Raw genomic sequence first — 114309 nt, forward strand, 5'->3', positions numbered from 1 at the left:
GTAAACATCTGTACCCTGCTTGCTCCTTTTGTCCATGACAAAGTGGATGCGATAAAAACATCCAAGGACATAAAGGAAGAAAGGGCATTTTTTTCAGAGCATCCAGGAGCGATTTTTGTACATTATGCATGCACACAAATACACGCATGTAGATCCATTGCCTGAATCTGACGCAGTCACAAGCAGCAATGGCTTAAGGGCATTCTCTGTTACACCGAAGAAATTCAGTGCGACATCATCAATGCAAATAGACCCATACGCAGTCAAGCACGCAGACACTTAAATGCCTGAAAGCGCACACACAAATCCATGCATGCAAGGGCGCACATACTGAGAAACATACACACAGATGGACAAGCACATACAAATGTATGGGTGTCACGCAGCATCATCATTAGCTCCCAGCAGGCCTAAAACTGTGTCCTAAAACTGTCACGGAAGAGTCACGTCCTAGCTGCTCGCCCTCGACACGAACCAACACCAGCTGGCACACCATGGCAACTGGACATAATCCCCGAAAAGACTCAAATTAATCACATTGTTATAAGAAAAATGCTTTTAAGTGTTAAACAAAAGCCTGCTAGCTTTTCTGGAACTTTAAACTGCATATCATGCTCTTCCTCATCAGCAATTGGAACATTAATAACAAGTGGTTGTAGAAAAATGTTTTATTTCTTAAATTAAGACGTCAAATTGTTTTTTCTTTTGGTGTGGGTGGCCATGACACAGTACCATATCAGCAAATACCCAGACCTACTAGTCAGTCTATTCTCCTGGCCTGTCTGTTTGTAAAGGGTCCAAACAATGCTAAAGCTCTGTATTAAGGTCAATAAAGCTGATGACCAAATTGCAATATGCAGTGAAGCGTCACAATCATAGACTTTATAAAATATGGACGTATTCTCCAGGTTTCTGAAGAAACGGAATTAAAGTCAAGGTGCATGGCTCCTCGTGACAGTACTTGACATCACCGAACTCGCCTGTTGTGACGGCATCTAACTTTCACTCAAAACGGCACACCCTTATTATAATTTGAATGGGTGAGATATAAATAAATGAACCCACATTTACAAGTAGTTGTCTTGAATGGAATTAGCTATAGAGGCCAAAACCATTTTTTGCACCAGCCATAAACATGTTTATTTCTGCTGTAAAGTTGGGGATATTTTAAATAAATCTTTGAAGGCAGCTTCAAGTAGAATCCGACCGATTATATCAGCGGGCCGATATTAGGTATTTCCCAATCTATCGGGATCGGCATTCATAATGGTCGATTAAAAAAAATATATATATATTCATTCATCAGAATTATGACAAATGATTTTGAAAAATGAATATTTAAAAAATTGAAATGCCCGTTAGCAACACTTGATTTTTGTTATTTATGTTCAAATGTCTTCAAGTTTATATCTTAAGCTTGTTTTTATACGTTTTATTTATCTGAACTTTAATATATTTTGATGTTCTTCTGTTTGTTGTGACAATAAAACCAATTATTATTTTAGTTAGAACTTATGAATAACTACAAATGACTAATTTTAGGGAAAGCTGTTTATAGTTTGCAAAGGGTTTCTGGATGTATTTTTATTTGTTTTAATATATCGGCTAATATATCAGAAATATCGAATTTTTCAAAAACCAAATATCCATATTGGTATCATCCTTAAAAATCCTTTATTGTCCGGGGTCTAGCCTCAAGTGGCCAAGTTTAAATAACACAATGCAATTGCACATCCGCTGCATGTAATAAGTCACTGGACACCATGCACCACATGAGTAGTGTAAAAGGCTCTCAGGCGGTCACTGTCACACACGGCTGAGTCTCCCGGCTAATGTGCTATTTCAGGCGTCACTACATTATCTATTAAAATTCTCACACGGAGTAAAGTGCGGTATAGCTGCCTTGTTGTATTGAGTGAAATATGGGTGTGATGAGCCATAGGAAATTCTCTTCACTTCTCTTCCTTTGAGCCTAGGGTAAAAGCAAATCTAATTTAAAATATATATGGAGTTCATGGGTGAAAGGAAGATTATTGTTATGTCCTTATATTCTCCTTGGAAGTACAGTCATATTCAAACTGCTGTCCTTGTTATGTTCAATAGGAAGCCATCCAATTAGTACATAGATGTATCTCTCCACAATGCTCCGCTTGTATTTCACACCCTATCACGTCACAATTTGTCCCAGGAAGTTGTATAACCCTTCATTTTGGTCACACAAGCTCATTATAAAGGACAGCTAATATCCTTGGCTGGTGAACAAGCATTGCCTTTCAGCATAATCATAGTCCTAATAAAGAAAAAATGAATTCTGAAGTGCTTTACCCTGAACCGGTATAAAAGCTCAAGTAAAATGAATGCAGCAATTAACAAGGCCATGAAATATCCTGATAGGCTAACTGGAAGTTGGCATCGCATAGCAGCACTGGTGACCTTTCAGGCTGAATCTCTCCAATCCACTGCCAATGATTCAATCAGCCGAGCCTGAAACTGGGATACACATTCCTACTGTGGGCACAAAAATGCAATAAATAATAATGTACCGCAGTTTGGGCAGCGCAACTCTGTCATTTGTAGCTATGGAGGAGGTAATAGAAAACACTATCTGAGGATGTTTGAAAAGCAGGTTGTTATTTTAAAGTCATATGCTGCTGCTTTAGATAAGCATTCCCAGGGTGAAAAAAATTGACTTTTTCCCAGGTCTGCCAAATGACAGCATGAAGCTTGAATAAGTTAAAGTCAGTGTCTCCGGGGTGTGTGTGTGTGTGTGTGTGTGTGTGTGTGTGTGTGTGTGTGTGTGTGTGTGTGTGTGTGTGTGTGTGTGTGTGTGTGTGTGTGTGTGTGTGTGTGTGTGTGTGTGTGTGTGTGTGGATTTATGGGCCTGCTGTAACTTGTGACAGGGAGAGTGCACACATAAAAAGTAGAATGTGGGAAGATCTCACTTTGCTCATAGTGAATATAAAAAGCTTATCTGTGACCATGGAAAGAATCCAACGTTAGCTACAGATGACTATGAAAGAGGAATCGAAAGTGGAAATATTAATCAAATGACATGCATTTTGTATGAAGATGGGGAGGGGGCTTCGTACAGTGTGATGGCAGCGTGACTATGGTATAAGACAGCCATGAATTATAAATGGAATAAATGATGGTCTCAGTTGGATCATTAATGGTTTGAATTATTTATCATATATATTGGTCTTAGCTGTGATTTTAAAAAAGCATAAATTTTATTAGGGTTAGGGCTTACTTTAAGGTGTCCGTGATCCAAATTTCTCAAAACCCAAGATTAGAACCTGCAATCACTCTTACATTTATTGATAGTTACTCCTCATTAATGTGTAATTGTCTATCGAGATTGGGCAATGCTTATGTCATCAAACACTCTTTAAAGAAGCTCAGTGATTTATTTATTTTATTTTTACTCATACTCCTTCAGTATTTGAATGACAGAAGTAGGGCATGCAGCTATCACTGTACCTATTTGATACATGATGATTGATACAACAGCAAGGCAATGGAAATCATCTTCACGCCCATACTGTAGGAATATGTGCTAATGCAACCCCGTCTCCTATAGAAATGTACACATTCCTAATTTGTTTTGCCATTAACAGTATGTTGATGTATGTTGAACACATACAGTTGTTGCTGCCTGGGTATGTTCACTGACAGCATTGTTTGTTTTTACAGCGACCTTAAGAGCAGGTTTTTTTTACATGTTGTTACTCACAAATAGAATTTAAAAGAAAAAAATTTAGGAGGTTCAAGAGGCAGGTACAAATATCTATGTCACTTCTAATGCAGTATTTAGACAAGCAGACAGCGGTAGATGTGCTAGCCTTCAGAGGTGCATCCCAGAGGACAATGCTTCTTAAAGTGAATGATATCTGCTTCCAACGTGGTCGTATGCCTTCTCTACATGTCTTGTTTCAAGGTTGAGCTTGAGCTGTCCCCTCAGGCTGAGCCATCACTTGGTCTCTATTCTTCTAACATCAACACAGATAAATACTGCCTGCCACACACACACGCACACTCGCACACGCATTGACCCCAGAGATTGATCAATAAACCCCCCCACAGCGTGTGCCCAAAACAAACGAGGCAATCTATAATTGGCCATTTGTGATATTGCATTTCTCTCCCTCTGCCCAGTGTCATACATCTCAGCAAACGTTGTCTGTTTGCACAAAAGAATCTGTTCTAAACAATGTGGTTTTGTTTAAATGTTTGAGCCTTCCTTGGAAAGCATCACCTCCTATTTAACACACATCAAGTTGAAGACGCAGTAGAAGAGGCCAACACTGAATGGGGATTTGACAAAATGATGTGCTAGAACAGTGGTCCTTAAGGTGAACTTGATTCCTTTTCATTACTTTTACTGTACAGTTCCCCCCCAGTTCCATTAGCGGCATTTTCAGATTGTGTTTTTAAATCTAAATGGAAGAAATAAGCAATAAACCTTAAAATTAGCATAGGGAAACTTGCTACAGATGCAGTCATCGCCGCATCAAAGGTTTTCCTCATGTCAATGTACCACAACACGCTTTTGTTGGCACAAATTTTGTAGATGCACAGTGGTTAGGAATAATGACTGCCATACCAAGCAATGGAAGAATTGGTCAGTATAAATACAGGACAACTCAAAGAGAGGCTAATGCATATCCATGACTAAAGCTGAGCTGGCCAAAAAAACACAAATTAGGTTGCACAGTGAAAGCTTTCTGGCGTACAGCTTTTCATGGCGAGGAGAACTAGCTGTCCCATTCTGCTTCTCATAGCAATATACACTCGTGGAAAAGTATTCAGATTCTTTACTACTACCTGACATTTGTACTTAAGGAAGATCTACTGATATTAGTCCCTTGCCTCAATCTACTCAGTAACAAAAGTTAGAACAATGTTTATAAGTTTTTAAGGAAATTTGTATTTGTATTTGTTGGTAGCGCCCCCATTTGGCCAATGCATATAATTTGTGATGCAATTGCAGTTCAGATGGTACTTAAATAGTTGAATTATCCTTCAAGATAATTAAATGAAAGCTCCCTTTAGCACTGCGTTTGTGCACAATTTTCCAAAACAGTGTGGTTTCTAAGTGACTGTGATCCTGTTGACTAGACACATTCCTTCTGCGGTTTTCCCTCCCAACTGATGTGGACCAAAAGTGATCATATCTCAGTAAACATCTATTAGACTGCTTTGCTTTGTTCAGACAGCATGCAACTCCAGTTGTTGTTTATAACCGGTCATAAAGCCTGGCTTGTGCACTTTGTATTTTACAAGCATCAACACTGGATTTCTGTTTGGACAATATACCATATTGCTGCCATTTTTATATTGGCTGTCTCTGTAATAATATTTGTACATGCTGATTAAGACTGTTTTCTGGGTGTACTTCAATGTTAAGCTTTCTGTGGGATCTGATGGTGGCAGTGCTCCATTCCGTTGGAAGTTATACTCCTTATTTTTCTTGTCTTGTTGTTTTAAGACAGATCAGATTTTTATTTTCTCCCAGTGGAGCCGAGAAAGTCAAAGTACAGCTTGAATTTTTGTTACCCCAACACTCACAGTTGTAATGAGTGAGAGCCTGCTGGTATGCTTTGCGGTTTTGGTTACAAATCACAACACTGCATCTGAAAAAACCTGCTCCCCATAATTATAAAGCATCTTTTCCTGGAATCACATGGGGGAACATGATGTAATACTATGAAACAGTGATAAAAGGGCTCATTTCTAGCCACATTTGTAACACAGAACTCTAGTTTTCCAGCTCGAGGAACAGCTGTCCCAACACTGTTCTCCCAGTTTAAAAATTCTCCACAAGGACACATCGATCCACTTGTTAGCCGGACATTGATTCGGATTTTCAGCTGATCAAAGCCAATTAATGCAGGAAGCCGTATGCACACAGAGCTGCAGCCTTGATAAATGGCATAATAAGCTGCGCAGGCAATGACTTTAGGAACTGAAACAAATAGTGTCAGCTATTATGTGGTTGAAAATGATCTTACCTCCTAAATACCGACAGCAGGTAATTTGAGCATTTTCCATTGTATTCTAATCACTTTTCAGGTTGTGTTGACTCCAAAAGCTATGAAAATAATAAATCATAAAAAATGTATATATTTGCCTTAATGGCAATCCACAATCCTCAGGACACCACTGACCATTCATTCATTGATTCATTGTTTCTACCTTATAGTACTCAGTCATACAGGAAAGCCTCCTATTGCATGACCAACAAATGGTCATAGAAATTGAGACATGTGTAACTGCATTTTGACAGAACGTGAAATATAATGATAAATCAAAGCACCAGTTTCACGATTAGCATTCTGATTTTCCAGTAAAGGCATTGAGATCTGTAGGGGAAATAAAAATAAATTAATCTGAATACTGTAAATGCAGTTTTCTTCCTTATACGTACATTCTCATAGTTTATCTGATCATTTTAACTAATTTACTTTGTCTGGCAACTGTCCTGATAGTTGGTTTTGAGAGTGACTTTGTAAATGAGGTCAGAGAATGGGATTTATTGTACAGATGGATGATCCAGAAGCAACATGTGGAAAAAATCACAACCTACACATCCGTTTGAATGCAACCGCTGATTTAGCTCAGCAGGGATGCCAATGCAGAAGGCTCTGACAAAGAAATGCTAAAGAATTCAACTTGGCTATACCTTTTTTCCGTAATGCAATTCAGCAATATGTGCCAGTGTACATTTCTGCTAGATGAGTTTGCAACATAAACACTGTATTTATAGCAACCGTGATAACTTTTCAGAGTTGTAAAATCCTGTCTCATGTCATTCTAGTTGCTGTGTAGTGCTTTGGCGTCTGATTCACACTCATAGACCTACCACTCAATCTGCTTTCCTGGATTGTGTGTGATGTCTCTCAGGTACCAGAAACAACAAGCTCCCACCAACCCAGCCCATTGCATTGCTTTTATGTAAAGCTGGTTTTCTCTTTTAATGCCTTTTTGTAAAGTTAACTTATACACTCAACTTGCTTGCCTCAAACGTTCTACAGCTTTTCATCAAAAAGGTCTAGTATGACATGCCTTTAAGTGAAACAAACACCAACTACCATACACTAAGGCCACTCAAGAATGAACTGATTTCCTAGATGACTTAACCCTTGAATTGTCTTTCCTTTGGGACTCCTCTTGTACTCCTCAGGTCAAGTTGACCCGTGACTAATTTGGGGTTTTAAAAACAATTATGAAATAAAATTTCCTTCATAATCTATTGGAAAATATTGTCTATCTAAATTTAAAAAAACTGAGATAACATACAGTATGTTTAGGGAATGCAATTAGTCTCTACTAGAACACAATTAAAAATGTTTATGTTAAAAATCCACTATGGAAAAAACAAAAGTGGTCAAAGCTGGAATAAATTTCTGAATTGAATCAGGAATACATGTTTATTACAGAAAATAAAGTAAGGCCATTGATTTTCAGGTAGAGAAAATGTCCCATTTTTCTTCTTGTATAAATCCGAAATGGTTCAATTTGACCCCAATACCCTACAAGCGTTAAAATACACTTAAATACTAACACCTCAGGATTTTCAATTCTTGAAAAAGCAAATTTGCATTTTCTAGGATGGCAAAAACATGACTTGCCCTACTCTGCCTCTGATTGGCTTGGGTATGTTTGCGAATAAGGAGTGAGATTGTTGCGGTAAGAATACCAGGGTAAGCAAATCAGAGGAGGTGTAGGACCAGACTCGGGACATGCCTTTGCCCTCTAGGAAACAACAATTCACCTTGGGAACATGTTTTATCTTTTTACCCTTGTAATAGTTTGACAAATCAATGTAGGTATTACCCAAATGAAAGGCATGTCATGCAAAGAAGTTTAAAAAGCTGCTTCCTAGTGCAAATAAACTGCATGCAACTCTGAAATATTGTACTTTCTCAAGATTCTCTTTGAGTGTGAGTTCTCGTAGCAGCGATGTTTTCTGGACAAGGTTCCCAGCACATTCAACAATAGTAAGGCTCGACTATTATTCTGTAGTAGCAGGCACAAGCACACAATGTATTAAAAGAAGATGAATTGCCAACACAGCCGAGGCTTTGTGTTTAGCAGAGCCAGAACAGAACAGGGTACTTGACTAGTTCACGATCCATCTCATCACCAAGTCTCTTTGCCTCTTTCAAACTTTGTCATTGTGCAGCTAAACCTTCAAGTGCCATGTTTGGTCACCCGGAGAACAAACCAGTCTATTCACATAGTCCAATACCCTGAGGGTGGATGAAAGGGAGTCATTGCAAATAAAATACCTCTACTTCAATTTAACCCCCCCTTCCCTTCCCCCGCCCTTTCTCTCTATTCAAACTCATTTTCTCAACAAGAAGGTGGCGATGATCCAGAGTTTGGCTGCTTGGGAGCTGTAATGTGAATGCCAAGCTCTCGGGCCCACAGCAGAGAGATGGGATTTTGTAGCTAGAATGTGGGTGGTTTGGCTGGGCATGAAAAAAATCGGACACATTGGCAACTGCTGATGCCAAGGCCTCCTTGCTTGAGACCCTGCTGGGCTCCAAATATGGCAAGTAGGGTGTTAAAACTAAAAATAATTTGAGCATACTGTTTTCACAAACGGAAAGGATTTTGTGTAAAGTAATATTTAAATCAACTGTTCCATTTCATGACATTGGATTAATTGAATCTTTATTTTTTTCCTGGAAAAATAAAAAGAGCCATGGGGGGGAAGAGAAAAGTATTGGGTTGCTAGCATTAGCAGCAGCTATTGAGACAGAGTTTTACCTGCAGAAAGGCCTACAACGCAGATCAATGCCACCGCACTGAGTGTAGTTTGATTGTGGTGTTTGGGCACCAGAACACCATACTCTTGAAGATGATTGCCTTGAAAGGCACAATACTGTAAATGTGCTTTTAAATTAACTATCTAGGTGCTATCTTTGCATTTCTCCCACACCTTTATACATCACTGTGACAAGCCAAGAACTAGCATCTATGCTTTAGGTTAGGGCCGTATCTCCTAACCTTCCTCCACACACCGCTTCATTTCATTTTAGTTCAGCGCCAGGAGCTCCGGGTACAAAACTGTCACATCCTGCTGCATTCAGCAGCACCTCCCTCTGCACCTCCCTCTCCACATGTCAGCACTGATAAGAGAATGGAGTGTGTGGAATCCATGATGGGGAAAAGAGGGACTGGGGATGTTATGAAGTGCGACTCTGTCCGTGACTATGGCAGTAACCTCTTCCTCAAACGTTTGTGTTGGCTTGGCTAGAAGTGAATGATGAAACATTGCATCCTTATGAAAAGGTCAATGTCCTACCAGGACTGTTGAAAACCTAATCTACAAAACATGAGCCTTATTTTAAATTTTCTTGCTCACAAGAATGATGAATGAATTCAAATTGAATGAAACATATATTGCTATTAGTCTGAAAGACAAGTTTGTTTTGGGGAAATATTTCATGATGATGCATAGTTTTTAGTCCAGGGCAAAGATATGATTCTCATTCATTTTAGATTCATGCTGCTCAATCAGCCATAGAGGAATCCTACTGACTGCACCAGCCGCTAAATGCATTTTAAATCATTATTCAATATTTAGAGCTATGTGTGTGGTTGTGTGCCGGCCTTTAAAGACCAAAACTTTAAAGAGAATATCGGTACAGTCCGAAAATAAGTCTGCAGTGACGTTTAAGGCAGGGGTTCACAAATATAACCTGCTAAAAGGAAGTGTGAACACGTGCGTTTACCATAAACCTCAACGCTCGGCATGCAGCTTAATTAAGTGTTTCATAATTTATAACAGCGTGTATACATTTTTTGTATTATTCATTTTCCACGTCTGTTGCAATTCACGTTAGACCCATTGCTTTGCAGTGAAGCGTGGGAGGGTGTTTAATGCTGAAATCTTGAAGAAATGAATGCATACCTGAAAGAATTGAAACTACATTCTTGAAAAGTGAGTTGAACTGTACTTTTGTAATCTTTTTAAAGTGAGTGTACATTTGCGTTTTGAAACCCAGAAGAACAGAGCAGGGGAGGAATCTTTATAAGAATCTTCACTTTGGAGGCGTCTGAGAGAATAAACACATCTGAATAAGTTCACCAGGCGTTATGAGTGCTTGTGCATTCAAATCATTCCAATGTTTAGATAATTCAGCTTCAGCAACTTTTGATGGCTCATGGAACAAAGCTCTCAAGTCTTAAAGTATGTACTCGTTTATTTTATACTGAAACGTAAGATGCATCCTTAGAATTCAACAGCACTCTGAGGTCACCAAAGAGACCAACAAACCAAAGCCTTGTATCATACTGACAAGCAGAAGATTTAGCTTTGTGACATATCCAGTTCAAATGTGGAGCATTGGCTTCCATAATACGGACAGAAGTCAAAACAAGCAATTTGGCCATTTTGCTCTTGTACACATAGAACACAAAATAAATTGGATAATATGTTGGTATAACTAAACAAAGGCCTTCTGGGCATTTCCGGGGTACAGCTAACAAGCTAGTGGTAAACATGGCATTCTGTAAATTTGAACATGGAGCACAGAACTGATGGTCCACAATTTCGCTCGGTTGAAATAATTTGGGTAGCTGAAAAATGAAAACCCACCTTGACAGTAGTTATTAGCTGTATTTAATAGTTAATAGTTCATTAGCTACTGTATATGGCCCAATAACTACTACACAGGTACACATGACATGCAACTAGATTGTTAAAGTGCAGTGGCTTCACGTGCAAACATACACTTGTATTTTAGTATTTTAGATTTGTGTAAAACAACTGCAACAGTAATGAGGCAAGTTCCTAATTTGGTTATTTTAGGATAATTACATAAACTGTTAATTTTCATGACTACTAAAAAAAATAGTTTTTTTGTTTTCATCTATGCCTGTCTTTCCGTTTTAAATGAAGGATCTAGCAGACCTGTGATGAAGCATTTTGAGGTCAAGGTTAAATACAAAGCCAAACAAAATTCAACGACTTTCACATGGCAGTGAATCGAGTTTAAAACTAAAGACAAAGCTGTGCAAAAGCTGCGCTGAGACAATGACAGCAGCAGACACGTGCATTCAACTCCCACACTTGGACCACATGAGCAATCAAGCCCCCCACACACCCCCCACCCAATCCCGACCAATGTATGACATCCCATTGTGCATGTGCTCCGAGGAAGAAAAAGAGAAAGAGCCTAAACCTATTGCTTCTAAAGGAATGGTCCCAATGAAAGTGAATTAAGCAACAAAGGAGGCACTTACATTCAAGAGCCTCACATGGTCCTCCGACAGAAAAGAGAAGCGTGCAGTGATTCCAGTCTGAGAAAAACAATAGTGAGTAACCTTGAACAGGAGGAGAGAGGGAGAGAGATGTCGAGAAAGTCTGGGGAAAAAAAGAGAGTAATAGAGATGGAAAAGAAAGGTGAGAGAGGACGCACATTCATGCATCCACACACACAGCGTACTCGCAAATCAAAACTCTTGGGATCTCTTCTTGCATCTCCCCTCCTCCTCCTGTTCAGCCCCCCCCAACCCTTGCCTTCGGGTTTTACTTGTCATGTGTTCAGGCTCAGGCGAGCGTGAAGCGGTCTATGGAAACCAGCGCTGCAAGTGCTTTGTCCAGCGGTTGGGGAAACTCATGCTTACATTAGGTGGTACATTGAGCTTTGTTGGACCCTTTAGTGTGTTTGATTCAGAGCAGATGGATGGTGAGCCAGGAGACGATATCCAACATCTTGGCTTGTCTATTACACCATCCTGGGATCGCATCCTAAAAACACAAGAACTTAAAAATTGTGTATCCTTTGGAAAATATAGATACATCTTTTAGAAGTATGTGTCCAGTTTCCACAGAACAGCTGGCTACAACTTTACATCTCAGTTAAGTCCCATCACAGATAATAATGAAAGTCCCAAACTGTAGACACACACTCAAATGGCTCTAATTTAAATAAAGGAAGGACTCTTGCTCTACAACCATTTGCTGATTACACAAAACATTACACTCTCGTAAATTTTATTTCGCTCTCTCATTTAAAAAGCTGATGCAACTGCCTTAATTTTCAGTAATGTTTGCATTTTTTCCCATCTTTCAGTTCCTGTTAACTTGTAGTGGTTGTCACTTAAGGGAACATAAGTGCAGAGCAGCGGGATCATCATCATCATAAGTATGCATATTCAAACTCAGTCTGAATTTGGCCAGAAACTGTGTTTTTAAAGACTAATGTGGTATTTGATTTACCAAGAGCTGCTGAGGTAAATGTGACCAGTCTCTGGCCAGAAAATAAAACCACGTTAAATCCTCAATAACGTTAGTTTCTGAATCAACATGTAGACCATCCTCAGACACTATTCGTAAATAGGAACATTCAAATATTAAATACAAATATTAACAGATGTTCTTGTGAAAAGCGTGTCTTGGTGGTGATTTTCTTTTGTTAATAGTATAGTATGGAGTAAAGTGTTTGCTTGATTGACGGGTGTCTCAGTCTATCACACTCAACTGTGGCATTTACCCCAGCTCAGCTTCACCCAGCATTCTGATTTGTTTAGTAACTCTTGCAATTATAGTGAGAACAGATGCAAGTGCAAATGCAAACTTAAAAGCATTGACATAAAAAGAAATGTCAAAACATTTCTCTCCAATGTGTTGCAGAAATCTGTTTTTGGCTCACACTGTTCTTCCCTTCTGGAACTTATCACAATGAAGATCCTTTTTAGTTTTTTTCATTTGCATCATGTTATGTCTGGTCATTGCATGGCCAGAACAAATGTGTTTTAGAGAGGAATGCATAAGTTTTACTAAAAAAGACAAATTAATTTAGCCATATTGTGCTTAACCCCCATGTTGTCCTCTGGTCAAATTTGACCCGCTGTTGTTTAGAAGTTTTTGTTAGAAATATGGGACGTTGAAATAAGTGCTGATAATGTTAAAATAAAGTCACAAAACGTTGGAAAAAGAATTAAATGTTGTGAAAAGCATTAGAAATTTCTGAAAAAGCAATGGAAAAACACAAATATTTGAAAAAGCAGCAAAACATTGGGATAGGGACAACAAAAGTGTTTTTTTATGGTCGACAAGAGGACGACACAAGAGTAAATGGGATAGTTAGGATTTTTTTAAGTGGGGTTGTATGTACAGTATGAGGTTGACACATCCCCAGTTTGAAAAGCAGACAGTAGTGCCAAATTGAAAACTAAGCAAGCATAGGGGCAGCACCAAAACAAATTTTAGACACCTAAAAAATGGCCCACTAAAAACTGATCAATATCAGTTAAGTGTACGCTATTGTTAGAATATTTTTACTGCTTTACCTTGCCATCACACAGCAGTTTCTGGCAGAGAATGTAAGCTGTTATATTCATCTATGGTAATCACTCAAATCTACCAAGACTCCTTTTAGAGTCTGCAGGCTTTAAAGAGTGAATAGATAACAGCTGAAAGAGCTGTCTGACGGCAAGGTAAAGCAGTGAAAATATTCTAAATATAGCAAACATTCAAACTGGCTAAAATACGTTTTGCTGTGTGGCCCTGTCCACACCAGCATATTGCAAATTTTTTTGTGCCGGTAACACTGCTTCTTCAGACTGCAGGCATGCCAACCACCATCTACTGTAGGTAATACACACTGACTACAGATAGGTACCTCATACAACCCCAAATCGCATCTATCCCTTTAAGGAAAGCAGTTTGGACCCCCTGCGCACAGTGGTTAGGATTTAAATGACCTAAGCTGTTCCACCAGCCCCTAACAACATGATCAGCAGCTAAGTCAAGCTCTAACAGGGAGCATAAGACCTGCTGATGAGGGCAGACATACCTAATCATCTGCTTCAGTGCTCAAGGAAAAGAAAGCCAGATTAAAGTGAATATTGAATGTGCTGTGCTTTTAAGAGACGGCTATTTCATACTCAAAGATTAAAGAGGATGTGGAGCTGGTTTTCATGTCTGTATCTTCTCTCCCTCAGGCCTATGGACATACAGGGAGATAATCTTGAGATGTGCTGGCTTGCTTGAGAAGTGGTAGGATATTCTCACAATCCACCCAGGAGAAGGCCTTTGGTTTTCAATTTGTATTATCCTGGTTAGATTATTCATGTGCATCCAATTTTGTGTTTATGATGAAAGGGTTACTGACAAAAATAGCTCTCTTGTTGCACACTGCTTTAATAAGGGCTGTTCTTGTCTACTATAAACAATGCTTAAAGGGCGTGAGTGCTTATTGAGGGCAGAGTAGACTATTTACAGTGTAGCTTCCATGAGACATTCAGAGACATTTCAAAGCTGTATTGCTTTTGTCTTTGTGTGAGTTTCAGCTGTCTCAATACCTCCCCAGAGCTCAAAGATTAGTCCTAATATGTTCCATGCCAACGTATGGCCTTTTTTAATGCTTTAATCCTTATTTTGCTGCAATGGAACATGCAACAAAAGACCTCCTTGTGTCTTCCATTAATTCTACCTAGAGGTGAGTGGGGCATTTGCTTTCATTGTCTTACCAGTGTACCAGCTGTGTCAGACTGTTGCAGTTTAAACTTTTGTCACATGTCCAGTTCTGGGTAAAGAGGGAAATGGATGTTCCTGTAAAAAGTTTGTCTGATGGCATCCAAGTGCCATAGCAGTTAAGATGCACTCCATATGATTAAAACTTCGCTGGTATGATTATATGTCTATATACATTTCCGCACCTAAGTAACAAGTGATGGCCGCAGCATCCCTGATTGTCACTCTTAATGCAACCTTAGGGCTGCAGCTACAATTGAGGACATTGAGGTCATGTCCTTTTTCTTCCTAGGGGAGGATTTGAAAGGTTTAGAAACCTAGATGGAGCTCTAATGTAGTTAGATTCCAGTGTTGGATTCTTTATATTCATAAATAAAACAAGGAGTCAGTTGTTCTTCACCAAGCATTGTGGATGCGGCTTTGAAACAGCATCTAACAGCTTTACCTTGGGATATTAAATTTACCAAAAATATTGACCCTAGACCATTGACTGACAAAATAAAAAATATTCAAAATTAGAAATTTGTCCAATTCGGGTGATTTGGTCTCTCTAAAAGTCTGGCTACATCCATGAGCTACTTTTTTCCTGCGCTACAGTACCAGAACATACTGTAGATCCTATTATTCCTTTGTAGTTGCAAACCGATCTAATAAAATAAAGAATTTATTTTTTTACGTGATCACTATGTTGACATTTAGACTTAGCAATCAACTAGCAAACTTGTCTAATCAGGCATTTGTTACACTAAGGTACAGTATGTAACCCTAACCCTGTATAAGTCTTGTGTTTTTAGATATAGCCAACATAGTGTGGACACTGTCTAAACTTAACATAACTGTTTTTTTAAATAACAAATGTTGGACCTCTGCCACATTAACTGCCCCCAGCCAATAAGAATAAACTCTAACAATGAAGGTCCAGTTTAATAACATCTTATTAAGTAACTTCTGGGTATTTAAGTGTTACCTTTCTGCCTCAAGGGACAGACGTGCCCCCATACAGCAGGAGTTTAGTTTATAACCTCCAAAACTACTGGACATCAAAGAGAATAAATAATGGGATCAATATGTTGTAAAGTAACTTTATTTCAGTGCTGGCACACGGTGCACACAGATTCTGGCTGTGTACTGTACTGTATACAGTTTGAAAGTGAAACAAACGGGTCAAGGCTGCTTGGAAGTGGGCGTCGGCAGACTTTGGTTTCTCTGCTGAATCTCCACAGGCAGGAGGTCAGCTCTGCACCAGAAGGGAATCACTGACACCCACCCACCGTCTGTTGACCCATTTAGCTCATCTGTACAGTAGGAAAAGGCAAAAAATACCACATTACTGGTATTTGGAGGAACTGTAGATGAGCCAAACAGGTCACAGTTGTCAACATTATGCCCTAGTTACTACTTCCTCTCCCTAATTAAATTCCCAATTTCAAAAGCATCATAAAAAACATCACCATTAACAGCAGGAGAGCTACATGTTGACTAAGAGGGGAAGGGGGGAGGTTAAGAGAGCGCATGGTGGTGACAGGTGGCAAATGTTTTTGTTTTTAGCTTAGATTCATTTGCTTCAATTTTATTTTTATGATGTTTACTTTTCACCTCCTTGCAGCAAAAATGAAAGGGTAAACATAAAAGCAAACAATATTGAACCATAGACGTATACTCCTTTTTCTGTCTGCAGAGCATGAGGAAACTACAGTTACATTACAAATAGTAATTACATAATTACAATTTGTTATTGTCACATACAGGTACAGTAAAATGTGGAAGGGTTACATTAGGCCTCATAAATATTTCGCATACAGAATCAGCGGGACCATTATCCTTTTCTAAATGAAGAGCCAAAACATGGCTGACTGCAGAGCCATCAGAGTGCTATGGCCAGAGGGCCGCTGGGTGGAGGAAGTCAAAAAGGAAATTAAATGTTTGTAAATATTTTTTTCTGGAGAATTGTGGGAACAAAGAACGTGATGCTTTACATGAAATGTTCTATTAAGGCAGATGGACCATGATCCACAACATTGACAAACTCCTCCGTTTCCCTTACTTTTTCCCAGAAGGGCACTCCTTAAATAACTCGAGGAAATCAGCAAGAGTCAAAGGGCATGCTAGCTGGGGGACACAAAAGTCGCAATGTCCTCAGGAAGTAAGCATCATAGGTACATAATCAGATCAAATGGAAAATATGACCAATTCCCCACATCTCTGTAGCCTGTAGCATATGTAACAATACATGGCTGACCGGGAGGATTTCACAGAACACAATTTAATTCAAAGCCCATATGTTGATCTATAAATACCCATTGCACTCTACTACTTAAACAAAATGGTGGCATAAAGAAGTCAAATGGGGTAATAATGCATAAGCAGTTAAAATAATCTAGCTTTTAAATAAACAGACACAATTTTTTTTTTTTTAAACAAAAAAATCTTAGAAGAGGATAACTAACCATACCCGTTGTAAAAAAAAAAAAAGAAGAAATAATTTTTTTTTTCTTTTTTTGTCGGGAATCTTGTTAAAATTAGAACAAGTAGTGGACATCTCTTGCCCCTTTTTCAAAGTTTGTGATCAGCGTAGCCTGACTGGGAGGTTAAACTTTCATGCTTTCCCTTTTTTTATGGCTGATTAAACTAAACCTATGGTTGAAATCCAATCTGACATATATGGTACCCATGGAAACGTTGGGATTACACTAGCATTTAACATTTTTTGTGGGTTTGAACAATGTTTGGCTGCAGTTATGACCTCCCCACAGGCCGAGCAAGGAAACATAGTTTTATATAGATTAATTAGAGCTGGTTGGGTGCTAACTCAAAGGAACACAGCCGCATGGCAGTTAGTGAAGTGGTCACGTTGTTTTAAATCTTTTGATTTGTATACATGGACACGTTCATCTCGTTTTTTCGTGCGCTGGGACACTATCCATGGTCTCTGGGGGGGACGCAAAAACGGGGAAATTAAACACCAAATGCGGGAGACACAATCCTTGGTCACCGGGATGAAAGTCCTGTGCTGTTTGACCCATCCACCCCCCACCCCAACCAACCAACCAACCTCCCTGCGTAGATTTTGGGCTTTTCATACTACTCATTATCGTAGTTGTGCTGTGATCATTATACATGGTTCCTATTGCAAAACATTAGTTAAAAATTCATGTTTACCAGCACCAAAAAGCGACATGCATGTGTCCTTGTGCACAAATAGATTAAATAATGTGACCATTTCACGAACTGGGTTGCTCAAAGAGAGGTTGTGTAATGTCCTGACCTCGCCATGTTCTGGATGTTTTGGCATTTTTGCTCTCTCCTCATGTTCCAGTGCATTGTTCTTCCCAAGCAACGTAATGCAACAACACTACAGAAACTGGCATTTACGCTCTGCCTCTCCATGCCCAGTCTTCTCTGGCTTTTCCATTTGCCTTATTAGTCTGCATGCATCTGCCCCTTCCCTAAGCCTTCATGACTTCGGGCGATGCCTCAAGGCTTTGGAGCATGTGTAGGGGAAGGGGCACACATGTCTGGAGCTATTACAGCTCTGTGCCAGCTTCTCCCGCACAACTCCCTTGACCCATGGACCACCTTTTAATAATACTGTATGTGCTGTGCTAACAGTAGGCAGCGGTACTCAGCTGTGGGAAGCAAACAAGTGATCTGACCTGGAAAACTCAAGCCTTTAATACGAAGGGCCCGGAGGGTCTAAAGGGCAGCAAATAGAGTGGCTGGCAGGGCTGAAAGCATTGGCAGTGTATCTTCCATCAGCTGTGGCTGTGTTAAAGGTCCAATATGTAATATATTTACTGTAATAATTATTACCCCCAATGCATCACCAGACATAAAGAAAACTAAGTTGAAAGACTATCTTCTCTGACAACAATGCTAATGGCAGTATTTTCTCCTATTGTAATTTCCGTTCCGTGACAACATTTCAGTTTGTGTTTTGGCCTTTGTGTTATTAACTGCCCAGTTTGACAGCCAGGCCGGGTAGCCAGATACTGAATATACCTGTAAAACCAGCTCGCTACAGCTGTAACATTAGTACAGCCATGAAAGCAGCAAACAAACGAACAGGATCAACGGAGATAGATTCTACCTGAACTTTTTAAAAGAACAGCATGTCACAAACAGTTTTGTGACCAGAGACGTTACAAACCTCGGTAAATATTGGAGATGTGTTTGAAAGATAGAGACAGTTTAGAGCCCAAAGAGACGCTGAGTTGGCTAATTTTATCTTGAACAGGTAAGCATTAGCTTTGGGTTCATTTATCACGGTTACTAGGGAAGGGCATTTTATGTAATTTCAACGTTTGCGCAAAAACAATTGAGACACGGCCAGTAAAGTTATCCCAACTGGACATGCTGCAGCGTTTTTAGCAGCCATAGCGGTCAGCAGTGAGTTATTTTAAGCCGGGGGGGGGACTGTAAATAGGGAAGAGAGGCCTGTGAATTAGCAGTGTGTTTCAGTGATTGTTGCCGTAATTCTAAGCCGATAGTGTGTATTTCAGTCGGGTGGAAAAGGACGGCGAGGTTGTGGAATTTTTAGCGATTCCTTCTGTAATTCTAAGCCGAGGAAGGGTCTGTCGGTTGGGTACATACTAGCTCCGCCTGAGTACGGGTTTTTATGACTGTCAATATAGCCAGCCTCTAAGGTTAGCTACTCCGCTGTGCTGTGAAGTAATGTCTGGCTATGTGAGACAACTTGCTGTGATCTCAGCCTGGGGACCTCCATGAACTTCTGGGAGGAGGGAGACAACTTGAATTTGTACTGCAGTAACGATTTTGAACTCTAGCTGTCAGTATTACGTGTTGCACCTTTAAGTCACTGCTGTTTTGAAACCTGTGTGCAAGAGCACAGATGCTAGCCTTCACATATAAGACAGTAACTGTGTTGCAGTGCTTCCGTTTGCCAAAGATCAAAAATATTATAATAGTAAGTGAAGGACACTTAAAGACCTTTGAGCATCCCTGTGGCTCTCATTAGATATGGGATTGCATGATTGCAAGGCTCTGTTTTACAGTGCTGTATCCTACTGCTCTCTTCCCTGAGCGAGCGTGTGTGGTAATTTAATTAAGTCCATTGACTTTTCTAAAGGGCAACTGGTAGAACCAACACAATTCATTTGAGTGGCTCAGCATTATCCCCTCACGGCCCTCAACCTGATTTGCATTTAGAAAAGTCAAATTTGGCCTCTGTACTTAAAGTTTATGAATAATTACAGCACAAAGTAAATAGCACAAGAACAATTCACTAAGTGGACCTCTGACAAAACTTCTCCTTTAGGACTTTATAAAAGTGCAAGAATTATTTGTACGCAAGAAAGAAGCAAAACAAAAAATGTGTTACATTTTTGACAATGTAGTGAATGAAATTAATATTTGCTAATTTGTGGCTCCACAGCCTGAGCTAATAAAAAATATATTCTCCCTGACAAAGAGTGGTGTAAATGCTGGTGTGTCAGATTGTGGCTCCAACTCCTCCCCGTTCCTCTGGGAGTCTGCTTATCCTTCTCAAATGTCAGTGTTTAACTGATGATGTCGCTTCCAAAATGGTCGCTCCTCTTTGGGATTTCTCTCTAAAACTGAGTGTTATTAGCACGACGTCTGTGGCTCATAGATGGCTCAGGGGTCCCATAGGACAGTTCAAAGTGTAACGAGGTTAATTAGCAAAAATCACGACCTACTGTAGACTAAAGAAAACTCACAATCTACAGTATCAAATGTGTCGGTAATTTATGACTTGGTAAATGATTTTAGACAAAGAACTATATATGTCAAACAATACAGTTTTATTAATTTGAAGTAGGGTTTGACTAAATTGTTTTTTTAAGGCCAGTGCCAATGTACATTTGGTGACTTACTTTGCTGAGCGTCATATTGTTTGTACTGTGTATTCACATTTTACCAATCTAACCCAGATCTGATGAAAATGACAAACTGCAAGCCATTCTTTCTTACAAATATGCATTTAATCCATACGTCCTACATCAGATCAGACATGAATTGTTGCACATGCATTGGTTTTCCACTGGAACAAAATGTGAAGGCAAACTTTCCAGATGGACGGAGACACACACACACACACACACACACACACACACACACACACACACACACACACACAAGTCATTAAGGTTGTTTTGAGGATACATTGGTCCATGCCGTCACCAGTAGAGGGATAGCTTCTAGAGGATTGCTCCCCATGGCGGTAAAGAGAACGGTTCTAAGGTCAAACATAGAGCAAGCACCCACACAGAGACAAAAAGAGAAAATAAGCGGTGTTCGTGGTTGGTGGCTGGGCAGTCCATGTATGTCTGTGTGTGTGGTCAAAAATACACATTATTTAATTTGTCATAATCTTGCTTTTTCTGCATACATGAGCTAATGCGCTTTACAAGTGTGGCCGTGTCAACACACGTTGAGAGGATAATTGGTCATGCGGTATACCAACATCTGTTTTCCATTGCGTGTGCTGAATTTTGTCCTCTCACCTGCTTTTAGCATGCAGTCAGTCAACCGCTTTGCAAACACAGAGTACGTATGGGGCATGTGTGTATTTCTGTATGTCTGTGAATTTTTTATATGCAAGAGGAGGCCACTTGTGTTTGTTTGAATCTCAATTTATTATGTAATTACAGATCTTTTTTCTTCAAGCTCGTCACTCAGCCTTTTGGAGGTTATAAATCTGGACTGCAGGATTAGTTTTGAATTCTGTTATAATATATTAAGATATAATTATTATACTTGCCATTATGCATCTTCTGACTTTAACTGCACCAAAGAGTCGAGTCTTTGCTTCCGTAATGAAAAATATAAAGTTGTTCTGTTACCCCATAGCATAAAATAGCATTTCTATATTTGCTTCATCATCCTCCTCCAAATTCCCAATTGAGATCATGTTGAGAGCTTTTCAAATAAAAAGGCAAACCACAGGCTCCACTCTCCTTCATATATATTTTATGCTCTCTGATTCTTGTACTGTATTTCTACATCTGTATAAGTCTATATTTTTACTTTTACCAAGCAGGTCCTCTGAACAATGCAGCCCTTGGCTCTTAGGAAGCATTAAGGTCTGTCAGATGAATCGGAAAAATCACGCTTGGAGATGGAATGAAAGGCTCTCGGAAGCTACATGAAATCTTAAAGACTTCTTCAGCGCTTTTTTTTCTTCTTTCTTTTCATTCGGCGAGCGGCACTAGCACTAAACAATGGTCAAACAAGGTCTCACTCAGTGAGCAGTACAACACTTACTTGGTTCTGTTGGTTGTTTGACTTGTTTTCAGATCAGGTGAGAAATGACAGGGCCAAACATCAGTGTAAATACAGCTGAGAAAGTGAGTGTTGAATGAAAGCAGTTTGGTTTAAAACCAGTGACTGTGCATAGTTTTATTATTAAATTGGAGTGCACTCTATCACATTGATACCTCAGAGAAATTACATTTTAAGGAGTTTTTTTCTTTAAAAGGCACTACCTATGTGCTAACCTTGAACTTTTAGAGATAAAAACTTGATTGTTTATTATTCTCTACCTACATTTTCCACTTATCTTCATTCCTGTGCCTGGAAATATAAATCTGGGATGAATTGTGTCTTACCTACTTTATTTCAACTCAGTTGACTTCTATTTATTCCGACTCAGTGGACTTGTTTGTGAGGTACATAATTTCCTTTGGTCCTAGCCATAGAAATAGAGTTGGAAAGAATATAGATCTTGAGCTGTTTGTAAAACAAAACAGAATGTTGATTGTTAGTTGTCATGGTCGTAGTCGGTATCCTTGATTTTCGGGTTTGCACCCTTGCCTCCGGAAAGTCCGCCTGATTTCACTCATCAAGGCCGGATATCCATTGCCTTGGCCTTTACTTTGTGTTGGCATGGTTATTTAAAGGGAACTTTGTGGAAACCTGAAATTAATTCCCCAACTAATTTAGCTAAAAATACTCTTGCAAGTGTTGATTTACTGAGCTTATATTTTATATATAAAAATCTTTTCAGCAGATGTTGTGCCCAAACACGTTGCATTTCGCCAGACATGCAGGACTTTTCCCACTGCTAATGAAGACAAAAACACACATGCAAGGTCACGTTTGCAAAAGGAAAGAGGCAGCTTGTTTAAAGTAAATGCACAACTTTGTAAATGTGGAATTGAAGTTCAGATCTAATTGTTTAGAGGCAAAACATTAGTTTGTTTCACTAACCAACAAAATACCATGGTGCTCTGCTCCTCTGAAGCATGTGGACCCACAGTACAAAGGATATCATGCAAAGCTTTTCCCCTCAAACACTTGCAGTCTCTGAAAGATGAACTATTACAAAACAACTGAAAGGTAAAATCTGTAAATGAAATCTATCCATGATTAGACCAGACTTTTTGCTTTTGAGAACATAATCATTGTTTGGGACTGATCCGGATATGGGATTGAGATCTTTGGTTCTTTGGGCAAACACACACCACGTTAGTCACTTTTTCCACTGTTTTTGCCGGAGCCTGTGGCTATCATAAGAAGTTTTTTTGGCAAGTCTAAAGCCTAACAAATTTCATGTGCTCCAACTTTCCAGTAGTCCTCTTCTTCCTACACAAGTAGAGTCTTAAGCATGAGGGGATTATCAGTAAATTTCAGATGTCAGTTATTGGCAACACTCTGTGTCTCTTACTAAAAACCATATGAATCAGAGCAGATATTTACCAGCATATTTGACACAGGTTTCAGAAAAGTTAACAGTGTGGCGTGACCAGCATAAATGTGAGATGACTTTTAAATTGTTCAAAAGGACTGCCCTTTACATGCCTAGAGTAAAGGGCAGTTTGGCTGTCTGATACTGTAGTTTGGATGGAAGGGGGATAGTGTTTGTTTTTAGCCATGTTAGTGGTCTTACTTGCTCTAGGGATGACATTGTTGGATGGGTAAATGGTGAACAGATTCTGGCACGTCTCAGAGCTTTGGTAATCCTTACACTTTCTATTTACATCTGGTCAACATTATGTGTCATATATTCTGGTGTATGACAAAAACAAATTCTAATCCAATATTTGCACGGAAATTGGCGCTTAGATTTTAAAGCGTAACTCTCAGCAAAATGTAACCTTAGGTCTTTTTGTGAATCTGCTTGAGTCAAACTTTCATTAAAAAGCATAATTAGAAACTTTCATTAGGCCACTTTTAAGATTCACTGTACTCATAAGGACATTTTCTCCTATCGAGTCCGTTCATTCACATTCAGATGTTGATTCTTTTTGACTGACAAAGATTGCTGCGAGTGGATGTCTGCATTTAGCTCAAAGCACTGCTGTGTCTACAGCCTCACACAACCACAAGCTGTTGGCTGTAGACTCTCTTCCCCAAGGCTGACCATATATTCAAAAGTAGTCAATGTATTTAGTACTACCACATAAACATGGTCTGATGTATTTATCACAACACAAAGCAGAAAAATGCGTTGTCTGTAATGTTAACTCAATAATCAGCTTCATGACCTAGAAAACAGGAAAACCTTCACTGTAATTCTATCCAAGAACGTTTGTCTCAGCATGTATAATTCAGCTAAGTAAAAGCTTGAACTATCACAGAAAGTACACATTTGCATGAAATTGCACACTCTGTGGGAGTCCACAAAGACAGTGTCTCACTCATTGCCAGTACTTAAAACATAAAACCGATAAAGAATGACGCAACCCACTGTGGTCCTGGGGAAAAAGCATCTCGGACATGAATTGTTGGCAGATGTGATTTGAAAGCAGCAGGTTTACCTCTTAAACGGCAACCAAATGATCTTTGGATTTCCATCAGCAATTGACATACTAAATGTTTGAGATATTCAAAGCTACAGCATCATGTGATTGTGGTGATGGTAAACAGTAAGAAAGTTGCGCGCTGTCAGGGAAATGACTGGAGGACTGGAAGTTTTCTGACTCGGTGGAAGACTGCAGATGTGGACCGACTCACCCTGCTCAACCCACGCTGAGGACATGAAGAATTTAAAACTGGACTACTTCAGGCAACCTGACAAAGTACAGGAGTAGGATTTTATTTAACATTGATCATACAACTTTGTCTTTGATGCATATGGGGAATGAATAATGCAGCAGTGTTCTTGTAATGCTCTTAAGGTATTACAAGCTGGAGTTTTTTAAACCAACGTGGTGCAAAGAGAAAAAACGCATGTGCCTTTAGCGAACTGGGTTTGTATACAGTAAGACTATATACTTAAATTAGCTCTGCTGTTCTGTCAGTCATTGACAAAGGAGAAAATGCTGTCCTGAAGTTAAAGGCAAGGAATATATTAAAGATGCATGTGTATTAACACTGTCACCCTGTAGTTCCTTAAAAGCTGCACAATTCTGGTATGATTGCATTCAACACTTTATCCGGTGGTTCTTTCAAAAGCTACCATCCAAGGCCAGGTCTTTTTTGTAAAAGAGGATACAGAAAGAGGTATGCAGCTAGATGCTTCTTGGATGAATTAAAGATGTTAGAACAAGCCACAGGTGGTTTTTGATGACTTTAAAGTGATTGTTTCAGAATCTACAGTAGATATATTCTACTTCCCTGTTGATGAAGTTCCCAGAGATGTCACTTAGGACTGTATATTGTAATTTGATGCCACTGTGCATAGCGTTTAAAGATCATTTGTGAGAGATGCAGTCTTATTTTGAATTAAACATTTTGTCTTGATAGCTTGTTTCTTTACAGAGGATCTGGATACCAGCAGGGTTAGATTGATTAGCAGAGACCTATACAAACTGGTTGTTTATGCGCAGTGTGCATGTAGCGATTAAACTGAAAGGAACTGCTGGACTATATTTTGAATCAACACCAAAAGACTCCTGCTATTAGTGTCCCCATGGGCTTTAATGCTCAACACAATGGAGAAAAAAAAAATGTTGAATTTAGCCAGAAGGTGGGACCTAAGAAAACTGCAGTGGTGAGTTTATTCTCTAGACAAATTTGCGTTCAAGAACAATGTGTTTTTATGTGGTATGATGTTGTTGGCAAATAATTAAGATATGGTTGAGGTTAGGCAACTGAAACACTTAGTTAAGCTTAGGGAAAGATGGTGTTTACGGCTACCATTATAAATTGATAGATATTGGGGATTGATTAAATTGTTCCCCCTTTCCAGTGAGGCTATGCAGGTGGACGCTGGGATGGTGGTGGGGCTGAAAGAGCAGGCAGCAATACAGGGGGAGGGCAGAAGCAGCATTGACAAGGCAGAGGGAGAGATGGGAAAATGTTGCTGCTTCAATAGACCGCCATGTTTAGAAAGTGTATTTGGTAAATGATACTGAGAGCCAGGCATGTCACGTGTGTATGCAGCAGAGTAGCTCGTCGACAGCTTGAATTTCAAGCTCGTAGGTGGCGCACAATTAGTTGGATTGTGAAAGGACTCTGGTTTCCCACATGCCAGCCTGACCTGCACAGCCTGACTTTCACACTACTTTACTTTTTGCACTGAAAACTGACTAAAAAGAGCTTTCTGTAATTTATTTATAAATATTCATACATACACCAGCACATTCTCACCCAAGCACATCTCGCACATCCACATTCATTATATTTTTATTAAAAAGCTATAAAACAGTACACACAGGAGTTAGTCCGATTGCACTGAGGGATCTCAGGGATTGTAGGACATTTGTTGTTTTCATATTTTGATCAAAATCTGTAGTATAACTGCCATCTTAATGTTGATAAAACATATTAAAACAAAATGTTAAGGACCATTTACCAAGACCAACAATAAGACCATACAATAAAAAGTTATGATATATTCTGCACAAGAAATAATAATATACATATATTATAAGATTGTTGTATTCTCAAGCAACCGTTATCAAATATGTGTATTTCAATATAGTAAATACATACTCTGCCAGTATGATAGCCACACATAGCTTAGGCTTCTTGAAGACAGTTTTTGATTCAACTTTATGGTTGTTCAACAAAAGAACACTCCAAGTTCCACTCATTGATTTCTCATGAAACTTTCAAACTTGATTTCTTCCACAGCTTTCTTAATCTACTTTTAAATGGCTGTTCTCCGGGTCAAGAATGAATGTCCAAGTGAGTTTGTGGTGCTGTTTAACTGAATTGCAGTGTTGATATAGATGTGTTCTAATATTTTGTCCACTCCAAAGTAGTATTACCCAATATTAAAAAGTAAATATTTACATATATAATTTACACAGTGTCTATTTCCCCCTGACTTGCATCAAATATTTGCCCCATTTACTATTGTAGTATAGTTTTGTATCATGCCCCTCTTTCACTGCGTGTTAATATCTTGAAACAAAGGACCCCTTGTGAGTTATGTCAAATATCATTACCATGTGCCATAATATTGCAATCAGTCAAATCTGATGAAACAGTCAGGGTCACCTCCTTTAGAGCCTTCAAGTATGTGCAACTTGAGACCAAAACCAAACAGTGGCTCTGTTAGCATGTTTCTCAAAACTGTCCTTTACTTGTGCCAGAAAGCCGTTGGTCTAGTTTGAATGCAACACAAAGACTGATGTAGGCTATTTTTCAAGTATCAATTTGGTTTCACCTGTGACATGTCACATTTGATTGTGTAAGTGCAGGCATATTTGTTTTCCGTCTTGTTTTGAAGTGTCAGACCTGATGTTGGCTTACCTAACATTAAGCGTGTCAGTCTATTCAGAATGGGGTGAAGAAAAATCTTCATTCACATCCTACAAGCCAGCTAACACCCACATAACAACTTTTAAGTGGTGAATCAATATTTCACAAAGTCTCCTGTGCTGTGGGCTGCTGAGGGCCTTCACCAAACAATAGGATCCTGACTTGCATTATTCATCCCTCGCTCATTCACTCCTCTCTGACGCAAACACACAACACACTGGGGAATTCAACTTTCCCAAACTACACTTCAGATAAGAAAACCTTTCAAACATCTGCCCTTCCTTCCTGGAAACTCTACGGTATTCTGAGTCGCCTCGTACCATCCCTAATAATGTTTGAATTGCTGAATAATGCATTGCAGATTCATATCTCAGGACGCGCCAGAAGCCCCTCGGTTCGGCCCAGTGTCAATAAGTAAAGCAAACAAAATTTATTAGAAATTTTATAACCATTATGGTGATTTTAATTTCCAGAAGGTGAAACGTCAGATTTTTTTGTATCGGCAATGTGTAAAAATCCATCTAATGTACTCCAATCATTGTTAAATCTAACTTTGGGGATCCAATAAGCGTAACTCAGTTATTAGAAAAAGGCTCAAATACTGGCAGCAGATTTTTAATGAAGTTGACATTTTATGCTTCACGGCTCTTAGTAGGTTTCCCCTAATGTCTTTTCATAACGTGTAATTACGCACAGACTTTAAATAATGTGTGTGTGCAAAGGTTCCTGACAGAGGAGATGAGAATAACTCGGCCTCAATCAGTGTATTATCTCTGCTGCTCCAGACCATTACTGCAGCTGGCTACCTAATAGCTTCTGAATTAGATGTGGAGCTGATTGCACTTTGATTATAAGTGAATGAGGGCAGGGGATGTCGATCGCAAACATCCAAAGTCACTTTAAAGAGCACAGAGAGGGACGCCTACAGATTTTGAAATGCAAAGATGTGTATGCATTTTACCCTTCAGGTCTGTCAGTAACGTCGCCTAATCCTACAATACTTCTTGCGAAAGTCAGGCCCAGCCAGAATTAAACTACCACACTTTTCTCAGGAGGTCTCAACCTTTAAACTGGTTCAGTCAAAGAGACACACCTGAAAGGACCTTAATCGCTTGTGGATGTGGCCTAGGGCTTTGAACAGGCATCACTTGTGAGAAATCCACCTCCTGCAGTGCCAATCAACCAAAGGGAAACCAAGAAGGAAGCAGCAGTACTCTTACATCAACATGGCCCAGTCCTTCCTTCCTCCCAGTGTGACTGTGTCGCGCTCGAAAAAGCCAGCAAGTGAAAGAGAGGTGAAGTCACCTCCGAGGAGCTGTCTTTGGACGGTGCTACAACAGGACGCGGCGCAAATTCCAAGCCATGTGGCCAGCTGTGATGATGTGCCAGACACTAACTACAGACAGGATCTTCTTACTATCACAGCTCTGCACACTGCACAGCAGAGGATTCAACAGAAACCAGCTGGCAACCACGCTTAGAGGCTCATCCGTTTTTTAAAGGCCCACTTGGATGCTCAGTTCGAGATTTTCCAAAAGTCCTTTTTGGAGACTCAAAAAATCTGTCTTAGAGCTTTTTTGCAACAGACCCAAAAAGAAAAATGAGAAATAAAAAAAATTAAATCTAGCTTTAAGTGTTCTCTGCATATGTTCTGAAAGGCCAATATACACTGGGCATGTTTGAGCTTTCCAATAGTGGTACAAGATCGAACTGCGACACTCACTGAGACAAATTAGTGCTTTGGCATTAAGAAGGTATATGGAATATATGTCACCAATTTCTAGATATGTATATTTCTTTCTTGTTGTCCTCCTTTTTGTCCCTGTTTCCACTTATATCTACAGTGCTTCCATCTTCTATAGAACTGAAGTCATTGCTCATTGATTGCACCTGTACCTGGTATATTTAAATGGCCTGTAAGATTGAGACTGTGAGCACTGGGGGAGGGGAAACCGTGAGAAATGTTTGCATCATTTTCGCATCGTGCAAAAGCGAGATGAGAATCAATGGCAAAGAAATCGGTTGCATGACAAGACCATTGCCTGCTGGGACAGAAAACAAGGAAGCATGACCTTGTTAAAAATTCAGTTAAATGTAAATAACAAATTAACGGTGGCAGTTTATCAGTAAGCATTCTCCTATAGAACAGGGCCTTGTGGTTAATTGATTGGCCCATTCCTTTCTATGAATGTAATTGTGTCTGTGATCCTGTCACGAGTCCAGCAAAAAGCAAGTTGCACGTTGCCCCTTTTAATACAGCATTTCATCCACACAGCTGTTTGTGTGCATGCTATTCCTCACTGCTGACTGAGGAAGCCCTTTTCCCTCCTGCTTGACCTCATACACAGCTTGAGGGGGTGCTCACACATGCCTGTACACGCATAGCAAAAGAAAAGACAAACAGTTGGAATGCTACAGAGGCCAGATCAGTGAATATCATGCTTGGATGGACAGTGTCCTCCTCTCACATGGCTACAGTGGTCATGACTGAACACACACTGGGAAGATTAAATCACCATATGGCTCCTTACAGCAGCTGATTTAAAACACCACATACACAAGCCCTGTGTGAAGTTTAGTAATAGCACATTTTGAACATAATTTGTTTTTTTCTTGTCATGTTTCAAATCTTCTTGACCCATCTGCATTTTGGAAAACCAGACATTTGAATGATGATTATATTATTACATCCCATCTATGGCAAAACCTTATTGTTGAGTTCAACCAAGGAACATTCAATGTTCGGGCAATTTTTCTATTTTCTTCAGGGTGAGCAAACTTCTGAATCTCAAAGACAATAAATTACATGAAAGGACCAATCCAGCAATCATTTTAGGGAAACTAACAAGTAGTGTGTAAGGACATTGGAGCTGATTGTTAGCCTAGCTTCAGACTGCAGGCAAATCCAATTTGTTTCTCAAATGAGATCTGTAAGACAGACCGTCAGAACAGTTATTTGCAAGTGATCAGATCAGATCTGTGTCCAGAGATCACCATCCCAACTGCGTGGGTTGCCTTACAAAGCAGAAGCATCAGAAATGGATGTCCATCATTTTTGCCCTCCAATCGCTGCAAATTTATTTGGGCATCTTTCCACAGACTGTTGTTTGCCTCCATGTTGTCATCCATAACGCTGTGCTGGTAGCAGCATTCATTCTGCTTGGCACTTCCATCACTCTGGATTTTACATCACTGTTGTGTATTGACTTGATAGTGATGCAAAAGAAACTTGAAACACTGAAATCTGATTTAAGCAGCTGCATCTGTAGAAATCTGATTACATCAACCAATCAACTGAGTTTTCTGTCCCAGACGGCAATTTGAGTCACACCAGGCATAAAACATAAAAGCATAAATACATGTATGAAAACCACACCAAATACACAACAAATTATAGTATGGAATACACATAATTTACACGTCAAGCAAGACATACCATCATCCAATCCTCAACACAAGTACAGTGTGTACTGTTACTGTCACTCAATCATAATCACCATCAACAACGTCGCATTTTAAACGGCCTTCAAATGTGGTTTGGATGAAATTAGCAAAAATCACAATCCAGTGCTCTAAGTGATAGTTGTCTATCACCAAGGGCTTTTCGATTTTCATCCAGTGGATAATGCAACCTTGGCAGAGGTATTCAAGCTCAGAAAACTTTTTAAAGGTGCCCTGCCACACATATTTTATCACTTTGTGGTAATGTCTGAAGTTCAAACGTGATTCTGTAATGTTTTTGTGGAACAATGTCTTGGTTACCTTGTTTCCATCCATTCTAGCATGGTATAGAAAGCCTAAAGGAAGACTCGGCTAGATCTGTGCCAGTTCTCATTGATATTCAACGAGACAAGCTGCTTGACTCTGATTGGCTAACAGCTAGCCTATGACAGACTGGCTATCAGTATCTTTTTCTCAGTGCAACAGGGCGAGCTCCGGTGTTTTCTACATGAACTAGTTAAAATTTCAGTTCATAAATTGTAAAATGAACTAAATTCACAGTTCCAAAAATGAACTAGATTGTAGTTCTTTTTTTCCATATGAGCTATTATTTTTCAAAATTATTGCCACAGCCCATATACGTAGCAAAATCCATTATTTTATCAGTTTCAACATTAAAACTATGCGTCAGCTTTCATCTGTCTTGACTGTCTTTGGATTTTTGATTCGCTTTCTCTTACCTCAAAAGGTTAGCCGGGTGCTTCAGTTCACTGTGCCGTTTCAGGTTTGCTGTGGATGTGACTGAAGTACAGATTTTCTTTTTGAAGGCCGGCGGGTAATGTTTGCACAGAAATGCAAGATTTTTTTCCCATCCTCACTGACCTTGTCATAAAACTTGTTTAAATTATCATTTGATGTCTCGCAGCTTTGTTGCCTCCATGCTGCTGTCGCCTCCATTCTGCCTTTTGTTTTGATGACTCATGCTGTGGTGCAACACTGGTGGCTGGTGTGTCCAGATTGGGTTGTTTTTTCCACTACATATTCAGGCCCGATTACAGTGTGTTTTAGCTGGCTTTTGCCTGGAAGAGAATGAGTTCACAGTAACGTTCATCAGGCAGTAAGATAGTATGTTCAGTTCACGTTCACCCAAAATATGAACGATTTCATGAACTATTGTCAGTGAACATGTTTAGACGCAACACTGGCAAGCTCGTGAATAGTAATGAGCTCCGGCAACATGACGTCAGACTGACCAGCTTTAGCAATTGGCCTGATTTCTCCGCTTATTTTTTCCTTGAAGTGGCCAGAGCTGACAGAGGAGGTAGCAGTTCATTTTCACATTCACAACTGAACACCAACACATATGGACCTAACATATTTTGGTAAAAATGTTTTATTGTGGCAGGACACCTTTTTAAGATAAAATATGTGATTGAAACTCCTATCTGTTGAGCCTTCTCTTGGTAGTCATCAATGCATGGGAGAGAGTATACATGATTCATAGATGATAAATGCAGGTCAGGAACCTTTTTTCTCCTTTCCTTACATTTCTATCTCCAGGCCACTTTTTGGACTGCATGAAGCAACACAGGATGAGAATGAATAGACTAGGCCTGCTAATGAGGACCTTGTGGGTCCGAATTCCTTTCAGGATGTGTGTGTGTGTGTGTGTGTGTGTGTGTGTGTGTGTGTGGGCTTCAACATACGTATAGTTGAACGAAAAAGTGTTGTGCATGTGCTGCTCCAATTGTAGTGCAATTGGAGCATAAATCATAAAACATCATAAAACATGAACTATCTCACAAGCACCTCCAAAAAGTGATAAACCAAACTGAAATTTTGTTTACGGACATGCATGAATTCTCAACTCCCTCCAGGAGTGGGCTGAACTATTGTACTAGCAATTACAAGTGTCTCTTTGTGGATGAGTTCATGCATACCTGTTTGTGCATGTGTGTTTTTCTGGCAAGTTTTCTTTTAGTTTGGCCGACTGGATAGCATCACTCCAGGCCAAATCATTAGCCACTGAAATAAAGCAGCTTTGTGTTGTTGTCATGGTCCACAAAATTCTAATTAAAACCAGGCTCCCTTCCAGAAACCTGACAAAAATGGGATAAAAGAAACTAGAAGAAGCGCACTCAGAGTACAGTATGTGGAGAGAGAAAAAAACTGCCTTTACGCTTTTACTGATCACAATTAATCAGAACTTCCTCCTTGAACTGAACATGACATGCTCATTTTAAACATTGCTGGCACACAGTACACAGCAAAAGCTTTAATTGGTGTTGTGAGTGATGGAGTGGGTGCATTTCCTCGTATAAATAGTGGGGGGAACAAAGTTGGAAGGGGTAGCTGACAAAGCAAAGAAAAATGCAACTAATAAAAAGATCCTTGTTTTGCACTGTGCAGTGTGTATTTGATTGTGAGATCACGAAGAAAAGATTCAAATTTCTTTTCAAAGTTTCCAGACTTGATCTTAACTCTGATAAGCTGCTAGCAAGAGAATTATTGAACTGACTTTATTCTCATTAATAAAGTCCATCATGAGGAATGAGAGAAAGCAAGTGTTACACTGCACATGGTCTCTACTTGAGTTATCAGCTCGCATCTGTCAGTCACACTCTCTCTGTCTGTCCCCTCACACAGAGAGTTAGACACCCAAATGCTCATCCATTACCTTTCCCAAAGCGTCTAATGGCCTGCTAGAAGCTAATTTAACTTCTCTGGGGGTCTGTTAGGTGATTTAATATGCTATCAGGCATGGCTGAAGAGAATTGAAACCAAAAACCATGAAATTGTTTTTAATCGTTTTGTTTCTCCTTCCATTTCCTTTTATCTCTCCATCACAAAACCATTAACATTACCAAAAATATTCTCTTTTTAAGCGGTTATAGGTGCACATATCTGTATTTGTCACCTTCTTCAACTAGTATTCTGTAATTCATTCTTTATTAGGTGGGGGTTGGGCTGTATGAAAGAGATAAATGAGTAAATTTGGCTTTAAACAGCTTTGCAAGTTGGACTTTTAGTCATTGAAATGTTCTCTCAGGGCAGCTATTCAAAGCCCGTGGCTGACATCTAGTGGTTTAAACGGGAAGTTACAACCAACACACCCAACACAAGATTCAGTTTTCTGAGCCCCTGCCCCCCGCCACACACACACACACACACACACACACTACAGACACATTTAATTAAGGACAGTTGTTCAAGGATTGAAAAAGATAATCTATATTAGCTGCCAAAAAATACCAAGGAAACCCATTGAGTTAATCATATATACAATGGATCACGTACTCTATAGTAGATTAAACAGCTACAGACTTGTTGCCTTGACTCGTCTCCTTTTCTGTCATTTTAAGGGATATTTTACCTGCTTTTTTTTTTTTGCAACACTTTACTTGCAGACGTGTATTTTTCAGAAGTAATAAAGGTTTTCACGCACTACAGCTCAACCATTGTACATCGCCCTGTCAAGTTTTTGAAGGTAAGGCTTTCAAACTGCCTGCTCATGCCTAACTTTGACATTTACAGTTGAGTGACTCAGTTTTTGTTCTGTTTGTCCTTGCTTCTAAAGCCAGCCGTCAGGGCGAAGGGGTGAGAGTGACATCTTTCTCTCAGACTCCCAGACCTTACACAGCTGGCTGGGCTAGGAGCCTTCTATTATGTCCTAGCTCCTAACTATCAGCAGTCTCTATATGTAGCTTTAATCTCTCCTTAAAAGAAAGATGTTCCAAGAAACACATACAGTAATAAAAAGGAATAGTTCTTATAGAAATAGATGCGACCACAGCCCTGCACTGCAGGCAGTCACACCCAGAACTTAATGGTAATTAGGGGCTCTTTGGGGATGTTAAAATGAAAATGGTCACCCTTTGTGTTAAAAGCCTTAACTGGCATGGGCTTGTGTCGTAAATGTAACCACAATACGTGGCGGCATCTATAAAGAGGACACGGCCAACATAAGTCACCACATGGCTCATTTACAAACTAAAAAGCTCTCCTCCAGTAGAACTGGTTGACATTTGATTTGCTGAAGATAATCGAGATTGACACTTGTTTTAGCAGAATTAACATACCCAGTTAACTAAAGTGGGGATACTTTTTTATATATGGTTGTGATGATGGACAGGTTGGTTCTGGGGTGTCAGAAATCTGATATTTTTACTCCTTTTTTTTGTCTTGTGTAGTTTTTGTGTCTCAAGTGTTCACACAAGAATTAGTTTCTATCACATAGGCAAATGTAGTCTTGTTTTTGTTATGTACCCTCACCTGTCTTGTGCTGCATGACTTAATAATAAAAAAAGGCTCTGATAACAGCAGACCGTAAAGCAGTATTCTGATAAATTATAGTACTGCAAGTATGTGGTAGTATACTGTAAAACATGTCATTGCAGGAAAAGCATGGGTGTCATTGATGCCAATAATGAGTTTCCTTGCATTGCTCATGCAGGCTGGCACAGGTTTTCAATGACCCTGACTGCTAAGACCTATAGTCTTACTATAACACAAGATTCTCTAATAAATTATCTGGGCTACTCTAACATAATGCATAGGAACTCGTAGCATACTATATGACAAAATACTATACTATAATATACCATATTAGGACACATTGCATACTCTACAATACCAATATACTATGATGTAGTATATTATGACATACTGCGCTGTAACATTATCTAATATTGTGTAATGATGTATTATACTAAGACTCACACTGCTGCAATTATGAGATGTTACACTATCATTACTTATATCTAACATTCTGTTTTATCCTTCACTGTCATATTTTACTGGCAATTGTATTTTATTTTCCTTTATTCAAAAATGTATTAATATTGTTTTTATTTTTAATGTATTTCTCTTTTTGTTAATATTAATACTGTTACTATCTCTTAATTTCTCCATTTTAGAGTGTTTTTGTACATTTCCATGTCCGGAAAGGGACACATAAGTGTCTTAAGACATTGGACTGCTGATCCATGTAGGACTTGAATATTTCAATAGACACAACTGTGAAATTATAGTCCTATTTATATTATGCTGTGACACACTACGTGCTCTTTCCTTGTCTCTTTCCTAACAGTGTCAAGCATTTTCCCAAAGCATCAACTTCAACAGCAGGTTTGAACTTTATCATGTTTAATTCCATTGTAGCATATTGATGATGGCACGCAGTACAAAAGCAATTACCAGACATACCACTGACAACTTGGACCCAGTAAACCCCACCAAAATATCCACAATAAAAAACCACATAACACTAAGTCTCTTACTGTTGTTTCATAGTAAAGTATACGAGACTAACATGGTCATGGCTTGGGGTGATAAAGTTAGGATCATTAGGAATATTCCCACTTAATTTGTTTTTCTCATTGAATAAAAACTGTTATATTGTATTTATATAGTACAACACTCAGCAGAAAACAAAGTAATACAAAACATTCACAAAATAGGAACCTTGACCAATGCGTGAAGAAACATTTTTTAAGAGCAAGACCTATGGCACATGTATTTCCTCACACGGATTTACACAATTTTCACAAAAAGGTGCTTATAATTACAAGCTAATTGATTCTAAACCGAGCACAGATGGGTTCCATGGAAACAGTGGACTGTGGGAAGCGGCAACATGCTAATATACATGGTCAGACAAGAGATGGCGCCATACACCTTACCACAATCTTTCCACTTCTTGCACTTGTGAGGCTCGTATCCGATGACTTCTCAGTCACATACTGTACAAGCAAATCAAGACAAAAAAAGACATAAATTATACAAAATGAGTCATTATATTTAATGCTGACTTCAACTGAGCACATCATAACTTGAAAAGGTGAAATATTTGCCAGCAAATACCCACTTGACTGACATTTGAGAGGATTTGGACAGGTTGGTTGTGAAATGCGTTAAGCCTCTTAGATAGGCAAGGACTCAGCACTCAGTTGGCATTATCAGTCCAGTCTGAGAGCTATGGTATCATGGATCAGTCAAGAATCATTGATGTGAATGGAATACTGCTAACATCATACTTTATTGTGTTGGATTTCTATAGATTTTCAATCAGGTTATGATCTTGAAAATTGCATTAGTGCAATTCATACCAGTTTTTGCATTGAACTTGGAAATGAAGTTCCAGACTGTAGTTCGTGTTCTGCATGGATGTAACCAGATATAGGTCAAATAATACATTTTAAATAATTCTCAATTTTAAAGACCAAATGGACATAGAACACCTCTAATGCAAAAAACATGTTATACTTTGAATTACGATACATTTTAGACATGTGACACTTATATATTCACTTTATTTCTCTAAAACCTCTGGGCTTCTATTCTGGGATTTTGAAAGGCTAAGAATTATTTAAACTTTAAGTACTAATCTCAAAGATTTCCATTTAAGTAAATGTCTCTTAAAGGGCAACTGCATTTTTCAACCTGCACCCTATTTTCACATTTTTGTGTCTTTAGTTGCTATGTATCACTGAATGAGGTAACACAATTGGGATTGAACCTACGGCCCACTGATCAAAAGCTCCTGCATTTGCAGTATTAGTGTGTGTGTGTGTGTGTGTGTGTGTGTGTGTGTGCGTGCGTGTGTGCGTGTGTGCGTGGGTCTGCCAGAGAGAGTAGGCGGAGCTAACACAACAGACTTGCTCTTCAATTGCCAACGGACTGACGTCACACAGGCGACACAGTTTGGCTCTTCAGGGGGGGGGGAGATCCAAAAAGACATCTACAATTACCGCTTATCACCATAGGTAAAGCCAAAGAGAGCAAATGGAGATCTTCGAGATTGTTACTTTAAAAGTACTATTTTGTATACCTGATATCTAACCATAACCCTTTCTCTTTTTTTATACTATATTGGTGTATTTGTATGCACACTGACCTTTTTTCATATTTATGATGAGGGCCACTAAGGCTTAGTCTTTCTTTATCTTCCTTTACTGTAAGTTTTTGAGCATCATGAGTCTTTTCACAAATAGTCGAAATATGATCCTGATGTCATTATAGTATCTTAAAATCAGCCTCCTTTTCTTATACCTGATGGAATTCCTGACAAAGACAAGCCAACTTCACAATCTCTTGAGTATTTTATCCGAAATTAACTGGATGAAATGAACAGTACGTGAAAGATTGTGAAGTAAAAACTAAATTGTTACTTTGGCACAATGTTCCTTCCTTGCAGCAGGTGGCAAGAGCACATATATAAGCAAACTTACAACCGAGTGCTTTATAATTAAACAACATTTAGACTGCCTGTTAAAAAGCTGACTTGCTTTTAGTAAATTGGCAAATTATATACTTTACATGTCAATTTACATATATAGTGTATGTATGTTTGTGTATATATACATTTTTAGACAGGTGTGGCTGAACAACAATACCAGTCCGCACACAAAAGTTAAACGTTTAGCAGCATTTACTAATAGGGTACATCTTGGTGTCTGTATGGAGGAAAAGATTTTTTTTATGAATTAAAAACTAAACTAAACACATGTGTTCCTATTGTCAATTGAGATATGAAGAGTGAACTCTATGTGGTTGTGGTAAGATTCTGAGAAACTACAAAAGGATAGATTTTTTTGAGGTATTTCCGGTGGGCATTTTTTATGCTCCCAACTCATGTCATTATGGACAAAACATATGGAAAGCAACTTTTTAACATCCTTTTTAAAAAAAGAAATACTAGTGGCTCTTGGATGCAAAAGTCTGTAAGGCAGCAGCTGCACACGTAAACAACGCCATGGCGCTAGGATGCAGGAGAAGCGCAGAAGGATGACATCCATGTATGGATGGTTGAAAGGCAGTCTGAGAGAAAACATGAAATAAAGGTAGAGATAAGGAGTGATTGTCCTTGGATGGGTTTTGATCATGCCATTGCTTGGCTAGCAAAGCAGTTAATGGTCTGAGATCACACCAGCGTTTCAGGCAGGGCGTCGGCATTGTCCGAGGACAGCAGCTGCCAGATCTGCCACCGGTCCCTCTGCCAGTCCTGCCACTCCGGGCTCTGCGGCACCATTTGGTTCTCCGTCTTTGAGGCAGAGTTACTTTGCGCTGCGCTCAGCCTCCCGTGCTGCAGAGGGGGCTGCTGAGCTGTTGGGGGCTGAGGCGAACTTTGGGAATTAGACAGTCGATGGTGGGCGTTATAAGGGGGAAGAAAGCGGCTGTCATTACGGACAGCAGGGCCACCTTTGCCAGCGTTCAACCCGCTTTGAGGTCTCGAGGTTGGGTTAAGTCCGTGTCCGCTTGCTCGGTTGAGGCCTTGCGTGTAATTGAGGTGTGACATCAAAGAGGGGTCGGTCTTGAGCTGGGTACACACTCTGGTGACCGGGGGGTGGGGTCGGCACTCGACGACGCCAGGCGCTGTCGGAGTCTGTTGCAGCGTTGCCTGCGGCCTGCCATCGCCATGTTGTTCGTTGAGACCTTCGTGTGAGCTGCGGGAGCTTCCCTCTGACATGTTGCCATGGGAACCTAGAAACAGAACATCAACTACATCAGTGCAGTTAATTATAGCTTAATGAATAACAGTGGATACACACACATCACTAGTTGATGCTTGACATTAAAACATTCTTATTGACAAACCTTTTGGCAGGCCTTATTGCGTCTTTGATGGAAAGAGAAATAAAAAATTATAATAATTGTGTTTTTTCTTTAATTTTTATGCAAGGTCAATTTACAACCTACAATTCTTTTTAAATTTGTTAAGCTGAATTAAAAAATCTTCTGCAGAAATATGCACATTTTTAAACCCAACACAGCCTGTTGGTTTTTCTGCCCTTACAGCTAGTTGATCAGCTCAATGCAGTCACCTGGCGTCACGTTTGTAAATTAGTTGCTAATTAGATGAAAATGCATACAAAAAGCAGCAGGACTTTGGTTTTTTTGATGACCAGAAAACAAACAGCTGGGTACTCAGTGCTGCTTCTTAATTTCAAATGCCCTGCAGCTTCTTGTTCCCCTGATAATTACTGTAATAACCAGCACCAGGCATCAGACACTTACTGATCTGGCTCCTTAACCACTAGGAACAAAATTTGCCCGAAACGACTGAAAATTGTTTACCTGTGTATGCTTGGTCCTTAAGTGTTGGTTTCAGAGTAGTGTGCCACGTCCCCCAAATGTTAGCGTGTTCCTCTGATATAGCATCTGAAGGGAGCAAAAGCCTGGTCACAATCCATACTCAGTTACACAGTAATCAAAGGGACATAGAGTAAGAAGCAACCTTCTTAATACTTAGCAAAAACGTTTTGTAAATCAAAGCTTCAAATTTGAGAAATCAAATCATCTATTACTGAGAATTCTAAGCATTAAACAGTTCACCTTTGGCACCCCAAGGGTCAGCCCCAGGCTCTCTGCTCCAGCCGGCCACGTGCCCCAGCAGAGTGTACTGTTCTGGGACACGGAAGAGTGGCTCGCTGCCTGGGCTTCCTGGCTCTCCTCTGCGCTCACTCAGGATTGGGGAGTTGTTGTCATAAGGGGACACCTCGCCGCTGGACACCTTGTTGGAGTCGCTGGAAGAATGGCGCTCACTCAGGGCGAAGGGCTCATCTGACTGCAACAGGTCGGGACTCCTGTTGTTATTTACAGACAGATGAAACGGGCAAAGACGGACAGAGAGAAACGGCAGACCACATGTATGCGTAACACCTCATGTGTTTACGTGTGTGGAACTCACTGGGATGCTTTTCTTCTCAGCAGGTAGTCCACCACATCTGGATCCGTCTCCAATAGATTCATCAAAACCTCATTTTGCAGATCAGGCGGCACCTAAAAAACAGTTTTTTTATTCATTTATATCTCTCAAATAGTTTTGTTCAAAGATGATGTTTCCTCTACATCCTGTTTTAAATTACTTCATTCATAGTGAATTTCTGAATCTGATCTTGAGGAATATTATTCTCACAATGAAACATTTTATTATGAAGAACCCTGCCCAAACACTTACTTTCTATGATTGATCCTCAAATGCTTTGAAGGGATAAGCAAGTTAGTCCTTGAGCTGCCTACAAATCAGTTTTTACTCACCAAGACTGAGGAAGTCAGTCCCAATTCACTATAAACCATTAATAGCTTGTTATTGGCTTACTGCAGGAATGTAAGCCTCAGGGGAACGACAATGGCAGATTACAAAACATAACGGTGCAAGGTTTCAGACCTGAAATGACTTGAACTGTCTGTTTGACAATCTAAGTAACAGAAAGGAACAAAAGCAAGTGATGAGGTGGTAATCCGTGCATGAAGGCTTTCATGCCTGAATTTTCAGCTTTTATTTTGTAAAGAATAAGTTCAAAGTATGACAATGAAAAGCCCTTGATGTTTTTGGTAGGGCTCTGTTTTCATTTACTAAGACACAACTATTGTCTGCTAAGCAAGGTTAGATTTTCTTCCTTTAGGTCTTCATGGAAATGCAATAGCGAAAGTGTGCATGAATGAAAGACATGTAAGTGTTTAGCAGAGGAGTGGAAGAATGAAAGGAGGAAGTGAGGATGAGTAATGGAGACACGCGCCCAATGACTGACCATGAACAGGGTTTGGTAGCTTGCAATCATCCTCTGCAGCACGGCGATGACGGCCATGCTCTCCTCGGCCCTGGCAGAGCTCTGGACGCTGAACTCCTTGTCTGAGCTCTTCTGCTTGTGGAGCAGGTTGGGGCCAAAGATGGTGGCCAGGTTCAGCGATGTCATCTTGTTCCCTGTGATCTGGATTTGGAGAAACAAATCATTTGGATTCAGACCATAAACAATCTCTAAAGAATGATGGACGTAGCATCAGTGACGTCGCCCATTGGTTTGTGGACTGCCGTTTTAAAACCAGGAGTTTGCATTTTAGCCATCCCCATTTTGCTAATTTGGAGCAAGAGGTGAACAAATTTGGACAAGAGGGCATAGTTGAGAAGGATGACACGGTTAGCTAGCTATCTTTGGTTGGCAAGGCGCTACCAAATGCTAAACTAGCCATTTTTAGTCAACCAAAATGTTCCAATTAACTTTGATGTAGTGAAAACACAGTGACAGGGTCAAAGTTTGAGATAAAAACATCGACTGCACCCAAAAACAAGTTCCCGGCATGTACACAGTGCCATATATATATTTATTAATAAGCCTTAGTTCTGATTCAACCATGCCCTAAAGCACACCTTGCTTTGTATTATTGCTTTGTTCATTCTTAAAATAAATAGGACCACAATTGACCAAATTAGCATCATGTTATATTGAGGACAAGTTGAAAGGAGTGATTGAGACCATAAACCCATTAGGAAAAAGGTTTACTGAGAATCAAGTAAAAAGAGAAATTTTCCTTGTGACTTCTTTTTGGAGCCAGGGCAGTTGTCCCCTGCTGGAAATTAGATAGATGGCAGGTTTAAGGCACTTTGGCATTGGCTTCACTTTTTCAACCCAGATGTTACTGTTTGGGTTAGACAGACAAGAGTAGATAACCGGGCACTTTCTCTGTAGATAATCGGGCACTTTCTCTGTAACCCATTGAGGATGCCTTGATTGATGGATTGATGGTTTTCCTTATTGCACAAAGAATGACGTGTGCTGGCACAGGGAGAAAGAAGCAGAACTTCCAGGTGTGCACCTTTGGAGAATCACATGGAACGAGACTAAGCAGCCATGCTAGCAGCACTGTGAGGCTGTAGAACCAGATAGATGGACTTTATCGACATTACACAGTTTTGCTGCTTTTCCATGTTCCTTGGAGACAATTTCTCTCCTCCCTCTCCCTTTACTCCTGCAGTTCCCACTGACATCTCCATCTTTCATATTGATTTTCTCACCACTCCCAACATTCTGTTTCTTTTGTAACCTCTCCCCCTCTCTGTTTTTGTCACGTTGAGCAAAAGATGCATAAAGAGTTGGCACATTGGGTTTGGTAACACTAAAAGTGTTAGAGTTCATGACAGCTGAATCTGTTTCTGCTAGGATTGGGTGATGGTGTAGTACAGGGGTCATCAACTATATTTGTCATAGGGCCAGAATTTTACCAGACAGTCTCCTTGGGGGCCGGACCCTTAAATAAAAATTAATTAAAAAATCAAATTTTGGTATAACATTATGATTGATGTTAATTGTTAATACTTTTTCCATTTCATTACAAAACTGAAGGCCTTTGAGTCAGGTTCCTATCACCTATACCACAGACAACCACCAGGGGTGATAGATTTTTTTTGCCTCAACTCAATTAAGTCAATTTTAATTATCGAGCACTTGAAAAACAAACAACGAGGAAGTGACAGGAAAGGGTCTCTTAACAGAGGTAAAATGGCACTCTCAAAGGCTATGAAACGCAAAGTTGATATTGAAAACAGGTCCTTCAATGATGACTGGACTGAAAAGTACGCATTTATCATGCCAACCTTCCGGAATGCCTCACCAGTAGGCTATGCCTAATTTGCAACAAAACTGTTGCTGTTGCAAAAGAATACACTCTGCGCCGTCACCACCACACTGATTACTTAGAAGAGACTCAGTTTTTGCTGCTTTTAGTTGCTTTAATAGTGTAGAATAGGCCGACATATTTTCTCTTTGATCCTCACAATTTTGGAATCCATCGCGGGCCGGAACGAACGGCTTGGCGGGCCGCATTCGGCCCGCGGGCCGCCAGTTGCTGATCACTGGTGTAGTACATCGTGTGACATAATTAGCAACTGAAGTTACAAGCCCTTCAAAGCTTTCACAACTTTTACTTTCCTCCTTTTCCTCTCTCACTCGTCACAGGAGCCACAAGTGCCCAAAAGTATTGATGTCTCGTTCCCTGCTGAGTGTAAAAACGCTCCAGGCTTCCTCTCGGTCAGGATCTCGGACACAGATACTGGAGTCATGTTTTTAGTCCATTCTCATGTATATGCACGAAGGCGAGGAACACACTTCCATCTGCACACACACTCTCTTCTTTCTCTCTCACACTTGAACAACACACTCACTCTCTTGCAATCCCCCACACACATACAGAGACATTAAAATAAAGTTGAGTTCCCACAACTGAGTATTGTACAAATGTAGTGCTGGAACAGTGGAACAACGTTGTCATGCTCATGCTAGACAGTTTTTTAAGTATAGAAATTGATGCAGTCAGCCAGAGATATCTTTTTTTTTTTTTTTTTTTATTCTAAGCTTTCTTTCCTGGTCAAAACCAGGCGGCTACATTACACACAATGCAACTGGACTGCAGACAGTTCGATTGGAGATTAAAGAGCAATTTATTCGAGCAGCCACAGAAATCGTTGTACAACTTTTTTTGACATGCAGTAGAGCACCCTGAGACCTGAGCCACACAAGTTGATCCCTATCACTTCTTTTGTAATTTGATCCCAATGAGGTGGAAAAACATATCCAACAAAATGCTTAAGCAGCCCATAAGCTGTTTGCACTTGATTGTTTTGGATGTGTTTTTTTTAGTTTTTTTTTCATGTTATTGTTTGCTACTTAATTCCTGGATTTGAAGAAGGACCTCTTTAAGTCGTATTCCCTGTTGATAGAGTAATGTTGATCCATGCTGGATCTCACCTCTTGTTTGTCTTTGTCCTGCCGGTCATGGGCGTGGTCAGTCACAGTGGACAGAAACTCCAGGAGGCGGTGGAGCGTATCACTGTTGCATGCTGGGAGCAGGTAGATCAGCAGCTGGGTAACCGTATGCTGCTCATCTGGATCCAACACTGCAACACAGATTAGGATGGATAAGGTTCATTAAAGAAAAAAAGAAAGGAGGTCAGGCAAAGAGGGGGGGGAAAGGGAAGATCAAGCTTACATGTGGTGTTGATGAAGGCTGTGTAGAGCTCCTTGGTGAGGAGCGGGTCCGGCATGTCCCTAAGGAACTCCTTCAGCAGGGCAGCCACATCGTGGACGCTTTGCTCCTCATCCAGCTGGACATCAATGCCGCGATCAAACTCGTCACGTAGCTGAAGCAGGGACAAAAGAAAAGAGGAAAAGGGCCATTCAGAAACATCCTACACCCAACAATGGACAATATATTCTAGGTATTCCACATACAGTACAAGCACTCACACCCTATTGGTCCTCGTGGTAGACTCTGCACTCAAACTAGTTTTACCAGTAAGCATCTTAATATCTTAATGAAACATTACAGATGAAACATTCTTATTTTAAAGTAAGCTGACAATGGTGGAAAATGCATGCATGATGACATTGGATTGCATCAAAGTCTAGTAGATAATGTCAAGAATAACGTACAGAAGTGTGAATACAAACCATTCAGTGCCTTTTATAATAAAGACGAGGCTTTTTATGGGGTAGAGTGGTCCCTCAAATAATAAATACCCTAACTATTAGGTATTGGAGCCTATTCCGACTGTAAATTTTATATGAAAGTTAAGAAATAATTTGGTCTAAGTAACACTCCTCTTTGCGTATAGTCCCACACAGTGACTCAAAGGCCAAACAAAATATTATTTTTAAGGCAGGAAGAGCAGAGCTGATCAAATCATTAAAAGGGACACAGTGATTAAATCAAATGAATTGATTACACAATGAAACCAAGACAAATTGAATGTCTTTATCTAAAGGTCAGTCCTATATTTCATTAAAATCTAATAATTCAAGTGAGATATCTAGCTGAAGGAAAGGCGTATGCTTGTGCCCGTTAGAGAATGAATAACCTCCCTTCCCTCAATAAACAATATTTGTTTAGTTCCCTGTAACAGCCACAAGTGGAAAACAGTGTTATATGCAATAAAAAGATAAAAAGATCAAGTGAAATGATGCTGCCCACACTGGATGAGCCATAAAGTGTAACCTTGATATTCTTGCAGTGTATGACAAATACATTGCTTGAATAACTAATACAGCATTAGGACCAGATCTGTTGGATTAATGTTTTGTTTTTTTCAGAAACATATTCATAAAGTGTCTTTGTATTTGTGTGTTTGCTTTGGCACCATGGATAACTGTGTTGGTTATTGCACATTGATTTATAGAAAAGGTTTTTTTATTGACTTTTTTTTCATAAAAGAATATGAGAAGAGCAAAATTTGTCTTTGATTTGGTGTAAGGAACCCAACCCTGTCACTTCAGACATTGCTCTCGATCACCAAAACTCTGAATGGCATCACCTGCCGGACTCTCTTCTTGGAGCTTCCCACTCTAAAGATCCCCACAGTCTGCAAACCTGAGTGGAGAGAGAATAATAACTTGATAGCTGTCTCTAGCACCTGTCGACATAATAGATTTTACATGTGTGTTGGCGACGGTGGTGGAGTATTATATGCTCACCGTATTTCTCGATGTGCTGGCAGCAGCTATCGACCACCCGGGGCACCTGGCGGTAGATGGGATTGAGGCTCAGCCTTTTGTCCCGGTGCTTCTCCTTTTTACTCGGCGTTTCGGCCGGTAGAGAGAGCTGCAGGGCCTCGAGCAGGCGGGACTGGTTGTCGTCCAGGTCCGTGATCGAGTCCACTGACATGCCTCCCTGGAGGATAATAGTGCATTTAATTCAGACAGGTTCCACTGAAAAAATAAATTCAATAAAAAAATCTGGTCCCACGTCTGTAGCTCAGACTGCAGTCTTTATCAATGAAATTTTATTTCTGGGATTGTTGAGGTGCCGCCGGAAATTCCGCTGGATAATCACCATCCGCTTCCTTTGTTATGGCATTTTAAACTCTAATTGGAAGGATTATGGTCAGCCGCTAAATCGCGAGCCTCTGTCCAATCGGAGTTTTCTGTTGTACGACTAAAACAACTGTTGAACATACTTTCAACCAAAACAAGTTCCTTCCCAAGTCTATTTTGCAGCAACACCATGTCTTTGCCCGGCGCTTAGCAGCGACAACGACAAATGGAAGGTCTGGCAATGCGAGAGTATTCAGACCGGGATTAATGTATTGTTTTGTCTCACCCTCCTGCGTGCTCGAGGTGCAGCCTCAGGCGTGTTGGGTGAAGTTGACTCATTGGCTGTCTCGGATGTGGAACTCAAAGAGGAGTTACTGCTGGATAACTCCTTAGTGGACGGCCGCTTGGTGGCAAACTGCAGGAGAGATGATCCAAGAGTTAGTGGCTTGTCAAACATATACTACAAATGGGACAATTTGTCCTATTTATATAATTCACAACAAAATTTGGCCTTTAAAAAAAGTAATTATCTCAGTTTGATAGACCTGTAAAATGGACGACACAAGGTCGGAGGAGTCCTTGTTCTCCTCGCGCTGTGAAGGGTCCTGACGATAGCTGTCCTGACGCTGCCTGTGTGTTCTGTCATTAGCGATGACCTGGGAGAGAACTATACTGAAGGCCTGGGGTACGCATTCTGATTGAAAAGAAGATGAGGACGAAAGAGATAAGGAAGAGGCACAAAAGAAAGGGCATGAGTGCAGAACAAAAACTTATTTAACTGTTGTGGACGAAAACTTAACAGCGAATGCAAAAAGTGAGTTAGTTAGCTCCAAGAACAAGAAGGAAATGGAACGCTTTATTAGCAACTTCCAAAAATAGGTCTTAGAGTCTTGCAAGAGGAACATCAAACACATCTCCAATTAAACTTCTACTGCAGCTCGCCTTTTACATTTGATAAAATCCTCACAACACGTTTACTACTATGTCAGTTAAATCTCTTATAGCACATCTTTTTTCCAAAATAAGACATCACAGAAAGAAAGCTGGCTCCGACAGAGCACTAATTCTAATGCCTTTTGACCAAAATAACACAACTTTGATTATTCGCACGCACAAGCAATGCCATGTTCTCCATGCAGCTCATTTTTAGAAGCTGTTCACATACGTAACGGCTAGATATTTTTCATTGTATTTACACTCATTTTGACATATGACAGAGGCAGATTGGAAGTTTGCTTTGACAAAAAACTTGCAACAGGCATATTCTTAAATTGAGCAAGAGATTACAGAAGAATCTGGTGAAGCAAGGCCATGGCAATTAACTTGCTTGTAAGGACTTGCAAATGTGTGTTACTGCTGGGGGAATCAAACACTGAAGTGTAGAGAGGTCAATTCAGAGAGAAATGATGTCATATTGGGCCGTGTGTGCGTGTGTGAGAGAGAGAGGGAGAGAGTGACATTCCACAACCACAAGTGGAGGGCTGTGCGCATGAACAACATGACCACTAACACTGTGACACAACGAATTTGCTTTGCAGCCTCACATTGTTAACAGGGCTTATGTAACCCCCACACACACCAGCACATAAAAAATCTGGATCAAATTAATGTACAGTGCTTTGCTAACGTAATGCAAAGCACTTTACGTGCATCTACGACCAGACCACATTTATCAAACCATGTCAGATTTTCATAAATCTACATTTTCCAGGCCTACAGCTTCCATCTTGGTTTTCAGCAACATTTGTTTTATAGCTATTTCTTATTTATGTCCATGCTATGTGTCTGTACTAGCTGGATATGTTCTATGCCCATGCAGAAAGTCAGGAGAGTTATAAATAATACAAAATGTTTGTGTTAATGCACATAAAGTGCCAGATGGGTAGAGTTTACCACACATAACACAGTGAAAGTGCCAAAAACTAAGAGACTAATTTGTAAATGTTTACTTGCTTGATACTGTCTGAGGTATAAAAAAAGAATTAGCCATTAAGTTCCTAAAGCAGCGTAAACTATTACATCTTATTAGCAGATATAGTTTGACTGATGTCTGTGGCTGCATTGAAGGAGCCAGCGTTCTCCTTTCTTCTCCGTTTCGGTCTTGCAGAGAAACGAGTGTGCCTGCTTCAAAGTGAAATGCAGGGCTGGACCCTGGGAGAAAATTAATTTTCCATCATTTGGCATGTTAGACCTCGGCTACATCTAAGCCATCTGCTCCGGAGGGGCAAAGCTAGGCATGTAGTGGAGGGGAAACCCACCTCCACTCGACTCCTGTCTGCACAGGAGCTGCACCCTGAGAGAACTGTTACATAATGGAACTCAAAGTAGTTGTCCGAAAATGTATGGTTTACCTCAACAACTGTAGTAATATATTTACAGTTGCCCTTGACAATATCAGGCTGGCCGAAGCACGTGCATTTCTTTTAAGACAACACAGCTTTCTCATACTCATTCGAGCAGTATATAATGTTAATTCTAAGGATGACAATAAGGAAAATACGATCAAACTATACTTTTTGATGATTCTGGAAATAATGCAGATTGCATGAGATACTTTTTTCATACTTTTTGCATGCTTGCCAGAGTTGGATGTATGCATGCTTTTTACATCTATGAACTGTTTATGAATACTTCTCATAGCTCAATGTCTTAATTGCATCACTCAATGCAACTTAACTAAATAATTGCCATTCTTTACTAATTTGGACTGCATTAACTAACTACGTGAGAACATTGTAGGTTAAGCAGATTTCATCACCAGTGTGTGTATATTTGACATTGCCATGTATATTTATTGTAAACAAAACCTGGGATCAGTACAAATCTGACAAGAAAAGCCCAGTTCATTTTCCATTCTGCTCCTCTCAGCAACTGGGCTCCTTTCTGCTTAGTGCAGCAGAGTGGCTCCTTCTCAGAGCCAGACCCCTTACAAGGAGTCCCTCCACTTAAGCTAAATATAAACTGTCAAAGCCCAGTAAACAGAAACTATGTTTTTCTAACCCCGCTGTTCACCTGCCTGAGGGGCGGGGTCCACAGACGGGCCCTCTGTCTCGCTGGCAGGGGACCGAGATGTGACAAAGACGGACTGAAAGAGGAGACAGAGAACCCTGTGAACTGGCAAAGTGTGAAAAGAACTTGGCATACCTTTGTCTTTACTCTTCTCTTTTGCAAGCGAGTCCAACTTCCTTCTCAGCGACTTTTTCCTCTTCTGTCCATCTGCGCCGGAAAACAAATGGGGAAAATAAATCTGAAACAAATGGTTTCCATATCTTATCTTGCTTAATATATATATAATGAGCTGATGTCAGGAATGCAGACATAAATCAACCACGGGGGGAAAGCTGTCTGTGAACTCAAATCCATTTAACTGAAACATCAGACAGGTTCAGCTATGGTATTAGCCTGCAGAAAAGCATATTAAAATGATTATCTACATTGGCTAATATGTTGTAAGGATTTTCTTAGTTTTGGAAGTGTGTGTGTGTGTGTGTGTGTGTGTGTGTGTGTGTGTGTGTGTGTTGGGCCACTTGTCAACTTGACAAACGACTCCTGAACTTGCTGATTAATGCTCAGGGAAATCTAGCAACCATGGCACACGTAACTTTAAGTGTCGCGTCAGGATGACGGTCTGTGAAAACTCAGCAGCTTTTAATGCCATCATTTTGTTGCTTTGCTGTTTGTTTTTGTTTTTTTTTGGTATCCAAAATCAACTCCATTACACACCCGATCATTGTGAATCCATCAGTGAGTTTTTGCTTTCATCTGCTGGCTTAGTAACCCCAGTTTGAACCGCCAGATGTTCCTCTCAGCTGTATTAAATGAGTCACTTGCAGGGTTCTGGTATTTTATTCAGCCCCAAAAACACGCTCAATAGTAGCCTTTTACGTCAAGGAGCAGGCTTAGTGTCCAACCATCTGAAAAATCTGAACAAGATCAACATTGCTGCTGTTCTATGATAATCAATAAATTGCCACTGTACTGATAAATGACAACCGTGGGTGTGCTTTTCAGACTCCAAGCTGTAAAGAAAACCGCAGCTTGGAGGCAGAAGGATACGAGGGGAAATCTTAGATTCTCTTAGAGAAGAATAAGTGAGGAGGTGGTGTGAGATGGGAGAAATAAAGCAGATGTTGGGAGAGTACGGGCAGCGAGAGAGAATAAGGAGAAGCGGCAAAAGGAAATGGTTTGGATTGTTGACAGATGGCTCTCCAAGCCGTAAGGAAATCCCCCTCCGAACCTCCAAAACCTACCCGGTCCAACTCCCAACCAGTCTCTGTCTAATCACACCCTCGTCCCATCCCTCTTTCTCCTTCTCTATCGCTTCTATCTCTAATTATTCTGTTTTTCGTTCTTGAAGAAACATGATCACTGGCACTCGGATAAATATGAGGAACAGCAGGGCTGAAAGCCCACATTAGCGGAGCTGAAATGGCGCGCGCACACACACAAAAAAACTTACACACGAGTTGAAATATTTCCCTAGCTCGCACATGGCGGCCGTTAGGGGCTCTGGTATTCATAAGCAACACAGACAAGTACGTATTAAATCATGGTGGGGAGAGGTTTAACCTTCAGCTGGAATGCAAGGCCCTGGATAATCCACCGGCTGCACTATACTGCTGCTATGGCGGCCTCTCCACTCCTAGACAGTGCAGGGAAAAAGTGCTGCACACTGTGCGCAAGTAATGTGCATCCGTGTAAACACGAACAGACCATTCTAATAGCAAGGCTAGATCTTTAACTAAAGGTAAAATTAGTAAAGTTGTATGCGTCTGTTTTTGCACTTTTGGCCATCATTGTTATTGATTATGAACTTGTATTAAACCAATTGCTAAGGTTTGGAAACGGCTATGACACTATAAAGAAATATGTAGTGGTAAGAAACAGGAGTTCCGATGAACACTGGTTGTAAACAAGCAAGTCCAAGTTAGTCTGGCTGTCTTTGCGTTTTTTATAATTTTACATAAAAATCAGTTTACTTATCATGGGGAGTCCTGCTCACCCTGTGAAAAACGTTGCATATGTCTTCTGAGGCTCTGGAGAGACCTTCTTTAAAGGTTCATAATTGTGTTTACAAGGTTTAATTTAATTAACAAAACACAATTTTTTTGTTGTGCTACACATTGCTGCAGCTCCTCTTTTCACCCTGTGTGTTGAGCTCTCTGGTTTAGCTATGGAGTGAGACATCACACGTTAATTCTATCTTTTGTTGGGAGTCACACTACTACAGTGACTACTAGCCAGTCAGAAGCAGAGCATGAGGCTGTGCACGCTACTGTCTAGGCGAGCATTACGCGTGTTACAAACTGACATCACGGAAATAAAGACTGGACTACAGTATAGCTGTTTGGAGCAGTTTGTTAACAGTGTTTTCTGTTGGAGGTAAGTCCCTGTGGGGGGGACTTTGGGCTTTTTTACTTTGTAAACCTATGAGCACAAAAAAGATATATAAAACAATGAAGGAAAGGGAAAAAGCATAATATCAACACTTAAGTCTTAGAACATAACTGATGATGTTTCAGTTTAAAGTTTTCAATTCTTTAACAAGAAGCCTGTATTACAAACTAGGAGCATGGATAAAAGACATAGGCCTTTACCTGTAAAGGGAAACCTGTAAACAGAAGATGTTATTGAGTTGCATTGTGGGAAATGTTTGATCCAGAGTTTTTGGAGGTTACAAGGGAGTAAAAATTGGATTAATTTCACTTCTGCTGGTTTCTGATACTACTAGCCTAATACTACATCACTGGAGTACTCCATTGATCGTTTGACTGTTTGTGTCATGTTGTATGGAACCAAAAAATCCCTTTCTATAAATCTGCTTTTGAATATGTTGTGCATGTCAGTATTAGTACCAATACCAAAATTACGAAGGTTATTAACTTGTTATATTTTGCCCATGTGTTTGAATTCAATTGAGTGGGATAATGTGTATTTTCCTTTTCTATAAACTGTTGATGTAGACATTTTTAGCATGGGCGGACCCTGTAGGAAAAACCACCAACTTAACCAGTTCCAGTACAGAGCTCTGCCCCATCTGCTATATCTGGATTAATTTGTCTAATTTTGTCATTTTCCAAACCCTTATTCATGTAATGGTTTGGTTTACAAGACCAAAATACAGTTGTGTTTCTTTAAGATAGGACCACAATGACAAATACGGCCTTCTTTTGCAACATAACGGACTTTTTAATAGAGTAGTGACTATCTTGGTGATAACTCTCACCCCCAACTGCAGCGGAAAGGGAGTCGCGTGTCGTTATGGAGAGGGGGGGTCAACAGGAAGCACCCGATCCCAATGTGAGGTGTGGTTTACATCTAAAAGCATGTGTTGTCACAACTTCCCCAAACATAAACCATACATGACTTTACTTGAGAGACGGTAAGAGGAAGTGGTCAGGGGCTCGAGCTTTGGCTTTACTTTATAGGACACTTGAAAGTAGTGCAAATTTGCACAGCAAACCCGGGTTAGGAACATCAAACGAGTAGCGTTTTGAACATGGAACAGTTCCAGAGTCAATCCCAGATGTCACGATTAAAAGTCAAACAAATGTCAGCGTCTTGAAAAGCTGATATCTGAAGTAAATCCTACCGGTCCGGAATTATCAAACATTAAGATTATGTAAGCGTTTAACTCAGGTCTACAATATTTGTAAAAACATACACATATTCTCCCACCTTTTGGCATGGTTATCTGACATCCCAGATCATAGTCCTGGTGTAAACGGGTGTAGGCTACTTCCTGCAGCTTGGCCCTCTCCAGCTCAGACAGACTTTGGATGGCAACAGGCGTGAGACGCACGCTCCGCCCCGACAGGCTGCTCCATGTGTAATCACCCTGGCGTAGACAAGAGTATGATAAGATTATTAGAACATACAACACATAAATAGAATGTATGGTAGGTATGATGTGATGTAATAAACACTCTTCCCAGCCAATCTTCAACAGAACATTGAGGTTCCCTGGACTTGATGCATGTGAAACTGAGTGAACCCTTGGCCTCTGCATTCTTTGGGTCAACTTTTTTTTTTTTTTGATTCTCATAGACAATGAGTTTGGGAGTAGATTAGATTAGCTTAATGTAGTACAACCAGTTGGAAAAGATATGGAACACATATGAAAAGTCTGCAAAACATCATTTGTGCACTTACTTTCACAAGAGTAGAACATGAGCCAAGTATAAGCTACACAGACAAACAGAAAGACAGCACATGCTAAAGACAAAAAGGAGCAAGTGAGGACATGAAGTGGCCTTGCACTGAGGGATTTGCAATGTGCTTTCCACACACGTAAAGCAGCATTAAGAGTACGTAGTGTATGTGGAGGAGGAGATGTGGTTACTATGTGGCCAGAGCGTATAGAAAGCACTCGTTTTTCAGCCGCCGACAGGTTTACTTTACAGTTTTGCCTTAATCTGTGATCAAGGTGGAATCGAATTGTGGTGAAATGTAATGAATTGCGGGATACCGCGAGAGCTGCTTTAGCTTTGATGAACACTTGAGTCCTCTGGTCATGCATTCCTCTGTGTCTACTGAGAGAAGAGGTCAGGAAGAGGGAGATGTTTGGGGGAAGAGAGAGAGAAAGAGGAGACCTTGCTGCAATTTATCTAATGCCTTATCCAGACAGAGGGCTTACAAGTGTACTCTAATGTGTCTGTGTTTATCTTTATTTTGTGCTGCTGCAAGAAGAGATAAACCATTTTACATCAGTTTATATCTTGAACAAAAATAGAATTGTATCATGTCATCTCTTGAATTATGTTCATTCCTTATGTCTTGTGGAAAAATGGGTTTCTCTGAGATGCACTGAAGACTGTCATTTTGCTGTTTGTGATTTGGCCTCTATAAGAATATTTTCTCAGTCATTCCTCCCGCTCTTGTTATTTGATCGCACTCAAGTGCAGTGGAGCAACAGAGCTGTCATCCAGCCATAGGAAAACAAGATGTGGACACAGGCAACCTGGCGTGTGTGTGTGTGTGTGTGTGTGTGACACTGTCACAAGTCCAGCGTAAAGCAAGTTGCATGTTGCCCCCCTTTAATAGAGCATTTTATCCACACAGCTGTTTGTGTGTATGCCATTCCTTATCGCTGGCTGAGGAAGCCCTTTTCCCTGCCGCTTGACCTCACACACAGCTTGAGGGTTACACACACACCACACACATGCCTGTACCCCCCCCCCCACACACACACACACACACTGCAAAGACAAACAGTTGGAAAAGTTAAATAAGAGGCGTCTACTCGGTCGAGCTGGTTCTGCCCAGCAGGATTTTTGAAGGGGATGGATGAGCTTCAGTTCTTAAGTGTCAACCTATGAAACCGTGGAATGCTGACAGAGTGAAAGGGTAAAACCTGGGATCACAGTTGGATTCTGGCAACAATGCGCTGAAAGCCCAGTTTAGCTTTTGACAAAGTAGATCCTTGTTGAATGATGACACATAACTTGTTGTCATGTGTGCTTTGAAGGGGTCAAAAAGGCGCACCACATCTGCAACCACCGTGTCATCCCTCTGATGGATTTTTTTTTCCACTGCTCATTTATCGTGGTTGGACTTGTTGTCTGTATGCACCACAATACCTCTGTTTAGTGTCTCACTACCTCTTTAGCTAACAATGCAGAGCAATGTGTCCAAACCAGAGCTGTCGCAAATGTGAATTTTGTAGTTTCACACATTGAAATCCGCAACAACTTTTAATGTGAAAAGAAACTAGTTGGTGGTAGTTGCAGGCCTCTGTGATTTTTAAAATGTTATGCAAACAATCTTTCAATTCGGTTTGGAAGCCATCTCCACACTCAAGATACAGACTCTCTTGTTCTGCCTGTAATTAGTCAAATTTATGTTACTTGAGTCTAAATGCACTGATCTTTTTTTATATATTTTTTTATATTTTTGGAGAACATATAGAACTTTTCCACAGTTTGCTATGAATCCCCCCCAATCGCCAGAATAAAATGTGTTAGCAACGGCCCTGTCCAACACCAGAAAGACAAAATAAGTCGGTAAATAATTTTTTAGTTTCAAACATGATGCTGTGTGTGTGTGGAGCCAATTTTAAATTACTCAAAATCTTACTCCACTTAATGGAGCAATAAACGATGATTTGGGATTCATTTTGGCCATCAAGCATTGAGAATCGAAGGCCAAGTTTACCTCGTCAGACATCCAAGCCTGGCCTTAAGAGCAGCAGACACAAACACAGAAGGTTATTGCCATGGAGAAGTCATTTTGAGTTCACGATTAAAATTATTAGGAGTAGAGATTCATGTTTTCATGACTCATCCACCCCAGTAAGAAAACTGCTCACATCCAATAACAGTCATCTAATCAAGTGCTCATTTTCTCACTCTCGAGATAATGATTCTCAGCTACTATTATATATCATAGTAAATGCTAATTAGTTTGGCTGGATCATTGGAGTTAATGAGCTGGATGACATTTTCATCAACCAATCTCCTATTTTAAATCCCATTCAAAATCCATCCATTCATTCATTCACTGCTCACATGTCAAGCCACAGTAACACTGAATGCCTTTGGAACATATAAACATTCATTATGTTGGACCTCAGTATGACGTGGACGCTTAGTGAGATGTAACACTGTTTGAATAGCCACACAGCTACCGTCACCATCATTTCTCCTAATGTTTGTGTCCAAAAAACACTTGGTTGCTATGCCTTCACACAACTGCCATCATCTGTTTTCCTCTGTATTTATTAGAAATATCGAACCCCCCACATACTGTGTGCTGTTCGCTGGAATGGCTGAGCAGATCTAATCACATAATCCCAGCTTCAACAAATGGGATTTTCTGACAGTTTGCTACACTTAATGCAATTTTGCATTAGCAGAAATAACCCCCAATAAATCATGAACATGCTTTGCAAGAAAGAGAAAGAAAAGGATTAGACATGCTGGATAAAAGAATGCAAAGAGTGAGACAAGTGTGCAGTCAATCAAAGCCAAACAGCTTGGTGGGAAGTGCACGGGTGTAAGACCATTTATAGTGTTACCAGTGCATGTTATGTATACAAAATGTTACGTATAGCCTTAGTCCAAAGCTTCTACTAAACATGGGATTCAACACTTTGTTGTCATTGTTCCTGTTGCTTTTTGCTCACAGCTGACCGATTGATGACTCTGCTGACGTGACCGGCACTGTGCAGTTAGATGACTAAAGCCATTTGGACATGAGGTGCACTGCAGCATGTTGTTTGTGTTCGACAAAGGAATGATGGCGCAAAGGAATATGTCAGTTTCCGTGGCAACGCATACACAGACAAGCATGAGAGCCAGGAAGTGAGAGAAATATTACTATGGTAACGCACCTGGAACACACACCGGGGAAGATCCTGCTGTGATGTGACTCATTCCCAAGTAAAATGACTATTGAATGATTTATTCTCTTCTTTAACTTTGTTAATAATGTGTATCATCACCGTTATGCAGCATATGTTTGTGTTTTCATTGCCACTTGTGTGATGTGATTGTCCTGGATCATTATTGTCTTTTTTGACTAATTGACAGGACCATGCCTTATTGTAGCCAATAATAAACATTACAGCTGCCCCTTTCCCACACAATATTACATGTGATGGATAGATGGATGGACAGATAGATGGATAGCCATTATTATTAGACTCATGGTCCATAAAACAGAAAAAGACAGACAGCAGTAGGACCATAATTGGCCTGGAGCGCCATTGCAATGCATTGCAAAAAGTCTGTCCACATCTGGTCATACGCATGTGACTGTATGACTGTGTTTGTGACATGGGAGAGAGGGCAAGAGAAAAGATTCCCTCCTCCTCTATAGTAAAGGCTAATTTATGGCATAGGGTCCGTATCTATGCGTACATACTTAGGTATTTACAGCATAGATTCAACACAGAACCATAAATCAGGTTTATATATGCATGCACACTATGGGCCCTATCTTGCACCCGGTGCTGCGTGACGCAAGCACCAACGCAAGTGTCTTTGCTATTTTAAGTCCACTGCAGTTGTTAATTTCCTCTCCAGCGCCCTAGTTGTTTAAAAATGCAAATGCATCTGCGCCCCTCTGTGCGCCCATGGGTCTGCTGGTCTTGTAGGGAGGTGTGTTGCTATCTTGCGGCAGCAGAACGGGATCGCGCCATTTACCAACAAAAACCTGGTCTGAGGTCAATAATATTTTAACAGTGCACTAGCAAAATGCACCTAGGCTTGTGCAATGCGTGCACACACTATGCTTGTTACACACTCACTCACACACACACACACACACACAGGGAAGCGCAGCAGCACAGGTACAAACGCGCCTGGCTTTTAAAAGGAATGAGTGATGAGACCCTGATTGGTTGATTGCATGTTACGTCCAAAACACACCTATGATTACTTAAGACACTAAGTACCAAACCTTTTGAACCATGCGCCCGGCACACAGACCCTTTTTCCTGCCGTCAAACTAGCAAAAGTGGATTTGGTCATGCCTTAAACGACTTATCCTCTTCTGCTACCATGATGTTGACATTTGTAGTTCTGAGTGAAAAGTGTCAACTATGGGATGGACTGAAGATGACAAATCTGCCGGTGGAAGGATAACACAGGTAGCCAATTAAAGGGGCTGTACAACAGACATGATATGTATGATAGATATGCAGGGCTCTCCCACACCGCTTCCCAACTTGTTAAATATAAACGCTTTTCCCGGTCCTGAGCGTCAGATACCACTCACATGCACTAACGTGCACACAAAGCCGGACCAGCTAACAAAACAAAGAACCAGAGAATCTCAGATTACAACCCACACAGAGGGAGTGTGACTCCATTCTCCGCTCAGGACGCCATTACTCCACTATATCTATACAGGAAATAGTTGTTTACTGATATATTAATGTTCTGAATATCCAGACACTACTGTATCTCTGATTAACAGCTGTTCTCTTCAACCATATGCATTGCATTGTCACAAATCTATAATGACAAAATCACGATCGCTAGCTTTCTATAAACTACATTCAAGAATGATGTGTGTTCCAGGAAGGTATCAGAGGACCAGGAAGAGATCACTTATAGTGACTACAGACACTAAAGGAACATTCCAAAATTCTTCACATTGTACTTGTGGTTTGTTTTTTTTTCCATTTTGTGTTGCAGCTGGCTTTAAATGACCCTTGAGCAGTGTTTCTGTGCCACAACACTAATCCACAGGAATGCAGTACTATATCTCAAAACTTTTTTTTGTATTTTACAGGTTGGCTTCATGCATGCATGTAATACATTTCTTTCAGTGATCTAAAACCTCCTCAAGGTTCACATCTGCTTGTAATTAGTGACCACCCTCACTTGTTTGTGTGTGTGTGTGTGTGTGTGTTTGTGTTGTATATGCCACATAGTAACGCTTATTAGGCTTCTCCACCTGTTTTTCATTGTCCTTTTATGCTGCAGCAACCACTGAATTTTGGATCCCTGTATCCACATACAAGTTACACAACCCAATATGAAAGCTATTCAGCATTATTAAGCTAATCTTTGGTTGTAAAATGTGAGGTTATCATCTTCCAGTATGGAAGGTTATGCAAATGGCATATTATGTGAAGAAAATCCACTACTGTGGTTGTAAATGCAACTATCATACTAACCATATCAATGCAAAGCAATGGCCAACTGCTGTGATTTAGACAAACTGGTTGTGTATGTATGCAGCTATAACAGAAGTAATTTTGTTAACTTACCCTAAAATAAGTCTCTATATCTATTAGTTAATGACAAGGATACAGGTACAGTATATTCCGTCAGTATGAGAAAAATCAAGTTTTTATTTCAACTTGAAATACAAATAAAATTATGAACCTAAAAATGAGCATCATATGTCCCTTTCCAGTAAGTTGTATAGTAATGTAACAAACGTGTTGTTCCAGCTGGGTTCAATAAGTATTTTTGCTTGGTATAATTATGGTGCTTTATGGGAATTAAAACAATATTATTGTTACATAAGTTGCATTTGGTCTGGCCGAGAAAAGGCTGCATATACTGTGATAAATATACACCTCCATAAAATCAGTAGTGAAAAAATGCACTCTCACAAATTAGCCAAGTTACACAACTTTCAGCCAGTTTTGTCGTTCCCAGCATGCATTGAAGGCCAATCTGTACAATCACATTCTAACGTAGGGGATGTTTACTTAAGCATAATATTGTGATGAACATTTATCAGATTTTTGAAAAGGAACCGAAATGCCAACCTTGGCTAAGCATAATTGTCAGAACAACTTGTGTTTTGATTTCCACACTTAATCATGTTCACTTCATCATGTTTTTAAATATGTATTGTTATTTCTTGTGGATACAATAACCAATACAATAAAACAAAAAATAAATAAATAAAAACCATCCAACCCAACATTTGTGACTTGGGTCTTGTTATTTAGATTAACAATAAATGTTTGGGGGCTTCACACATTAGTGAGGAAATAAAGGATTGAAAAAATTAGCATAAGCAGACAAGTATCATCTTACACTGCAAATAGTTTTTATTCTGCATTTGCATTTAATGAGGGCTTCTGGCTTAGTCCCAAGAATGAGACCCCCCCGACCCCCCCGCCCACCCACCCATCATTGGCAGGCACATCTAAAGCCTTGGAAAAACTTCAAACATTTTAAAGACAGATTAATATGAACAGCCCATAGCAATAATGACGTCTGACCTTGAAGACTTGAGATCTTGCATAATGGTTACATAAGCTGCAAACGCAAAGACAGTTAGGTATTGTATCAACTCCCCAGTTGATAGTAGAGGGAGAAGTTGAGCTAATTGGGGGGCGGTGGGAAAGCAATGTGTGGGTCGGCTGTCATTGGCAGACTGGGTTTATGTCAGACAGTATACTCCTGTTTGCAACACTGAACTTTATGCATACTAACCTCAAGTATTAAGACTGTGTGTGTGCTGAAGAACTAGCATTTGAAGTTTGTGTACAGGCTCTACTAACCTTTTCCCCGATTCTGGCCAAAATAACGGCTACAGTGTCAGTCTATTAGAAGTTGTCATAACCTTTCTACAGTAAATATGACAGATTTGTCTGTTGTCTCAGTGTTGGTTTTCTATGCCTCAATGCTGCAGTTTTTTCTGGATAGGCGTGAATTATGTAAAGTGAAACATCACAGCTCAACTGTGAAGCTTCACGTTAAAATGTCCGTAACACTCTGCTTTATATACACTAGTGATTGCTCAATGAAGAACATCTTAAATGACTATCTGTCATATAGACAAGTGAAATATTTCCTATAGTGATGTAGTACAAAGCCACAATGCGGAATTATCTGCTCACAATGACGTTAACTTGTCCATCAAGGAAAACCAGGGTGAGGTGGAGTAGAGTATATCTGTGTTTCTAGTAACATGCCAGTAGTCTGTCCTACTTTGCCTAAACTCATTGATTTGCCTAAAAAGGTGTGTTGGGAAACCTTCAAATAGCTTGGGACGATCAAGGAGCAGGATCACAAAACAATGGATAACTTCACTGTTCACTCTACATCCTACTTTATCTGCTTTTTGCACTTCCATCCATATCCAAGGTTGTAATTTGGGAATGGGGAGGTTTAAATCCTCATTTTGTCCCTACCAGTTTTACAGTTTCCGTTTGATGTGCTCCAAAGGAATTTTGTATTCATGGTCAAGATGAGGCCATGTTTTTACAGTGCGTACACAGTATGGTTGTAATTGCTTGGTGATCTGTTTTAGTCCTCTACCTCTGGTAGAGGTTGTTGAGGCCATATGCAGCCTGATAGGAAGTCAATACAACTAAATAAGTTGCAGGAAAGATACCTTTTCTCCTCCTTAAATTAAATGTTATAGATTATTAATTAATAAGCACTTACTATAGAATGTCTATTATTCCATTTTCTTTAGGAAACATAAACCCAAATTTCAAACCCCAAACACACACTTCTGCATCCTTATCTATTACCTATTGTCCTTTCTCGTTGGCCAATATGTCTTCCAGCATTTCATCTCCCTTTTTTAGATGGACAGACACACACAAATCAAGCCCTATTTTACTGTACAGCATACAAGTCTATAAATTCTCCTCTTTTCTCCATTACCAGCCCAGCCAGCTGATCTAATGAAGCTGGTTAATCATTACTAATCCTGTATAGAGAGTAGAGCACTCTTAGGGAGTGTTGTACGTGAGCAGATTTAAAGGTGCTGTGGGGATCATGTGCATATTTAGCATAAATATGTGGAAATATGCATTGCTTGCTCCACTTGAACTGAGACAGAAATGATTGTGGCCTCTTGGCAGCAGTGGAGACGGTCTGAGCAATCACTACTTGCAGTCCTTGACCCGCATGCATGTGTGTGTTAATGGGAGTAGGCCTTCATCTGTGTTATGGAGTGATTTGAAACTCAAATTAAGGTCACAACTCAGCAGTAGCCTGACCACTGGCAAGGAGAACTAAGCAGATGACAAATGCAATCTTTCAACCACCAGAGGTTCACTTTTAGTCAACAAAACACACTTCCCAATCATCAATCAATGTTTAATTAAGATACTGATTAAGTTTAACAAATTAACATTTATTTATTTGGTATTCTGCACTTAAGTTGTTTAAAAAGATGTTTTTCTGTGATAGTAACCGGCTCCAGCCATTCAGGAAACATACTCAGAACTCTTTATACAGTGATCTGACCGTGAATCACGTATTCATTTTTCTCTGAGTCTATCACAAGCAATATCAAATTCCTGAACTGATTGGATGGAGAGATCCATGCTACCTCACCTTCAACCTCTTCCAGATCCCACCATCCTCCGTGCAGGCAGCCTGCAGGAGTCCACTGACAAAAATACAATCTCCCAATGGCTTCCCAAGTGTGTATGCACTGTGTCGAATGTCCTTAGGTGTGGTTGCTTCTTACTGAATGCATACTGCAAATGTTACCAAATGGGGTAACCTTTGAGTCAAATATACTATGTGTGTATCCTGGTAGATGTTATTGACTACCACAAGCTTTTTTAGTTTTTAGAAATGTAACCAATAATTATTTTCATCATTTTTTTTAAAGAAACCAGCAAATATTGGAGATGTTTTGCTTAAAAGGAGCGTAAAGGAATCAATTTTCATTGATTGTCTAATCGTTTAGTCAATCGTTTTTGATCCATTTCCAGTTATGAAATAGAATTGTTGAATTCAGAGTGCCTCTATTAACACAGATAGACATTCAATACATCGTCATGGGTTTGTGTGTGTGCACTTCATCAGTCAAAATGCTTGCGCTAGTAGCCCCAAGGGAATTACTTTCCCATTGAACTCTTTGCAGTATGAGCGCTCTATGTCAGCACCCTGAGAACTGGCTCACACACACACGGACGCGCACACACACATGCACAGGCTTCGGAGAAACCACTCCCAGAAAAATACTGTGCCATTCTATCAATCCTGGAATGTTAAAAGAGAGATTGAGCGATTACAACTGGCATCCGTGCCAAAAAAAGCCGTACTGCATGGGGCCTCTAAATGTAAAGTGGGAATTCAACTTATGCAGTAACTTGGCTTCTCTTCGTCACAGAGCAAAATCCAACATACAGTATATGAAGGTTTCCATCATGGTACCCCAAATGTCCCCCCTTCATACCAATGACACCCACCTCCTAAACACTTAAGTCACCAAGAACATTCTGACAATCAAATGTCAAAAAATATGTATATTTCAACAACAAGCAAAAAATGTACACAGAGACATGTCCATACACATTAACAGTCACACAACAACCATACCGGTGACCCAGAAAACTTTGTCCCATTACATCATGCTGTCCAGACAGACGCATGAGAGGAAGCCTTTATTTTTTGCAGTGTAACATCAACAAAGCCAAATAACTGAGGTTAGACTGTCTCCAAAGGTCTTAGGAGCTGTGATTCAAGAATGCATGGCAATTAATTTCTAATTCCAAGAAACAAGTGTCACTAATCTGTCATTTCAGAAACAACTGCTGTCTTCTGAACATTTTCCACAGAAAGAGCTTGAAACTTTTCTCTGCTTGTCGAATTTCACGACAAACTTGATTTCACACAGTGTGGCTGTAGACGTTTCAGTTGTTTTTTACAACCAGACTGAGCCTCCTACTTGCCTAAGAAGATTTCCTCACTTAAAACTGCCATAGACTTTGCATGTAGGATGACTAAATTCCAAAGACATGCAGGTTCCATCAATGGCCGACACAAAGATAAACTTCCCACAGTTTATCTGTGACACCTCCTCTCACCGCCCCATGACCCTCAAAGATAAGACAGTAAAAGCTAATGGAGGAACGGATTCTTCTTTTGATTTTAAGAATAATTTTTGGGCTTTTCCGCCTCTTTACTGATTGTTTGACAGGACAGTTAGCTGAGAAAGGGGAGAGAGAGAGGGAAGACATGCAGGAAATCCGCACATTGGATTCAAACCCTGGACATATGGGTCAAGGTACAGTATAAACCTCAGTACATGTGCGCCTGCTCTACCACTGAGCCAACCTGGCTACATGGAGGGATGAATTCTTAACTTGATAAATGGAGAAGTTCAACTGTTTCAACTTAACCGTTTGTTCCCGTATTTTCTGCATCTATGTAGCTCCAGAAACCTTCTGTAAATGTGACTAAGTGCATTTACTTAACACTCTGGCCTTTATTTTTCATGGATGTAAGTGTGTGCAAAGATTATGTTGATCCTATTACCATAGATGAATAGTTGGTTATTTTTCAGCCTAGTGGCAAGCGCATGAGCTGACAAAAGTACAACCCATTCCCTTGGTTTTTTCTTTCTGTGCATCTTCCACTGTATCCATTTAACACAGCGGGATCAGAGCAAGTCTCCATAAGACTCTTTATTTTCCACGTGGGTGCCAGATCTCCCCCCCCCCCCCCCCCCCCCCCCCCCCCCTCCCAGTTAATCCTGTGAGGTAGTTAAAGAGTACGGATTATAACCTGTTGGTCTGCGTTCCTCAGAATCCACATGATGTTGATAATGAAGATGACAGAGTTGTGGTCAATTTATGAGACACATGGCAGTGTTTACGCACAACTTAAATGCAATGCGTGCGCACACCCGAGCCTCGCATGCAGTCGCACACATGTTCAGAAGATTGCCCAGAAAATGAGGCTAAAAACTTGTGCAGATAAAAGTTGCACATTTCATAGACTCTGTAAAGATCACAAGCCGCTTTCATTCATAAGATAACATCCACCATGAAAGATGAATAAATAGTTCTCTCTTGGGAGTTGGACAATGTGCTGCGTTCACTATGTCTGGTTGCTGACCTTCGGGAAAGCGGTCTTCTTGTTGCTGATTTTCAATCTGTACTTTCTCTCTTTTCAGTGACATGTGACCAGGATTTGGTAAATGTTTTCTACTTTATTTTTGACCCCAAACCATTTAAGGGCGGTTTTTTTACCCCAGGGCTCTTCCTGCAGCAGGAGGTGAAGTCTGGACTGACCTTGTAGCTTCCGATGGAGATCGAGTCTTCCATGACTGGACTGGAATGTATGACGGAGGCTGAGACCCAGATTTCAGCCCCTCGGGCTACTGATGTCTGTACAATTACTGAGCATGTTGTTTATGCTTCATACTTGTAAATACATATCGTGGGCTTGCATCTGGCCAAAGGCTTTTGTCACATATCTTACATCTTTTGCCTCTTTTTCTCCATGTCTTAATTGAATCTCCACTGCAAAGTTCATATACTTCATAGCTTCTTGCAGCATGAAACATTTTGGTGCCTGAGACAAGTAATCCCGGCCCCTTTTAATAAAAGAAATGCAGGGGGTTTTCAATAAAACTTAGTAAAAACAAGAAGCGTTAAATATAATTACGCCATTATGACCATAAATTGATGATACTCAGCTGAATCACAAAGTGACGTGAATGATTCCCAAAAAAAAAACGGCATATAGGAGAAAACACTTCAAAAGTAATTTAATCAACATTGGCCTGTTTTTAGTCCAGGAAGTTTTAGCTAAGTGTGACTTCCTGGAAACCCACGCCACACCCAAAACTGCCCAGCAATGCTTTGTTCTCTCTGGACAGTGGATGTGACACTGCATGTGTGTATGTGTGCACTTGTGTGTGCGCATGTGTAACATAGGTCACAGTGGGGTCAGCTGGTCTATTATCGATTTCCTGGCGGAAAGAGAATGAATACAGCACTCCACTGCTGCTGGACCGCCCAATACACCAACCAACCTTCAGCTGACTTGTGTGTGTGTGGAATGCTAAGAGTGTTAACAATAATGACAAGGTGGAAAACACTTTAAACAGAGGCTGATACGTGCTAATGGGGTGTTTAATTAACATGCTAAACTACTTATCACCTTCCCACTGGCACTAATCTACTAGAGCAATCAAAACTCAAACAAAAGGTCTGTTTCTCACTGAGTCAAGTGTAGGTTTGATTAGTGGTGAGAGTTGAGAAACTAAATCCTCAAAGCAGGTACAACAAAGTATTCAGCACAGAAACTTGGTGACAACAAAATTGTCTAAAGTTTCCTCCACAGTTCTTTGCTGACACTTTGACAAACTGTGTGTGAAAGTAAAGGCCTGGAATTATCCCTCAAAATGAGGTTATTAACACTTAAGGAATGTATGAAAATTATTTATCTGGGTAGGGGGGCTGAATCTTATATTTACGTCTAGGTTCTATGTACTAATCGCGATGTAAATACATGATTGTCCTCTGTACCTGCACCTTTTATGGTTGGTGCACACAAAACTATTCAGTTTTTGTTCATTCGCAATGTTCATCCGTCCCAACCGATACCCCGCTGAAGCCCAGCCCGGGAAACGCATAGTGATCAGCAGCAACGAGTTGAGTGCCTGAAGACGCACTTTTTTGAAACCTGGTCCCAGAGTGAATCAAATTTAAACACGGTGCCCTTGCAGATTAGTTTGTATGGCAAAGCCACGTACTTGCGAATCGTTGTCATTACCACACCCCTTGACCTCTAGCCTTTGACCTCTAATCCTGTGATGACATCTTATAACAACAACAACGGTGGACTAAATGCTTGTGTTCCTGCTAGAGGGTTACTAGGGCAAAATATTACTCTACATGTTGTGTTTTGGTTTCTTCTTCTACTGTCTGTTTGTATACAGCGCGCAAGCTTTTGTGCATGCTCCGCCTCTTCTTCTCCGATTGTTGGTGAATTTCTGTAGCAGAAAAAGTGCCATCTATAAGCCTGGACTATGAAGTAGCGTGTTGAGTCATTTACAAATGGATCCGTTTGGAAGCAAATATTCTTGAACCGATACCAGGGAACATGGGGGGGAGATTGTTTTGGTATGTGTGGGCGTGGTCTCAGAAATTGGGCTGAGGATTAAGTCCCTGGATGGCTCTGATTAGTTTGAAAAATAAGCAGTAACATATCAGATGTACCAGCGTTGTTAAAATATATTCTGAATAATATACATCCATCACCACAAAAAAAAAGCTTCCTTTGAACAATACTAGTTGTAGATGCCAACTATAAGTCAACACAGTGAACTATTTACAAAGGACACAAATGATTCTGTTGAAACATTCCCATCTGTTTTCGAGAAATAAACTAATACTGCCTCATATGACCACTGCAGCCACTTAGCCAAAACTAGAAACACCTGTCTGAAATGTTGACATGGGAAAGGACACACATAAAAGGAGATGGTTGTTGTAACATGTAACATATGCTGCTCACTTCCCTCAAGCCAGCATAATGTTGTCCTCCAAACTAAATCCATCCTAATACCACCATACCATCTTCAGGGACAGACAATGGCTGTCTTTTATAGATTACAGTTCCCTTTAAAATTCAAAGAGGAATATGTAACCGGCCTATTAAAAGCTTTTCCGCAATCATCAAAATGTGCACGAATTCACTTAATCATTATCATAACACAATAACTCTTATGTAACGAGGTGATGGCACACGGCCTCCTAAACGAGTGAAGATGCAGGCTTGCAAAAGGGAAACGCTGCGACCACAAACACTGCGTGATGGATGGAGTTATCCATCGGCTCATCCATCATTCAGCGCGTGCAGGTCCTCACGTTTCCTGATTACACACTCTCATTATTTCATGATAAACTTCTTCCATAAAACCCCCTGAAGCTTTTCCATTCCTTCGTCTTTTATCACTTTTGCCTGTTTATTTGTTTGTGTATTTATTAAATTTTTTTCATATGTAATACCACCCACATTTTTAACAAGTGATGTAAATGATAAAAGCCTTCCAATTTTGACTATAATCCCAGTGAAATGACAAACAGAATGGAAAGGTGAGAGAGTGGAGAAATATTAAGACTGTGCCACGATGAAATGGGGGTGTGTGTGTATTTGCTCATGCACTGCCACAACAGTCTTGTTGATCCTCACATTCCATTGGCAGCTTTAAAAGCAGCTAATCCAGTTTTAGTCAAAGGCCCTTTGAACCTGGGTCACACTTCTTCTGCACACGCGTATTTACAAGTTAAACATGGGCACACACATTAAATGGGTTTGTCCTGTGTGCAAATATGTGCATTCTGGGCACATGAATGCACACACCCACTGCAGGTACAAACAGTGCCTGGTGTCTCTAATGAACCACATGTTTGTGTCACAAAAACTCTGTTATTCTTGGCATCATCTGTGTTATTCCTCGTTTGACTTGAAACATTTCCTTCATTCAGGCTATGGAATTTTGACTTCCACCTGGTGTGTCAGCTCTTATCTGTCTGTTTGATTCTATCTGTCCATCTGTCTCCATTGGTCTGTCTGTCTGTATGCTTTGCAAGCTAAATCACTAATGATCAATGTAGCGAGCCTTTTCGGGCAGGTCACGTACGCAGCGACTAGCAGCTAATCTCTGACAGCCAATGATGGCCATCATGACTGAGAATCAAAAGTTACATAAGAAGCTCATTTCCCCCTTGAGGCTTCTAGCAGTGTATCCAAAAGTAGGAAGTGGAGTCACACTGGCATTGTTCAGACAAATGTTTTACAACATGTTCACTTCTTTCCAAAGGGAAAAGTTACGGCTTATTTATGTTTTTTAATTTAGTCTCCATTTCCATTCCAAAAATTAATTATCAGGGGGATTTAAGAACTTATATTATTATTGTTATTATATTGGCCATTTCGTTGCTGGAACATTGCACTCTTCATGAAAACAAAGCTGGGAAAACAAAGCTTGGCATTTTGGTTCCAACTAAACATTCTTCATTGTTTGTTGATTATGTCTACTTTATTTAGGCAAATAGCCCTTCTGTGCTGTTGCAGCGGTGGGGGTTGGCTTCAAAAACCGTCCACCAAGGAAAAGAGTAGTGACGTACATTATGTTTCCGATGTTGTTTGCATTTCCTTCCGAAGAACTGGCCATTAGTTTTACTTTTCTAATTTTTCAGAAACTGGAAAAGGGAAAATGCTATGTCAGAAAATTAACTGTCGAGAGTTGAAGTAAAACCGCAACTTCCAGTTTAATACCAAAAGTAAGAAAAGCACATTCTACTTTCAAAATGCAAATTAATAACTATCCATCCCTGGAATCTGAGCTTGTTCTACAGTACTGATCTTTTGACTGTATTCTTGGAATATCCAATTTATACAAATACATCCACTGTGAGCACTTGCGGACACACTTTGCCTCGTGCCCTTTGACCAGAGGCCAGTACTACGAATCGAGATCAACATGCCCTAGATATTTTTTCAGTGACCCGGCCTCACCTCACCTAACCTAACAACCGCGCTCCCGCATAAGCTGTGACACAACGGTGGTTAACAACTAGTTCAATCAAACCGGGCTTTCCCAATCAAGCAACGCGCGTTCACATGAAAGAGGCATGTTTGCACAGCATGACCAATCACAAACCTCTTCCAGAGCTGCATATTTTACATTAGAGCAAACCAAAATTCTGCATAACTATGAACACAGACACGGTTTTACAGGCAGAACCAATAATCACTGCTTCCTAAAAAAGGAAGGAAAGCTGGCAAAAAAGCTGGCGCTGTAAAAGCGAAAATAACGCTTATTATATCAATTTCAATATCACGTCCTCATCAGTCAGGCTCAATATCTGACCATTGTAACTTTCCATAAACTGTTGTTGCTTAGCTTATTATTTCAGCTGCTACCAGGCAGTGGTAAACGATTGTGAGCGTAAATACAAAAACATAATTCAAACCGATGTGCGCATTGGCAACACACGGCTCAAGAAGCCAATATACTAAATAGCCTATACAAAATCCTGTAGGCTAAACTCCCTCAACCAACTTTTGAATATGTTTTATGTTTGTTAATGTAAGGATGAAATGACCATCACCAAACCCAACAGACTGCATCGGTACTGTTATCATTGTAAAACAATTAGCCTATAGGTAATTCCCTGCACTTAAAATCTGTCTTTCATAAAGATACTCATCGTGTAATGTTAATGGGGTTGTCGGTCTCTTAATGTTTCAACTTTTATCTTCTAAGAACAGTGATGCCGGGCTGTGAGTAGTATTCTGCTGAGATTGAACAGTTTTGGCTAGTTTTGGCATAGGTGTGTTGCTAAGGTCAACCGGAGAGCAGCAGCTGTTGGTTGTGTTGGAAAGAAGAGCAGAGATGTTCTCCACTGGACAGCACAATCTGTTCTTATTACTTAGCATCTAGTTCTGCTTTGTGTGCATGACTCATGTGGTGTGTGTGTGTGTGTGTGTGTGTGTGTGTGTGTGTGGTGGATTACAAAACTCTTCATACTCAGGATGGTAGACTTGATTAGTTCTGTCTTGATTCCAGGTCATTACGCCGGTTTGCAGCTAATCAGGAAGAACACGCTGTTGCAGGTCTTTGAAATTCCCAAACTATGATGTAATACGTCTGCACTTCACACAGCAACACGGTGATTTACATCATGCCCTCAGTGCTTTTACACAAACAGCCAGGAAACTCTGACCTTTTCCTTGACCCAATTGACCAACTCCCTTAATTTAACATCACTGGATGAAGTAATGAAGAAACGAGCAGCATCAGCTCTAAATCAAACCACTTAAAGCATCACATCTTTTGCTCAGGCCGAGAGAGAGACTCCTGCCTCTGGTAGCACATCTCACTCGGCAAACAGTAGATCAGATCTTGCCCGAACTTTCTCTTCTGCGTTTCCTCCGCTCTGTTTTTCTCTCAGCCTTCGACCATCTCCATAAAAAGACAAGTCTAGGAAGGATGGCCTTCTCTTTCGCTGTTGATAATAAAACAAGTGCCTTCCCCCGATGGGGTCTAGAAAGAAAAACGAGGGGTGGACGGCGTTGTCCTGACGAGCCAGAAGTGACGGCTGTGGAGAACGTGGAGAGGCAGTTTTAGACTTTCCCTTTTTCTGCCATGCTGGAACTGGGCTACACATTATGAAATGTATTCAGTATCTGTGTGCATTCCCAGTAAGTGCACTCCTGCTAAGTTCTCCCTCTGGGTCAGAGTGTGCTTAGCAAAACTTGTGATCAATGTAAAGAAACTTGCTGTGCGGATGACTAAGAAGCCACATTGGACGGGTGATGCCATCCGCCCACACATGCACGAACAAAGCTGTTTAACACAAGAGCATCCAAGGATGGGCATTGATGACTTTTATTTTTGGATAACAATGCAGAACAATAATGATTTATTCATGAATCTATTTAAAAAAAAAACTTCTTTCTATTTTCCATACGACTTAACCTTCGTCTGCCAGAGCTGTTTGTCCTGGGAGTGGCAGAGGAGAAAAACAAACACACATTCTGCATTAGAACCAGGTCACACATCAGCAGGTATGGAGAGCGAATAAAAAGATAAGAATAAACTGTGTAGGAGAGGAAAAACAGGGTGTAGGGATTTGAAGTTTCTGAAAACATTGTCAATGTCAAGAGAAGCCGAAGAGAAGAACAATTGGGGCTGTGGGGGGACGGGGGCGTTTGAACAGGTAGCTGCACTCAGGGTGACAAGGGTCCCTGGATGGCTAGAGGCAGACAGAGCATTCTCTGTTTGGTCAGGGATGAGAGAGAGACTAAGACAGACAGAGGAACAGATGATAGTGGAGGAGGGGAATTAGTCATATCATCTATACATATCTATATTGCGGTCTTTTCTCTGTCTGTCTTCTAACTCCTCTGCAATAACCCCAGTCAATCCAGTAAATCTGTCTGAGCAAATTGAAAAATCAATCGCAAATCTTTCAGCACTCAGAGCCCCTTGAACTGTTTCACCTGTAGTTGCACAGTCTGCTAAATGATGCAACAAAGACTACTTGTACAAGTTGTAACAGTTTGCCAACACTTGAAAGCACAAAACAGGTGAGAAAGGTTTCAGGACAAAGACGATCATTATTTGACTATTGGCAAAAGGCTCAGCGCTGGCTGGCTCCACTCCAGAATAAGCTCGCTTACATCAAACTCCTTGTGTTCCAATACTTCCTTGTTCTCTCATTTCTGTTATCATTAAGTGACTTTCAGACAGCATTTTACTTTCCACTGCATATGACTCACGACTCAACTTCAGTCAAGATACCTAATCAGTCAGAGAAAACCATTGCTGCAATTGTAAAATGTCCCCTGTGACAGTACATGACTGGCCTAACGTGATGAATCATATGTTTAGCAGTGAAATAATGAGTTAATAGCTCATCTGTTGAAGCTAAATCTATCTACTGGGCTTAGTTAATCAAATGATACCGACAAGATTGATTATAATTAGTTCAATCGATTCAATGTCCTGTTAGTGTGTGCCCTTTCAGACTTGTTAACCTGCTGTTGTTTGGCACTGTTGGAAAGACTTGGACAGTTAAAGTTGTTTCCAATGTTATTTAACACCAGATTAGCATTACATGTGCATTCACTGGTGTCCTGCTCCACTGCAAACAAAGAAAAGTGCAAACAATTTTCTGTGTCTGTAAATGTCCATTCCTTTACAGACATCTGCGCGGATCGGATCCGTTTTTCTTTCCTACTGATAAACCATTATATCGGGAATGATTTCCTCCTCTTTTCATCGCCTTAGAATGTGATGGATCTTGCTTACATTGGCTAAAGAAGTTGCCCATGTATCATTCTTGTAATATTAGAAAACATAACTCCTTCCAAGATGAGAGCTGAGTGATCCATCCAGAGTGTTATGTTATCCCTGCTGGTATCCCATTAGTACAATGCTTTGTTGGGGATTTAAACGTTCTAGCACTGGCAACCGTGAGGTGCCGTTACGCACCTCTCGCACTTTCTTTCTTGCTCTGTCTTACTGTCTTCTCCATCGCTGTGTGTCTCCAGTCTGCTAACCTAGAATCTGAAATATGTATCGGCCCTGGCAGGAATGGCGAAAACCTGCATTTGTTTAAATCATTGGCGGACGAAGAGCAGCTTCAAGGGGCCTAGTCCTCCATTAACACAAATGCAATTTTCTTTGGAACTGCTTTTTCTGTCCTATTTTAACTGCATTCCAAAATCAACAAAATATTGAGGGTTAATGAGACGATGAGACAGCAATAAGCAGCCTGGTTGACGGTCCGCTAGCATGTGAGACGTGCTGTCCGGACATAACTCTTACGCTTTTACCTGCTGTTTTGGGGGTTTCCTGAGGACATGTTTAATATATTTCAATAACTAGGTGCTGCTCAAATTCATTTCTAATAATCACGCTCATCCAAAAATAATATTAACCATCAATGACTTCCGTTAATACGCATTTTCCAATGTAAACTAAATCGGCTTTTACAGTTATGGCAAAGACGAAGTCAGGGGCGTCGGACTGAGGGGCGGGTAAGGGGACTGAGTACCCAGGGCATTTATGTGAGGAGGACCCAAAAAGATGCTAGAATGATTACCTGTGGGGTGGGGCCCATGGAAAATGCCTTTCTACAGGGCCCAGAATTTTGTGCTACCCCTCTGGTATGAAGTGCACACTCCAGACTTACTTGGCTAGATAACAAGATTTGTACTGCCTACTCGTGAAATGTATCAACAGAAACTTTGCAGACGTGTTCATATGCCTTCAGCAGCCCACATACTCCTCATGTGTCCTCACATAACAACCTGCTCAAAGAGCTGGGACACTGTGTATAATAGGTTCCTAATTCAATACTTTGTGCTGTCTGATTCCCTGCCATAATCACCAGAATGCTGAGTAGCCATACCAATGACTTAGATAATGGATAAAGAGACGATAATTATTAATGTATTAAAAAGAAAATTAAACTGCAGCTGTTTATATTTGTGGTTTAAAGTCATTTTTTCAAGCAATAAGACGAATAAGTCCCTGGTTTAAGCAGCTATAATGTAAATATTTGCTGTTTTACTCTGACATTACACTGAATATCTTTGAGTTTTTTGAAAAAGCACGCAATTGTGATGTTACTAGGCCCTTGGGAAATTTTTACACCTGCACTAATGATTATTATAATGTTGCTATACTGATCATTTGATCCGTTCATTGTTCAGTCCTGAGAAATGTTGAAAGATGCTATAATCCTATAGATATTCTACATAGTGTCTTTTCAAAATGTTTTAAAATGTGTCTGTTTTGCTCTTTAATCCAATCAGATTGCCCATTTTGAAGGCCATTGATTTCCCATCATGTATTTATTGGGTTCACAACAGGAGAAAAGTAACAGCCCAGATCTGTCAAAGTTAATGTCTCTAGAAAGATGACATGCACTGCAGTGGATAATCAAAAACAATTTGGCAAGTGCACTGAAGCTTTATCAGCTTGTGTTGGACGAATTTTAGACACCACTACTGTGGGCCATGTGGCAACAACTTTCACACCACACTAGCCGCACTCTAAGCACAAATCTAGACCACAACGTGCCACCAGCCGAGCCAAAGAAAATGGTATTGTTTTCCAATCAATGCTTGTAGCTTTATGAGTGCTTCCAGCCACAGAAACATTGCTTATAAAGAGGAGACAGACCACTAGAGCAGTCAAGAGAAGAGGAGGAGAAGAGAGGGGGAACAGAAGGAGGGGGGTCGAGGAGAGAGGGCAGATGATAAAACACTAGCATTTTTAAATTGGTGTCCACGAACTCAATTCCCACATTTGAATAAACCTGTTCTGCAATCTGCCAAATATGAGCTCCAAAGTGCTGAGTTTCATTTTGAAAGAGCAGTTCTCATCAGAGCCCTTGTCGGTCGGTCCTCACAGCCTTGACCCATATCTGTGTGTTTTGCCCTCATGTGGCCACCGAGCTTTGAGGTGTAGAGTGTCAAACACAACACCTGTGGCTATAGCAGCAGTCCGCTGCAGGCTTCTGTGTCTTCACCGAGCTGCGTTCAGAGCAAAAGTCTCCTTCAAACCAGCAAAACATGTGTGGTCTTGTGTGTCTGCGGATGTTCAAACTCGAACCACCACATGTCACTTACGTTTCATCACAGGAAGTTTTTGCAAGTCGAGTCCCCCCCCCCCTTCTCTGTTCAGTTTCACATTTATGTTTTCAGTCACTGACATTCTACAGCAAAATTTGTTTTGTTTTTAAAATGCTTGTTTACTAAAATACAGAAAACTAAATCTGCAATGAAAATTTTTACACACATCAGTAAGACAGAGAGACTGAGATGCTTTACATTATGCAAAATTGTCAAAGTCATGCAGGAAATAAACATTTGTTTCCCTCAGTTCCTTGCACACACTCGGCGTGCACGCGCAAACGCGACAACAGAAGATGCAAGCCTCAAGCTGCGTTCATTATATGAATTTATGCCCAATAAACCGAGTACTTACAAGATAGGAATTTTGCCTTTCGAAGAACACGGAGTCTCCCATGGTCCCGAAAAAAGTATCCACATATAGTAAACACCCAGAAATGTAGATGCTACAAATGATATCCCGTTAGCAAATACGTCCAAAAGAAAGTGTGTGCGTCGGAGAGGAGCGTAGAAAAGGGTCTGCGCGAATCACTTGTCTTCTCCCTCTTCTGCATTCAAGACAAAGTCTTTGGACTTTTTGTTTACCTCAAGTCACCGCAGCTTTTAAGAGTTGTCTATACACCAGTCAGACGCGCGTGTCAGAAAACCATCTGTGCCAGGAAGGTAACCATAGCGCGTAATGCGTAACGGATCCATACCGCGCGCTCCGTAGACTCTGGTGAAGAAGACAGATGCTGAAGCAAGCGAGTAGAGGCAGAGAGAGCACTGTCAGTGTGAGTTGGGGCTTCCGGTTAAAATTTTCAAAATATAATCGGCTTCGGACAGGGAAAAATATCATAAAGTAGGATGGCAACTTAGTTACCAAACACATATTGAGACAGACGAGTTTAGAAATCGTATTCAAAAATTAAGAAAAACAAATTCTAGAACATAATTAAAATGATTAGAGTGAGAGATTAGTGTTTTATAAAATAAGAGCAATTATTTAAAGATTGGGAGTTGCAAAAGGTTACTTTTGATCATTATACAAATGGGGATAACATTAGCCATGACATATATAATACTACTTTCAATCCAAAACAGCTGTTCACATCAGTCCTACTTTTATGCTAAAAGCATGCATGTATTGCATTGTAGCTATATATTAAAGCATAAGGTTTGTGGAAAATGGAGAGAGCCAGATGGGGGGAGGGTGCAGGGGAATTTTGGAGAAAAAGGTTTCTTCCTTGTGACAAATAGCTTGCTGTAGGCCAAATTAGAGTAGCAAATAAATCACAGGGTAGAGAATTTACTGGACAAACCGCAGAACCAAAACTGTGATTGCTTGCTTCCATTGTAAAAAATCAATGGTAATTTTAATTTATGAGCATTCGTCTTTTTTGAAAAATTGTCTTATAAGAGAGACCACAAAAGGCCAGTCCACCACTGGAAGATTTTAAACAGGAGGGGGAGGCTTGTCTGGGTTAGTGTAATGGTGAACCAGCATTGAGCAATCTGTTTCTAAAGAGCTTGCATCGTAGCTAATGAAAAAACAGAACCATGCAAAACAAATAGAGCACAACACAGGCTTTAGCATGGACAAATCTGCTGAAGAATATGAGCTGTCCTCATACATACACACACACACACACACACACACACTTAGAGTTAATAAAAACATTTGCTTTGCAGAAGTGGGTTTATCGAGGAGGACACAAACACAACCACATTCTATTCTCTAATTTTTATAAACAGTACGTGTGAATGAGTGAGTGGGTTAATGAGTGAGAGACACTGAATTCCTATGTGCTTATCAGATAGTGCCATAGCCATTTAAAGAATGCTGAGAAGTTAAGAGGAACGAACACTTACTTTACTCTCAAATCTAGAGATAACAGGAACTGCCAGGGACTGAGTCAGCCATAAAGCTGGCGCTGTGCTGTCTGTGTGTACTGTATCTCACACAGGCATCATCACAGTCCCGCGGTGTGATAAAGTTACAGGTGATGGAAAACCTGTTCTTGCATGGAGTTGCTCTTTGACAGACATACTGCATATCTGAAGTTGGTCAAACATTTGAGGTGTTAAAATTGTCTTGGAAGGGGGGCAACTAATCGTCAGTTTTGCCCCTTTTTGTTATCTATTCAGTTGCATTCAAATCATTTGGGATGAAAATGACTGATGTGATGTAAAGAAATAGTAAGAAGGCTGTCTAAATACCAAATATTTCTGTGAAGTTAAATTTACTGCGACATTGTTTTTACTGTTGTGACACAATTAACTATTTTGAACTATTTTGAACTTGAGATTCCGATTCCAAACCCAGCGGATCCAGTCATGTTTGCATGTATGGTTCATTCAATAACAGGACATCATGCACCTCTAATGTAACATCTGAAGCTGAAATTTACTGGTTCAAAGGGCCCAGTTTAAATATTTTGACATAGGAATCTCAACCTAACGCCATAACACCTTCAACCATATCATGTAGTCTTCGTCAGTAGATCTGTTTTCATCAGTTGTCATGGAAATGAATGTGTTGATATGCGAGCTCAGTAGCTGTTATGAATTTCTCCATATACTTGGACGTCACTTAATACGCGTTAGAAGTGTCAAAAAAGACGGTGTGATGTGGTTTAAAATGCCAGGGGGAAATATTGTGAATGGACTTTGAGTTGGGCTTGTGTGGTCAAACTGCAATTTTCATGGTTGAAGACAAATTGATTAATACTACAGAAGTAAATACAAGATCAATATTTGAATTGCCAAGTTAAATAATTGTCTTGCTACTGCCTATTAGAAAAAAACATTTGAAAACATTCTTCGGGATGATGTTGAGGGAATATAGAAGGGAGGAGAAAGATCTTTTTTTCCTCCTTAAAAAGGACTTATAGGAGGAGCCTAATGTCTCCTAAAATGGTGTTTCAATTGTCCCAGTATGACCATGGCTCACGTAATAAACAGAGGCCTGTGGGAGCGGGAGGGAAGGCTGGAGGAGAGGGAGTGCAAGAAGAAGAGAAGGGAGGAGAGGAGAAAAAGGCTGACATGGATGTGTGTTTTTACACGCACGTTGCAATTGGCCGGAATCGGCTCCTCCTGCAAGCTAGAGCACGATGACATTGTTTGCAAAGGCCAGTGCAAAGCAAAGTCTGAATCTGCACGTTCCTTGAGCTGGCCGTCACTTTTCATATCATCTTGAAATTGTTAAAATAATGCTGAAATGAGGCCCTGTGTGATCATATATCAATTTCAAAGCACACTCTGGATTTTCCACTGTTGAATTTGGCACGGTCTGTTTGTGTTGATGTATCACATCCCTGCTATTAAGTGTCAATATGGAGAAGAAGCAGCTTGGAGTTAAGGCAACACAAGTGACAGTGAGGAGTATTTACAGCGATTTCAATCTGCATCATGTTTTCCTTTTTTTGCAATCCTTGATAACCTCTAAGACATATACACCGCAGTGAAAAAATTATTCTTTAGACCCACACTGCTTATGTGATTTTCTATAAATGCACATCTTGGGATTCCTTATTTTTATATATATATATATATATATATATATATATAGTTCTACAGGGAGCATATTAGCCCTGCGTGTAATTCCAGAGCTGTAAGGTGAAGGCGGGCTGCAAAACGTTAATGTATACATTGTTCAGTCGGGAGGTGCGGCACCCCTCCTTCCAAAGGCCGAATGCCTGAGCTGTGAAATCACTCCATCCAGTGGAAAGTATTCTGTAAAAGTGCTTAAAGGCGATCCAGTAAATGACAGAGACCAATCCTGCAAGGCCTTCAATCTGTTTTATAAACACTCGCAAAAAAGATTTTGCAAGGCCCAGATCGAAGTATTTGCTTGTGTTGCATCAGATTTAGCTTGCCTCCCTCCCAGAGGATGCTGGGGTCAGGAATCATATCTCATAGTTCATAACTCATAACAGCAGCTGCAGAGGTTTTTCTCAATATCTATGTATCTATTGTGTCCAAACATGTAGTGGCATAAGCATGAACTGGCAACATGATTACTCAAAGTGAAGATCATTCAATTTATACTGTATGTATGTATGTATGTATGTATACAGTTTGTATATCAAACAAACATATAACAAATAAAATCCACAAGAATCTCATTAAATACAAAAATCTTATCACACGTGATCCTATGCCTGTTTTTAACCGTTGCCAAATCAGACGCAGCTGATCAAATTCATGAAAGGAAAAAAAAACTGAAAAACAATACATATGACAATCGTGCAGCTGATAAAAAGGACAAAAGAGCAGAACTAGTGTTTTCCTGCTTATTGGCTGTATCTCTTTCTTTCAGAAGATGAACTTTGACCTCAGTTTCCAAAGGCAGCCCGAACAACGGGTGTAAGAGAAAGAAAATGAGAGAGAGGGCAGGGGGGAATTGTAAAAAAAACTGGGCACACATAAACAAATTTACAGCAGGAGCTGCTCTGGGGGATGACCTCAGAAGTGGGGAATGTGTGTGTGTGTGTGTGTGTGTGTGTGTGTGTGTGTGTGTGTGTGTGTGTGTGTGTGTGTGTGTGTGTGTGTGTGTGTGTGTGTGTGTGTGTGTGTGTGTGTGTGTGTGTGTGTGTGTGTGTGTGTGTGTGTGTGTGTGTGTGTGTGTAAAAGAGAGACAGAGGGAGACAGTGCTTCACTTGGGAGGTAAATACAGAAGACACACACACGCAAAAAAATATATAAACACAGGATTTCTTGTCAAGGGTCTTAGACCACAATGTCCCTACAGAGACAACCCTCATCCAGAGGAAAATGTTTCTTTTAGAGGAACTGATCACTCAATATGCACCAAACAGGACACACACACTCTCACACACACACACACACACACACACACACACACATGTGATGACAGCATGGGTCTGGAATCAATCTGGACGCTTCTATCAACAGGCCAACCAGTTGTCCTAAATCTCCATACTCTGTCCCGAGGGCCAATAGACGAAGAGAAGGGGATAGAGGGGCATGGGGTCGTAAGTAAAGAATTCTGGGTACTAGCCCGGCAAGGCTACATGGCTTTCATCACCTTACCACCTCCATTGGACTGTGCTTAAAGCGGCTGACATGTCAGCTCTGCTCTCCAGATTGGCCCTGTCCTGAGGGCTACTACATTTTGGAAGATGTTTTAGATGTTTTGCAAGAGGAAACATTTGGAATGGGAAATATAAAAGTAGAGAAGTGATTTTGTCTAATTTGTGGTTGCTATTTAGAATCCAAAACCACCTGAATACCTTGTGTGGAGTAGTTGTTCCTGAGGAATTTATGTCACTGTTTAAAAAGAAAAGTAAGAAAAAAAGTGTTTTGTCAGAATAGGGCAGATGATTAATCTAAGTTTCATTATCTATGGAAAACCATCTTGACTTTATTCCTTGACACGTAAACTTCCAATCCATCCATAGCTTGTAGCCAAACCTATGCATGGTATTTTAACTATTTATCAATGACACACACCTGTCACTGTTTGGCATCACTGCTTGACAAGCGCCAATCTGGGCTTGAAATGTCACACCTTTCTTAGTTTGACAAATAAATCTGAAAGGAAACAGAAGACAGTATCAAGTTTTTTTGACTTTCTACCTAGACTAGATAGTGTACAAATCTTTTCACACTGACTGTATATACTGTGACACAGTTTTCTGGTGGCGTGATTCATCACAATGTCAAATGAACATCCAAAGCACCTCCCAAGTATGATCACAAATATTGTGTAAAGTATCAACTACCGACTGTTCCCCGGAGATTTGAATAATACATTCAAAACTGCATTTAGAAATCACCTCATTTAAGGAACCAGATGACGAAACGGTAAGCCTGCCTTCAGCGACGAGGGCAAGCAATTCACTTTGATCACTTTGTCAGAAATTCATTATGTGTAATCACATAGTCTGTTATCTTTGAAATAATTTGAAAGAAATAATGTAAATTGAAATCAAGTGGTCGGTTAATAATTATAGGTTTGGCAAAAGTAACCCGCCAAGTTTCTTCCATAATTTCTCATTGTAGTCTGATTGTTATATGTCCATAGTTCATTTTGTTACACAAATCTCGCCAAACATAAGGAATGACTTGCTATCACACATCACCATTCATTCTCTTATGCAAATGCTTTTTGTTTTGGTTTTGGGTCATATCCCACAGTTGGTTTGGCATTTGTTTGCCTGAATGAGAAAGCACTGTCACGTTGACATCGAGATTGCAGTCTTCTTTATTAGAGCATAGATAAAGTGTTGTAAATGTTTATTTTCCAAGCAAAAGCTGGCAGTAAATGTATTCTTGGTCTTTTTCCAGTTTTTAAAACCAGCAATGTTGACTCGGTCACCTCTTAAGTTGACTGAATGAATTTCTAACAATCCCTCTAGTATTGATTGTTAGGGCAGCACCTCAAGGTAAGTGTTCAGTCACACCAGATTCAACAGGAACAAACAGCTGTTTTTGCTTGTTGAGAGTAAAATAGGTTGAGTCTATTTTGAAAAATGTAAATACTTTCTCATTTTCAATGTTTCTGTGTGCTGGTGTTTACATCGGCATGCACACCTTTCCGTGTGTTTTCGTTGCACAACGTTTTGTGACGTCATCCCACAGAAAGAAAAATGAATCAGGTTTTTGTTAGTGAAGTCTGCCTGTGTGGCAGTCTTTTCACTCATCTGTGTATATGTCTATCTGCGTCTCGCCTTATATGTCTGTCTCGCCGCCCATGTATAGAGGTGCTGATCTGCCTGCTGGCTCTGTCAGCTTGCTTGCATGACTGGCTGGGTTCGCAGCTTTCTGACTGAGAATCCCGTAGTAATGCTGGTAAGTTTTTCCACCCGGGTCAGGTGCTTTGAAGGCGGAAATGGAGCAAAAAAAGTGTCTTTTGTTTTGAAATATGTTATCCTAAAATCTTCCCTTTGTGTTTATCAAGCATTACAACACAAGACTGAATGAATAAATGGTATTATCTTATCACAAATAGCCAAAGTTGATCATACTGTGAGTGAGTTTGATCTTTTCTCCGGTCACCGTTCATATAGAGCTCACGTGCGCGACAAATATAACCTGTGCGTGCCTGAAGTGGGACTGATAAGCCTTGTTGTCTGCATAGTAAAGACTGATTCACATACGGATGCCTTGTCTTTCAGCTCCAGCTCCTCCACCGTAATATGCGCACACACACACACACACACACAACACCACACACACATACATAGTGTCCTCCACCTCCCACGCCTCCTTAATGTTTTCTGCCACAACAGTTGCCATGGCGTCTCCGCTTGCCAGCTGTGCCGGACAGCACAATAACAAGTATGTGTGTATTTCTGCGACAGTGTGTGTATGCATGTGTTTGTATACCTACGTGTCAGCATATAATATGATGTGATAATGCAGTTTATAAATGCATTTTAATCCATGTGACATGATTCCTGAGAAAGCATTAATTTTATATTTCATGTGTGGTCAACTATTTTTGTAATGTCAAGTCTGACAAATGTCATTCTGCCTAATGTAATTTAGAGTAAATGCAGTCTCGAGTCAGTTATTTTCACATCATGCCAAACTGTTGAGAAAACACTGCCAAGGCCCTGGGAAAATAATTGCAGATATGTTTTTGTGCTGCGTGTGATGCATCTGATGGCAGCAGGAAAGAAAAAAATATCCTTTACTTGTTGCCATGGCACCACATTGAAAGCGACTGGATTATTATGTGAAACAGGGAGAGTGATGTGAGATCAACATGCTCACATGAGCTTCGGGACAAGAAGTGCCAGATTTTTTTGGAGTTCATGAATATTTCTTAAAAATACCAAACTCAAAATTTGAGTCAAGTCTAGACGTGAGATGAGAGAGATTCTAGACAAACAGACCAGATATAAACTGTGGGTTCAAATATGACATAAGTTTAAGAAGCATAAATGTCTTTTTTCTTTTCAAAATTAATTTAGCGTCAGAGTCCCATAACACAATGAAACAAACTGACTTAGTTTCTCTCTCTTGCAAACTACACAAAGATTTTCCCACAAATTCATTTTTCTTTAATTAAAGGTGGCAGTACTTGAGAAAACACCCCACACCTGCTATAACACATCAAGCGGTCCACACTTTGAAAAACAAGAAAAACTCCTCACTTAGCCTTCTGTCTTTTGCCACTGACACAGTTCTGCCTGACAAAGAGGGTTTAGACCAACTCTTGGGTAAACTATTGGAACAGCAGTTGAAGAGTCTCTCTCTGAGTGAATCTCCAGAGACGCCTGAGAGGAGGGTTTGGAATAGCTTGAATAGCCAAATAAAATATCCACTGAGCGATGTGACGTGAGTGTGTTGGCTCGGCCTCCTTCGAGTGAAGGATAGCATCTCTCTCGGCACATTTATCCAAACACTTGGTGCGCCTGCGTGTGTGTATTTGCACCCAAGCTTTTGGATGTATGAATCTGCCATCATGGATGTGGGAGATCTATTAGCAAGCATTCTGGTAAATTTTGAAGCTTATGCTTAGTGGTTTGCTCTGAGTTTGAGATTATATGAACTTGTTTTACATAAACTCCATTGTTTTTGGACATTTGACAAATTGCAAATCTGCACCAAAAAAGTACATACCATACACCATCATTTCCCTTTTTTTTTAGGATCAATAAATATCTATCTACATGATTAGCCCTACTATTATACCATACTAATACGGTGTCTATAGTATTGCCTACTTTTGAGGTAGCATAAATGGTGAATTGTTGTTATTACACTTTAGCTATAGTACGGATTGAACAAACAAGATACACCATGTTAATGTGTGAGCTTTAGAGGTGCTGGTAGTTGAGTTGGGTATCGAAAGGACAGCTATCTACCAGACTGAATGGCAACGTAGATAGTTGTGCCTAATTTCAGTGTGACTTCAATGCCATGCACTCGCCTCTGGTGCTCCGAAACTGACGTCACGGTAACAGAAGCATCCCTTCTCGAAAGAATTCGTGAATTCTGACACAGCGACACACAACAGTCTGCAGCTAAGTGTAGCTGCTCTCTGCGAGACACCATGGCCACTGCCAGTGTCGGACTCTGAGAAACGACACACACGGGACTAATCGGTGCATTCAATTGCACCACAGAAACTTATGGTGCATTCAAGTGCAACTTGAGAAACTCAAGCTGTTGTAATGTTCCCTTCTGCCATCCAATGGTTCTATTTTTTAACAGCAGTTGACTGTTAAAATAAGCTATTGGAAATTCTATTTTAAATTATTTCAATTTGACCATATGGACTTAGCAATCAACAAGCCTTTCTTTTAATTGCCGACTGTCATTTTGTGATCTTCTGGGGTTTTTTTAAGCATAGTTTCTTGCACTCTTTAGGCACTGTATGGTATAATTTTAGCACCAATATCAAATTAACCCTGGCTGATAGGTCGGTGTAACGGCGAGAGCAGTTACAGGTCATTAATGTCTCTCCGGCCTCATGTACACCACATATTGGAAATATTCTTAATTGGCATAAAAGGCGAGGCAAGTTCGAGGATGAATGACTGTTTACTCCATGTTCACTTCTGAAAGGCAAAGTAATTGGGTGCGCTTTTACAGAATTAATCTGATAATTTAATATATTGATTGAGCAGTCAAATTGCCCTGCCAGCCGACTGTTCACAGCAATCAGTCACCTATTTTGGATGGCGACTGATCCATGTACACGGGGATCCAATCACGTGCCTGCATGCAAATGAATTTACTCAGCATTGCCAGCGCTTTTTTTTTTTATGCAAATGTGATTTAAATGAAATCATTCAAGCACCAGAGGTGAGGGCATGTAGACAATATGGAACGGATTAGCTGAGTGTAGCTTTAATTATTCTGCTTGTTTTCTATGATAATAAGCTCAATCTGGCAAACAGTTCACATGCAAATCAACTGGTCACTTTTCTTGTTGATGGGTGGTTCTCAAAGCTTGGGAAGGATATAGGTTTTTGTAAGTAAAATGATGCAGTTGTTAAAAGATGTGGAAGTGTTCAGAAATACACCTGAGATTGACATATTTTCCTCAACATCTGCACTTCTCCTCCTCCCTGGAGTGCCTGCCACACCTTCCTTTTTCTTTCTGTGTTTCTCAACAGTTTGGCATGATGTGAAAATAACTGACTCGAGTATGCATTTACTCTTTTGTCTTCTTTCTGGTGTTTTTGGTACAGTCTGTCCCACCCTTTTACCCCATTTCCCCAACTTATCTCCGCTGACAACTGCCACGCAATTTCTTTGTTTATTTGCAAAATGGAGACCAACAGATGTAGTGTACAGTATTTCATTGTTAATCTGTCATCGTTCTTTTGGTCAGGCCTCCTAAAGACTACAAACTCATTTGACCCCTTAGAACCATAACAAACGAGCACAAGTGACATTGCTTGGACGTTCCCTACATCTGTGTTTGTGTGTGTGTGTGTGTGTGTGTAAGTAATCATTTTCACTTGCATATATGTATGCATATGTTTAGTACGTGCTTGTATGTTCATTGACACTATGTACAGTATGTTTGCATAGGTCTATACACAGTCTATGAATGTGACTGTGTGTGATCTCTGCAGCGTGTAAGTCGCCCCACTCGAGCATATAAAAGTCAAACTGAGCGGCCTCAGTTCTTCTCAGTTCCAGGCATAAACATTTAGTCTGCAGTATAAACACAGCAGCCTTCTACGAATGTTTCGTTCACAAATGACAGCAATGCTTTTATCCTTTTACAGATACAGTAAAATGAAAGAAAGACAAAACTGTTAATCCATCTGAATATGAAACACATGCAGCTATGAAGATGTGCTGCTTTGATAAACTGTCAAGTCTGAAGCAGTCCTTTGAAATAAACCATCTTTTTTTTTATTTTTGAGAGATGCCTTAAAACAAGAATCTGCATGTTTTAACCGAACAAGGAAAGAAAATGCCTCTGAACTCAAATGGACCTACAACCAATTAGAGCAATGGAGTATGTGATGTATGTTGAAAGTTTGCCTAATCACGTGGGACGGACGGCAAAAACATCTTTCCAATCGACAAATCCCTTGATGGTGGTGCTATGTTCCTCTTTTAAAATGAATGTGCTGTCGAAATCTTCTATAACAGATGCAATTGTGGAATCTACACATCTCAATTCTCCGGCGGCAGCCATCTTTGTTGTAAACAAATTCACCCCAAGTGCTCTTCGGTGACATGGTTGATTGTCTTAGTGTTCTCATCTGTCTATCATCTGACAATTTGATTGGTCCAAACCGCTCTGGTTTGACCATAGTTGGATCAAGTCCAGACCGAACTTCCCGACCTAAAATGTTGTGGGCGGGGCTAGGTTTGGCTGGCATCCAGGCAAGTAAATTGGTAGTGTGGAAAAAAAGGAATTACCTAACAGTTTTAGTCTTTTTTATTGGGATATTCTCTTTCCTGCTCATCAATTGAGTTCCTATTATTTTCTTGAACAATGTTTTAGTGTCTCCCGAATTGATTAATTCTGGCAGCATTTTGTCTAGCTTGGTGTTAAAACAAAGCCTTTTACTTTGGGCACTGTGAGTGACACCTTTTCTTCAAGAGTCGGAGCCAACTCCAACAGGAGCTCACACGTCGTTTAAAAAAAGGACCGCTTTTCAATCGTTTAAGTAGATGTATTAGGTTTATGCAAGTTTTGTGAGTGAATGCTTTCTCAGCTTTTGTTATTCTGTTGCTTCCTGTAGTTTCGTATAAAACCCTGACCAGAAAACTCATCCTGGTCAGAGAGACTCTTAGAGCTTCTTGTAAGCTTCTGTCTCCACTGCGCAGTGAATAAAATTCGTCTGGACCAGCCAATGAACTGGACCTGAGAAAACTTTGTCTTCTACAGTAAAATTCCATCTAATGTAAATATTATTGCGCTGATCTGTCACTCCCAGAAACTTCTTTCCTGTTTCCACTGGCGAGGTGGACAGTGATAGACCCTTTACTGCCATTATACAGTGCATTTTATTTTTGCATTTGGCATTATGCAATTGGAGTACCAAAAATTAATGGTATACATTGATGAATTTATGCTCATATTACCCACAGTCTAAGGATGGTGTAATTCAATATGTTTATGCCTCGGCGCCAGTGAGATCCGTGGCCTGAGGCATTATGTTGCACGTCTGCACGTCCCATTCTTGTGAACAGGCAATCTCAAGAACGCCTTGAAGGACTATCTTTACATTTGGTCCACTTGGACTCAAGGATCAACTGATTAGATTTTGGGGGTCAAAGGTCACCGTGACCTCACAAAACACATATTTGGCGTTTACTAATGAGTTCCTATGCTCAGGACAGAATTTCACACAAATGACTTCTTCAGATAGGAAATGAGTCCTTACCCCAAGTGAAGGAGTTTAAATACCTTGGTGTCTTGTTCACGAGTGAGGGGACAATGGAGCAGAAGATTGGTCGGAAAATTAGTGCAGCGGGTGCGGAATAATGAGGATAAAATAATGAAGTGATGACATTTCATACCCAACGTACTACACTGTGACATCATAATGTTGGCCAAAAACACCTTACTGTCCATTATTCAATGCCTGAAGAAGGCTGTCTGTGTTGCTAAGCGTGGGTTGCTTCTCCCTATGTATTTAAAAGCCAGTCAAAGGCTTTTTAAATAATTTTAAAGAAGAGTGCCATGGATTTCCTTTTTTCAATACTCTATTGAATTCCAGACCCCAAGAGCACCTTTAAACATCTGACTGAACTTCCTGAGCACCCTGGACTTTTCTATCTTCACTGCTTATATTCTATGAGTAAAGACGGACATGGATGTAAACTGCAAGTTCTTACTGTCAAAACAATCATTGATAAGCTGTGTGGCCCATTTATTCCAACTGAACCAGTGCATGTTTAAAAATGGATCACAAAACTATAGAGTAATTAAAATAAGCTCAATAATTTCCAGAAACAGCTTGGCTTTGTTTTTTACCAAACATTGCTAAAATAGGAGTAGTAGATTTTGTTGGGGACTTTTCCCTGCCGTGAATGAATACTATTTTGTGCTCCTGAGTATTTATGGCAACAGGACTTTGTATGTGAGAATGGCACAAACAGTTAATGATTTCTTGGGTCTATGGTACGTGGGAAAAGCGGTATTTGGCTTTGGCTGTACAGACAGTACTAGTTGTTACTGAATTTATTGTTGGTTTTTCATGGGATTTGTTGACCATAGGAAACAAGTGGAATATCGACAGTGTTGTCTTTTTAACAAGTTAGCCAACCACTCTTCCTGCTATAAATGCGAGCGCACAGGTTTTGTGTTCTGAGGTTTGTAATTTCCAAGACAATATTGTCATGTGGTTTAACATAAGCTTCACCAGGCAGATTGTGTGTGTTTGTGTTTGTGTGTGTGTTTGTGTTTGGGTGGAGGCATAGGATGAGAAGAAGAAAGAAGTATAAGAAAGACAGGAGGTGAAGGGGGACAGATCCATTTCATCTATTTTTCTGTCTCTGGAATGCAGATGGAATTCAAGCTCAACTCCCCTGTTTGCTCTACCCACACTCCCACCACCTCATATCATGCTACGTACACACACACACACACACACACACACACACACACACACACACACACACACACACACACACAAACTAAGTTTGCACCAGTTACTGTAAGTCATTTAACCATGAAATAAGTGTATGCCTTTTTGCTTAATGCACATTCCTTTTTGTTAAGTAAAAGCAATAATGAAAGTATGGTATGTTAAGAAAAAAGGATGTTACCTAAATTGTGTATGATAGTATTTTTTTCTCTGGCTCCAAGCATCTAAAATGGAATTTGATAAGAAAAGCAGCTCAGTTTTTTACCTTTTTATAAAAATATATAATGATAGACAAGTTAATCTTAATTGTAAAGTACAAGAGTTAGAGACTTAATGATGTTGCCCACCTCCTGCAGGGCTGAACATTTTGTCTCCTTGGAGCCGGCGTGAATGTGGAGATTCAGGGAAGGTTGGTATAAAAACTGCCCTTCAATTTTTTTAGTTCACCATGTATGTTATGTGATTCGACTTGATGCAAACATATTGCACAGCTAATAATAACTGATACATATCTGATTATCTGTTAATGTTCCACACTGCAACCTGCCAGCTATCCCTTTTACATCAGCTTCTCTAACTCAGCTTTATTTGGAAGACATTTGCCATATTTCATTCAATGTATCAATGGTATGCATTTGTAAGTAGCCTACCATTAAACTTGAAAATTAAATGTAAATGTAAACTTGAAATTACAATATGCTCAACAAGAAGCATTAAGCATTTTGAGAAGAATTAGGAAACAAAGTTTGAGGTCATTGAGTTCTTCCACACTGTCAGCCTACAGTATATTATTTCTAATCTCTCCATTTTCTCTAGGGTGTTCAATACAGTGCCTTGACTTTTTTTTTTCCCGTAAAACGTGACATATGTTCCACAGCAACAATATTCACTGAGACCTTAGAGGCCACATTTTGCACAGAAATCATTGCAGCACCTCTGTTGCTGAGTTACTCTAAAATATAAATGTCCCCTGCAAGTGGCACTCTCAATCAGCCCTACACAGAACAGTATGAGACAATAATGTCACGGAATGCATGAGTGATGATTAAGATGTTTAAGGTAGATGATAGTTTTTCACCTCAACATCTTTGTTGCCATTTTGAAATCTATTTATTGTTTCAGTCGATGTTGGATTTTTCCTTTGCCGAGAACCTGCGCTAACTGCGTCAGAGCCTTTGAACATATAAACTATCTCCTAATGCTTACGTTCGAGAAGGATGCTGTGTCTTTTGTTCTCAGTCCTACAGCCATGGTCACTGGCGTGTTTACGTCACTGAGATGTTGCCACAGCGACAGACGGAACCTCACAGTCACAAAGAGGGAGAGTCTTTGGAGTTAAATGTGAAATCCTTGAAATGAATATGAAACAATGAAAGTGTGGTTGCATTGTGCTACACAGGACTAAGTTCATTTCAATGTGATCGAACTTCCTTCTCAGATGCTTTTGAATCCTTTTTGAAAGTTACAGTACTTGTCATTCCACATTAGCAAACTCAGCTTTTTAGATAATAAATGAATGCCCCTTTAATGATCCAAATTTATACCACATTTTTAAGTGTTTACGTTAAAAAATGCATCCTTGCCAGGCGTTTAAAACTCACAGCCTTAAAATCCAGTATCACTCTGGCACTAGACACTTACAGTTTACCAGCATTCCTTCAGTCCAATGTAGATTCCCAACTAAATCCTATAAACACACCCAATGAACCACATCCAAACATCTATTTGGCACTGTTATGATTACCCAGCATGTTGGCGTTTCAATAGACGACTGTCCCCGCTGTTAGGAGAAAGCAAAATGGAAAGATTTAATAACGTCATGACGCCAAAAGGCATGAGGACATGCAGGTAAACATAAAAAAAATACAAATCCACGCGCGCGCACACACACACACACACACACACACACACACACACACACACACACACACACAGCCTGTGGTAAATCATTTCAGAGCCTATTAAATCTCCATTAACACACAGCCTCCCTGCTAGCCTGAGCTAATCAAACCCAGGTGTGTGTGGGTGTGTGTGTGTGTGTGTGTAAGTGAGAGAGAGTGGTTTTACCCCATCTCTCCACTGGCCCCTCATTCTCTTTTTCTCCCTTTACTTTCTCTCTGTCTGTCTTGATATTCCCACTTTTCATATCTCTTCTCCAGCCGAAGTCCCCATTTCCCACGCTTTCTCACTTAAACCTGGTAGCTCTGCAGCAGCAAACCTCCTCCAATTAGGTCAACTTATGACAAATTGCAGCTCTCAGCGTGAAACCAGACTGACACGCCTCATTGTTAATCTCATGCAGCACAGCCATCTCTAAAGTCACCTATAGTTTAGAAAGACAGCTGTAGCTTCCTCTTTAAGTCAATTCGTCTCTCTTCATCATCAGCCCATGTTAAGGGCTTTCATTGAATCTTTAGTGTGTATCCCACATGCTAATTGACACTTGGGTTGCGACATCCATCCATGAGCTTTACTGCACCCCCTTATCCTTATTTTAAGTGCACGTGAGTGAAACACAGATGATACATTTGATGAAAAAAACATTTTCTTTCTATTGAGCAGAGTGACTGAGGCTGAAACATGATGCACAGAAACCACAGGGTTAGAAAACAAACAGAGCCCTGAACTGATTTAGAGGTTGCAAGATGAGAAGATGACTGATGCCTTTAAAGTGAGAAGACATTCATACAAGGGTTTGTTGATGTTTTTAGCCATGGTGGCCGTCGTTGGTCATGTCAACCACCCACTTCTTCTTATGTTTATTGCAAACAAACCTCTGCTGTTTGTTGCTGCTGGGATTGTAAAACGCATCACTTACTGCACTGGTGGAATCTTTCCAGTAAAAGACGCCAGGTGTACAGCAGTTTTAAAACAATTCCTGAGCTGGCATTTGGCTGATTTGCTCTTGTGTTATAGCAATCATCCATAGAAAGGGGCAAATGAACATGTACTTATTAGGAAATAATAATACAAATAGCCCAAAGTCAAACTCCTCCTTTTAACTTTGCAAAAGGAAAGTCCAAAAAGTGGGCCAAAAATACTTCTTCTTTATAAGTCTTCTTTTGTATTTTGCAATGTGGGGGACTACTGGTTCTCAAAAACTAATATCTTATGTATACTCTCTTGCTCTATCTCTCTCTCTTCCACTCTCTAACACACACACAGATTAATATTCTGGGAAGGTACTCTGCAGGAGAGAATATGATCTCTGCTTGGAAGTGACGCTGTTCCTTACTAAATCAGAACAAATACACAGGGGTGTGTATGTGTGTGTGTGTGTGTGTGTGTGTGTGTGTGTGTTGGTGACAGCACAAGCCCACATTTACCAGAAGGTTTTATTAGTTACATTTTTTTAAGTGAGGCTATTTAAAAGGGACATCTATGCGTGCGTGTATTGTATAAGTGCTCTGCAGACAACCGTTTCATTTTATTTTCAGATGGACACATTTCAGAGGCTCGGATCAAATTGTTACAATTTTCCTCCCTGTCCAATGCATTTTAAACAGTTTAATTTGGCCCCAGTGCTGTGAAATATGCTCTGCTTGCAGCTGGTATCAGCTATTGTAATGTTTTTGTAAGATACTTATGACATGGAGAGGCCTATGAGACAGATGTGCACAGCTGTGACTGGCCACAATGCAGCCCACCCACATTTTTACTGTGATTCATCATTTGTGTCAGTGAGAGTGTTTGTGTGTGTGGCCAGACAGTGTTGCTGAATTTTCCCCAAGTTCATCCAACACATAGATTTGTTAGAAGCTGACTGGCACCCTCTGATGGCAAACATAACTCCTTACATTTATTTTTTATCTACACTTTCACAAAAATGCCAAATGTGCATATGATGATCTCACCAAGAGTTGCCGTGGTGGAAGTAGATTTATAAGTGGCAACATTTCTGGTATAACTGGAAACTTACAGACTGACTTGGAAAGGAAAAATAAGTCCAAATTAAAGCATCGTTGTTTTAAATTGAAGGTAATAATACAAACTTTATTTGAATATTAACATACAATATATTGGTATCTAGTTTTTGTGTGTATATGAGGCAAATGTATGTCATGGTAGGTGGAATGTTTGAACACTGTCATGGGAAGATTATGTTAATAAAGAGATCATTTTCAAATGTCCACTAGATGGCATCAAAACATTCAGATACTAACTCTTGTTCAGTATTCTCATTATAATGCCTTTCTGATAAGAGGCTTAGGAAGTTGTTTCCTAGCATGGTTACCACAAACTTTGCACTAAAGTTTCTCTGGCTTTAATAAAACACACATCCCATTTTAACTGGAGGTAATGCGTGAACTGCACAATCCTCTTAAACACACACACACACACACACACACACACACACACACACACACACACACACACACCTGCATCCAGAATGACACTCTCTGCCTTGCTTGTGGAACTTGAGTGTTTCTCGCTGAGTTATGTTTCTATTTATAGCCGCAGAGCTACAGCTGTGTCTAAAATGCCTGCTGTCTCATTCGGATTTGCTCCCTCACTGTTGGAGACATTTGGGAGGGGAGTTGGAGTGGGGAGAGGTCCTCCGGTTTAAATCACTTTGCTTTTCAGGGGCCGAGTCATATTTATATGACAGGGATTTGCTTTCATAATGGCTGCTGAGACAGGCAGTCACAAAAGAGAGGCATTTGTCACTTGAGTATTAAGTATAACATGACTTGATTTGCAATCCTTACACCCTACTGACTTCTTGACCCTTAAAAGAAACTTTCAGCAGATGTGTACAGCTAACGGACTCCTCGTTCCGTTACTTTAATCACTTTGCATTTCTCGCTGTACTGAAATTAAAAGCCAAAGTTTAGTTTTCCCCAAAGACAAGTATTCCATGTTGACAAGTTGTTTGAGCCCGAGTTTGCTCCCAACTTTAATGGTGACTGGTTTAACTCCTGCCAGCCCAGTTAGGGGGAGCGAGGAGATAAGAAGCTGGGAAGATGGCTTTTAAGTAAACACAATTAGAACAGGAAAAGTTCCTTAGAGAATACAGTTTGAAGCCATGCTAGTGCATCTTTAATGTGAACGAGTTGGAAGGAAGCTTTGGTAATGCCTTAGCTCATTTTATACTTTCCCATCTCACATGCGTGAACATGCCTGCTGATGCAGACACCAAAAGTATAATAAACACAACCACGTCCATGTTCGTTTTGAAATATAACAGTGCTAGAGCTGAAACGCTGATTAACAGAAAATAAGTCTGCAATTGAACTAGTTTTCATGCCACTCTGCCAAACAGATGATTGGATATCTTATACGCAATGTTGACCTTGAAACAAGTTCATGTTGGGTGAAAAATTGAAAAGTTATCATCCTCCTCCTCCCCCTCCTGGGGAGCTTGAACATGCTAAGTTTGTAAGTTTGATGGCAAAATTACTTTTTTGTATTGTCTACAAATGGAACTTTGGCCTGAGAGGTCATCAGCAACAGCTTTGGATATATGAATGAGAATATGAGTTTAGTGAAAGAAAAGCAGTAAAAACTAAAAGTTGTCTATAAAAATGTTATTTTTACGCAGCAATTTGAGGGATGACACAGCCACCTTTTGGCTCCTTTGGCAGGTCAGTTCAAATGAGCTTCCATGTCAGAACAAATTTCTGCATGCTTTCAGTGCAGTCTTTGGAAGGGCAACGCTGAACCTGTCCAACAAACACAGGCTGGGATCCCAGCTTGGTTCTTGTTTCTTCAACAGTAAAATCAAGCTGGTGTGAGCTCATGCTTTTGCTACGGTTGCTTCATTTAGCATAAACTAGAGATAAGAAAGAAAGAGGGGGGTTTGCAGTCCAAATGAGGAGGATATAGCCAGGAAATGTCTATAAAAGTGAAGAATGGACACAAGTAGGCTAATGTGAAGAAAAATTAAACCAGGAAGAAAAGGGATGGGTGGAAGAGGAGAAATGAGGAAGTTGGGCGGTCAACCAGTTAGTAGCCACCCCTCTTTCAGTAGGAGCCCCAGGGCCTCGGCATGAAGCTCTGACCTGGAATGTCAAATAAATAATTCCTTAACCTCCCACTGAAAAGGCTCAGACACATAAATGAAGGAAGTGCACCAAGCAAAATGCATGATTTCTTTGATCAAATGATCAACACATACACACAGAAGTGTGCACACTCACAGGTATTAATTAAAGCTTAACTACGCTAAATCATGCATGTGTAAGCAGAAACTTCAGTTAATCCTTACAAAATACAGCTTAAAAATGTTTTATTCAGTAATAACTAGGCCTGCAAAGGAAGGCACGACCCTTAGGTCAAATACTCTGTAGTACAAACAAGAATATACAACAAGCAGAGAGTAAAGGGGAGACTGGGCTACCACCATGGGTAAAACAGGAAATGACTTAGAACAACAGAGACAACCAAGAAATTTGATAGGACATCTTTGAGAGCTGTAAGCAAAATGTCCTAAATTGCACTCAGATGCACCGAGTTCACAGACCCACATTCAGATGAAATAAAAAATAAAAAATATTGGATTTTATTCCTTTGAGCTCATTTTTCTTAGCGACAGGATATGAACATGCAGTATCCTCTTGATATGCCTTATGAAGATTGATGCACGCATACATCCACTCACTGAAACACATCCAGTATGTCAATCAATTGACCTGATTAAAATGTCACGATGGAAAAGCTCTCTCGATTGATATCATTCTAGAGATAAGCAAAAAATAATGTCAAATGCTATAAATTTGTCCACATTCATGATAAAGGTCAATTGTGTAATAGGCGGTTAATAGGCAGAGCTAGTTGGTGAATTGCAGTAGCGGGCAAACTAACGGCTGATATAGCTTTCTGAGCTTTTTCTCTCCAGCTTTCCAGACTCACAAAGGTCTGCCATTTGTAAGAGTATCTGAGACAAAAAGCGGACGCACATTTCCATTGCCAACAGTGAACCTAAAAAAAAGAAGTTCCCATTTAACTAAACTGCAACTTAACTACGTTTCTAAGGAAACCTATTTTCTTACAGACTGCATGTCCTCGTACTGGCGACAGGTGCACGTCGTGAAACGGTCGCACTTTCAAACCCGTGGTTGACACTGTGAATTGAAACAAAACTACTGTTTTAACCCTTGTGTTGTCCTCAGGGTAAAATTTGACCCGCTTTCAAAGCTTATTCTATCAAAATGTTCCTATGGAGTTTCTTCTTAACATGGATGAATGGATGATCTTTTATGAATTTAATGATTATGAATTTGGGCGGTTTTATTCAGTTTCAAAGCATTTGAAAAAAAAGTTTATATGGTTTCAAAACCGAATCCTGACAATACTTTCATTTTTTCTTTTTTTTTATATTAAGTTTGACCATGTATGAAAAAGTTTGACAAAAAAGTTTTTAAAAGTGTGTCAAAAGCACAGAATAAAATGCCAAAACCGCTGGAAATTTGGATCCGGAAGGACAACAAGTTCATGGTGGACAGGAAGACAACACAAGGGTTAAGAAAAAACAAGGTTGGGTTATGTAACTTAAGTTACGTAGGTAAGTATGTTGCGTACGAGATTTACTAAGTTAAGTATATACGTAAGTAAATGAGGTTTTGTAAGTAAACCTAATTCAACATTGACTTTTGCTGTCACAAAAGGAGATGAACAGTGGTCTCCTGGGTAAGTCCTGATGGGTTGACCATCCATCCACCTCCTACTGGACCCACGCACACTTTAACGTAGACTTGGATTATAAACATATGTGTAATATGTCAAAACTAAACACAAAATGGGCTAAACATGTTTCCCTCGAAATGTAATTGAAAATGCAGGTTAGTTGTATGGGAACAGGCCGCTATTGCTTATTTGATAATGATTAAAAAAAATTGTTGCAACTTTTTTTTTATTGCATGTTACTTGCCAAATTTATGGGAGGGAAGTTAGCATTAAGCCAGCATTAAAAACCCTCAACCATTTTTTTTTCCGTTTCCGTCTTACTGTTATTATTTTTACTATTACGTTTTCCCCCAGTGTGAGTATCATATCACTGAAGTTTACACTGATTGAGACAAATACATAAATGGGAAGTTGTAAACCTAACACACTCTGGCAGATTTGAGAGGATCTTATCCATGCTTTCCCTCTGGCCCATGACAAACCATATTAGAGAGAACATTAGTGGACACAAGGGTCAGTGTAATGAATACACACACACACACACACACACGGGGGTGGCCATTTTTTGCCTTCAAGACTGAAAAGTGTACAATTAGATCATCCACCAACTGCCTTTGGATTCTGTACCAATCAAACAAAAACACATTTATACACACTGAAAGTAACTCAACACTGTTGCTTTCTCACTGGAGAGGGTTTAATCTGCACCAGACAGAGATTCTGGCTGCGGAAATTAATGTTTACTTTTCAGCTGTCTCTATTTCAAACTGCCTTTTTTCCCCTTCATTGTTGAGAAAACATCCCAAAGGATATGTGAGATTGCTAAACCTAAACACTGCCAAACAAACCCCGCTGTTTCATATGGTTCTTTTCCGTAGAATATCATGCAATCTTGTCAAAGCAATTGCCCAGTGAGCTATCGTGTTTCTGTGCACAAATGAGAAGAAGCTTAAAATATTCTTCCATACATATTTCACAGTGTGATGGGGTCTCTAGTAATAGTAACATGTCATTGGAAGCAAATGTTGATGTCACATCCTATCGGCATCTGAACTGCATTTCACACTGTGTGCTCTGCTATAGTAGTTTGTCTGATTACTTTATGGCATAAAGATATATTTTTTTTACAGCACAAAATAAGAAAAGGGCGCTGTTCTGTGTTAAAAAAAAAAAGTTAAAAGCACCTTTTGAGGAATCTGGGATTAGTGAAAAGCCAATATAAAATGTGGCCACTTTCACAGAACTTATGATTTTTTTAGGAGTATGTAGTGCTTTCTCACCAACAAAAACAACAATCAATGAAGTGTACTAGTACCAAAAATGCACCGATAACATCCTATGGATGTGTCAATGGGCAGAGCTCCAAAACATCTAAGCAAATCATAAATGAGTGAGTGAGATGAGTTTTGCTTGTTTTGTATTGGCATAGTGCACTGTCAAAAATGTATATGCCATATAGTTGTAAAAGAGTTAAATAGGTCTTGTATAGCTTATACACATGGCCCCTAAACCAGAGCTGATGTGCTAAAATGCAACAACACATTTGGGGATGTGTGATGTGTGGGGAATATGACGCTTAAGTTAAAATCAAAACCTGCACACTGAGTACAGTATCTACGGCAGGGTTGCTGTACATACTGCCATATCACCCTTATAAAGTAGATATCCAGCTTAATACTGTAGTGAGATAGAGGCTACCAACTGTCTCCTCTGGTCTCTCATTTGTTTAGTTCACTCATGCCAAGCTACAACAACTGCTTAGAACCACAGAAACGTTGAGCCACTTGAGTGCACCTTTAACTGCTTACAACTGGCTCATGTTTGCAAAAAAAAATTAAAGAAAGGAAAAATAGGATGGTCCAGAAAGAGTGGGCCTAACTGACCACTTAAAGTGAATGTCACTACAGCTGTGACCTCATGTAAAGATGCAGCTACTTCAGCTGAACGAGCATGTTTAATAGTACAGTACTCTGTGTCTGTATTACTCTGAAGTCTATTTCTGATCTGTCCTTGAATACAGAAATCAGTCTGGTCTGTCTGTTGGTTGTTCCTGTTAATAACCAGGCCCATTAAACTTAATAAGGCCCATAATCAAACTACAGCTGCATGCAGACCCGCATTCAGAAATCCAGAGCTTTTCCCTTGAGGGGAGCTACTAGCACGTACCGCAGAGAGGTCATTTATCTCATAACTAGGAATGTTTTTTCAGCAAGAAACAACAGGTTCATTGTGTTTGCTTCAAAGTGACCTCATAACTCATTCTGATGAAGTGAAAAACACATTCAAAGAGACAATCAACCCCAAAATAAAAGACGTTTCTAATGGGAACAGCATGAATTCAGAAATTATCTTTAAATATATCCTTTGACTCCCAGCAGATGACTGTGACTTGAAGACTACAGTGACCAGATCCAAATCATAAACTATTGCTTTAAGCCATGAAAGTCAACCTGTTCTCCATCCCAGTTTCAGTGTTTTGACAGAGGCTCTTGCAACAGCGTGGTGACATCCTTTATTTGACTCCATCTACAGTATGGTCCACTCACTCAACGCTTTTGCTACAGCAATACTGTTTGGTTAAACCAAAATTTAAGTTGGCGCGACTCTGCAAATCTTTGCTGAAGTGTCCAAGGTAGTATGCAAATTTGCTTCAGTGTGCATTTTGGTACGAGCATTCCAAAGCCGTCAAACCATCGAAGTCTTGTTCCTCCAGCGCAGCCTCCCCACTTTGAGGGAACTTAGGGAGGAATGACAAAACGAATAGCTGTTAGGTTCACGAGTTCAAGCCTCTCCACTTCCTAGAGTAGAGAAAAACTATTGCAAAGGGAATCTTCCATGTATGAGTTTGAAAGTTTTCAAATGGATAAGTTTATCCCCATGTTTGTTTTCATTGAAGTCATTGGACTAATTCAATAGTTAAGTTTGCCTCAAAATGAAATTTGTGATTGATGATTCAGCAACCAATCATAAAATCCTGGGACCAAGCATGCTTTCCTAGAACAATGGGAAAAGTATGAACTATATACTGTATGTGTAGCTTGTTTGGTGGCAATGAAGGTAACGTGAATATGCAGGTGAGCAGGAGACGGCAGGGGAGAGGAAGTGATATGCATGATTAATTGGTAATGACCCAGCCCCAAAGAGAGCCTTTCAAAATAAAGTTACAAAGCAGAAAACAAAGACAAGAATGTAAGAAAAAGCACATAGACCAGCAAAGATGTCACTGTCTGTCTCAAAGAACAAGTCCTCCAAACCATGTGGCGATATAAGTTATTACTACTCTTTAAAACGGCCCATGAATTGGCGTCCCTAATAGCAGTGGCAGGAAACGTGACACATTAAGATAGAGGACAGTCTTGTCTGAAAATATGAATTTTGGTGTATGAATGGAGCATAGCGATAGTGACAGGGTTTTCTTTTCCCCATTCAATATTAAATTACCATGGTCCAAGAGTGTCTGACAGCAAACGCTCAATGACCTTTAGTCCTCAATCTGGATGTTAGAGCTGCCGAAGGGCTTCTGCACGGGAATCTCTCGGTGCAATCCAAAGGTAACCAAATGGTAAAATCCTCTCAAACAAGTGACCAGTGAAAAGTCTCTCAAAGCAGCAGTATTGATTTCCAATGCTCAGACTGTGTTTCAGTGTAAGAAACTTATGTAGATTCCTAACAGCTAGCTATGACCTGTGTCACCGCCCCAGCTTTTAGGGTTCATAGCATAAGCAAAAGCCAACATGTGCAGCAGTTCATACTGCAATGTTTCACAAAACATGGCCTGATTTATGGTAAATGAGTTGTTATGCTTTTATAGGATGAGTAAACTTGTAACAACATTTTTTATTACTATATTTCATATATATATAACCTTTAATGCAGCACAGGGCCTTCTACTCAATAGCCAATGTTAGGATTCTAGTAATAGTTGTTTATTTATTAACATTGGAGAATGAAGTAAATGTTACTTTTAAAGGAAAGATTTCCAGTCTTTCTGTAGCACTTTTACTAGAAGTGCAGATAAAAAAAAACATACTTAGTGATCCTAAAGAAGCAAACAAACCAATGTCAAAGTGTGTTTCTCTACTTTTTCTCCGAGCTCTGACAACTCTGACGTGGTTCAACAATCATGTCTAAACATAAATCGACATAGGGGCATCTAGAGAATTTTAAGAATGGTAATATGTCAGCAATGGCGTCTAAATGTTAGTATTCCAAATGAAGTTGCAAAGAAACTCCCGCACACTGTCTAAAGAAATAAATCTAATAGCTGGCAACGTTTGGTTTCTAGACCTTCATGTTTTTTTGTTTTTTTTTTGCCTGATGAATGTCTGTTACTGAAACGTTGCCGGCTATTAAATGTATCTTTGCAAGTTAGACAGTGTGCTGGAGTTTCTTTGCAACTTTTGACGTACCCGTCCTTCTCTGACGCACCTGTCGGGTGAAGACATTGGTGAAATACTGGCAATTAAATACACAATTCATTTCAATATTATTTGTTGGGTCAAATCCAAACAAGTTATCTCAAGACACCACAGAGAGTAGGTCTAGACCACATTCTATAATTTACAAAGACCCAACAATTTCCCACGAGCAAGCATTTGGTGCAACAGTGTCGAGGAAAACTTCCTTTTACGCAGAAACCTCAAGTGGCGAGGAAAAACTTCCTTCAGGCAAAAACCTCAGACCCGGGCTCTTGGTGGGCCGCATCTGTCACTGCCGATTTGGACACAGACACTGATATGAGATATACAGATATAGTGAAGTACGATACATAATAATTATAGCAGTTGGAAGGTTGAACAGTGCCAGGTAGAGTAGCAATAATGCTAGTGGAACTATGACTAGATGTAGTTGTAGCAGTTTAGCATAGCGGGCCTTTTTGTGTTTTCTGTCCACTTGCTTTTGCGAGAGTGATTCCAACTTTTTCTATTTTTGCTGGTCAGAAAACCAAAAGAACATTACATTAAATTAAACTCAAGTAGGAAATAGAAACGGCGATCTTCCAAATTCCCTGTAGCCATGACCATGGTTTGGTTCCAAAGTAAATATTTAAATGGAATTTGCTTGGTGCATACACACAGAAATCACCACCCACTGTGGGTGTCACTAAACCAATCCAAACAGATCCGGTTTGGGATCAAGACTTTTTGCACACTAATAGCAGCTCTTTAGCCTTCACACCTAACAATCTTTCCTTGATTAAATTACACAAGAGGCCAGAGAAAGCAGATTATTTTTTTTTTCCTTTCCTTCTCTTTTCCTCTAATTCCACTATGTGTTAGCAGCTGATGTAGTCCAGTTGGGTATTGCACATATTAAATTATACCATTAGAAGGTGATAAAAGCACCAATTCTTACATGAAGCTTCTTTAGGACCTCCTGAATGATTGCAGCCCAGGCACCCAGCTGAGATATTGAAATTTAGTGTAAAATCACATTAAAAAAACTAAAGTAAAACTTTCAGGGTTATGGCCTTTTAAGAACACTGAATAAGCTTCCGTTTGTTAACTTGTGCTCAGGCCATTAGATCTTCCGAATTATAAATGTATCAGAGTGCCAAGACACGGTATACCTCAAAAAGCCCTGAATAATATAGGCAGAATTATTAAAAAAGACAGCAGAAAATATGTAATTTTTTTTTTCAAGAGATGGTGGTTTCTCTCTTATTTTTCAATCTCATGAATAAGAGAATACGATTGGGGAAGGTTGCAAAGGTGCAGTTGGCCTCACAGAAAACCCAAAAGCTTTCAGGCAATGGATTGCTGAAAGAATTTGAAAAGGACATGGATAATCCCAAGGATTAAGGAGAACCAGCATCACAAACAGTGTCTTTCCACACAGAAGACATTTCAAAGACATGTAGCCAACTGGTTTGAAACTATTAAAAGAATGGGCAACCCTTTCTTGGGTGACTTTAAGGATCTAGTCACTTTTGACAGCCGTAACTGAGCAGATGAATCGTGACTAAAACTGTGTTCATCTTAATAGAAACATAGTTTGTCACAAAGGTCCAATCAAGAAGAATTTGTTGCAACGCTTCAAGCAAACATAACTCAAGACATTACCTACACACAAAGATAAAAATGCTCCAGAACAACGTGACACTCGTGACACACTGGTCAGCTGCACAGTGTACTGCAATGCAAGGCCGTGAGAGTGATTTGGATGAATTATTTTGCACATGAACCAAAGCCCTTCCCTCTTTCCCTCTCTGACTTTGGAAAGCTTCACCTGCCAGGCACAAAGTCTGACTTACTTCAATGCCTTGAGCACCCAGGGCAATCACAGCCGCCCTCATGCTTTGACTGCAAAATCTTGGATGGAGTGGTCATTGTCCACACTCTGTCTACTAATACAATGAACACTTGTGTCCTTAACTTCAGTGATCATGGTTTGGATATTCCTGTCCTTATCAAATGTTGATACATCATGGAGAGCAGCTTGATCTATCCCACCCTCACAGAAGAAGCACTTTTGAACATCCACTCATTGGAGTTTCATTGGCTTTCCTCCTCCAGATTCAACAGCATTTCACACGTTCTTTTTTCTTGCTTTCATAAGCTTTGAATTGTTAAACGTTAGGGGGCTAGATTTTTGCCAAGAAGCTGATTGTGAAGCAAAATTGCTAGCAGTTTTATCATTCCCAAAATAGTTTAGTTGAAAGCTTGTGTATCTCCTTGAATTGCTCAACATTAGCAAGAAATGATCTGTAGGCATCAGATTTATCACACAGTGCCAGGTGTCTGCCATGGACATCTCAGGGGTTCAGAGGAGTCTTTCTGGCAAATAATACATAGAACCCAGTTCAGCTATATATTGAAGTCTCAGAAACAATGTTATGTAAGCATAAAAAAACCAACAAATCAAGACATTCTCACCTGCAACACCACTACAATAGGAAACCAAAATAACTGAAAGTGCATCGAGCTATGTACTGACACACACAAATAGGATTTAATGGGATGGGATGGGATGTGATGCTGCCTAACATAAAACTAATGACCAAACTATGAGTTCCATGTATACCGTAGCTATAAGAATTACCTAGTTGAATTATTATTATCAGGAACAGGACCTTTTGAGTTTTTTTAGGTATTTGGTGTCTTGGCACTGTTCCACTTATAATTTGGAAGATCTACTGGCCTGAGCACAAGTTAACAAAAGGAACAAATTCAGTGGACTTAAAAGGTCATTACCCTAACAATTTTACTTAAGAGAAAAACCCAAAAACGTTTTTCACGGATATTGTTTTTTAGGTGATTGGACACAAAATTACAATATTTCAGTTGGGTGCCTAGGCTGAAATTCAGGAGGTCCTAAAGAAGTTCCATGTAAAAATTGGGGCTTTCATCACCTCTGTAACAGTATTTTCCCTACGCCACCGGACTGATTGCGCTTGTGAATGCATGCAGATTACATCGCCAGAACACAAAGCTCTGACCTCAATGAACCGTTCCACTGTTATCAATCATTTAGTAGCAATAGTTGTAGTGTTTTTTTTAAATGGTGGAGATCTCATTTTGGAATGGGTTTCTTCACTTCGTCCCTCTTCTGAAGCATTAGGGTAAGTGGCTCTAATAGAATGTACAATGTCAACATTCTGGCGCCCCATAAACAATCAGGATTAAATTAGCCGACCACTGTTTCTTCGCCGAGCCTTTGTGTGCCTGTATAAGCGTTTATTAGCGAGATATTGTCAGAAAGGCCGTTCAGTGTATGTATCACACGCTGAATTCCTGTGTTCCTGTAAAAACCTCCAGTGTTTTTATACTTGTGCTGTTTTGCAAGAACATGTGGGTTTGACACCTAACGCCAAAATGAATCACTCCACAAGAAGAGGCATTTCCAGTCACTCGCCCTCCTGCTGTAACAACACAGAGGGTACTTTCAGAAGATTCCTTCTTTTTTTTGCGTCATTGTTCTTTCAACATCAACAACCTGATCATGGAAAAATAGCTATTAAGGGCCAATATAACTGTCAAACATCACTCTTTATGCAAACCATAACATCTCCACTTTATTTCTGCCTCTTCTTCCTTCCACTCTCTCACTCTCTCACTCTCTCTGTCCATGTCTCCCTCCTTAAAAAGGCATAGCACAAGACTTATCAGCACAGGTTGCCCTACACACACACACACACACACACACACACACACACACACACACACACACACACACACACAGTCTTTTTGTATTGATAAACTTTAGACAATGTCTTAAGTTGTCTAAAAGCTATTTCTTTTTTCATTGTTGTATGAATTGAGACCTACGTGTATTCTGGTAATGGTTCAAAACTATTTCAAAAGCTGCTTAAGTCTATTTTGAAATGAAAAAATTGTGGTTTCAGTATTACATTTCCGGAAAATTACATTAAGGACATTTTATATCGTGATTCGTCATCGTGCAGTTATTTGCTGCAATTTATGTTAGCCCTCTCTGCAAATTAACTTGAGGAGTGTAATTTCATCATCATGTGGTAATGAAGCTGAAAGCTGGAACCGTTTTGATAGCCAGACATTGAGCAAATCCATTACATTACATGAAACAGGGACAACTTGAAAAAAACTAAGTTTGAGGATAAACTGGGCATGTGATCAAGGTCCCTGGAGTCTGTCGACTGTGAGGATTTTTATAAGTGGTTAGAAATGTGTTGAGGACTTGTGTATATGGGAGTATGCCTACATGTAAATAAAAATGTAATATAATCATGCTTGTTTGGGTGTTTTGTGAAGAAGGCCATTAAATTGCTTGCTGCATGGAAATTGAGTAATGTGGGAAAAGATGTATGTCTGTTAAACCTTTCCTTGATGAAGATATCTGATTGAAACTGTTATTGATATGCAACATATGCTTATTAGGTTTGCATTTGGGGAAAAAAGCACATTGCAACTTAATTCATCTTAAATCAACTGTGTTCGGTACATTCCAACCCTAGTCTTGGTTTACACTTCATTTCAGGATTTTACTTTAAGGTCCAGCAGACCAGCAACACTTCTTGGCTCAGTATTTTTAAAAACACTCCGAGGTGCAATAACTTCATGGTCCAGATTGTACTAATGACTCCTCATGGCCTCATGTTATCCTCGGTGGGCCGGGGGGGGGGGGGGGGATCGGCATGGAAAACAGAGTTGCAGGGGTGGGAAAATCCTGTGTGAGCGCTTCTTGACATCTCCAACAGAGGAGAGAGACTGTGGATGTGTGTGTTGGAGGAAAGAGAGGCACACTGCAAGAAAGTGCAGGGTTCGAAGCTGGAGCCGCTCTCTGAGATAGGAAATGATGGGAGAGCTGTTTGAGGGCCACATGGTTTTGACCCTGTGACCACTCGCAGTCGTGAGAACCGAATCCCGGGCCATGTGTCCTTAAGTCCCTCATATCAGCACAAACAGGCCTTGCTGCACAAGCAAAACACATATTGTCAGAAAGAATCCATACAAGAAACTAGGGAGATTATTATACCTTCTCACCAGTGCATGTGGGTTTGTGCCAACAGTGCAGCCTATAAAGCCCCTCCTCCCAGTAAGTAGGTTGCTCAAGTATGTTTTGGTAAGGATTTCATGCACTGCCTTCCCTTTATTCAAACTGAATTTGAAGCCTGTATGAAGAAAAAAGCCAAACCAACCCATTGACGGCACAGTCAAAAAGATTGTGAGGAAAAAACACTTTAGATGGATTTATTTAATCCTTCAATCTCCATAAGAGTTTTTTTCTTGTTTCCCAGAACTACTTAAAGTGTGACTCTTACGGACTGAAAACACAAGGAAAAAAAATCCAGGTAGAAGTGAATCAGTGCTCCCCCTTCCCCCTGTTAATTACCCATGTGCCCTTGGGCAAGACCAAGATAACTGCTCCAGTTGTAATGGTTTGATACTGGACAGCTCCCAGGTGCAGATGTCAGAGCAGGGTCAACACTCCCTCTTCAAAAAAAACATAAATCTTCCAGTTAGGTCACTCACACACATGCACGCACACACACATGCTCACACACGCGCACGCACACCTCCTCAAGTCATGTCTAATTGGAGGCCCAGTGAAATTCCAAGCAACTTTCTAAGTTAAAGGAAAAAAAGCATTTTTCAGTCCGCTGTGCTTCTAGCAGACATAAACTTGTTTTGTTCTAATTGTTCCAGAAGCTGTCATGTAGACTTGCTGTTTTAAATCAAGGGATGGAGTTGGACCTCAATTATGTTTGCTGTACTGACATACAGCATATATTTTAGCATGTGTCCATAATACCGAGGAACTTTCTGAAGAAAAAAAAAGGAACAGGTGGTTCTTTGCCTTGTTGGCTGCGTGGTGCCCATAAGTTTAGCATTGGACTGAATACAAAATACCTGCAGCAAGATTGAATTCAAAAGCACAGACGAAGAAACGTATGCACTGCACTGGAATCAAAGAAAGAAAAAGTGTACCTCTGATTTCCACACAACGTAAGCGTGAGAACTGGATGGCTGCACTTTCTTCTGAAGCCACCTCCTTGGAGAGAACAGAGTGCCGGTGCTACCGGACGGCGCTGTACCGGGCCCCCTCACCAGAAACGGTAAATCCCCGGCGGTGTTCCTTTTGGCACGTTTCTCTATATCATAGTCAAAGTGGAAGTTGGAGGATGGAGAAACAGCCAAAGGTATAGAAGGAGAGGAGAGGGACGGGGTTATGGGCTCCTTCAGTTTCTGAATATTGGTGCGTAAAGCCGGCTTCACGGCCAAGCGCTCCGGAGACACACCTCCGTCCGCCGCCGTCCCATAAAACGGTGCGCCACTCACTCCCTCGGTCTCGGTGTCGTGTCTTATAATAGCGGGGTCCAGGCTCCGGGTTTGGCGTAGCCTCCGTTTGGTTATGGCTTTGGAGGCAGGAGAAGAACAGGAGAAGACGCTGTTGAGAAGTCCTTGATTGGCAGACATGTCTCCTTATTATGGATCTCACATGAGCGCTGCGTCCCTCTGAAGCTCTCCTACAGCTATAAGACAAGTTTCAGTGTTTCCCCATTTAAAGGAAGGTCCAAGTAGAAGCTGGTGTGGCGCTGGAATGTGTTGCATCGCTGCGCAAAGTGAAGGAAGAGCGAGTTCCCTGCACGTTGGTCATTCCCAAACTAGAGTGTGTGTGGGTGTGTGTAGGGGAGTTTATAAAACTTGAGAACAGTGCTTGCATACAGTGTTTTTTTACTTATTAACCAATGTCACTTGGGTTTTATTTTTCATCTCTCCAGCTGAGTTCACATTTGAAAAGTCAAATTTAGACCCTGATGGAACCTCTTTTTCTTCGGTGATCCAATGTAATGACTTCCAGATGATCGTCATCCACCAGAATCCATTATGAAAAAGCATCATTTTATCCTTACCCTTAATTCACATAACATTGGTGATGGGTGAGATGAGTTTCTGTAATCAATAAGCTCATTTTACAAAAGGTAATTATTAGACTAGACGGGCACGATAATCATACAGGCAGAATGTGAAGCACACAGACAGATATGATTTAGCCAGGGATGCGTATTAATCCTTGTCTCCCGTTAATCCACTTTGCTGTCTGTCAATAATAGGCCTATCAGTGAAGCCTGCTGTGCGCTATTATTAGCTGAACAATAAGTGAGCCATAGGATTAATAATCAATTCCTTTCTTTGTACACCCGTGGCTATACTCTGAAAATGTTTACACAGGATGCTTGTGAGGGGCTCGTGATTTTAGTGTGTTAAGACGGCTGCCTGAGTGTGTTTAAAAGAGAGTGAGTGTGAGTGAAAGACTGAAACAGAGAGAAAGTAAGAGACCAGGAGCATGTGTGTCCGAGTGTGTGTGAAAGTAAGGGAAAATAAAAAGAGACAGCAGGAGTCTGGAGCGGAGGGTGCCGGACGGCTGATAAAGGAGCTTATGAAGCTGCTTCGTATGACACACACAAACATACACACAGCATGACATGACACTGATAACAGCTGAGATAGATTTGACCCTTCTAAAAACAGTCCGCGGCGGGGAAGAATGAAACACAGACTGGTGAAAACACAGAAGCAGGTTATTACAGGAAGAAAACATGGTATTTTGAATTAGTTGATAAAAAGTTAATGGAAAGAAGTCAGCACTTGAGGCATTATTTCTCTGAACCGTGTCCTCCTCCATTTGGGGAGGAAGTCAAAAACAACAGTGGTGCATAAATGCAAAGACATTATACAGACATGTTCCCATGACAACAGATTTATAAAGTATAGCGCCTTGCAGCATACTTGACTTCATTTTGCTGCCTTCATGCTTTTCATCATATGTTAAAGACCAATTGGGCATTGCAGGACTGTATGTGTGTAACCATGGACAACAGTTAATGTGAAACAGTGATTATTTGACATGACTGTCAAAATGTATCGGACTCGGTGAGGGTCAAGGGGAAGGAGTATAAATCAACAGGGCTACCCTTCAGCCAGTCACGTTCCATACGCGCTGTCCGTCCATATTTGGTATCCAATAGTAGAGCAGCACTTACTGGACCATTTTAAGCAAAATGAGCTTAGATTCAGCTTCAGCTGTAGAGACATGGTTTCCTGTGCCAGGGATCAGTGTGCATTTCATTGTCAAAGCCTGTTGGATGTGAATGAAAAAGGTCAGGAAACAAACAAAATCAAATTGTAGAACTATATACAAAATATGAAACAATAAACCAGTCGCACTGGGTCTTTTTTATCTGTTTAAGACAACATTTGTGGTGGAAATTATCAGTAATATTCCAGATTTAATACTCCCAACAATAATCAGGTGTCTTAGATGATTAAACTCTGAAATTAAAGAAGTAATGGAATATGTTTTCAAGCATGCGGGGCAGTCTAATATTAAATCACACACAGTATGTAGGCTACACACACACAGTTTGTAGCCTAGAGCAGTGAATCTATCCAACTAAAGATTCCACTTGTTCCTGGCTGCACATGAACATCCCCATACTGTATATATTTAAGAGCCCCCATGGTGTTCCAATAGAGGAAGATTAGATTATTGAGCATGGTTAATTTTCTTTTACTGTATTTTGCCTCAAGGAAAAGTGTCCTTCACTAAACTGTGTTTAACAAGTACCAAAGGGGGGGTCCATTGATGTAGACCAAGGTCGCCCCATTTGGGTCCTGCACTTTTTTGGGGGGCCTGCTTATTCTTCTGATTTTGAAAGTGCTGTAAATTCCTAAATGTGATAGCTACAAAACGTATATTTTGTGCAGCTTAAAAGTAGTGAATCTGAGTTTTTTGGCAATGTAAAGAGCAGTGCTGTTAAACTTCCATATTGAATTACACAGGGTACGTAACTTTTATATATGAAGAACTACAAGAATTACTGTAATATACGTTTATTCCTGCTCTTGGCCTTTCATCTAGATAAATGTTGGCCCTTTACATGAAAGAATTTGGACATCTGAGTTTTTTGTGCTCGTATACTGACATCTGCTGGCAAATGTTTGAAATTGCACCAATAGTAAGGTGTCCTTGAGAGATTATTGGGTGTTTTCATGCCGCCTTCAGTGTTCTGTGTTGGGAATAGAAGATGTACATACATAAATGATACAATAAACATGTAGTAGACAATATATGAAGATGGACAGATAGATGTGCATTAGTGTCTTTCTCTGGCTCAGTCAAGCCAACTGCCCTTGGAAAGGGAACTTTATTTGGACTGCATCATTAATTCACGGTCAAACTAAACCTATGCTGTTAATTTACTGGCATTTCCTCTCTGCTCCGATCAGCCGGTCTCGTTTTGATATTGTTATTGCAAGATCAACTGGCGCAATAAACACATCGCGAAAAAGGCTGCAACATCCAGCATCTCGAAAGAGTTTTTTAATCGCTGAGTATCAGCAGAAAACTACACTTTAAAATGTAACTTAGTCTTTTTCAATGGTTTGTTCAATAAAAAAAGTGGTTATGTTTTTAAAATTTAAAGAAAGTTTAGCGAAATACAGCAAGCAGCTGAACTGATTTTAAAATTATTCTTTTTTCTTTGTCTTTTTTTGTGTTTGATTAAACACTCAGGTGACGTCGATCGAGAGAGTGGTGGAGTACTCCTAAACTGGAGAGTGAGGCACCCTGGGAAAACCAGAAGCGTCATCCTCCTGATTGGCCCGGCAAAGGCCTGGTGACCTTTGACCAGGTCAGCTCCTCGTGCAGCACTGAAGGACCGCTAGTCCTGCAGAACCTTTAAGCATTGTTCTGACCCAGAGAAGGTCAGACATTTTTCTCTTCCGAGGACAGAATACTGCTAATTTATCATAATGTTACACCTAAGCTTATATATTGAATCGGATTCTGCTTTTCTGTGTCAGGTTGGTAATGCGGATAGAACTGGTGCATGGAGAAGCTCTCTGGTCTCAGCTTTCTTCCTCCTGTCTGAGCCTCAGGGGAAGATTTGCATCAATTGTGTTCTGACCTCTGAGATCGGCCTCCACGACCTCCACAAAAAGATGTCCATCATTCCTCAGGTAAGCATGAGCTGACCTTCTATTGTGTGTTAAAGCTTGCACATGCAGAGAGCACTTCAAGCAGACAAACGTGGAGCACAAAGCCTCCTTTGCAGAGACTCATAATACCTCTGTTTTGGGCTGCAGTAAGCGCTAAAGTTACAATTTAATTTAAATAATATAATACAATTCAAAACAATGCTTTATCTGTTAAGGATGAAGTTGTTTTGGTTGTAATCCGAGGCCTTAAATACCGGGTACCGCTGATACCAGGTCCAAGAAAAAATGTTTTGAGACATTGAAATAACAGCTGCTATGTAATCTGACATCGTAAAGGTCCCATGGCATGAAAATTTCACTTCCAGTGGCTAGAAATGATGATAGGTGTGAACCGAGTCCTGGCTATCCTGCTCTGCCTTTGAGAAAATGAAAAATCAGATGGGCCGATGTGGAATCTTCCCTTTATGACCTCATACCGGTTACTTTGCCCGCCCAGAGAATTTGGCCCACCGATGAGTGAGAGACAACATGGCTTTCAAACAATCAAAGAGCACCACCCCCTCTGCGTAAAAAGCTACAGACTCAAAAATAGCACATACTAAAGAAAGCTCATTGTGGGACTGGCTCTAGTGGCTGTAATTCTGCACCAAGGATGAATTTTGGGAAAGATAATTCAGGTATGGTATAAGGGGACCACTAAGGTCTATATAAAGGCATCCAAAGAGCATCATACCATGGAACCTTGTGTGTAATCGATCCAATATGAAAGGTCCTGAGATATTGTCTGAGTTTAGTGAATCTGATCTGACACCCGGGTTAGCCAAATTCACAAAGTGGTGCAGTGCCCAGCTGTCATTAAGGAGAGCATTGCTGCTATGCTAGCAGGCTGAGTTGGACAAAAAAAGTCATAATACAGTATGTCAAAAAAACATACAAAAGTCATACTATTGTATATCGGAAAAAAAAGTGAGAAAGTCACAGTATGGTACGTGGAAAGAAAATATAAAAACCATAGTTTAGCATGTCAAAAAGTGATAGTATAGTGTGTTGAAGAAAAATCCTAGAATAGTTTGTCAAAAGTTCTAAAAAGTTATGCAGGACAGATGAACTGATCCAGAAAACCACGGGACAAGTTCAGAGAATGCGCCATACTCACCATTGCTCATCGTCTCAACACTATCATAGACAGCGATAGAATACTGGTCTTACATTACTCATAGATTCTAGAACTTGTTTAATTTTTTATAACATGGGGTTTACACGCAAGATGTTTGCAACTCCTTCATAACGTTACTTTCCTATAGAAAACATTTTGAGAAGCGTGTGCTGGATAGACCTGTGTTGATCCCTAGTGTAGAAATTCCATTGTTGCATCAGAAATAAATGGGCAAAAAGCACTAGCTGCTTCCAGATTGATACCTCACATGACGGTACATGTAAATACCGCCCTAGAGCCACATGTCACTTAGTTTAGCATAAAGACTGGAAGCAGGGGGGAAATTCTCACACACTTTTTTTTATATATAATTGCTGAAAAACATGTGTGTCTCTATGTTCTAGATACATGGAAAATGATGCCTATGGAGAGCCGTATACCCTGCTTCAAGATCCCGATGGCATCTTTTATAAAATGGTGCCGCAGGCTGGCAAACCGGAGGCAGCAGCTCTACTAAAGGCAGCTAAACAGGCAAGTTTTACCCTCTTACTTTCTTTAGATGGCTTTTGAAATGTTAGCTTAACGTTATCTTAAGTGAATCTAACTTTGCAAAAACATTTCTTCAGGTTTACAACAACAGAAGCCATCCCAGCATGGCAAACGGACATGCAGTAACAGCAGACGGTGACTCGGTTAGCTCAGCGAGGCTCTGACTCGCTACTATGCCACAAGACTTGAGAAAGTACCTGGGCTCATACTGCGGCCCTCCAGAGACAGCACACAGGGGCCGATAGAGGGGCCTCATCCACTCCAGCTGCTGAGGAAACCGGAGCCAGAAGAGGCTCAGTGGGGCCGTCAATGGCTGACCCAAACATACGCACTTTGTTGAAATGAATCCCAATTTCATTTCTATGCTTCATATCAATCTTATGTAATTTACTGCTCAGTATACTAATGCCTCGGAAAAATTGCTTTCAAATGGCTATGTAATCCTTACAAAACTGTTGGTGCTTTATTTCATGTTCAACACATCAATGAATGTGTGTAGATTTATCCAATTTTTTTTCTTCTTTTTAAATACAGTTAGCATTGTTGTACCAGATCTAACAAATTACAGTGCAGCATTCATTTCTATAATCTATACAACTGTCTTGTTTCAGCCTTCAGATTCTTTATAAACTGAGTAGGAACAGTAACAAAAACAACATTTACACAGAGAGGACGCTCCGGTGGCAATCGGAACACCGCTGCTTCACATGGAGAATACATTTCTGTTCAAATGATTTGACACTTACCATGTAAAATGCATCATGACTATCTGACATGTCAATACTTTGTCTGTTGTTACAACTGCTGCATGAACACCTACAAATCTGACTTGGTGATTTTTTTTTACACACTTTAAGTAAGGTTATAGTAGCAGTTAAAATATATTTACACAGAAAGGGGAATCAATTGTTGTGGCATTTGTTTTACTTACATGTTTACCAGTACATCAGAAGCACCTTGGTCCCTTCAGTTTATTGCAAAGAAAAGTTAATTTGTTCTGCAGAGCTTTGATCAAAGGTCTTTAAACCAGTTGTCTGATGTTTTTTTTTCAGTTTTCCTCTGCAGTGAACATTCGTCCTCGCAGGCAACAGTGTCCCATCAGTTAGAAATAATATCCTGAAAACATTTCTTCTCATCAGTTCCTGTAATTCTTTCAGCAGATTTCTGCTGAAAGAATTAGTGTTTTGAGTGTTTATTAGCTCCTCTGGAAGCGCAGGATGGACAGCTTCTCTTTTCCAGCTCTGGTCGACAAGCATGACTCTCCTCTCAAACCACATTTGCCCAATAAAAATGATCTGTAGTTAGAAAAGGAAACATTACGATACTCATTATCCAGAATATTTCGTGCACTGAAAATCATTTCCGAGGCATGAGTTAACTCACCTATTGTAATGAGGTAGAATAAGCCTTTGCTGGAGAGAAACTGTGCTACTACAGACAGAAACCTGTCAGTCAACTCTGGCCCTCGGCCCAGGCGGCCTCTTTACCCGAGCTGCCCGCCCAATCAAATGCTCTTCGTCTCTGAACTGAAGAAGTTTGGGTACAGAGCCTCACCCCTTCTTCTGAAGCTGTGATCACATAGGGAGGGTTGAAGAACATTTCGACTTAAGTGGGGCAGGAGCTACTCTGCCTAAAAAAAAGGAAGTAAAGGTTGGTTGGTTGTGTGGCGTCAAGAATGTTGTCAGGTTTAAGACCTGCTCGCACGAGTATGTGCAAACACTTTGATTGGACACACAGAAATAGACAAATACAAAAATACAAAAACAACAAATAATAGAACAAACAACTGACGTGTTGGCTTCAGGAATAGCTCACTGGGATAAGCTACTACCTAGACAATCTGAGGTGAAAGGATCAAATCCCACATTTGTCTTGACCGTTTTTCAACGTCTCTCCTCTGAAATATGAGCAATGAATACAACTTCCAACCAACAACTTTAAAAGCTTTGCGTATAGCTCAGGAAGTTTGGAGGTTAAGAATTAATTTCCTCTGAGGTGTCTGTTTTCAAAATTTAAACCTGGAAGGGGAAAGTCTACTTAAAAAAGTAAAGTTCAATAGATCAGAGCGCTCAGTGTGATGGACCGTCGCCTGATGACAGAAAGGTCATGGGTTCAATCATGATTTTTGTGTTAAAAAACTGATTAAAAAGCTTTAGAATAGTATGTTGGAAAAAGTGATGAAGTATAATACATACAAAGATACAATTAAAACACGTGAACGAGAACGTTAAGTGTCAACTTTATGAATAGCTCACTGAGATAAGCTGCTGACTCATCACACTGAGGTTGGATGATCAAATTCTAGATGTGTCTTGACAGTTTTTCAACTTCTCTTCTGTGAAATGTGAATGATAAATACAACTTCCAACTATATAAGAGTAACAATTACTTAGCTCAGTGTGATGGAACGCTGATTAGAGGAACACGGTGGTTGTGAGTTCAATACTCACAATCCTCCTGACAAACTATTTATTTAGAGGTGTATAATACAGTGTGTGAACAATAAATAATAAAACAAAAAGATGAAATGTCAGTTTGAGGGACAGCTTACTGAGATA

At 40.1% G+C, this 114309-nt stretch overlaps 2 protein-coding genes across 5 annotated transcripts in view; both read right to left on the reverse strand.

Moving 5' to 3' along the window:
• Positions 1-11469, reverse strand: part of LOC117939382 (E3 ubiquitin-protein ligase Midline-1-like) — a 51391-nt gene extending 39922 nt beyond the window's left edge. The window contains exon 1 of the mRNA XM_034864698.1: positions 11257-11469. The gene's annotated coding sequence lies outside the window, so the exon portion shown is untranslated. The remainder of the gene's footprint in view (positions 1-11256) is intronic.
• A 26140-nt stretch (positions 11470-37609) lies between these two features.
• LOC117939344 (rho GTPase-activating protein 6-like) lies at positions 37610-106711 on the reverse strand. 4 transcript variants are annotated; one of them, XM_034864601.1, is made up of 15 exons: positions 106033-106215; positions 89207-89327; positions 52828-52987; positions 49294-49365; positions 46695-46843; positions 46436-46564; positions 45811-46006; positions 45651-45706; positions 44330-44480; positions 44089-44237; positions 41098-41277; positions 40254-40345; positions 39899-40149; positions 39641-39724; positions 37610-39046 (listed from the first exon to the last, which is right to left on the reverse strand). In XM_034864601.1, exons 2-15 carry the CDS (start codon positions 89249-89251, stop codon positions 38487-38489), a joined length of 2274 nt encoding a protein of 757 aa, XP_034720492.1. In that variant the 5' UTR covers positions 89252-89327; positions 106033-106215; the 3' UTR covers positions 37610-38486. The 4 variants fall into 4 exon arrangements, with proteins under 4 accessions (XP_034720492.1, XP_034720493.1, XP_034720490.1 ...); XM_034864602.1 differs by lacking the exons at positions 89207-89327; positions 106033-106215 and adding exons at positions 74836-74961; positions 75003-75220; XM_034864600.1 differs by lacking the exon at positions 89207-89327 and adding an exon at positions 39161-39182 and having other exon boundaries at positions 38560-39046; positions 106033-106711.
• Positions 106712-114309: the final 7598 nt, after the last annotated feature.

This window comes from Etheostoma cragini, chromosome 24 (genome assembly GCF_013103735.1).
Source record: "Etheostoma cragini isolate CJK2018 chromosome 24, CSU_Ecrag_1.0, whole genome shotgun sequence".
Classification (NCBI taxonomy): domain Eukaryota; kingdom Metazoa; phylum Chordata; class Actinopteri; order Perciformes; family Percidae; genus Etheostoma; species Etheostoma cragini.

What these genes read in the sequence shown, in the direction of transcription:
- LOC117939344 (XM_034864599.1), bottom strand. Translation starts at nt 106,521, where the DNA reads ATGTCTGCCAATCAAGGACTTCTCAACAGCGTCTTCTCCTGTTCTTCT. An exon ending in TGACCCTTGGGGTGCCAAAG is followed by an intron (nt 39,725 to 39,898) that starts GTGAACTGTTTA and finishes TGCTCCCTTCAG; the next exon opens with ATGCTATATCAGAGGAACAC. An exon ending in TAAGGACCAAGCATACACAG is followed by an intron (nt 39,047 to 39,640) that starts GTAAACAATTTT and finishes TTCTGTTTCTAG; the next exon opens with GTTCCCATGGCAACATGTCA.